General features: G+C 36.4%; 8 protein-coding genes across 11 annotated transcripts in view; 7 read left to right on the top strand and 1 right to left on the bottom strand.

Moving 5' to 3' along the window:
• Window positions 1-4,702: 4,702 nt before the first annotated feature.
• On the top strand, window positions 4,703-23,123 carry rorcb (RAR-related orphan receptor C b). Of its 2 annotated transcripts, XM_081374374.1 has the most exons (10): window positions 4,703-4,982; window positions 11,369-11,454; window positions 11,707-11,848; window positions 13,245-13,712; window positions 14,650-14,771; window positions 14,860-14,992; window positions 16,229-16,336; window positions 17,448-17,558; window positions 17,719-17,831; window positions 20,093-23,123. In XM_081374374.1, exons 1-10 carry the CDS (start codon window positions 4,976-4,978, stop codon window positions 20,252-20,254), a joined length of 1,452 nt encoding a protein of 483 aa, XP_081230500.1. In that variant the 5' UTR covers window positions 4,703-4,975; the 3' UTR covers window positions 20,255-23,123. The 2 variants fall into 2 exon arrangements, with proteins under 2 accessions (XP_081230500.1, XP_081230501.1); XM_081374375.1 differs by lacking the exon at window positions 16,229-16,336 and having other exon boundaries at window positions 20,093-20,938.
• Window positions 23,124-23,913: 790 nt separating this feature from the next.
• Window positions 23,914-45,590, top strand: sh3gl1a (SH3-domain GRB2-like 1a). 2 transcript variants are annotated; one of them, XM_081374816.1, is made up of 10 exons: window positions 23,914-24,220; window positions 30,156-30,224; window positions 31,805-31,877; window positions 33,782-33,925; window positions 34,248-34,381; window positions 34,925-35,083; window positions 38,582-38,685; window positions 38,888-39,015; window positions 40,343-40,387; window positions 42,275-45,590. In XM_081374816.1, exons 1-10 carry the CDS (start codon window positions 24,176-24,178, stop codon window positions 42,466-42,468), a joined length of 1,095 nt encoding a protein of 364 aa, XP_081230942.1. In that variant the 5' UTR covers window positions 23,914-24,175; the 3' UTR covers window positions 42,469-45,590. The 2 variants fall into 2 exon arrangements, with proteins under 2 accessions (XP_081230942.1, XP_081230943.1); XM_081374817.1 differs by lacking the exon at window positions 40,343-40,387 and having other exon boundaries at window positions 23,960-24,220.
• A 1,360-nt stretch (window positions 45,591-46,950) lies between these two features.
• Window positions 46,951-59,844, top strand: stap2a (signal transducing adaptor family member 2a). Its single transcript, XM_081374819.1, has 11 exons — window positions 46,951-47,309; window positions 48,818-48,889; window positions 50,276-50,395; window positions 52,721-52,777; window positions 54,286-54,437; window positions 55,082-55,213; window positions 56,473-56,542; window positions 56,638-56,740; window positions 56,833-56,928; window positions 57,369-57,500; window positions 58,562-59,844. The coding sequence occupies exons 1-11, from the start codon at window positions 47,208-47,210 to the stop codon at window positions 58,615-58,617; spliced, it is 1,092 nt and encodes a 363-aa protein (XP_081230945.1). The 5' UTR covers window positions 46,951-47,207; the 3' UTR covers window positions 58,618-59,844.
• Window positions 59,845-61,433: 1,589 nt separating this feature from the next.
• Window positions 61,434-75,264, top strand: sema4e (semaphorin 4e). Its single transcript, XM_081374811.1, has 15 exons — window positions 61,434-61,610; window positions 64,783-65,105; window positions 67,336-67,481; window positions 67,623-67,685; window positions 68,349-68,447; window positions 68,557-68,656; window positions 68,812-68,922; window positions 70,009-70,160; window positions 70,276-70,448; window positions 70,559-70,715; window positions 70,808-71,030; window positions 71,353-71,468; window positions 72,047-72,204; window positions 72,427-72,479; window positions 72,558-75,264. Exons 2-15 carry the CDS (start codon window positions 64,991-64,993, stop codon window positions 73,181-73,183), a joined length of 2,292 nt encoding a protein of 763 aa, XP_081230937.1. The 5' UTR covers window positions 61,434-61,610; window positions 64,783-64,990; the 3' UTR covers window positions 73,184-75,264.
• A 315-nt stretch (window positions 75,265-75,579) lies between these two features.
• Window positions 75,580-85,052, bottom strand: cactin. Its single transcript, XM_081374810.1, has 10 exons — window positions 84,747-85,052; window positions 83,365-83,869; window positions 82,149-82,244; window positions 81,245-81,390; window positions 81,005-81,167; window positions 80,742-80,856; window positions 78,930-79,122; window positions 78,716-78,838; window positions 77,205-77,563; window positions 75,580-76,402 (listed from the first exon to the last, which is right to left on the bottom strand). The coding sequence occupies exons 1-10, from the start codon at window positions 85,025-85,027 to the stop codon at window positions 75,912-75,914; spliced, it is 2,472 nt and encodes an 823-aa protein (XP_081230936.1). The 5' UTR covers window positions 85,028-85,052; the 3' UTR covers window positions 75,580-75,911.
• A 1,797-nt stretch (window positions 85,053-86,849) lies between these two features.
• On the top strand, window positions 86,850-95,527 carry LOC308696288 (CD48 antigen-like). The gene is made up of 6 exons (XM_081374823.1): window positions 86,850-86,924; window positions 87,636-87,941; window positions 92,221-92,475; window positions 92,710-92,838; window positions 95,207-95,247; window positions 95,351-95,527. The coding sequence occupies exons 1-6, from the start codon at window positions 86,858-86,860 to the stop codon at window positions 95,435-95,437; spliced, it is 885 nt and encodes a 294-aa protein (XP_081230949.1). The 5' UTR covers window positions 86,850-86,857; the 3' UTR covers window positions 95,438-95,527.
• A 3,965-nt stretch (window positions 95,528-99,492) lies between these two features.
• Window positions 99,493-109,125, top strand: LOC308696281 (uncharacterized protein). The gene is made up of 6 exons (XM_081374815.1): window positions 99,493-101,920; window positions 105,161-105,248; window positions 105,552-105,860; window positions 106,117-106,464; window positions 106,743-106,997; window positions 108,529-109,125. The coding sequence occupies exons 2-6, from the start codon at window positions 105,182-105,184 to the stop codon at window positions 108,846-108,848; spliced, it is 1,299 nt and encodes a 432-aa protein (XP_081230941.1). The 5' UTR covers window positions 99,493-101,920; window positions 105,161-105,181; the 3' UTR covers window positions 108,849-109,125.
• A 4,005-nt stretch (window positions 109,126-113,130) lies between these two features.
• Window positions 113,131-121,896, top strand: part of LOC308696273 (upregulator of cell proliferation) — a 17,114-nt gene continuing 8,348 nt past the window's right edge. The window contains exons 1-6 of one of the 2 annotated variants that reach the window (XM_081374804.1): window positions 113,222-113,357; window positions 114,264-114,416; window positions 116,593-116,938; window positions 117,474-117,519; window positions 117,692-118,303; window positions 120,046-120,137. In XM_081374804.1, the coding sequence (XP_081230930.1) occupies window positions 116,603-116,938; window positions 117,474-117,519; window positions 117,692-118,303; window positions 120,046-120,137 (1,086 nt within the window). In that variant the 5' untranslated portion in view covers window positions 113,222-113,357; window positions 114,264-114,416; window positions 116,593-116,602. Of the gene's footprint in view, window positions 113,358-114,263; window positions 114,417-116,592; window positions 116,939-117,473; window positions 117,520-117,691; window positions 118,304-120,045; window positions 120,138-121,896 lie in introns of both variants that reach the window. The other variant, XM_081374805.1, reaches the window with a different exon arrangement.

Below are 121,896 nucleotides of genomic sequence, written 5' to 3'. Positions count from 1 at the left end.
CTCACAGGTCAATTAGGTTCGGCAGAGCTTCTGTTTATGTTCGCTGATCAATGTTTAAATGTGAATAAAAGCCTAAATTAAATCTGTTCATCATATAAAGCGATCGAGTATCTTCAGAAAATTTGGACTAAACCGCTCGATTCATATGGATCGGTTTTATAATTTCTTTATAAACTTTTTGAAGCATCAAAATGGAAGTTGCGTATCTGTCTATGGAGAGAACAGAAAACTTTCAGATTTCATTCTTCTCAATGACACATTTAAAAGATCTTCATTTGTGTTTCGAAAATGAACGAAAGTCTGGTTTGGAACGCCATGAGGGTGAGTAGCTAATTGATGACAGAATTTTCTGGGTGAACTATCCCTTCACTGGATTAAATAAAAAATTACAGTCCAGATGCCATTTGTCCTCCGGGACCTTCTTTACTTTAAATAAATGCAATTAATTAGTATGTAGTTCCGAATTCAATATGAATTGCAAGTCGATCACGGGCATGCCGGGAGTGTGGCAGGGTGATATGTTACATATGTAACCCATTCCCTTTCAAGGCAACTCGAGCTGCGTCGAAATGCTGCGGGAACGCTAATTCCCACGTCGCCATAAGAGCAAATGTCCGTCCATGTGAAGTCAAAGCGCACATTTGGATGAAAGCGCCTGCGCCCCTGGAGTGAAGCTGAAGTCAAGATCATAGAACCTAACGAATGTGTGCAGTGAGGACCACCCTGCCGCATCACAAACATCATGTAGGGAAACTCCTGACAATAAAGCTTTAGAAGCAGCCATACTCCTAGTCGAGTGAGCTCGTACAGCCAAAGGTGAAGGTTGACCAGCCGACTCGTAAGCAAGTGAAATAGTCTCAACCACTCACTTGCACATCCTCTGCTTAGATGCAGGACGCCCTTTTCTGGGTGACCCAAAACAAACAAACAGCTGTTCAGATTTTCTCCACAGGGCAGCTCTGTGGACATAAGAATCTAGGGCCCTCACAATAATGAAACAATAACTGTCTTCAGATCCGTCTTGCCCTTAGAAGACTTCGCCTGAGAGCGCCACATCCCATTCTTTTTGTGGGGGAGCGCAAGAAGTGACACTCTGCTTTTGTTGTGCCCGCTGTGAGGAGCTAGTCGACGGCCGGGGCTGCTCCCGCCCAGCAGACCCTGAGACATGAGTGCGGAGTGGCAGGAATTTTTGGAATGCCGCTGCCTGCTTTTTTTCTTCTTTGAACCTCTCGATGACAGTGTTTACGGAGTCACCAAAGAGGCCCGCAGGGGAAAGCGGGGCATCTAGAAGGGGTGTTTTTTTTCTCTCCTTCATTCCTGAGAGGTTCAGCCATATGTGTCTCTCCGTGGCCACCAGGGCTGCCATAGAACGGCCCACTGACTTGGCCGATGTATTTTTTAGTGGCTTGGAGGGTAATGCCGGTGCTTTAAAGGACAATGCAGACTCGGGGAGAGATGGCTCGCAAGCATCTCTTCAGCCCTGGGCATCGCCCCATAACCGTGTTGTTTGGACCCATGTATATTTGAATAAGTAGATAGCTGGGGACTATATACACGGTACAAAACCGGTCTTTTCCACGACTTCGGCACCTCATTGTGGAGGTTGGGAAAAAACGGCAAGCACCGGCATGGAGGCTGCATGCGTGAAGGCAGAAAATGTTAAACGAGCATACTTTTCTGCCTAGATTCTTGTTTGTCCATTCAATGCTTAATTTTTTCTACTGCACGAGTGAGCACCTCCACAAGCTCCTCACATGCAGGAAACTGAAGTGACCGGTCTTCAGTATCTCCTGTTCTGAAACGAACAACATCCAGTTCCTCAGAACTGGATAGTTGCAGTACCGGGGCCTCAGCCTGGGCGGAAGTAAGCGCAGAGCGTGCTTCCGAACCCTGAACTGAGGCACTGGATCTGACAGGTGAAGGCTGAGATAAGGCTGGGCCCGTCTCAAACCCCTCTGTCAGATCCATTTGTGAACCCCACGTCTGAAGTCGACACTCTGCCACGGCAGAAGCGGGACCCAAGCCGTGAAGGTGGTCGAACCGAACCACCTTCCTCGAAGAGCGATCGGCGGGAGTGCAGCGTATTTAACCCTCCTGTTACCCTCAAATCTACCAACATCTTTTACCCACTGGGGTCAATTTGACCCCAGCTATTTAAACCCCCACAATTAGATTTTTTCCCCAAAGTTTTAAGTCAGGTACTTTATGTTTCTTTGTTTACTACTTAAATAGCCCTTTAAATAAAACACCACCAACCCCCCACCCCCACCCCCACCCCCACCCCTTATACATCCAGAATACCTACTGCACGGCTATGGACAAATTAGCAAATCACTATAAAATGTCACTGATTGATCTAAAATTAATTAATGATATATATATTTCGTGTTTTAATAGCTTTTTATTTATTATATAATACAATATATTTTATCAAGGATAGGTTTGGGGTCAATATGACACTCCCATTGATAGTCTCAGGATGCCTCGCTGTTCGCACGACACAGGACTCATGGTAGCGTTCACCTTTTCTTCTCTGGACAATCAATTTTCTAGATATTCTAATCAGATACATTAACTTTGCACCAGTCTTCTGCTGTCCAATTCTTGTACTTCCTGCAGAATTTCAGCCAATCTTTGATGTTTTTATTGGAGAGAAGTGTCTTCTTTGCTGCCCTTCTTGACACCAGGTCGTTGTCCAAAAGTCTTGGCCTTGCTGTGTGTGCAGATGCTCTCACACCCACCTGCTGCCAATATTGAGCAGTTCTGCACTGGTGGTGACATGATTCCCTAGCTGATTCCTCAGGAGGAGAAGTTCCTGGTACTTGCTGGACACTCTGGGACATCCTAAAGCCTTCTTCACTGCAGCCGAACCTCTATTCTTGAAGCTCTTGATGATCTGGTAAATGGTTCTTTCAGGTGCAAAATTCTTTGCAGCTCTTTCCTTACATGTGAGGCCATTTTGATGCAAAGATGATCCTCCATCTTTCTTTGGAGGAAACCATTTCTAACAGAAGAACATAATGATTGGAAGCACTTATTCCTTTCTTTTATAGCGGTCATGTGCTGATGATATGATTAGTAAAATTATGTTAGCTGGTAATTTGGTGCCAAGGACATAAACAGTGAAATTTGGGGTTTTGTGATAAAGTTTTTTGAAATGATGTAAAATGCCTCTGATCACTCTGCACAACAATCTATGTGTGTCTAATGTATCTATGTAAAAATGTGAATCAACATCATAACAACTGAAATTTGGCCACAGCTGTACCCTGTCATTCAAGTGGGAAGTATTGATTGGCCAATAATTGCTCAGCTGTTCGCGGTCACCCTTCTTGTACAACAGCACTGTCTTGGCCATCTTCCTCGATTCCGTCCAGCCCTGGCACCCATTCTTTCTGGATGTTCTGAATCGCATGCCTGACCTCACTGGTCAACACTGACGGGATGGCTGGTATGGCGTTGTCCTGCATTTCGGGCAGGTCGACTGGTGTCTTGCTGGCGAACAGGTCCATATAGAAACCCCCCCCCCCCCCCAAAAAAAAAAAAAAACTTTGCTAAGAGGTAATTTTCAATTGAGAAAGAGCATAAAGAGAGAGCTCACAAAGCACAAAGAGAAATAGTTTATAAGGCTTCTGTGGAAGCTTTCATACATTTGCTCCTCCCCTATATTATGTTTTCCCCTCCCCCACGGCACACAATATCAAAGTTCTTGCAAGAATTATGTTTTCTCTTCCCTGGAAATATATAATTGGCACTGGAAATATCTAATTTCTTGTGAGAATTATGATTCCCCCCTCCACAATATCATGTGAACAATCAGTGGTTCTCGCAATACCTCAAGTAGGCCTATACGGTAATGTCAGGTTAGGGCCCTAAAGCAGAGGGAAGGTTTTGAAGATCATAAAATCTCAACTTATAATGACCTCAATATCATCCAAAATAAATGTGGGATTTGTGCCTAATCACCAATGTGTGAACAACAAAAAACATTATATTTCTTATATGTTTTATACAGCAAAATGAGCCTGGGGTCAAATTGACCCCAAAGAACACTGATGCTACAAAAGTACGTACAGAACATTGAAAACCTATCATCATGTTAATTTTATGTTTATCCAGTTGTCCCCATTAAATTAGGAAAAGTCTTTAAATATGAAGCAAAAAAATTGTTTTAAAGTATGTATTTAGAGACGTTAAACACAGAATGGGGTCAAATTGACCCCAAAGGTAATAGGAGGGTTAAAGGAACGCTGGTCGAGTGGTCGAGAGCTGACTGGGCGTGCTGCACTCCCAAACAAACAACACATAGTTGGTGTGTATCCCCACCCATGAGATATTGAGTGCAGGGATGTATACACTTCCTATAATGTTGTTCGCTCGCCATGTTATAGTTATATATATATATATATATATATATATATATATATATATATATATATATATATATATATATAATATATATAATATATATATGTGTGATAAAACTCCTGCCTAGTTTCAGCTAAGACAGACAAAAACACTTTTTCAGACAATGATTCTAACATAGCACTTGCTGAAGGCACAGAATCTAGCGCTGTTGTGATTCAGGGGTGCTTTATAGTTTCCTGGTCGATGACGTCACCCGCCCATGCCGTTCCGTCTTGCCATTGGACTGATTCCATACGTGCTTTTCATGTCGCAATCACGCAGCTCGAGCTCCCTTGAAAGGGAAAGTAGGTTAGCAGGGTAGAGTGAGAGGAGAGGGAGGACAACGTTTCATACCGCGCCATAACACACGTCGAATGCGACTTGAATTTGTTGCTGAAAGTGAAGACCTTTAGACACGCGCATTTACTTCTATTTTCTTTTCTTAATAATGCTCACAGTCGGAGTTGAAAAGTTTAATTCGGGTAGCTGTCTCAAGTTAGCTAAGTTGCTTAGTTCGAATATATTTCTTCGCCAGTGAACTTTGGAGAATCAAGAAACTGCGATCAAAATGAGAGGTAAGATGTTTGTAGCACTGTATGGCATATAACTATTACATTGACACTGCATATTACTTTGAAATGGTCTCTAAACATTTAGCCAATGCAGGAATGTTTTCATGCACAGATTTGTGTGCTGCTTCCCTGTGACATTTGCCACGCGGACACTTGTTACTTTGTAACGCGTTTAAATGTTCGTTGGCATTCCATTCTATGTCAAATGTTACAATGAATCATAGGCAGATGTCAAACATTTGTTTGGAATTCTGACGCAGATGGATAGTTCGTGATGCTGGCTTGTGTGACAGGTTTTATTACGTAATGAGTGTAAAATTCTAAAAAAAAATCCTGTATGAAGATAAGCTGTTATATATCCTCTAAAAAATATTGATACAACTTGCATTCGGCGAATAAAATGTCTCACACTATCGTGACGCATACAGTCTCTTAAAACAAAATATTTCTGCTGAACACGCTTTGTTTTTGTAATGTCAGTTAAATCCTCGCCTTATTTGGTTCTCGTGATACAGTTGAGTGTAAATGTTGAGTTGCGTGTTGTTGTTTTCGCAGGGCAGCATGGCCGGCTGCCGGCTGTGTGAGCAGCGCTCAAACCTGCTGTTCCACTGACCTAGTTATGTCACTGAACATTACACAGCATTCACAGGAGGGAAAGAGGGAATGAGGGAGAGATAGAGCGCGAGAGAGAGGGAGGGGCTTTGCTGGAGTCGTGTAGACCCATGTGGTCTGTTAAGTGATATATGGCCACAGCGCCTTCATGAACTTGAGTTTGAACTTGAACTCCGTTTCTTGATACAGACAATAACATTTTATTAGAGCAATCTCACCAATTTATGTAACATGCATACTATGAGGATGAAATGCTGGTATTACTTATCGATCAACATCAGTTTTATATACGGTGATAAAATTGTATATGGAAATATGGGCACACTTTATTTAAGGTGTCTGTGGTACAGTGTAATTATACATTTACGTACCTAGTAATAAGGTTTGGGTTAGGGTGAGGGTGAGGGTTTAGTATACTATAATTTTTTGTTTTACTATAATTCATAGTTATTACTAGAGTAACAAGGACACTGTAAAATAAAGTGTTACCGGAAATATTTACATTATTATATATATTGTTTTGGTAATACAAAAATTATGGTTAGTGAGAGTGCCAAACCTGGTCAAATATCTCTATTTTATTTATTTATTTAGTTATAATTAAGTGAAATATATTATAATATTAAATTATTATAAGCACTATTACATTAATTTACTAACACTGACAAAGTTTCCAGCTTAATATCATTAAATTAATTAACGTTACTACTCTCATCTAAATTAGATGAGTAAATAGTCAAAATTCTCTTCTCTATTTGTGCTTATAGATGAAAGTGCAAAAATTCTGATGAAATGTAAAAATAAATTTCTCAAATGACAACAATCATGAGCGGTAATCAAGATTACAGCAATTTGTTATTTCCTTCAAACAGTGTTTTTTTACAATATGTCTGTTTGAAAAGTCTGAACAAAAACACTATTTTGACTGTGTCATTGTTACATAATGTTACATGAACTTACAATACTAATAACAGTAAAGTATGCATAATTACATGCATCTAACCGTCAACCAAATCCTAATCCTACCCTAACCCTATAGTTAGTACATGTAGTTAATTTTTATTACTCAGTAAATAATTACACTGTAACACGGACACCTTAAAACAAAGTGTAACCAAAGAGTGTTCTTTAGCTTGGCTTCTTAAAAAGAACAGTTTACCTTTTACCTGGAGTTGAGTAAATATTAAATCATTTCATTTACCTAGCCCCAACCTCCATGTCTGTAAGTACAAAGTGAGGATTTTGTCTCAACCATTTTGTTTGCTCTCTGGACAAATGTTAAAGCCAGTTGCAGGCGTACATGTCCGGACATACTGTCGTGAGGTGGGGCTGTGTTTAAATATACACACCGTGGCTCATGTTCACAGGGTAGCGGAGGACAGGAGAGCTGTAGCGGATGATAGATACTGAAAAAGAGCAGATCTGCACTCTGTCAGGAATATTTTTTTTATGTAAATCCTGGAAGTTTTGTGTGGTCTGTCTTGTGTCATCGGTCTTAACGTACCTCTAATCCCCTCTGTTCTGATTCAAGTCTTTCACTAAAATTATGATAATCGATTCACATCAAAGAAAACGCACACAAACAAATGCATGCATAAATGAAGCTGTTTTCCCATTGAGAGCCATTTGAATGAATACCCATTGAGTGGGTTTAAATTTTAAGAGCGTGGCCATTTGCCAATTGCCTCTCGTACTGTTTGGTTTGGCATAAGTGCAGTCTTTAAAGGGACCTTTGCATGTATGACCTTTATTTTTATGATGACCAGACAGCAGGAACATTTGGCAGGAGTCTCAAGAAAAGTGACTCACTGACACACTGACCGTTTCACACACTCATCAGTCTTATCAGAAACTACTGTGTAATTCTGTTCTGTCTGCGTGAAGCCGTCTGGATTTCACATCGCTTGGGTGAAACTCAGAATTTATTATGTAAAATAGGTGGGGTGTTAAATCATTGTTCTTTACTCTGGCCTACATATGCCAACCATGGCGGGAGACACACCATTGCGGAAACATTGTGATTAAAAACATGGCTACATCTCAAGCGTTTGTCAAAATAAAAATGACATGTTTGACTAAATTTTATCTTTTACTTTTTCCAAGGGTTAGTGGCTTGCATTATCCTTAACGCTTACGGTAAAAATCAGTTACACACTCCTGCTTTATCTAATCTGCCGTCTTGTGTTATGTCACCACAATAAGACTTTACTGCTTAACACAATGTTCTGTACTCAAAGATAATTGCATTATAGCACCTGTCCGCAAACACAGATAACAGAGACTGCTGCTCAAAGTAGATTTGAACCATTTTCCTTAATTGCTCTGCATGTAAATAATTAAATCTTCGTCTGTCTTTATTTTTTTTATTTTTTGTCTATGCTATCACACACTTTTAGTGTATAAGGGACTGTGGAAAATTAATGCATTATGATCCCTCAGTGATGCTAATATGAAACAGATGAGTAGGCCTATATTAGGTATTTTGGGGGTCATATTATACTTCTGCAAATCTTCGGTACACAGGACTTGTTCTTGCTTTTGAAAACTGCTAAAAGAATGCAGAAGATCAGAATGGAACAAAATGCAGGTCTCTTGAGAAATGATGCTATTTTAAAGGTTCCTCATTTTGTTTAGGAGGTCTCCTACGACAAATTTACATGCACCTAAAGGTAAAAAAAAACAAAATATACATTGCACATCACCTAATTTTTCCAAAGAGTCTGAAAACAGTTTGTCAGACGATTCAGTTTCTCTAAAACCCTCTTTTCCGAGAGCCTGCTCTGCTCTGATTGGTCAGTGGCCTAGTTTTCGGAAATTAAACGACCATTACCATATCTGAATTTCAGCTTCGGAGGCTTCCTTGGCACTTGATACACAGTGATACGAAAAGTAACGATGGCGTCGGTTTTACCGTATCAGTTCTAGCGCGAGTCCTCGTCCTCTTGAAGAGCTGCAAAGTGGATTCACAGCGACAACATGAACCAAACTCTTCCAGGCCTCAGCTACAACTACAGTGTAGTCCCTCCCTCCATTGACAGGCTACGCAACTAACACTTTGTCACTTCAAAAAGTTAATAAAGAGCGTAAATCTTATCCATATGAATAGAGCGGTTTAGTCCAAATTTTCTGAAGAGACACACGATCGCTTTATATGATGAACAGATTTAGTTTAGGTATTTATTCACATATAAACATTGTCAGCAAACATACACCGAAGCTCATTTACCTTAAGGAAATGAAAACAGCTTCTGTTTGACTGATCTCAGTCTTCTTCCCTGAAGCACTTCTTCACCACTAGAGCATATTGGACAATCTGAGTAAACATGACAACAATACAAGTGACAACTTAAGACTAGTAAAATGATGGAAGGGAATTATTATTACATTGACAACAAGTTAATCATGAAGAAAAACACATGCATACATACAAACATACCTGTTTTGCCTTATCAGCATCCATGCTGAATCTGGCACTCACTCACCCTTTCTGATTAATTTTGCACTGCTCTCTCTGTCTCTTTACGGTCAGTTGAAGAGAGTTATAGAGTTTCAGTGTGTGTGTGCTTGGGGTTGAAATCTTGTGGGAGACACTAAGAGAGAAAAGCAAAACATTATTTTCACGTTGTCTTGTCTGTAAAGGCATTAACATATAAACATGTACACTACCATATTAAAAGTATGGAGGCCTTGAAAGAATGACTGAAGTGTTATGTTTTTCCCTTAGGCATGCCAGCAGAAATAATTTGTTCCGGACATCTTACAGTTAAGCTTAAATGTGTTCTGGAAAATGTTCTCTTCCACATTGGTGTCTGTGTCAAAGGCTTGAAGAGTGTTGTTCTTGCAAACCTGAATTTGCTTTTAACAGAAAAGTCTTTTAACAATAGCATGAATATAGACATTTCAGGTTTTTTCATATTCAAGTAGAACCTAAATGACAATTTGCAAACAGCAAAGCTTTGAAAACTGAAAACATCCCCTGTGGACTACTTAATGTCAGCTTATGGCTTAAAGGGTTCACCCAAAAAATGAAAATTCTGTCATTAATTACTCACCCTCAAGACCTTCGTTCATCTTCAGAACACAAATCAAAATATTTTTGATGAAATCCAAGAGCTTTCTGACCCCACATTGGCTGCAACGTAACCACCACTTTCAAGCCCCAGAAAGGCATTGTAAAGAATAGTTCATGTGACTACAGTGCTTCAACCTTAATGTTATGAAGCGACGAATACTTTTTGCAAGGAAAGTAAAGCAACAGAACAGCTGTACTAGTGGGTTAATTTGCATTTACTTTAACGTAAACAAACAATTGCAGATGAAGCGCATGTCAGACACGTCTCATGATGAGTGAACATGAACTGTTCTTTTCATACGTGGCTAGAAAATATCAAATCTATCCACCCATCCAATATATAGCATGTTATATAATATATATACTTTGTCTCTATGTAAAAAAAAAAAAAAAAAAATCATTAATATCAAGATTTTAATTTAAACATGTATTATTAAATATATAAATAAAATAATTTAAAAATAATAGTAATGATAATGTAAATATTGATATAAAATTGTATTTATCACACAGAGTATTATCTGCCAAAAAAAAAATCAATTTAGTTTGTGCCTAAGTGTCAATTCTTATGTGTTCCTGTTGAGACCACCTTACCAGAGAGAAGGGAAAGGCCTATTCAAATGACATGCACTGGGGATCCGCCCACAGCCGCCCTCCCCTTTTCACTGAGAAAGTATGTCAGTAGGACAGCGAGTCCACATGGGCTTACAGCCAAGGCGAATTGAGCGACATTTAGAGCCGGTCAATCGCAGACGCATGTGCCCGAGCATCAACCAATAGGCTGTCAGAAGTGCTAGGGAGGCGGAGCATCTGCATTATTAGACTGAGCAGGCCTGAATGGCGTGTTTGTGGAATGTTTGCAGACGAAGGTTATATAACACCACACAGAGAGCGGTGCGGGAGGGGCATCCAAGGGCTTACAGATTTTTCCATTGCATGCCACAGTGTATCTTGGTCATTGCTTTCAGCTGACAGAGCTAGAAAGACAAAATGGAGGATGTTTTTTTTCCTGCTTGTCTTTGCAATCTTAGTTTTATCCATGCCACCACTACATGCAACATATGCTAGAAAATATAATTTTTTATTGCATAATTATTGTGTAACTGTACCACAAAGCATATTTATTTATTTATTTATTCATTCATTTATTCAATATGCCCTTCATTCGTTAATTATTTATTTATTTAATGTAATTAAATGGATATATATGGGTAGTTGCCTATAATAAGATTTTAAGTTAAACCGCTATTATTAAAAATGTACATGAATATAATACATTTTATTGCATAATAATTGTGTAACTGTTATCACACATTTATTTATTTATTTATTTATTTATTTGGTTTATTCTTTCTATTAATGAATTCATTTTTTGTTTGTTTACATTTGTTTACATACTGTTCACTTTTAATTAGGAAGGATCTAGTTTCTAAAAGTCCCTACACTGTGTTCCACTGATCATATGAGTTGCATCAGAACCTCTTGTAAAAGCCGAGACATAATACACCCTTCAGTCGGAAAATCAATCCTCTGGCTATTTCTGTCCTTCATGCCATGCAGAGTGAGAGATATCTCTCTATCTAACTGTATTGGTTGATATTATTTGTGGTGTATTTCAAAAATGTATTTGAGCATATGTACTTCTCTATGTGTTCAGGGCACGTTTTTGCTTTTAATTCTTAAAACGATGTTGTTTTTATTCCAGCTCAAATTGAGGTTATACCGTGCAAGATCTGTGGCGACAAATCCTCCGGGATTCACTATGGCGTTATTACGTGTGAAGGGTGCAAGGTGAGAATTCAACTATAATTCCCTAATGATAGTAAGACAATACAATAAGTCATATTGTCTTCTTTTCTTACCATAGATGTGCAATTTCCTGTTATTAACCTCACTGTAACAAAATGATCCTTTTGTGCTCTATCCCTTTTGTGCTCTATCCCTCCTTTATGTTCGTCATTCGATGCCAGGTCACACCCATGCAAAGCCGCACCTGATATTATCTGTCCTGTACAGCGAGGTAACGCCGTTTCTTTTTTGCAGGGTTTTTTCCGACGCAGCCAGCAGAACAATGCCATGTACTCATGTTCACGGCAGAGGAACTGCCTGATCGACCGAACCAATCGGAACCGCTGCCAACACTGTCGTCTGCAGAAGTGCCTGGCGCTTGGCATGAGCCGTGATGGTGAGCGCGAGTCTTAATGTTAAACTACCCCACCAGCTGAATTTTAGGGATAGGGACTCAAATATAAGTACTGGACAAGGAGGGCAGTGTCAAGTCAAGTCAAGTCAAGTCAAGTATATTTGTATAGCGCTTTTCACAATACAGATTGTATCAAAGCAGCTTCACAGTATTAAATCAAAATAACACAAGGTTTGTTTCTAGTGGAAAAAACGTCCACGTTTGGTCAATAGTATTATTGATTGATTAAATTAAATTAAATATCCCCAACTGAGCAAGCCAAAGGCAACAAAGGTCAAAGGGCAGATGTTATTATTTTTGTGACTACGACTATTTTTTGTACCCTTTGTTCGGTTTTAATGGATCCTTGCTATGGAAGCTTGTTTCTGCCACAGAATACATTTTATTTAAAAAGCTAAATGCGACTTTTTATCTCAGTTTTTATCTCTATTTTTCTCGCAATTGCCAGTTTACATCTCGCAATTTTGTCTTTTTATCTCAGAATTGTGTGATAAAGTTATAAACTTTTTTTGCAACACACAATTGCATGTTATAAAGTCAGAATTGCCAGATATAAACTCGCAATTGAGAAAAATAAAGTCAGAATGGTGAGATATCAACTCAATTCTGACTTTATAACTCTAACTGCAAATTTATATCTCGCCATTCTGACTTTATTTTTCTCAATTGCGAGTTTATATCGGGCAATTCTGACTTTATAAGTCAAGTCAAGTCAAGTCAAGTCAAGTTTATTTATATAGCGCTTTTCACAACACAGGTTGTATCAAAGCAGCTTCACAGTAATAAATTAGAACAATACATCAATGTTTGTTTCTAGTGGAACGTCTACGTTTGGTAATGCTGATCAATAGTATCGTTGATTGATTAATTAAATTAAATATCCCCAAATATCCCCAACTGAGCAAGCCAAAGGCAACAGTGGCAAGGAACCGAAAAACTCCATCAGGTGACCTAATGGAGAAAAAAAAACCTTGGGAGAACCCGGGCTCAGTCGGGGGCCAGTTCTCCTCTGGCGTTTATGAACTAGAGGTCGGATTTAACTGTAGGATTAAAAGTATTATATGAATGCCTGGCTGAAGAGATGCGTCTTTAATCTAGTTTTAAACTTTATAACACGCAATTGCAAGTTTATATCACTCAATTCTGAGAAGAAAAGTCCGAATTGCAAGGTGTAAACTGTAAAAAGTCACAATTATATTTTAAAATGTTTTATTCTGTGGCGGAAACAACCTTCCATGCCTTGCTGAATGAGTAAAAAAAATAATAATTGGACCCCAAAATTTTGTATATAAATATAAATAAATCATATAAATGCTATTTAAATAATTAGTAATTATAAGTGAAGTAAAAGTAACTGTCTCGCTTTCATTTTCCGTAGCGGTGAAGTTTGGCCGAATGTCAAAGAAACAGCGGGACAGCCTGTATGCAGAGGTGCAGCGGCACCAGCAGCTGTCTCGAGACTGCCTGGCGGGTTTAGGTGGCGGTCTGGCATCACGTGACTGTGATGATACGGGCGAAGACAGCGCACACAGCCGACCGTACAGCAGTGGAGGATCCAGCTCCAACCTCAGCGACCTGGACGACATCGCCACGCTGCCCGACGGCTTGCTATTCGACCTGCCGCTCACCCCAGAGGAGGCGGGCGAGTACTGCGCTCTGGAGATGCTCGGCGGGTCTGGGAGCGCAGGAAGTGGAAGTTCATCCAATCAGAGCTCTCCGGGGCCCAGCTCTGTAGATTTTGCAGAATCTGTGAGAGTCAAGCATGAGTACATCCTGCCTGAAAACAGCCTATTTACACACTCTCTCCTGAGCTCTTTACCAGACAACTGCTCTCTACACGACATAGGTGAGCTGCCATTATAGATTCACATTTTATGATCATAATGTTAATCATTATACTAATGTAAGTTTAGATTGAGATTCTGACATTATTTTAATAACACTTTTCCCTTAAATTCTCATTACTGAAAATCCTCCTGTTCGGACACAATGTATTGCAATAAAATGAGAATAAAAATCACACTTTAGTTTAGGGTCCAGTTCTCACTATTAACTTATTATTAACTACAACTTTTGCCTTAAAAAAACTAGTGTTACCATTAGATTTAGTAAAAAAAAAGAAAAATGTATACTGACAATTTTACTTTACAGCTCATGATATCTATTATTTTTGCATGAATTTATGCCACATCATATATCAGTTTATATATCTATTTATTTATAACATTATGTATTTTATGATCTATATCTATCAATAAATAGGTAACACTTTACACTAAGGTCTTAGTTAATGCATTAACTAACAATGAGCAAAACAATTGTTACACTATTTATTCATCTTTGCTAATGTTCGTTAATACACACTTTTGATTTTAAGTATTAGTAAATGTTGAAATTAACATTAAGAATAAAAATGCTTTTGAAGTATTTTTTATCGTTAGTTCATGTTATGTTTAATAAATTAAACATTATTGTAAAGTGTTACTGATATATCTATATAATATATGGTTTGGTTCTACAAATATGCTTACATTTTATATACATTTTTATTTATGTAGGTTATTTTTATAGATTATATAATCTGTCTGTATTTATATATGTCTATAGATGTTTAATTATAATATCTATTTTTTTATCTATATTTGCATCTATAGATGGATATATCTATATAATATATTCCTTATTTAGATATGTATATTATTTCTGGTTCTGCTTATGTCTGTTTATATCTAGATAGACAGATACTAAAGGAAAATGTGCTAATGTGTTGAAATTATGTTCAGAGCGGATCACTCAAAACGTGGTGAAGTCTCACCTGGAGACGTGTCAGTACAGCCCAGAAGAGCTGAAGAAACTCACCTGGAACCTTTACACACCTGAAGAAACCTGCAGCTTTCAGCTCAAGGTACAGCATCATCATACTACATCTCTTGATTGTGCTTGCTGATTTGTCTCTTTGCTAACGGCTGTATTATCAATCTCTGTGCTTTCAGTCTGCAGAATGGATGTGGCAGCAGTGCGCCCTGCATATTACAAACGCCATCCAGTACGTTGTGGAGTTCGCCAAGCGCATCTCTGGATTCATGGACCTCTGCCAGAATGACCAGATCATCCTGCTCAAAGCAGGTCAGTGTTGCCTTAGTCCCACACAGATTACTAATCCCTGATTATACAACAGAATTCTCATCCGCATCACCTTATCCATTTACTGCCATGATGTGGCATTTCTGATGTGGCTCTAAGCGGCCGTTCAATCTCATTATTAGTTTCATCACTATTACTATTGTTATGATAACACCATTAGATCGTTCCAGAACACACTCAGTTTCTTGAGCATTGTCTTTCATACTACATTTAGAATACTCTGAGGCCAGGTATTGACATGTGATTCAGGTAATGCCAAACGCTCTGTAAATTAGTCTCATTTGCACAGCAGAGTTTTCAGTCTAGCAGAGGGCTTGGATGTGGATGATGCATTGTGATCCAAAAACCTGAAATTACTCTTTAAAATGCACAATTTGTGCTTGACTGCATTGTGTTTGGGTATATGCCTGGATAAAATGCCATTCTCCATTATTATACCGTCAATTGGTAATTTTCTGCTGCCAATAAAAAAATATACAGACACAGTACAAGAAGAACTATTTCAGTGCATTTAGTGGCCGGTTAAACTGGATTGTGGGTGGTTAGAGAATAAAACACAATTTTTTTTATATATAACGACGTGGGGCAACTGTTTTGTGAATTCGCCCCATGGGATTCTGTTCTGTCCACGTTCTGCTTAAACTTGAAACTTGCATTAACGTTTGTCTCCTCTTGTGTTTGTTTCTCCAACATTCTACCTACTTTTACACTTTGTGCTTACCGTATGAAAAAAAACCTTCAATAAACAAAACTCAAACTTTCTAAATGTCATTTTAAACAAACACAATGACATTTCATTTTGATGGTGTTTATTGTTCCCATATTTGGTAAAAAAAAAAATAAAAAATCTGTGTATTTTTGCACGGTGGAGCATATTCCCGCTTTTCCTTCCCTCTCTCTTGCATTTTTTTATCTGTTTTCTCTCTATCTTTCTATTTCTGTCTGTCTATCTTTTTGTCTCTGTCTCTGTCTCTCTCTGTCTCTCTCTGTCTCTCTCTGTCTCTCTCTCTCTCTCTCTCTCTCTCTCTCTCTCTCTCTCTCTCTCTCTCTCTCTCTCTCTCTCTCTCTCTCTCTCTCTCTCTCTCTCTCTCTCTCTCTCTCTCTCTCTCTCTCTCTCTCTCTTCTTTCTTTCTTTCTTTCTTTCTTTCTCTCTCTCTTTCTGCTTTTTCCCCCATCCCATTTTTTTTGCCGCTCTCTTTCTCTCTATTACTATTCCAGGATGTCTGGAAGTCTTGCTGATCCGAATGTGTCGTGCTTACAACTCTTCCAACAACACAATGTTTTTTGATGGCAAGTTTGCCAGCCCTCAGCTCTTCAAAGCTCTTGGTGAGTGTCTGGAAATGTTCAGAATAGCATGCTACCATCTTAAGCATACTATTTCAGCAGTATACTCTGAAGAGTATGCATATACTACCTACGGTTGACCTGCTATATATGAGAAAATGTGGAATAAACAACACATTCATACTGGGTTCTGCATCCTACAATTTAATGGACTCAATTTGAATGTCCATTTCCTATTTGATGAATAAACTAGATGCAATCACTGAATTCAGAATAGCATGTTAGGATACTATTTAATCTATATAGTAGTATGCTTTTCCATGTTCAGCCAATGTCAGCAACAGTTTACTCTTGTATCTTTTCATAATGTGAAACTATATAAACAATATTCAGTGTGTACTATGCAGTAAGCAGAACGCAAGTATTCAATTTCAGTTCAAATGCATCCTCTTTTACTTTAAAATACACAAAACCAGCAGCCTCTTAAGAGGAAGAATGGAGGCGTCATGAATCAATAAGGCACAAGAGCTAATGGGTTTTTAACCCAGTTAGTAAATACAAGTGATGCTTGGGTGAGTAATAGCTCATCAATGTTAAATTGGAGCATTGCAGAAAGCACTCAGTGCAAAACATATTACATAAAGACTTGTATTCTTGGAATAAGTTATTAGAATGATTTGTAGATAATACCATTTCTTTTTTTTATTAGCTTTTTTTTTCAAATTGGGTATGTTTAAAGTCAGCATGAATTGAAAATTCACCCTATTTTTTTTTAAATGCATGTTATAGATCTTATATTGATTAACTGGTGCATAGAGCCAAGTCAATAAGGAAGAACATTTCTGTTGCTACTCTACTTCCGTTTCATTGCGACTTTAAATGCACAATACAGACACTACAAACTATTATATTCACGATAAAGACTGTTTTAAGTTATTGCTTAAGTCTGCATTACTCTCACAAATTACCTGAAGCTTTGTGCCCAGAACACCTAATAATTTCCTCTATTACATTAATGGAACCCAACAGATCCATTAAATCATTTCATGTTAAACAAAAAGAGATTGGTTCTGGGCAAATTATGGACCACAATGGAAATGTAATTTATTTCTTCATCTTCAACATGGTAACTAGCATGTGTATGTGTTTGCAGGGTGTGATGACCTGGTGAACACTGTCTTTGAATTGGCTAGAAGTCTGAGTCGTCTTCAGCTGAGCGAGGAGGAAATGGCTTTATTCAGCGCCGCGGTTCTGCTGGCTCCAGGTGAGACACTCACACCCAGGTCTGCTACTAATTTAGCGACTTATTCCCCTGGGTTTATGTGCTCTCAAGAAAAAGTAGCATGTGCCATGGTCAGACTTGCATAAAATGAGACACATTCTCACAGTTTGAAACCCCTGCTCTGTGTTTGTGTGCTGCTCAGATCGGCCATGGTTGACGGAGTCTCAGCAGGTTCAGAAGCTCCAAGAGAAGGTTTATGTGGCCCTTCAACACAGCATGCACATGAACGGAGCCACTACTGAGAAACTGGACAAGGTGAGGAACAAGACACACACACACACGGCACTTTACAAAGAACTTTGAGAATATTTAAGAAAACAAATTATAAAAACACTAATATTATGAATCATCCAAGGAGAGTAATGCCAGGTACACATTGCACTGTCAAGTTTGACATCAGCTGTGGTTCAGTGAGTGACTTATCTGACCGATTTAAACCAATGAATTCACAACTTTGTGAATCTGTTTGACTGATTCTTTAAAAAGAAGTTCTGCACCCATTCTGACCCAGAAAACACACAAATTAAAGAATATATGAGCAATATCACAGGAGTATGAGTGCGATATGGCTCTATATCAGTAGCATGGCTGTGATTAGGCCATAGGCACAAGGCTGTGTAGGTAATCACAGCCGTGCTGCTGATATAGAGTCATATCGCACGACAAGTGGGATATTGCTTTTACACAACAGTTTGACGGCACAAGTGTTTAAATAAATGGAGTGGAGACGATGGAGTATCTTCCTCTTTTGTGCAAAACTACTTCCTTCCGCCACATATTCAAAAATAAATTATGAGAGAGATATCGACAAAGCGAGTGTAATTTCTGCATCTGATCTAGCATTTAAAGTTAGTAAGTTGGTATGAAAATTAACAAAATAACAGAAACAACAGTAAACATGCTAAATACATAATACTAACATGAACTGTTAATGAAACATATGAAAGCTGCTCCTGATGAATAGAATAAACATCATATGCTTGCATGCAAATCCTTCCCAACTAACAGACTGACCAGTTACGTAATTTATAGCTACTTTTTGGTAATTTCCTGACTCACTAATTGACAACGTATTGTCTAGGTTACTAATGTAACACCCGTTCACTGAAGGAGACGTTAGGTCCCCATGACGTCAGTTGAACGTGACTGACTGAATGAGGATTATGACGTTCCATGCACGTAATTTCTTTTGCTCTTTATATATAGTGAAGTGGTATACAGCACGTGCTGACAGGAAATGAAAGTTCTTTTTTCTGAGGTGAGAATTTTATTTCGTATCGAGTTACAAAAATAACGTTAGAATAATGACACTTACATATATAGCCTGACAACATCTCATCTGACAGCAGATACTGAATCAGGAAAACACGCACTCTTTACTTAAACTGCATCTAACAGAACTTTCACACACGTCTTTCAAAATAAAAGCCTTGCATTAGAGAAACATTTTGAATCATGTTTTTTTATTGTTGTTTCTTTGACTACACACTCCGCGACCCACTCAGAATGGTCTTGCAACCCACATTTGGGTCACGACCCACCAGTTGAGAAAGATCTAATTCTCGCCTAAAAACTCTTAAAACTACATTCCGTGACACGATAACAGAAGTATTTGTAAAATTGCTCCTCCACCATTGACGCTAGCTGTGAGAAATGCTGCCAGTATAGATACAGCAGAAACAAGCAGAGTGATACAAATTGTGTAACGGTTTTCATGTGATATTAGTTGTATATTGCATGGCTGGAAAAGTCTCTCAGCCAATTAGATTCAAAAACCAGAACTAATTTTATATATATATAATAAAATAAGTTCTTGCAGCCAAAACAATCATGTTTGGATCAAAGGGGTTTAGCAAAATTCTTTTAGAGCCATATGTTATTTGATAAAAACATGTCATGTCAGCTCTTACATGAAAGTTATATTTATATCCATAAATATAACTATATCCACTCCAGTATAAATATATAATATATTTATATTATGTCCATTCAGTATATATACTGTGTATAAATATATTAATATATGTATAGGATTAAATTGCTCAAAAGTGACAGTAAAGACTTTTACGTTGTTCAATTTTTTAGCAAACAAGATTATCATCATCATTATCAGATTATCATCATTACATTGATGATAATTATAAGAAATGTTTCTTGAGCAGCAAATCAGCATATTAGAATGATTTCTGAAGGAGAGTGTGACTGATAACTAGGAATAAATTATTTCATAATATAATATTTCACAATATTGCTGTTTTTACTGTATTCTTGATAGAATAAATGCAACCTTGGTGAGCATAAGAGACTTCTTTCAAAAAAATCTTACGGACACCAAACGTTTGAATGGTAGTGTAGTTTCTGTTCCATGGGTTGGTTGATTTATGTACTGCTAAATATCCATTTAAAAAAAAGATGTTTGTGCACTAATCCAAAGGTCAGACTTAAATCATCCAGTAGGTTTAGTTCTTGATTTTGGAATATCTGATCTAGACACTCTCGTTGTCTTGTGTTCGCAGATGGTGTCCAAACTACCGCAGATGAAGTCGATCAGTAACCTGCATATTGACAAGCTGGATTTCTTCCGCCTGGTTCACCCGGAAACAGCCTACAGCTTCCCGCCTCTGTACAGGGAAGTGTTCGGCAGCGAGATCAACTTCCCTGACTCCACCAACAGTTAGAGAGAGGGAGATAGTGAGGGAGAGAATGTGAGAGAGTGTGAAGGGGAAATGATAGGCTTGTGTTGAAGAGAGGCCATTACCTGTTAAATGTAATTTTGTTTTAAAAACCTCCAGGGAGAATCCTCAGTCTATTGCAGCACTGTTAGCATACACACACGATACACTACAAACCATGCAAAGTATTTCAGATTCGACAACACATATATGAATTATTCCTGGAATTGTGCTCTCACGTCTGTTATTATTTTACAGACACACTCCTAAATGATCTTTAATGTACAGATGTATGCTTGCAAGGGCCCTTTGTCCCAACATGTTGATATCTAAGCATGCTACTATTCCTTCTGCATCTGCACACAAAGGGAATTAAATGGAGGTTTTATAAATATGATTTTAAGAATTTGACAGGATCAAACTCTCTTCCACATGAACATTCAGGAGAGCACAACAACTTTTTTAACGAAGTGCATCCTACGTACTAGGCGACGGTCACACGTCCTTCCCCACCGTAACACTCTTTATGCACTAACATCGCTTTTTTCCTCCCTCTCCCCCCTCGTTTTTCATCCTCAGACGAATCATGAATGTATCCCACGAAGCGAAGGCACTTCTGATTTGAGACCGAATGTACACAATGCACTTTTGGTCTTGCGTTACGCTTTATGAGACTTTGACAATCCACTTAAAGAAAAAAAAAAGCCCTAATGTGCCCAGATTGTTCATTTAAAATGAAGGGACCAATATTACCAGTGCAACTTTAAATGACCATTCCACGTTAAATACAAATTTGTAATAATAATAATAATAATAAATAAAAGTTTAAAATAATACATTTAGAAAAATAATTTCAAAAGCTTTAGAAAATCATCTCTTAGTTTGTGAATACAAACACATGCATTGACAGAAATGCACTTGTAGTGGAAGTCTATGGGGCAACTGTAGTGCTTAACTTTATCTGTTAGCATCTAACTTGTATTTAACCTGGAATATTCCTTTAATGAACCAGAAAACATAAGTGTGCTAAACTCTTTTCTAATGTGCAATAAAACACCCTGATAATCACTACAAACATTCAGTCATGACCAAACGTTTGTGAATGCCTTGTTTTGTTACAATAAAGTAAAGAAAACCACGCAATCCTCACTTTAACAGTTATTTACATAATCTCATACCTCATATTCAGCTGAACTTGGACACATTCAGCACAGTATTAGACTCTAGCAAACAACTGCAACAGGACACATTATGAAATGCAGAACTGTTACTCAATAGAATAGTGAGAGATAAGGAGTTTGCAAACTTGGGCATGACTGTAAAGGATTGGCGAACACAACTTTCGAAGCAGTGCACACATGCTCTTATTTGCTCAGGCACATTTTGACAGTGTTTGGTGCTGCACCTTATTTTTTTGTTGTCATTTTAAAGCAATGAGAAACCTCAGTCCCATGTCCCCTTCCCTTGTAAATGCCACTTTAGAATGAGAAACAATTAAATGTTCATTTCATTTATATGGACTTTTCAAAAAGGTTCTTTTTGAATAGGAATGTAAATAAATTAGTCTTTTTAGTCAAGAGAGTGAATGAGAAAGGTGGAGCAGGTTAAGGAAGAGAGATGGGAATGTTAAAGAAAGGTATGAGCCAGGACTTTCATCAGCCGGCTTTTGAATTCTTCCAGCGTGTGCATGGAAGTACCGGACCAGAGAAATTGAACTGGGTTCGAACTGACTTTTGCCCATTTTGTTCTGGAGCTGCTCCGGACAGGAGAGCCGAGCTGGAATGGATGCCGACGTTGACATTGTTCTGTTGATGCGTACAGATCTGGGAAAATCCTGATGTTGGGAGACCCTTCCTCCTGTCTAGTGGGTTTCAGATGCTTTCACAAACCAAAAGAAAAGGAGATTCCATCAATGCTCAGTCCTGTAGGTTTCGGGTACAGATTCACCACATGCAGCGCGTTTGCTCGTGGCCAGTGAGCATGGCTGTGGTTTCTGTTGTATTATTTTGTAAATTGTTGATCACCTCTCCTTTTTGTCCATTTCTGTGGCCCGGATCGCGTCCTTCCATCCTATTTTTACTACTCCTGCACCACAGTACGACAAAAACAGTTTCAAAAGAGGTCTCAGCTACTCCTTTGATTCAGGGTTCACGGTATTGTTTATAGCCCTGCTATATAAACTACACAACTGGTGTTCAGTGATTCAGATGAATGAATGATATTGTATTCTGTATGAAAGAGAAATGATATGGTTTTGTATCTCAGTTTTTAATGAACAAAAGGAAATCTGTATTCTTTTTGTGCGCCCAACATTACAAACCTCTCACGTCAAGGACTTGTAGCCTGCCCTTGGATTAAGAAAGAGAAGTATGGGAATTCTGTCAGTGTAATGTATTTTTAAATGTGTTGTTTTGACAATCCCCACCTCTAGGCCTTCGATGCATGCCTTCCTGTCAAGACAAGATTGTGTTTGTCTCATTCAGTCACCCTGTAAAGCAAATTCAATGTTTATTTTGTTTTTGTAGAAGAAATGTTTCTGCTCTGTGTGTTTCACACACAAAAAAAGATTTATCTCAGGGAGATAGCTGGTGTCTGTCTCACCAGTATCCTCTGCCGACTACACACACACACACACACACACACACACACACACACACTTTGCACCGAATAGGAGACCCGTATTCTTGATCACTGTGTCCTGTAGCTATATTTAAATATATATATATATTTTTGTGAATGTCAATCACAAAGTGTCAAAGACCTTTCCTCTTTCTGCTGATGTACTATTACAGGTTCTTTCAGTCTGAATTACAAGACACAGAATATGTCTAAATGAAAAAAAGCAAATAAAAACTAAAGATGGATCTTATTCTTTAAAAAGAATTGTTGTCCCTTGTAATTTGTCTACTTCAATGAGTTACTAATTCATATATATATATATATACTGTATATATGCAATAGTTAAGATATTAAATACAGGGTGATATATAAATAGGGTGAATTCAGGTTGATTGGGACACTTTTCCCAAGTCATCAAAAAGTGTATAAATATAAACATTTTGTTTCAGGTTGTTACAGGTTTCTTTTTAATGTGTGTAAATGTATGGATTTTTGTGAATTCATGCTGACTGCTGTTTTTAGTAAACACATGTATGCCTATAACAAACTTATGGGCGGTTTCACAGACAAGACTTTATTAAGTTCCAGATTAAAATGGATGTTTGAGCTGTTTTAAATGAAAGCAACTTCTCAAAAGATGTACACCAGTATGTTTTTTTCCTCTTCTAAGAAACGTTCATAAAAGCTACTTAAATGTCCTAATTTAATGAAGGCCTACTCATGGCGTAATCTGAACCTTGTCTGTGAAACCGGTCCATATGTATTAAGTGTGGTAAAGATAAAGATAAACTTTTCACAGACGAAAGTTAAACCCGGAAGTTGGAGAGTTTCTATTCCTGGCTGAGATAGTTATGCTTCCATAATTTGTTTCTATTGCCAGAGATACAAAACAAAGTACATGTGCAGTAATATAAAACACGTGACAGTAATACATCACAAAATGAACTTAGAAGAAAGTCACATGTTTTAGTTTTTTTTTCGTTTTGATTTGTTTTTGTTTTTGTTTTTTTTTATGTTTCAGAAACGGTGCAATGCGAGCGATGGGAACCCTGACGTCGGCAACCAGTTGACAAATCAGAACTCTCTTATTATACGCGACGCGTGTATGGGATCGTTCTAGTTGCGTGCGTCGCGTCGCAGAGTGACGTGCACTCACTATAGGTTCAAACTCTGGCCGAGCAGGAAGAAGAAGTTGTGATTCCGTGAAAGTTTTTTTTCACAGCTCCATACGCCTACAGTTTCATTTTTAAATATTTGGGGAATTAAATAACATCTATATTTGTCAAAGCGAAAGGATCCGACGCAAAGATGTCTGTTGCCGGACTGAAGAAACAGTTTTATAAAGCGAGTCAGGTGAGTGTTTCCACGTCAACTGGTGCACGAGCATACACTTACAGATACAACAATAAACAAACAATATACCGTAAGTTATAAAGAAACATTTGCGGTGTCTGTTCAACTTGTTTGAATTATTTCATCCGGGGTCTTCTCTGCTGTGGTGAAGTAAAAGTTAAAGCCTGGCTATTGTGAGCCCCCTACATAGACAGCATATTGGCGAGCACAAGTGCGTTTTGAACGCGTCCGGGTAACGTTAGGCAGCTCAGTAGCCTACATTTTGAGAGACACTTCGTGGGAATTTAGTTGTATATATATATATATATATATATATATATATATACAAATATAAATATATATATATATATATATATATATATATATATATATATATATATATATATATATATATAAATACATACACACATACAACTAAATTCCCACGAAGTGTCTCTCAAAATGTAGGCTACTGAGCTGCCTACTCAGACGTGCTTAGAAAACACACACACACACATATATATATATATAATTTATTTTTTTATTTATTGAATTTTATATTGAGTTTTTATTAGATTTCTGTATAAATTTTTAATCTAAACTTTGTTTTGAAGTAGCCTAAATAGATTTGTCACCCAGTAGAAATGTTATAGCCATAGAAGCACTTTATGAATAAACCAAGCTCATATAATTCCAAATCAAGTCTATAAAGTTAGACCTTTAAATATTTTACTATATCTATATTTTTATAGTGAAGTATGCATATGACACAATCAAAGAGTTAACAGGTTGCTGACTGTTAATGCACAGGAAGGATCATAAAACATTGCAACACATGTATTTTTGCATGGCCATGATAACATGTGGTTTACAGTTCAGATGAAATGAATATGCTGTGTATTTTGAGCAGGAAGCACTTGTTCTTTACTGGCAATTTATTTAGCTGATGTGCACTAAGGAGCTGTCTGCAGGTGATGCACACAATGTTTATCAGTAATGTGTGGAGAAAACATATTTATCCTTTATACTGTATGAAAAAAATGTCCAGGTCACAGTCAAGAGGAAAAGTATAAGAAGTTCTGTTTTGCTTAAACAAAATTAAGGTTTCATAGGACTATTGCAATGTTTTCAATGTGATTTGCATGATGATTATGCGCATTTTACCCTCTAATTCTCTTTAATGTGTAATGCAAAAAAACCCTAAAAACTAATCATCATTACCATGATGCACCTTTCACTTTTTTTGTGTGTTTTACTGTATTACACTAAAAAAATACTGCAATATGATGATTTATACGGTAAGAATAAATAATAGGCAGTAACAAATACTGCTATAATGTTTAAATGATTTTCAATATATCATTATATAATATCATAGATCCTTGTTTCTTTGCATTCCTGTTTCATTCCATTATTTCTTTGCCCACCATTTTCCCAAACATATGCAATGTAAGTACCTCGTAGAAAGTTATGACTAAAGATGCAGTTGAATCAAATTACCTCAGTTATTTTTCAGATACTTGTGAATCTAGTGGTTTAAGTCCACGCCAGGCAGATAAAGAAAGTGATTTTGAATGAGATTCTCAGATGATATCTTTTTTTTGGCTGGATTAGTTTTTAATCCATGTACTTCAAAACAGACATGCATTTAATCAGAATGAAGCCTGTTTATAAAACACTTGCAATGTCAGACATTCGCTTGAAGTTTTTGGTCTCAGCCAGTCTAACATTCCTTTACCCCTTTTTGTTCAAGCAAAACAAGTCTAACGTGCACTGACATGTTGCAAATCAGATGAAAGCATCTTAATGCCAGACGGGATGTCTTACAGTCACTGAGCCTCATTATTACAATAAACACCCTAAAGCATGCAGGGCTGAAAATGCAGAATTTCTCGATGTTCATACTTACTAAAGACTAAGTCGACTTAAGTCAACTATTAGTTAACTTTTTCCTTACTGGCTTGTGTCTTACAGAAAGCACATCTTGATGTTATGTCACCGTTTGAAATTGATAAGAATGTAGCCAGTAGTCTCAAAAGTTGAACAGATTTAACTTGACATGTTGTCTTAAAAGTAAAACTGCAAGATATGATGCACTGTAAACCCGAATAAGTAAAGAAATTGAGGTAATCAGTTACATAAAAAAAAATAAAAGTTAAGAAATTCAAGGTTTAAGTAAGCAGAACTGGCAGATTTTTATTTTGTACTCAAACATTTTAATTGCTCTTAACTTGAAATATTTTAATATAAATAATAAATAATTAGCTTAAACTATATGCTAATTCATACATTTTAACTTAAAATTATCATGTAATCTCAGTTTAAATATTTTTAGTAGTGGAAACATATCTAGCCATAATTAGCTAATTCAGTAAATGCTGATATATCTTTCTAAGTGGTAAACACAGTGCTTTGATAGCGTTAACATATGGAAATATCGGAATGAGAATGGCAATATAGAACATTTAATACTTATCTGTTCTCAAACTAAGCTCATGCTCCACCACGATGGTACCCATAAAAACGAAAACTCTTCTAAATTAGCATAGCTAAACATTAAACACTACTAAATCTCCCACTTAACATAATCTAGCACAAAAAAAACAAACATTATATAACACAATTTTAGCATTTACTCTCCCTTTTGAGTGTCATAGCAAAGCATGCTGCGAATAGAAATCCCAGCTTATTTTCAGATAAATTTAAGTTTCTCTAAATTAAATGAAACAAGTTCATGAAACTCATAACGATGAAACAATTCTGATTACTTAAATTATGTCAGTTTTGAAAAATGAAAACAAGTCTAACGTGCACTGACATGTTGCAAATCAGATGAAAGCAAATGAAAAAGAAATTTCTTAATGTACATAAAATTTAATTTGATTGAACTAATTTGTTTAAGTTTACCTTACTCAAACCAATGAATTTTTAACCATTAGGGTTTACAGCTAGACGTCCATCAGTAGACAATTACAAATATTGCAGACTGAATGCTAGTATGCTGTCCTTTGTTTGCAGATACCAATATTGCCAGTTGTCCCACTGCTAACAATTTATAACTGTTTCTAGCGGCAAAGACGTTATCACATTCTCCGCAGACAGCGATTTTAAACTGGTGGATTGAAAAATCAATCTCAGATGTAAAAATTGAGCATTTTGGTGTGCAATAGAGATCACTTCACACAAACTATATTTGTGTGAAAGATTTATAAGAGGTGTGTGAACTGATGAATTCAGTGTTTAGTTTAGTTGTCAGACTGGATTCTTGTTTACAGTAAGTACAGAACCTGCATCCCACCAAGAGCAGGTGTTTTCTTTCAGTCTTTTCCCTCCCTCTCTCTTTACTTTCTTTATCACCTGCTCTTTTTTTGTTCTAGGTGGCATTTACAGGGTTACAAGAGAAGTGTTTATTGCACCGACATCTCTTGTATTGTTATACTGGAGAGTTTTTAACTAAATTGTGTTTCCATGTGGGCTAAGTTGTGTAGGCCATTGTCTACTGTGTAAAGCCGATGCCTGATGTTCCACGCTAGAAACCAAGTTGTCAGATTTGCTTTAGGGAAGAGATAATTATGCAAACCATATGACTTCCCTTTCATATCGAAGCATGCAGCTTTATGAAAATGTTTTTAAACCTAAACCTTACAGTGGATTGAATATTGGCGTGTAAATTTAGGGTGTTTATTTTAAATTGTCAGTATCAATCTGATAAAGATGATGTTAGGAGAAGTACATTTTCCTGTTTAGATTTCGATCTAAACCTCTTTCGAAACCTTAAATGTTTGAAGTTAGTTTTACTGACAAATATAAATTGTGCTTGTTTGTATGATTTTCTTCACTGAAGTATTTCATTTTTTTAAATGGATTAGTTGCACCAGATAACGTGAAGGATAATCAGTCAGCAATATTATCAGCAGTCATATATGTGTAACAGTATATGTTGATAACGTTGATTTATCATATCAGTTTATCAGGATTTGTCAAAAATGTCAGTATTGGTGCATAACTATGAAACCATATTGATAATGTGTATCACCTCAGATTTGATTTCTTGACATGAATACCAGCACTTTAAGATGATATTCATATGAAATGGATAGCTTTGTGCAACTGTATTTCACTTGTCATATTCTAGAAAAGTGATCTGTGTGATCAGTGTCTGTGTCCACACCTACATCTGAATCATATTAGGCCACTAGCGGATCAGAGCCAAACAATAGAGCCACTGTATGAAGGGCTGTCAATAAAACACGCATGCACACGTGTTCCTTCGCTCTGAAGACTGGGTGTGTGTTTTACAAACTGATATGCTCAATATTTGATCAGTATGAGAATGAGATTCAAAGAGCAGTGAATATTTGTACAGCAGAAGGGAGAGAAGTTTTGAATGTTTTACTGTAATGTTTCTAAACTAATTAACTCCCAGGGATGTGCGCAACAATTAATTTAATATACGTTTGAATGGAAATGAATGGATAATCAAGCACTAAACAGTGACAATAATTCACAAATTAATGGTGATGACTAAAAGCTGGAATACACTACAAAACTTCTGGTGCTGTTCGGTCATTTTTAACAGACTGATTTTATGGTTTTTTTTATTGTTTTTTTTTATGTTCCATATGAAATTTGGTAAAAGTTTTGGCACTTGGTATGTGAAAAAAAAATGGAAATGAATGGGAGATGATTTTCCTCTTGTGGAAATGTTTGGTACTGCGCCCAAACAAAATCTTACTGAAAGCTCATGTTTTGAGATCTCAACCTCAAATTTGGAGCACAACTTGTTTTGATTCCCGGCCGCTCCTCCCTGGACATGCACGTGCCCCACACTTTGGAAACCCCTAATCTAGACTGACAGTCGGGCAAAAAATATGCACAGAAGGAATGTAATGTATTCCAGCCCTAAGACATTTTTTTTTAGTGTAGGCCTAATTCTTAGCTTGGATTGCCACCCAAGCTGTGCTGTTTGGTTTTGTTTGATTTTTTTTTTTTCTTTGGGATGATGTCAGTTCACAAAACGCTTCCTGTTTACTGGAATACAATACACCACACTTACTTTCTGTGTTTGTGTTTGGAGAGTTCAGCTCATTGAGGAGGAGTTCTTTTGTGTGAAACGAGCGTTTGTGCCGGCCATACAGGAAGAATCATCGACGAACAACAGGAATGGCTCAGATGGGGAACTCCACAGGGGCCCTTAGAGTCCATTCCTGAAGTTCTTTCCTTACATTTTCTTTTCTCTCTTCCACACAAGTGTTATTAGTAGTGTTTGCTAAGGCTGAGGAGGGTGTGCTATTACTATGTCTTTAAATGATTGGACTTTCACCTTGTGGTCATTAAAGCTGAATCACTTTATTTGAGCTTTTACTCTCAGATGGATATTATTAGATGGATATACTATATATTAGATGATTATAATAATTCGATGGATATACAATATAGTGCAGAGGGATGAGAAATGAATTGGAAAAGAGTAACGTTGCACAGACTCAAACCTGTAATGCCTGCATGAGCACCAAAGAACATGAGCATGTGCTTTAAAGACATTTTATAGAGATTGTGACAAAGTTCACAAACAAGGTTCTTATGTGAACACGCAAAGGCAACCATTTAAGTTCCTTACATGCCAAACATCATTGCTCTTTCTTGCTCATTCTGTAACGTGAACTGAATGTGCAGTAGGTATTTAGATATAAGATCTAAGAGCTGATCTCTTTGTCTTTATATTTGCACACCAATGAATGCTTCTTGTATTTGAATACTTTATCATACAATCTCACAAATGTGTTTTGTTGCTCATGCATGTTTTCTGAAGGATCATATTCTTTATTAGCCCAATCCCAAAATAAAGTTTTTATCAAAAATGCTAAATGTTTTCTGTAATGGTTAGGGCAAGGGGATATAAAATATCATTAGTTTGGTAAAAAAAAAAGTAAGTCCTTGTACTGATGTGTTTTAGATGGTGAGTGAGAAGGTGGGAGGTGCAGAAGGAACCAAACTGGATGAGGACTTCAAAGACCTTGAGAAGGTAACACATTTTTAACATTCACATTGTGATAACAATGTTCAAGTTCTCTTAAATATGATCAAGACTTCATTCTTCCTACTTACTGAAAGTTATTGTAATAAATTCAACAATAAAATTGGCCAGAAACATCCTCTACACAAATAATCAGGTGCAATTCACTGGCACACAAAACTTCTGGGGCCGCATGTATAAAACTTTCTGTAGATTTCATCCTAAAAGTATGCATACACACAAAAAGTGTACATCTCCACTCCATATCCTTGAAATAAACATAAATGGAGCTTACAATGCCTAGATTTACTATGCATAACATAATCTGCATATCATTTCCATATGCATATTCCCATCCACGTGATACCATTTTTAACAGTACAAGACATTAGGAAAATATGAGATATGGACTCATGCCATTTGTGTATTAGAGACATAATATCAGAGTCAAGTCTGATCATTGTTCTCGCAAGAAATATATTATCAGAACATGAGTTCTGCGATTTAGTTTAAAGAGGAATTATGATGCGCCTAGACTTTAAACGTTTAGGGGCAGAATTACTAAACAGGGCAAATTAGCATGAGAGGTCAATTTAAATAAAAAAGCGACAAGGGGAGTGGAAAGTTAAAGCAGCGCAAATTAGCATCTGGTTTAAGATGGGCTTTTTTGTCTGGAAAATAAGGGCGCCAACACCTGTAAATTGACGAGTGCAGACCTTAGTAAATCACCTTGCAGGATTCATTTAAATATTCTCCTCACATAAATGTTACGTCTGAAAGGGAAACTCCTACAAATGCATGTGCAATAAAGTCAGCCGCAAAAATAACCCTGTCCACACAGTTTCTTTAGTAAATCCTGACAGTAATTCAATGCCCTTTTTGTGTGTACACAACATTTATACATCATTTATACATAACAAAGTTTGTTACATTTGTAACTATATCTACTTCCTATCTATGATAAACAAGCACAGAGGTTTTAAAATTTTATGTTTTATGATGGTGGCTTTCAAATATAATGTTAAATTCACATTGTTATTGCCCATTTTATCCTCAGAAATCGTGAGTTTTTTTGTTAAATGTTGACAGTACTGGCTTTAATAGTATTTGGCATTAGACTGAAACGAAAGAAGTGGTTAATGCCATTTCCGCCCACAGGAATGTGTAACGTCTTCATCATTTCCGTCAGTAATGAATAACCAAAAGATCCTTCACCTAGAGACGTGGCCCCATCTCAAAATGCCAAATTTACAGCTCATAACTCAAATTTTTACTGAGGAATACCTGTAAGAGCTTTAACAAAAACACAAGCTTCACATTTCTGCTTTGAAACGCATAATTTGCATGATTTTCTGTGGTAAACCACAGCAGACCACAAATGCAGTCTGTCAAGCTCACACTGTAAAGTACACAGAACATTCCTTTGCCTCGGTATCAGTCAGCTTTCTGAATGTTTCAGTAGGTGTGACCGCTGCTGATTGTTTCAAGTCCGTCTCACTTCTTTGTCTGTGAGTGCTGTCGATGTGTGGTCTCTGTTGACAGTGTGACGTAAAGACACACACCTGTACTCTGACTTTTGTGCTTCACAGAGGGCTGACATCACCAGTAAAGCCATATCAGAAGTGCTCTGCAAAACTACTGAATACCTGCAGCCCAACCCAGGTGAGAAATGGACAAAATATTCCCCATGTGCTGAATTCAAAGTCAAATACAATATACAGTTTTCACATGTTAAGTGTTTTTGTCATGTTTTTGACATGTTTTTGCACATTCTGTATCTAAACATTCTTAAAGGGATAGTTCACCCAAAAATTAAAATTCTGTCATCATTTACTCTCCCTCAAGTTGTTCCAAACCTGTATGATTTCCTTTCTTCTGCTGAACACAAAAGAAGATATTTTAAAGAAGGTTGGTAATTAAACAGTTGCTGGTCCCCATTGACATCCATAATAATTTTTTTTCCTACTATGGAAGTCAATGGGGTCCATCAGTCGTTTGGTTACCGACTTTCTTCAAAATATCTTCTTTTGTGTTCAGCAGAAGAAAGGAAATCATACAGGTTTGGAACAACTTGAGGGAGGGTAAATGATGACAGAATTTTCATTTTTGGGTGAACTATCTCTTTAAAGTGCCCCTATTATGCTATTTTAAAGGTTCTTCATTTTGTTTTGGAGGTCTCCTACAACAGGTTTACATGCATTCAAGGTCAAAATCCTATGCGGAAGTCTCTCTTGTCGAGAAACCTGACGCACATACAAATTCTTCTCCCCCTTCACATCGGTCACAATCATTTTAATTTATGCTTTTCCTTTGCAGTTTAAATGAATCATAAATCATGCATATTTCAATGGGGCATCTTGCTTTATTATTATTATTATTATTATTTATTAATTTCTTAAATAATCAATCTACAACAGCATAAGAGGCGCAGCTGATGAGGCTGCGAAGTGGCTCTCGAGTGATCAAGAATATTCCGATATACAAATAAGATTTCCTTCGATTTCTCTGTCCTCATTTTCTTTCCTTGGAGCTGAGACATGAGTGAAGGAAACGAGGATGCACAAATAAGAATTGAGAAGCACCCAATGACACGAAAAGTAACGATGGCATCGGTTTTAACGTATCAATTCCAGCGTGAGTCCTCATCCTGTTGAAGTGCAGTAAAGTGGATTTGCAGGGCTATAAACAGTGTCTTTTTGACATGTCGACAACATGAACCAAACTCTTCCAGTCTCAGCTACAGCTACAGTTTTGAGGCCGGGTCAAAGTAGACTTTGTTCGCTGGGATCCAATGAAGACCATAGGCTGGCATTATGCAAATTTGTTACATTGTTACAATGGAATTGCTGATGACTCGTTTTTTTGAGTCGATTCTTTCTTTTAGGAGACAATAACTTTATCGTACACTTTGCAGAACTTTTACATTCACAAATAGCTATATTACACACTGCATGAAAGGTAATGTTCAAAAAAAGCATAATAGTGGCACTCTCATTTTACATTTACTTGAGAAGCAAAATTACAAAATATATAAAGACTTAAGTGACTTAAAAATTAAGTATATTTTTCTTACCCCACTGACACATGTTTTTTATTGTTTTAAGTATAAATTAATTATATTTTTTTGAAAAAACAAGACATATAGTATCTTGTGTCATTTGGTCAAGTACACTTCATCAACCATCAAACTATAATTGTCAACGACCTGAAAGACATACAGGAGGAAAACTGCAATCAATTGCTTTTTAAAATCAAATCAAAGTTTATTGATTTAATTAAGGTACATTTACTTGAGAAACAAAATGTCTTGTATTCTGAAAAAGTTTATTCTTAAAACAAGAAAAAAAAATCTGCCATTAGTAGGGTAAGGAAAATATATTTTTTTCACAAGGAATTATTTTTTATTTATTTTTATCATTATATCTTGTCATTTTACTTCCATTGTAAATGTAAATGTAAGAATATTTAGATATTTGTAATGGAAAAAGACAAAGTTAGATTTTATTTTTGCAGTGTATGTTTCTTTGTATTCATCTGCCTGCTTGTCTCTCTGTCTTGTACCTCAGCATCGAGAGCGAGACTGACCATGGTGAACACCGTGTCTAAGATGCGTGGACAGGTGAAGAGCCCAGGTTATCCACAGGCAGAGGGCCTTCTGGGAGAGTGTATGCTCAAATACGGCCGAGACTTGGGAGAGGACACCAACTTTGGTAAGAGGAATGTTCTTTCTCAAAAGCATTTACAAAAAAAACTGTAATGGGAAACTGTACAGCATGTTTCATTCGTATTATTTGCTCCAGGTATGAATTAGTATTTTTACAGTAAAATGTATCATCAGACAAAAAAATAGTAATCACACAGCGAAACATGAAACAAAAATCTTTTCAGATTCTCAGCATCTCATTATTAGAGACCTGTTGAGTGTCTGTGTTTAAGCATATTGTATTGCTCTTTGTTTATACAGCTATTATAGGATCTTTCAATTTATTTTTTGCATAATATTTTTGTTCATGTTCTACACCCGATCTATAGGTGGTGCTTTAGTGGAGATGGGAGATGCCATGAAGAGACTGGCAGAAGTGAAAGACTCTCTAGACATTGACGTCAAACAGAACTTCATCGACCCTTTCCAAACTATAGTCGACAAGGACCTTAAAGACATACAGGTGGAAAACTGCAATCAATTGCTCTCTGAAATCAAATCAGCGTTTATTGATTAAATCTATAATTCATAAGTCATTGGCTAAAGGGCTTATGTCAGATTGTAATTAATCTTTTTATTAAAAATGCATATTATTATGAAAAATAACTGACAATTTTATAAAAAGTTCATAACAATAATAATAATTGAATGTATTATTTATTCACAGAAATCTTTTGTAGAATTTTAGGATAAGAAAGACAATAATATGATTCAAAGGGCACTTTTTATCATTTATAATTTGTTCCCATATGTTAAGTCTTAGTTAGTTAAGGATAAGGTTTCTGCAGTTCATAAAGCCTTACTTTAGTTTTCATGGTCATTTTCCACCCTTGTTGGCACATTGTTTTTACTGTACATTTAAGACATGTAAATTACCTCTGTTATGATTGGCTAACCTCTGCATACTTTTGTATCACTAGCATTTTTCAGAAATTATCAGTGTAAATTTAGCTCTTAAAACCTGTAGTTCTGTTAATAATAATAATATGCTCTGGTTTTACTTCAGCATCACCTGAAGAAACTGGAGGGCCGTCGACTGGATTATGACTATAAGAAGAAGCGTCAGGGGAAGATTCCGGATGAGGAGCTCAGGGCGGCGGTGGAGAAGTTCGAAGACTCCAAAGATATAGCTGGAACCAGCATGCAGAACCTTCTGGATACTGACGTAAGCTCACTTCAGCCTATTAGAGTCTCTGAACTCTTTGTTTTAAGGTGCAGAATGGTATATATGGACCTTGCACTGTGATGACAATCTTGACACTTAGTATGTGGTTTATTTTTAGCTGTCTTTAAAGGTGCTGTATGTAATTTTGCCTGTACTAAAGCATAAAAATACCATCATATGTTTGCTGAGATTTAGGAAACATGCTAAGTTCAAATACTCGTTTCTCTAAAAAACAATACTACACCAGCCCAGTTATTCTACTTTGACATGTGCGTTCTGTGTCGAAATGTCTGTTTTTGTTTTGATCTGTTTGATCCCGTCTACTGCCAATTTACCCAATAGTATTTCAACACCCTGGGTTGCCAGTTGGTGGAAAAAACACAGCATTGCCATGGAAAGCAATAAAAACATAGCAAACGTATACATTAGGCTTGGGCGGTATTCGAATTTTGATACCGTCAAACCCCCTCCCTATTTTACCGGGGTATACGGTATTACCGTGACTAATTAAAAATTATGACATAATGGGCTCAGACGGCGTCACCAAACTGTTGGTTTGTGCCTACACAGTTCAGAAACTGAATGCCAGATCGGGCAAAAAAAACAAATCAAGCCGTGCACGTTGTGTCTGAGTCCAGTCGACGGCATTAACTGTTATTATGAGCCCGAGCCCACCATTATTCAACATAATATCTGTGTGCGTGCAACAAGCAAGAAGTGCCTTTGTAATCCGGTGACGCGTGTCCATTTGATTTTTATTAATAAAACTTTTCTGCAAAGATGGAAGTTGACGATCACCATCTCTGTAGTGAGCGCGCCTATAGAGAGAAATGCACATCATTGATTGATCAGACTATATTTCTTTTCGTTTTGAATTGTTTCGTTTAAAGAAATTGACGATCACCATCTCCATAGTGAACAATAGAGAGAAATGCACATCATGGATTACAGAGAGTAGGCTAGTCTATTTCTTTTCGGTTTGTATGGTTTCGTTTGCTGAAATTGATGATCACATCTCCGTATGAACGCGCCTAGAGAGAAATGCACATCATGGATTAAATAATCAGAGTGGCCTTTGTCTTTTCGTTTTGAGAAATTGACGATCGCCATCTCTGTGAACGCCTTAGAGAGAAATGCACATCATGGATTAATCAGAGAGTAGGCTACCCTATATTTCTTTTCGTTTTGAATTGTTTTGTTTAAAGAAATTGACGATCGCCATCTCTGAGTTTCGGTTAATTTATGAGATTTCAATGCAAGTGACCGCGGCATGCCATCGCCCATCATGTCATGATTATATTAAATATATAGGCAATTGGTTGATGAAAAATGAATTAAAATTAAGATACAATTTATACAAAACGAAATTTGTTTTAAAGAGGCCTTTTACAAAACGAAATTTATTGAAGTGGTCAAATCGTCTGACTCCCGATGCATCCTATCTTATTTGTGCTGTTCACTTTTCATAATCAAGAAAGATGGAAAAAATAACATTATAATATTTTAACAAATACGAAACTTAATGCGCTTATTTAATGAACTCAAGAACAAAATGCATCCTGGCAGCAGTGAGTGGGTGGTAGTTTCGGAGATGTGACATTAGGTTAGAGGTGTTTACATCTCTCGCGGTCACCTTTTTATGGAACAATTTACAAATTGCCTCGTCAGTATTTACCGCCTCTCCCTTCTCATTCGGCTGGAACCAGAAATATTGCCAAACTGCAACCACACAAGCATTTTTTAGGCAATAAATAAATAATATATATTATAGGCTATATAAGTGCCGGTAATGACGGTATTGATACTGATACCGGTGCTATTTTAAGATCCCGCGGTATCCGATATTACCGTAATACCGCCCAACCCTAGTATACATTAGCTGATTAACTTATAGTGTGCGGCTTGTTGCTTTCCATTGTCAATTGTCCTCAATCTGGCAACCCACAACATCCTCAGATATTTTGAATTTGGACTGTAGCCATTTCAACTGCTAGCTGTCAATATTACATACTGTGTATTTTATGGTTATCAGTCACAAATCAGTTTAGTAAAATGTGCCTGCCAAAACAAAACAGCAATGTAAATATTGAGGTACTAATGTGTTGGAATTTGAAATGTTATCTTTCCGTTTTGGAAAACCTTAAAAATGTTTAAAAAAAGAAGAAAAAAAAAAAGAAAAGGAAAACAGTAGTTTCAGTTTTACCATCCAAAAACATAAGGGTAGCACTTTTATTTTACAGTCCTGTTCCTTATGTACATACTATGTACATATAGTAATTGCAATAACTGTGTAATAACTAGGTATTAACCCTGAACCTACCCTTAACCCATTTAGTTACCTTATATTACCCAGTACTTTCTTAGGTAAGTACATGTAAGTGCACGTACTGTAAAATAAAGTGCAACCAACATAAGTTTTAAAGTAACGGCACATCTCTCCTAATAAGCCGCACGGGTTTCATGCTGAAATAAAATTTCACTAATCCCGAGTGATTCTTGTCTTAGAAAATACTACTAAAATCAAATGATCCCCTGTTGGAAAGCTTTTATAGTCCAGTACCATCCAGTGTCATATAGCTGTAATGTTGCTACAGTGATCCACATCAATGAGTGCTGGATATTTTCCACACAGTCTGCTGAGCCAACACATTTATCAGTCTGTTTTTATCGACACTGGACTGCAGCCCAGAGAAAACTTCTGGATATTTCTGATTCTTTGCCACATCGATCTTAAGCACGGGCCAGTAATTAAACAATTATTGATGTCAGCTGACAAAAAGTTTCTCAGTGTGCCATGCGACTACCATCCAAATACAATGGTACATGAATATACAGCCATGCAGTCCAGTGATATTTGACATTTTAATATGATTTTTTTTTTTTTTTAAGACTGGTCATAAATTTAAGTCGGTTACAAAAAAAGTTGATCAGACAAGTTCTCAAGACTTAACTTAGCAGCTATGATTATTCAACTGGCCCAGATGTATGACATTAAACTGATGTATGAATCAATTAGGTCATCATAGGATTGTTCACCGTCACATCTTCATTTAAAAAAAAAAAAATGTATGATTTGATTTGGATATAAAGCTCTTTCCATGTGTTTCCATGTGCATATTATGATTTTATTTCTTGTATCACAATACTTGTAGTTTTAATTTAGTGACGCAAGGTTAGTTTTAACATTTAACATTTAAATTGAGTGAAGCACGCTTCGTCACGCAAAACTTTAGGTTCATGCTAAAAACAAGAAAAAAAATTGTTTACCAATGCTGTAAAGAAAAATAAACTTGGTAATTGAGATATATAACCCGAAAACCTCTTTATCACATGTAATTTTGCTTCTGAAGAAATTTTATTTAGTTTCAAGGATGTTTAGGTATTTATAGAAGACTGAATATTGAATGTTTTTTTTATTTTGCTTACAGATTGCAGCTCTTTTTTCTAAAGCAATAACATCTTTTCATGCTTTGTACGTGTGTGTCTGTGTGTTTGTAGGTGGAGCAGGTGAGTCAGCTCGCAGCTCTGGTCGAATCTCAGCTGCAGTTTCACAAACAGTCTATGGAGGTCCTGGAGGAGCTGGCAGGGAGGATGAGAGAAAGGTTAGAGATGAACATCCATCATTCCACCAGAGTATCTTTCTTCATCACATAAAATTAAAATTCCTTCCAAACCCATTTGTACCATGTACCCATTTGACCCAAGTGTTTCAGTCCCTGGCCCTGATACATGGTCTACCTGGTTGCAACCTGTGTGTGTTTGTGTTTGCATGAATTTCCGTTCATGTTTGCTTGTGTTCTGTAGAGTAAACAAGGCCCAGTCTCAGCCGCGCCAGAAACGGATGCCTGTGTCCAGACCCAGTTTTGATTATCCAGAAGACTCTAACGGAGGCTGGAATCCGTCCGCTGCGTCGTCCTCGTACCCATCCTCAGGTGAGCTTGTCCTGTTCATTTACATAAGGCTTCATATAAACATGATTCAACACACAGCCAATGTGCTTTCACACATGCAGACTTTACTGTAAATTTAACTGCATTTTTGAGGTGGACTAGATTTGATTTAAACTTGATTTCTTCAGGGAGTCACAATCTGAATGATAATAATGGTTGAAATGAAACACAAAGCCTTTATGTGTGCAAAAGACAGACCTACCTTCAGGAAAGGTTAATCATGCAATTTCCTATATCAAAGTGGCTTTTGCTCACACATACAGCTTTTGAAAAATCTTCCGAAAATCATTTTAACCAAGACCAATGGTTCATCGATTCATGTAACCAAAAGCTCAGCAGATCTCCACATACTGCACAAGAATGAACACTAGGCCGCGTAATACTTAGTATTTAAAAATGTTGGCTGTCCAAAACCTACACCAGCCTGGCTGCCCAGACAGTCAATAACTAGCTTTTGTGTATAACGGAACCTTCTAAGGAAACAGACTGTCTGAGGTTTCAAGCGGCCTCCCAAGGCACTATAAAGTCATGTCTCAAGAAAACATTTAAATGAGATTTAGTCATAGCCAAGCAAATATTTATTGACTAAAATGCTTATTTCTCATAGAAATTGAGTCATATGCTGAAAAAAAGAATGAAAACTACTTTAAATTGCTCAATCAGACACCATATTATAGTATTTATTAATATTTTGAATGATATTTTCTGCTTTAATTTTAATTTGAGTTTGTTTTAGTAATTTTGTTATGTGCTTTTGTAATTTGTTTTGTTTTGTTTTAATATTTCTATTTAGATTTCAATTATTTGTATTTCAGTTTTAGTAATTGTAGTACTTCAACTTATTTATTTCAGTTAGTTGCCAAATCGGCATTTCTATTGTTTGAGTATTTTAAGTTTAGGATTTTATTTTGTATTTATTTTTAATTCAGTTTTATGTTTGGTAATTGAAGTACTTCAACTTATTCATTTCTAAAATAATTATAATATAAGTTTAGATTTTCATCATATACTTTTTTATTTTATTTCGGCTTTATTTCAATAACTAAAAACGATTTTTGTTTTGGCTAACATCAGCTCTGGAATTGTTGGATACAGTATTTCTCTCAGTGCTCTGTTGTATACAGCATATTTTAGCAAATGTCACAATGTGCAGAAGGTCATCTAGGAATAAAATCACAGTTATCATGCTTTGTGTTCGTGTGGATGGATGTGAGCATTTGATGCCTGTGCCAGTTGGTTTTCTGTGTGTGTGTGTGTGTGTGTGTGTGTAGCCACGCAGAGACTGACTATTGTTTTTCTTTTACGTCAGCGGCCCCCTCCTTTAACAGGACATCTTCACGCCAAAAACGTAATTGTGAGTCACACGCAAGCACACACTTGACATGGTGAAGGGCTTTTATTCTATGCCAGACTTTTCCCAGCCTCAATTCCTATTGAAAAGAGCGGTGTGAGTCACCCTCCTGCTAAATACACTCCCACATGTAACAAACCCGTGATGAGCACAGACAGTTCACTCATGTAAATGAGATTTGTGACACATTTATTATCCCTTCATCAAAAGCGTGATCAATCTGCCACATGTTGAATTGTCCACCGGGGAGCTTTTTAGCTCAAGAATGAGTTATTTATTAAAACTTGCATAAACAGTTTTTGAACATCTCAAACATACACAAACAAGCTGTTTAAACATTGTGATCTGCCTCACTGTCTGCTGTCTACATAGGGTCTCTTCTAAGGCAGCATCCAAACCTAAATGGAACTTATAAGTGATTGATTTGTAACGCACTACATAGGCAGCACACGCGCCACAATCCGCTGTTATTCCAACAGAGTTTGGCATAATGTGTAATGAGTGTATTCTTGCGCGCGGTGGGTTTAGATTGCTTGAGAACTACTATTGATCCTTTTGTGACCTGCATGTTTGGAGGTGGCAGAACTGTCCTTGTTTTCTTTGATAAATCTATCTATTCATTTCACTTTCTTGAGGCACACCTTCACATGAAAGTTGTTGTGCATGTGCCTAAAATGCTAAATATGTTGGTGTATGTCAGTTTTCATTGAAGTTTTTATTTATTTTTCATTAGCACTTTCCACAAGTTGTGTACAAATTGCTGTCTCTCTATTTTCTTCTTTGATAAAGATCTAATCCCTGGTTTGTTGAATAGAGAACTATTATTTATTTTAGATAACATTTTAACTAACATAACAGTAACAGTTTGGAAAGAAGCTAGTTTGAAACAAGCCATTTTTACACAAATTTTAGTGTTGACTGCATTAGTCAAGCATTCAACTCTGCTGCCTAGATTAGTGTAAGAAAAATCAAGCAAAAACATTCTATAATTAATGGGAAATATAGGTTTATTAATAATTACAAACCAAGCATTCAACCTTGATACCATTTTAGTTTTTTTTTATTATATTTATTAGCATTTATAATTTATATATAATTATTATATATTTATAATTATTAATGTTGTGTATGTATATATACACTATACACTGTGTGTGCAGATAGATAGATAGATAGATAGATAGATAGACAGACAGACAGACAGACAGACAGACAGACAGACAGACAGACAGACAGATAGATTAATTAATAATTAATTTGATTACAATTTATTACAATCTATTATTATTATTTAACCTTTTTATTAATTGTATTATTTTTATTAATTATTAATTATATTTTATTACAATCTATTATTATTATTATTAACCTAGAATTTCATCATGGTAATTCTGTTGTTAAGATTACATGAAGTTTACTGCTAGAATTAAGAAAATGACACAAGTTTTTCAAAAATGTATTTATTGTTTATTATTTATTTATTTTTGTTTTTATTACTATCTATTATTATTTAACCTTTTATTTACCGTAGAATTAAGATTACTTAATGTTTATTGCTAGAATTAACAATGCACAAAGCTGTGTTTTAAAAATGTTATGTAACATGGGTGCAAAACTTAATAAAATAGAGTTTTGCTAATAATTTATTAAAAAAAATAGCATTCGTTTTATTTCTTCTTTTTTGTTTTTGCTTAAATCCCTAATTTGTACCATACACTCTCAAAAATAGCAGTTCTTTCTGCTACATCTGTTCTTACAAAAATCAGTCCACTGTTTGTTTTTTCTCTGTAATTTTTTTAATCTTTCCATTGACTTTTCCTCTCTTTTTTTTCTCTCTCTCTCTCTCTCTGTGTGTATCTCCACCTTTTATCCTCTTTGTGGTCTCCATAGCGACAGATCAGCCGTGCTGCAAGGCTCTGTACGACTTTGATCCTGAGAACGAAGGAGAGCTTGGCTTCAACGAGGGCGACGTCATCACGCTGACCAATCAGATCGACGAGAACTGGTACGAGGGAAGCCTCCGCGGACAGGCGGGACTGTTCCCCTGTAACTACGTGGAGGTGATGGTGCCCCTGCGGCACTGATCACACACACACACACACACACACACACACACACACACACATACATACAACAGCACGAGAAAGTGCAATGTCAGGTACAGACAGACAGGGGAAAAAAGGGGAAATTTTGTGACTTGTATTTCACTGTGAGCACTTTGACCTCCTGAAAGAGTTACTGTATGTGTCTGGGTATTTGTTACTTAGGGTTGAGGTCCAGCTTTGTAATTCATCTTAGTATAACACTACCATTCCCTAAAGTACAATAAACATCATTGAGAAGTATGTTAAAGATAAATCCGTTTTGGGAGTGTTTATTCTAAAGTCAAATGGATATTATTTTCATATCAGTTTCGTATAATGATGTTACTTGCTTACAAATGCACTCCATCTCATTTCTGTATAAGAAATGTTTCTTGTTGGTAATTACTGACCTCTAGTGGCCACGAATGAGCTGCCGGTCAATCAGGGATCGGCTCTTTCTGACTGGCGAAAAGCTCAGCTATAAGAATAGAACTTATTTTATACTTCATAATGCAATTGTTATGGTCACAGTAATTCTTTTGATTCACATGAAAGATGAACTAACCCTTTTCCATTGGCATTAATTGTACTGGGTTTATTTTATTTATCTTAAAGGGATAGTTCACCCAAAAAATGAAAATCTGTCACCCTCAAGTTGTTCCAAACCTGTGAATTTCTTTCATCTGCTGAACCTAAAACTAGATACTACGATACAAAATACTATGGAAGTCAGTGGGGCCCATCAACAGATTGGTTTCCGACATTCTTCAAAATATCTTCTCTTCTGTTCAGCAGGAGAAAGAAACTCATACAGGTTTGAAACAACATGAGGGTGAGTAAATGATGACAGAATGATGATTTTTGAGTGAACTATCCCTTTAAATGCTGTGTTCATTTGAGCTGTGCATTAATGAGTTTAATGTTATGTTATGTTCATGCTAAACAAAAAGAGGTCATTAGTGAATTCAGAAAAACCAAACTGTCTTTGCATGAGCATTAACAGAGATAGGTTCAGCTAAAAATAGAAATGAAGTTTCACCCTCACCCTCCAAACACATTCAGTTTCATTATATTGAAAAGTCATGAGGTTTTGGAAGGACATGAGGGTGAGTAAATAATTACAGAAAACTTTTCCTATAAATCCTCACTTCCTGCTTCCAAATTCTATTTTTAAGCGAGTATGTAAATGAGGTAAATCCAGCTGTTTGATGAACCAGAAGTACTGGTTTGTGCTTATGTAGACATTAGACAACAATTACTTTTTGCTTTTTATTGCTTTTCTTTTCTTCTTTTTACACATGATTCCACCTCCTTATCTTTTCTATGGAAAAAGGAACCTTTACAAATCATCTTCCGCACTGTACTGGTGTTACCGCACAACTAAACCTCGTATAGCGTTACTGCTGTGGTTTATGAAATCCCTCTGAGTACAGATATTACAGCTCCACGGGGATGACGGCTTCTTGAAAAGGGAAATTAATTGTGTGAAGCACTTTTTGTGATTCTGTTTTTAAGCTCAGATTGTTTGTCTTCTGGATTTATACAGCTTTAATTTCATTTCCCTTTCTCGAAGAGGGAATTCAGAAGTTCCCTCTAACTAACCCTGGTTCAGTTTCTGTCGCTCAGGGAAAGGTATGTTTGCTTTAGGCCTACCGTACAGCTGAACTCATAGGGACTTGTTCATATTATTCAACATGCGCAGAGCAAATTTCTCGGTAAAAACATTCTTGCACAAAGTGTTGACTCAAGAATGGATTTATAAACAGTTTTGCTCGCGAGTGTTAATGTCGGCGTGGATAAACTGTACCAAGCAAATGTTTACATTATATATCTTTGTATTTAAAGTCTTTGTGGATTTTGTGTTAGTCTTTTCATTACAATAATGATATTATTAAACCGTTTGTAGAATACTTTATGATTTTGAAGATATAGTCTATAATCATTGCAAACGTCAAGTCGTAGTTAGACGGCTACGGAGGCCTTAAAGGGACATGGTGGTGGAAAAAATCGATTTCCCTCGCAAAACTTGTGCATTCCCCCAAGACACAGCGAACACAGTTTCTCTGAGGAACGCAAAACCTTTGCGAGAGAACGCAAAAGCATTGACGTATGATATTTCCTCCCATCTCGTATCGTTTTCCATCACCATGTCCCTTCAGGGCCTCTGTAGAACAAATGCAATTAAATACCACCACTTTATTTAAAGGACATTCTTAGGATGACAATGATGCTCAGAGTTTTAGATTGTATCTTTCAACAACATGCCAAATGGAGAGACTGGACCGGTTTAGATTATCCAGCATTTTCAGGGCATATTCTTATTGATCATATTTTAGATTTCTTTTTAACCCCAAACGGTCGCTGGAATCACGACGAGAGGGAGTCTGTGTCCACTGAAAACTGATATCAGATCTGTCCAGAGTTACTGTAGTAAACGTAGTAAATCAGAACTGATTCAGGGCATATTGTTCATTGTTTTGCATCATAATGCAGTAATATGTCAATGCGTCAACGTACCACTGTGTGTTCAGAAAGAAATAGAAGGGAAAACAAATGATTCGAGCTGCTAAAGATCCCGTCAGCACCTCTTTCTCTTTTACATGTGTGATTACACTTGAATTAGTCAGCGAATCTGATTTCATGCAAGTCAGGTAACCCCGAAACAATTATTGTGACCATCTTTTGTAAAGTACTGAATAAACACATTACTTTGCTTGCGTCTTTGTGTCTGGGGTGAGAGATTCTAGTCCTAGACCACATTTGTATCAGGTTCAGTCTTGCTCTTAGTTAACCCTATATTAGCTTGCACGTTTCTCAACGCTGCTTCCTACTCAGCATATTACATGCTTTCTGATGTTGCTCACACTACATTTAAAAGTAATATTGTATTATGGGTAGCATGTATTATATGTAATGGAAAACCTTGCTTGTGCCTCTTATTGTCCCTGGTAAACATCGTTTGGCCTCAAGTTTTGCGAGAGTCATGTGTTTGAGAAAGTGTTTCCGAAAGAATGCTTCTTTGAATCAGTATTTCCTGCGTAATCCATTTGTGATTTGTTTTGTTATAAAAATGTGCAGGGATCATTGTATATTTTTCATTTTAAATAAAGGTGGAAACTATAGCTGTCTGTTTTTTCTTTAGGTCAGTAAAAAAACAGTAAAAACAGTAATATTGTCTAATGTTATTACATTTTAAAATAACCGTTTTCTATTTGAATATATTTTAAAATGTCATTTATTCCTGTGATTAAAGCTGAATTTTCAGCATCATTACTGCAGACTTCAGTGTCACATGATCCTTCAGAAATCATAATAATATGATGATTTGCTGCTCAAGAAACATGTCTTATCATTATCAATGTTGAAAAAAGCTGTGTGTTTTTTTCAGGATTCTTTGATGAATAGAAAGTTAAAAAAGAACAGCATTTATCTGAAATATAGAAAGCTTTTGTTACATTATACACTACCATTCAAAAGTTTGGGGTCAGCAAGACTTTTTACTATTAAAAATATTTACTTTTAATTAGCAAGGATGTATTAAATTGATCAAAAGTGACAGTTAAGACATTTATAATTTTACAAAAAAATATATTTCAAATAAATCCTGTTCTTTTGAACTTTCTATTTATCAAAGAATTCTGAAAATTAGAATGATTTCTGAAGGATCATGTGACACTGAAGACTGGAGTAATGATGCTGAAAATCAGCTTTGATTACAGGAATAAATTACATTTTAAAATATATCCAAATAGAAAAGTTATTTTTGAATTGTAATACTATTTCACAATATTCCCGTTTTTACTGTATTTTTGATCAAATAAATGCAGCCTTGGTGAGCAGAAGAGATTTCTGTTCTAAAAACATACAAATCTTACATATCCCAAACTTTTGAACGGTATGTATTCATATAAAAAAAATGCAGTTAAAATATAATGAATTAAATTTTAAAAAAATTATAAAATATAAAAGAATTTAGGCTATAAAATGAAAATGGTAATAATAATAATAATAATTATTATTATTATTATTATGGTTTATTAAATAATGTGGTATTCATTTGTTAACTGAGTAGAGCAAAGAACTTATTTGCTCGAAGCCACTACTTTATTTCATACTGTTTTAATAGTAAGGTATAGTCTATATTTTTGAATTTTGTGAATCAAAATATAACACCTGAAAAAATTATTGAACATTTTTGTCATTAATACAATGCTATTCATAATATAGGTTGTTTATTCAATGTTTATGTTATAAATATTTTTATAATTATATTTGAAAGCATTTGTAACATGTATATTGATCATATTTATTATTTTTATGTATATTCATAATAGGCTACTAGCCTACTACAGGCTACAGCACCAACTGAATCACAGTAGAAGTTAACTCTTCTTTTCGACATAAACATCAATAAATTAACAGTAGGCTATTATAACCTCACATACTTTCCATAAAATAGGATAGTCCAGCCTACGGGTGCCTGCGGGTCATAATGTAATCCCAGATGCCATATTGACTCTCTCGGGTCTGTGCGTGTGTGTGTGTGTGTGTTGAGCCCCTGAATGCGTGTCAGTGACGAGATTAATCACGCATATCCAGTGTGCCATCCATCTCTCACCCAAAGAAGGCGTGTCTTTTCCCAGGCAGTAACATCATCCAGCGGCTCTTTGTCCCTCTTCAGTGTGTGTGTGGCGTGCGTATATGTGTGTGTGTCAGTACCGGGCTGAGCTGCTCGAGTCATGGCGGCTGCGCCCGCGAACCCGCGCACCGGGAGCCCGAAAGCGCAGCTGCCGCCCTGCTATTACGAGGGATTCCTGGAGAAAAGAGGAGCGAAAGAGAAGGTGAGCGGTCATCATGACATGTCAAATACTTTATTTAAACATATCATCACGCGCAGCGGCATATGAGACGCATGGCACAGGCATTATTACGCGCGTATTGTGTGCATATGGGCGAGGTTTGCATGGATCAGCTGTCTAAATATTATCAGTTTGCCATGTCACCACTCAAATGTTGATTCTGCATTTTAATTTAACATAAATAGATGAATGAGCGGACGTTGCTGCTGTGTGCCATGCGTAATGCCGCTGTCTGACAGCTCTATAAATGTAATAACTCATATTTGAGCTCTTATTTTGCCTGTTGGGTGCTTTAAATTCTCGGCAGCTGCTCTGGTAGTGGTAGTGGACACACCTTAATGCGGACCACATGCAGTCTAAAGTGTGGGATTAATATGATACAGCGTCGTTTTCATATGAATCATCAAGCCTTCGCTCCCAGACACTAGCATCTCTTCGAATCACGTTATTATAATGGAGTTCAGTGTTTTCTGCTGCTGACAGCTTAACGATGTCAATTGTCATTTAATACCACAGATTATTGAGCATTCCAGTCTTTTGAGAGAGTTCATCAGTGGTGCATGACTCTTGCAGTGCACAGTTGTGGATTCTGTTTTCATGCAACTTTGACACACTAAAGTTACTAATCTGGTTAATACATATTGCAGATTAGAAATGATTTACAAGCCAACCTTATTGTCAGTGCATAATGCACGTTTTTAGTAAACCAAGTAGGCTAAATACTTTACAAAACAAGTGTTTGTTTGATTTACAAAATATGCTTTCTAGATTTAATTATTTTCCATTGGTCGATATTTTAGTTTCATTTATTATGTTTTGATGTCTCTAAAAAAAGTTTTTCATAATATAAAAATGAAGGGATAACACTTTATTATAAAGTATATATATATATATATATATATATATATATATATATATATATATATATATATATGTACGTATACACACGCATACACATGTGCGCGCATATGTGTATATGTGTACACACAAATAAAATATTTGTTAAACTAAAATATATTACATTAGCGCTAAACTAAAATATTAAAAGTAAAAAAAAAAGTAAAAAAAGGTGACAAAGAGGGCCACATACACCATGCGTATATTCAGGAGGGAATATTCAGTGGGGTTCAGGTGCACAGTGTATGACGGGGGTGTGGAGGGGGGTGGGTCTCAGATTTAGGACAGCTGTGCTCCGTGCCGGCGTGTGTGTGTGTGTGTGTGAAACCCGTGCCCTGGGGAGCCATGAGCTGCCACTGAGATCAGGATTGAGCCAGACAGAGCAGAGAATTACAGACAGAAGAGTGGTAATCTATGCAGACATGACTGCCATTTGCTTCACTGCTAGAGCATTACCACGTCAACATCGTGTGTCAGAGCTCTGAATAAACATTTAACCATCCTGAGTCCAGAGAGAGATGATTTACTGTCACTTTTGAGTCTTTATACATAGTGCAATAAAGTCAAATTGCTTTTGTTTTCTCTCGCTGCAGGTGGCTCGTCGTTTATGGACCTGTTTATGTGGAAACACGTTATACTTCTTCAACAACTCTAAGGACACACATGTGAGTGACACATTCAGGGGTTTGCTACCCATACAGATGTATACAATCCTCTATCAATCTGTGGAGCATTAGGAGAGATCTAGCAGGACATTTTCTGCAAATCCCCTTCGAGTCTAAAGTCCACCGTAACCTTATCATCTCCATAAGCGCTCCCAGCCGTGAGAGAGCAGATGGCAAGGAGGCAGACGAGTTTGATCAGACTCGACTTAATTGTGGTTTCAGTATTGATTTTCGCTCTGAACCCATCAGGATAGCAGTTTCAACCTCTATAACCTCAGCCAGGGATGGGAAGGTTAATCTAGAGGGAAAAAAGAGAAAGTGACATCCAAAGTATGCTGAAGAATCACCCTGTGTGGGAACTTGTGCTCATTGAACGTGATCACGAACTCGTGTGTTTATTCTTTGTGTGAAGAACAGACCCAAATTTAAGCCTTCATCTATTGATCACATACACTGTTGGCACTGGCAGACTCTTTTATCCAAAGTGTTGCATTGAAGGTTCACATTTGATCCGTTCTTGCTTTCCCTGGGATACTGTTGTGTTATTCTGAGTTGTGTTTTTAATTTTAAAGGGATAGTTCACCTCAAAACGAAAATGTTAATATCATTTCCTTGTTACCTTGATACCTTCATTCCATTCCAGAACGTGTATATCATTCTTCTTTGAAAAACAAGATGAGATGTTTGGCAGAATTTCTGAGCTGGTGTTTTCCAGTAAACAATGACTAAAATTTGGGTCTGTTCTTCTCAGATGGATTCATACACCACTCTCTTATGGCTTCAGAAGCAGGGATGTGACTTTTACGTATTTTTATCATTTTTTTTTCTAAATTTTATAGTTCCATATTTTTCAGCCTGAAAAGTGTGACCCATATGGGGAAAGAAATTGCAGCATTTTTTTTTTAAATATTTCTTTAAAATAATTTCCTCTAAAATTAAAGCGCTATAGTTTAACATTTAAAAGCAAATAAATAAAGACAGCAATAAATATTAGTATTACAATTTACTGTTGTTCTGTTATTTATATATATATATATATAGATATATATAGATATAGATAGATATTGATATAGATAGATATAGATATATTTCATTTTTAGTTTTATAATTTAAATAATAATAAAATAAAAAAATATATGTTTTCAATAAGAATAGGAATATTCAACATAAAAATATTTTATTATTGTTTAAAATGATAATTAAATCATTGACGTTAGGCATTCTACAAAAGTCAGTCTGGTTTGAAAAGGCATTTCTGGTTGAATTGTTCCTTTAAATGTCGCTCTGTACATGTGTGTGTGTGTGTGTGTGTGTGTGTGTGTGTGTGTGTGTGTGTGTGTGTGTGTGTGTGTGTGTGTGTGTGTGTGTGTGTGTGTTTCTAAATAGTATGTAGAGAAGTTGGATCTGAGTGGGTTTGTGTCTCTGATCGATGACCCAAGTCGTGATAGGAATCTCGAAGCAGCCAGATTGAACCTCCGCATGAAGGATGGGGAAATCAAGCTCACTGTGAGTATCAAATGTCTGTCAGTACACACACATCTCACACCCCTCATGCTCTTAATCTCGGCTCACACCCACAGATCGCTCACAGATTGCTCTCAGACCGCCTGATGTATACACAGTGTTGAGGGTGTAACGCATTACAAGAAATGCAAGTTATGTAATCAGATTACTTTTTTAAGTAACTAGAAAAGTAACACATTACTTGTTTTAAAATTTACAGCAAAATATCAGAGTTACTTTTTCAAATAAGTAACGCAAGTTACTTTGTTTTCATATTTATTGACTGACAGCTCTGTCCTCATGTTGAGAGAAATCTGGAGTAAGTGCAGAGGCATAGTGTGCGCTGTGTAAACATGATGGATATTGTAGTTCTAGACGTGAGCAGGTTTTTACTCATCTCACTTGTACAAATACAGATTCAGTATTCCTCAAAATGAATAAAAACAATGCAAACTTAGAATATAATGCAAGCCTGCAATAAGTTAATGTTAAATTACACATATACTTTGTATTTAAAACCACTTTATTAACCAATGTCTTTGAAGTTGACCTCCAATGATCATACTAAGCAAAAGCGACTTCAGATAAACATCACATTTGTGTAAAAAAAATTTGTTTTAATTGTGGAAGGAAGAGGGTTGAACTTTTTCTCTTGTTTTTCTCTTTTTTTCTCTTTTCTTCTGCAATTCAGAATGGCAGCAGGCGTGAATTTGCATTTCTTTCAGCCTGAGGCTTTTGGTGTTAAAGCCTTTACATTTGCCAAAAATAGAACCTTTGTTGTTGTCGTTTTTTATTAAAAAACCAATATGCAAGTCAAGGCCAAATGAGAAAATGTAACGCAAAAGTAACGTAAAACATGACTTTCCTTAAAAAGTAACTAGTTACTTTTTAGTTAACTACTTTTAACTAATTAGTTACCTTTTAGGGAGTAACGCAATATTGTAATGCATTACTTTTAAAAGTATCTTTCCCCAACACTGATTATACACTAAAGGTGTGTTCACACTTGTAGTTCGGTTCCCTTGGTTGTATTGGTCCGGACCAAAAAATAAAATTATATATTTATTCCTGATTCGCTTAGCGAAATCTACATGAATCTTAACGAACCTAAAGATACGAAACAAAAAACATCCAGCTTTTATAACATATTTTGCGTCAGTACTTACCGAACATCCAAAACAATGCTGTGTGATGCGTATGATGGTATTTTTACCAGTTGAGAACTCATGAAGAGCTTGTAAAATGTGTGGAGTCAAAACAGTGCCAGGAATTTTTTTTGTTACACACACACACACAAACACTGAGACGCGTTTCCGACACATTTACTGAACTGTAATAGGCACCATATCCTGATGATGAGATGAACCAGGTATGTTGTTTGAGCATTCTTTCCATTTGAAGGTCTTGTGACACCACGTCCTGTTTTTGGTTTGTTTAGATGCTTTTGGTCCGTGTTGCTATCGTATTTCAATCGGGTCTCTGTCCACTTGTTCGGTGTGCACCAGGGATCGGATGGTCACACTTATTCACATGAACCACACTAACAGAGCAATCGCTCCAGGGTTAATTTTAATCCAACCAAAACCTGTCAAGTGTGAACACACTCTAAAATGACAAGCGCTTTCTTGAAACAATAAGCTTGGACTCTCTATAAGACAGTCACGCACGTCTCAATCCCATCACACTCTCCTAAATGAGCAAATGTAAGTTTTTCACTCTTTACAAACTTCTCCATACAGAATTTACCTTTCGACACGCTATAGAGAGTTTTGGTTTCATGGACCATTTTTGTATTCTTGTTTATGCTCAGCACATCTGATGCCAGTAATAACACTTCCAGGCAGATCCGGGTCATATTATGGTCAGGTCAAGACTGAACAGCACTTACTGTACAGCGTAGGATCACTATCAGACGTTGAATGTACTGTAGTCTTTGCTCAGGAAACTGTTGGTTTACTTTGCGTTGGGAATAAGGGTTGATCAGAGGTCTGCTAGAGAGATTACCAACAGAAAGAGGCAGAAAAACACTTTCCCCGACATTGACTATCACTGTACTTTGATACTTCCTCTTACAAAGCCAATACGCCGCCCTTCCACACCTCAAAGAAATGCATAGATAAAAGTTCTGTGAAAATTTAATTCACAAATACTAATGTGTTGTAGTTTTCCTCATTTGTAAGTCATCTTGGATAATCAATGTAATGGAGATCTAATTGGCTGTGAGATACTATATGACTGTAATGTAATGCAGTAGTGTAAGGAAATATTTGCATTGATTTATAGTTAATAATATAATTAATGCCAACATGTCTCTCTCTTCCCTCTTAGGCACCAAATCTCGAGGCGCGTGAGCTGTGGAAAGGATTTCTCTACTCTGTCGTAGATGTGAGTTCAATAAAAAAATTTTTATAACAGATGTTAACGTGTATTCTTTAGTGGGAATGCTGGTTTAATGCTAGTGGATTTTGTAGTGCTATTGTGTGCATGTCAATAAACACTTACAGCTCCTCCTGCAGAACAATGAATTTTGATCAGACTTTTTTTTTGCATGCAGTCTTGAATAATATTGCTGTTCTGAGCTGGTTAAGATCTGAGACCTTTGAACTGCAGGAGGCTTTGAGATTTATGACCAGTTTCCAAGAATGCAGCTGATACTGTAGTTTCTTTCGGTTTGGGAAGAATTTGGTTGACCATTATGTATTTTTTAATGACTGAATATCTGATATCTAGATCGTTTATTACATGTTTGGGGTGGTGAGATTATTATTATTTTTTTTTTAGAAAGAAAGAAATTAATACTTTTATTCAGAATCAGCAGGGATGCATTCAGTTGGACAAAAGTGACAAAGACATTTTTAATGTTACAAAATTTAAGAAAATGTATCAAGATTTTCACCAAAATGTTAAGCAGCACAAATGCATGTCAACATTGATAATGATAATAAAAATAATAATAATAATAACAATAATAATACATGTTTCTTGATCATTAAATCAGCATTTTAGAATGATTTCTGAAAGATCATGTGACATCAGCTAATAGCGATAATCTCCAAATGACCAAATATGAATTGTCTTGATGTAGTGTTCTTTCATCATTGTGATGTGTGTTTAATAATTAAACCACTTTATTTGGACTTTAGACAATCAATAGAGTTGATGTAACAAAAGCATTTCAGGAAAGTAAAAAGTAGGATTATAATGGGCTATTCTAGATATTAGATTATTTTAGACTATCTAGACTTTGTTCAAATTAATATTGTTGAAAGATTGTCTCATTATCTTAAATGTTTTTCAGAATTTCATTTATAATCTGTTTTATAATTAAGGGTGTGTTCACACTTGGCCGGTTTGGTTCGACAGAAATAAACTCTGGTGTGATTACTCTGTTAGTGGTTCATTTGAATCAATTGAATTGAACTTAGCAGACTGAGACCTCTGAAAAGGCACACAGCATTGTTTTGGATGTTCGGTAAGAATTGTGGCAAAATATACATCATACAGTTTTTTCTGTATCTTTAGGTTCGGTGTTAAAAATGACAGTGTGAACGCTAAGTGAACCAGAATGTATCACTTTCTTTTTTGGACCAAAATAACCAAGAGAATCAAACTACTAGTGTGAACACACCCTCGAACAGTTTTAGTTGGATGTTAGTCAGGCAATAAAGTAAATGTGCCATGATCAGGTCTTATAAAAAGTATGTATCACCGTCAAATCCACTGGCTTTACATCAGTCCCGTCTAATACAACACCCTGAAACACCTCCCACTCGTTTCTTGAGTGATTCTGCTCGCATGTTTTCATAGATAAAGGGATGAGAGTCCCCGTGCACTTTGGCCGGTGTATTAAACCGTGCAAATTAGAGTGACACATGCTGTGCGTTTGATTCCAGCTGGCCGTGCCCACGACTCTCACCCTCCTGCCCGGGCAGCTGCACATGCTGAAGGAAGTCGTGGAGAAAGAAAAAATGCGCCGAAAGGCACGTGCGTCTTCCAGAGCCCCCTCATCCCCCCTCTCGCTCCCGCTGGTGGGGGAAATACCTGCGTGAGTCTGTTTATCTGAGCGAGTGTGTTTGTGGAGAGGGTCTGAGATGACATTCTTGAACGTCTCTGTGTTTATCCATTGCTAAAACATCAGTTACTATTGCCCTTATAGTGTTACTTTTCTTAACGATTTTTGCCTACGTGATAAAAACCGGCAAAAATATTTAATAGATTTAACACTGTGACCTAGCCAGCTATAAAAATAAACAATAAAAACGATCTCTTCCGTGTGATTCTTATTTTACATGGCATTTCTCAGAACTATAAAATGCAGCCAAACTAGACGTTTTAGTGTTTACAGTGTTGTATATCAGTATGTTTTATGAGGTATATGCGGTGTGGTTGATGTGTTATTCATAACTTCTCATCAATTGCCATTCTGTTGCTATTGCCGTTAACATGTTCTTGTTAGAAGTGACACTAAGGTTACTAAGGTTTCAGTTCTTATTACGCAATAAAAAAATCTTTTTTTATTTTTGTACTTTATTTTTAGCCTTTCCAGGCATTTTTAGACTTGATATTGTTGACAGGAATTGGATTAAAAGCACAAACCTTTAGCAAAATCTACTTATTTAACCGATGTGAATAATGTCATTCTTAGTGGATATTCGAGACAAATATGTTCTTGTGTGTGTTATATGGCAGGTGTTTCAGGCCTGTGTCTCGAACTGAAGCTGAGGTGCTGTTAGAAAGACATCCGGACTGCGGGAACATGCTTCTCAGACCGGGTCGGGACGGATCTTCGCTCGCTGTCACCACACGACAAGACCTGAACGGGTAAAAACACTGAAACTCTCTCTCTTTTTATTTATTACTGACCTTAACCTACAAAAATACACTTGTTCTAAGCGCTGTTCTAAACTTAGTAAGCCTCCTTGCTGTCTACTGTTTACATTGGCCTGTGACTTATAAAGCAGCATCCTAAACCAGATGGAACATCATAAGTGAATTATTAGAGATATTTATAAACAGCAGCTCTGCACACTACACAAATAGTGCTCGTGAAGTGTAGCGCACAGGAGACGGGACGCTTAATTCCAATGGAGCATAAAATATACAAAGCATTTCCACATATCAGTGGAAAAACATTCACTACTGAATTAATTATAGTTGACATTATTTGACCTAATATGGCATCTTGAATTTGTTTTCGAAAAGCCTGTAGTTGCAATGTGTTCTTGAGACCATTTCATTATAAGTGGCCATTGTGACATAATCACTGGATTTCATGACGTCCTAAATAGACATTTTCCCTGTTTGTTCATTATGACATCATCACTGGATTCATTTATGTCATCATAAAGGGCCATTATGGCGATCACTGAATTTCATTATGAACTCATACATGGACATTATGACTGAATTTTCCATTGGTTTGTTTATTTTGATGTCATCACTGGATTTTATGATGTCCTCATACTCATAGGACTGCACATACTTTATACGTCAATGTGTGCTTGTCATTTAGTGAATGCTTTTATCCAGATCAATATACAGTACAACCGGTCTATTTTCACTCCAGTTTCTCTAGACTAAGCAAGTGTGTGTGTGTATGTGTGTGTGACAATCAATGGAATTCCACTTAAATTCAATGGATTCATTCACTATGACACTGGATTGTAACAGTGTTACTTTAGGATCATTTATTTAATAATATTGTATTTAATAATATTTAGATTTAGCTTTTAATTTTTTATTTTCAGGTTTCCTTTTAAATTTAGTTTGTTTTAATAATTTTGTTATGGGCTTTTGTTGTTTTTCCTACGCTTTTAATATTTCTATTTAGAATTAATTATGTTTCAGTTTTAGTCATTTTAGTACTACAATTTATTTTAGATTTTGCCAAGACAACATTTCTAAGTTTTTCATTTAATTATCTATATTTTATTTTATTTCAATAATGAAAATGTTATTTATTTGTAGTGTCAGACTCAGTTAACAAACACACTGCACAGTGTCATTATAAACGGCCTAATAGGATTGAAGTCGGCTCACTAGCGTTTACAACAGAGCCGTTGTGTTGTTTTCTTTTTCAGATCAGTGTTCAGGCATTACAGAGTGACACAGAAGCAGCAGGGTGGTTACATCATCGACGTGGAAAACCCAGTACGTGCAAATGACTTTCTTAATTAAGGGAAAACATCCACCTTGTCCTTGGAGAAATCTCACTCCTCCTCTAATTTTTTGGCCTCTTCCTCCAGATCCCCTGTCCCACACTGCATGATGTCATCAATGCACTCGTGGAAAAAACGGCCGGGACTCTTCAGCCCTTCATATTAGAGGAGCCCTATGAGGAGAACATCAGTATGTCACAAACACGATGTTAAACTGGGCCATAAAATGACTCTTAGTTTGCTTGGCACTGATCTCATCATCTGAATTTCCTTTCCCTGTAGCGTTTGTGTCATCCAACGATGAGAATGGAGAGCGAACCCTGCACTGTGCTCCGGCTGGACCTCTCTCTCGAGCTCCGTCACTGCCCCGTAAACAAGGTACCACACATCTCGTGCTTCACACAACGACATCTGCTGCTGTTTAGGTCATAGGCCACTGGTTCAAACCCAACGTGTTATTAGCCAGATATTTTTATGATAAAAAATTTGTTATAACCGCTTCAATGCCCCTGCCAAACAACATGCAGGAACAGTTGCACTTGCACTGTGGTGAATCTTGCTGCGCAAGTATGAAACAAGTCTCAATCTGTGTGTTTGAGCAATTTGTGGCTTGTAGGAATTGCATTACACTGTGAAAAGTTTAAGAAAATAATGGCTATAGCCGTTTGAACACTAGATCTAGGACTGCACATACTTTATATGTCAATGTGTGCTATAGTCATTTTGTGAATGCTTTTATCCAGATCAATATACAGTATACCCGGTCTATTTTCACTCCAGATTCTCTTGACTAAGTGAGAGTATGTGTGTTCGTTCAGTAGGTACAGACAGATGGACGCTGCGGTCACAGACGAGATCTCCCAGTCCCTCACAACGATCCTTTTCCCCTTCTGGCTCTCCGTCCAACTCCATGAGAAGACTGGTTCTGTCTCCCTCACCTCTCTCTCAGAGTAAGAGCCCAAGGCACTTTTAACCCCTCCAATGAACTTGTTTTGGGTTCTGAATTTTATTGTATATTTTTTATATACTGACTTAGTAAGAAACAATATCAATAATATGAAATAATCTCAATAATATAATTATTATAACAATTAGTGTTATTTAGTTTTTTTTAATTATATTTGTATGTGTATATATATATATGTAGAGTTCAGATGCAAAAACCTCTAAATCCCATCTGAAATTTTCTTCTAGAATGATCATTTTTATCAAGCTTGTATATTTAAATTCAATAATTTCACTTAAATGGCAATGAAGATTACCTATTAATTGTCATTTAAGTGAAATTACTGAACTTAAATATACAAGCTTGATAAAAATGATCATTCTATAAGAAAATTTCAGATGGCATTTAGAGGCTTTTGCATCCGAACTCTTCATATATATATAGGCCTATAATTTATTTAATTACAAGCTACAGTTCAAAGGTTTGAGGATATGATTTATTTTATTTTATTCAACAAGGATACATTAAATTGATCAGAAATGACAGTAGAGAGATTTATTAACAACATTTCTATTTCAAATAAATGTCGTCTTTTGAACTTTCTGTTCATCAAAGAATTGTAATATATTTGATGGTTTCCAAAAGACGGTTTTCAACATAATAACAAGAAATGTTTCTTTAGAAAGAAATTTCTGAAGGATCATGTGACACTGAAGACTGGAGTAATGATGCTGAACATTCAGCTTTGATCACTAAATTATATTTGGAAACATATTGAAACAGAAAACAGTTCTTTTAAATTGTAATATTTTTTTTCACAATATTACTGATATAAAATATAAAAATGCAGCCTCTGTGAGCTTAAGAGACTTCTGTTCTTAAAGCATTTAAAAAAAAAAAAACAGACATCAAACTTTCAAACAGTAGTGTATATTTTTTCCCCTATGTGCATTAGATTCTCTGGGACCCCAAACATACAGAAAGTAAAATCAGTCTTAACAGAACATGAGGGTTAAAATATAACTGGATATTTAATATATGACTAGGAAATTCTCTTCCCTTCAGGCCTCACAGACGAGCTTAAACAGAAGCTGGAGAAGAGACGGACGAGTCAAGATTGATTTCCTCCTCGTTTCTGCCCACCCTTCGCCGTCTCAATCTTCCAGTGCCTTCCAATAAAGACTGATGTCCTGTTGAAGGAACAAGGACTCCCTGTAATCGACATTCTTCCCTCAGCGTGACTTAAACAATGCCACTTTATTTGACTTTATTAATAACACGAGAGCCGAAGTCCACCAGCTTGTCCTGCCTCATGATAAGGCCGCCACACAATGTTGGGTGTTCCTTTGAGATTACAGAAAATTAAAAAGGGAAAATCTGAGCCAATATTCTTTATATCTTTCTCTCTGTTTAATTAATAAGACCTTTACACTCAGGTTTGTAATGACAAAACCATGAGTCAAGAGGACATTGCCACACATTTAGGAAAGAAGCACATCAAACTGGTCTTACTAAAGGACTTAATATATCTGGTTTCAATCAAGCACTAACTGTGAACTGGATCTATATGCTCAGATGAATGTGAAAATGCAAATGGTGTTGTTCGGGGCAGGGTCCAAAATTAACACGTCCCATTACCAAATGCACATATAAAATGGACAAATATGCATTTATGCTTTTGGCTGAGGCTTTTATCCAAAGCGATTTGCATTAAAGATATTGGCCTATATTGAATCAGTTCATGCATTCCCTGGGAATCAAACTCATGACATTGGCATTGCTAGCACTGTTTGAGCTTCAGTAATGGAAATAAAAACAGAAATATGAACATAATACATTTTTTAAATCTAATTGTAAAACTGACCCACACTGACTTGACCTGCAGTGCTGAAAATAATAATAATAAAAAATAATATGGACAATAAGAAATATGGCCTTAAATTTTGAGAGGAGTGGCAAAAGTTAATGTTTGACCCTGCTTCCCGGTGTCTCTGAGTGATCTGTAGTGTCTCTGTATAGTGTCATGTTTTGAAATTTGAATGACGCTTTTTTTGGAAACATTTGCAGGAGAAGCACCCCGTATGAGGCAGATTTGTTTTTAAAAAAATGGTATTTGAATATAAAGGACAATTCAGCCTTCTAGAAGTGAGTATGGTTTGTAAGCGTTTAGGGATAGGTTGTGAAATGGTTGCATTTGTGTTCCTGATTAACTTACTGTCATTATCGGTTTTATGAACATGCATGGTGCTATTGTGACTTTGTAGATATCTGTTTTCATGTGATGTTAAAATCATTTCTTGTTATTTATAACTGTGATATTTATGGGAATTAAAGGGACGGTTTTATAGAATTCATCCGCTGTTATAGTTTTACATTCGACGTGTTCTTTGTCCGCGGCATCATTTAATTTCAACGCCGGTTAGAAGCAGCTCATTGCCGCCATCTTGCCACTGAAAACGGTACTAACAGTTTTGACAAAAAATAGGACTTCAGGCGTGCAATGCGGATAAATCTTTCGATGAATTACAAGAATTTCAAGAGCGTCTAATTAAGAAAGCACGAGTAAAAACATTTGCAAAATAACTTGATCAAAAGAAAGCGTTCCTGGAATAAGTTAAATGTTTCAAATGGACTACTTTTAGAGGACACTTAACTACTAGGCCTATACATACAAGTAAATGATGAAACACCTTAAACCCAGATTAATATCTCATGTCCGTGTATTTTTTTGATATAGCCGGTTATTTACGAAATCGCCAAGGGTTTATGACTGACCACCAGGAGGCGTCATTATAACTTTTACCTCATCAATTTCGTTCCCTTCGAAGTTTCTAACTCACAGTCACAAATGTTATTGTATTCAACTGTTAGTTGTAGTTGGAAAAATAAAGTCATTCTGATTCAAGATTACAATGAAACATGATTAAAAAAAATAATAATAATAATAATAATGATGTGCACAGCCACAGATAAATCATTTAGAATAAACACCTAGCTTACGGTTATATTTCCTAATTGGGATTTCAAATAATGCCAGTTGTTAAAAGGTTAACAAAATACTTATAAAAACGACATTGCAATATCAGCGTTGATTCGATTTGCAAAATGGACACAACATGATTCAGCTTTGTTTGATGATGTTGATTCACCCGCGAGTAAACGTTGAAATCACTGCTGGATAAGATTTCGTGTAGCCACAGGTTTTACTTGTGAGGGCCAGATTTTTAAATTTCCTCATAAGTAAAAATGCTTTTAGTTTTAGTTGTTTGAAATGCTTAATAAGTTTGCATTAAGTTTCATGAAATTATGCATAACACCCCTAAAACTGACATCACCAGGTTGCAGTATGTTTTAGCAGGTATAATGACCTCCATATTAAAATAATTTTGTCTGTGAGATGTTAGTGAGATAATGAATATATGCAAGCTAAAAAACCTGATCCAACATACAGTGCCAACAAGTTCATCCGGATTATGTCAAGTTATTGTGAACATTCAAATTGAAACAAGTTGTCATTACATACGAACATTAAAAACAGTTTGGATAGTTCCGATGTTTCTTAAAAAGATGCTGAGGTGAGACCATATGTCTTGTTTTTTCTTCAGTATGAATGAACAAAATGTGTTTTGAAACTGTTGTAGGCTATATCTGAGAAAATAAAAACATTGGTTTCCCTTTTGTTTTCTACAGCAGCAAACTTGGTTTTCTTGAAAATCATATCTTTGATGAAAGCACAATACAGGCTCTCCTACAATCCTCTTTTCTTTAACACACTCACACACACACTCACGCTGACACTTGTAGTGACTTGTTGTGATTGAAGAGCTTCTAAAAGCATGTTTTTCTCGCTCTTTTCTCTCCAGCAGAAGAATGCCTTTGACTCCACACTGCAGGATCTGAGCAGTTTAATGGTCTTTCACACAGAGCAGAAGACACCATGAGCTCCATTCACTGCAGAACTACGACTCGCAACACACTTTCTGCTGTCTCTGACACTTAGACCACATTGATTTGTTTTCTATGGGAGGACTGGAACAGTGTTTGTGTGTGTGAAGAGGAGCCACTCATGTGAGCACAGGAGAAGTGAGAGACTAACAGAGAATTTAGTTGCATGGTGAGTTGATGCTTATACACATTTCTCAGTAATTGCCACAAAACTTATTTTGAGAGGAACTAAGACAAAAACTGTTATGTATGGGAAATTGCTGATTTGTTTACACTTGTGTAAGAGGGAACTATATAGGCTATAGCTTTATTTAAAGTTTTATTTAAGTTTTAGTTCTAGTTAACAACAATAATATGAATAGCTCTGTACAGTACTTAAAAGAATACCATGATATTACCATCATGGTATTGTCCAAAAATGGTATTTGAATGGAAATACTATGATGCAATTTGCTAGGTTTGTCTAGATTCTGTTCATAAATAAGCTTTATATGATTGTAAAGTATACACATTTTTTAATATGCAGATTCAAATCTTCAAATCGACTGCATTTATAAGCCAATTCCCAAAAGGTGTAAACTCTCTGGGTCTGCCATGCTGTCAAAGCATTGCAGCGTTGTCTCAACCATTGGTGTGAGTTTTGGGGCGGGGCGACCTTTGTTTGTTTGAACAATGGCAGAGACGGGGAAATACTTGGGGAAACCTGTTTGAAACGGGTTAGGGTTAAAAGTCCATAGATATAGCAGTCATGTTGTTAACACTAGTGGATACGATGAGGCCTTTTTCTCTGTTTGTTCCGTGTGACATTCGACAAAGCCTATAGGATTTTTCCATTGGCATATTTGGAACAGAATGAAAATCTTTTTGATGAAATCTGAGAGATTTCTGTCCCTCCCTAAACAGCCACGCAACTACCACTTTGACGCTTCAAAAAGTTTAAAAAGAGAACATAGAACGTATCCATAAGAATTGAGCGGTTTAGTCCAAATTTTCTCAAGGGACAATCGCTTTATATGATGATCAGATTTAATTTAGGCTTTTATTCACATGAGCAATCATCAACACACACATCAGTTGTGGTAAACGGAAGCTCAAGAATGTTCGCTTGATGTGCAGGAACCAATGAGGTTCATTCTCGTGTTACGCAGCACGTTTGAGCTTCTGCAGGAACCAATGAGGTTTGTTCTCGCGCATCAAGCAGGTTCGGTTGAGCTTCTGTTTACGTGTACTGATCAATGTTTAAATGTGAATAAAAGTCTAAATTAAATCTGATCATCATATAAAGTGATCGAGTCTCTTCAGAAAATTTGGACTAAACCGTGGTAGTCTCGTAGCTGTCAATGGAGGAAGAGAAAGCCCTCGAATTTCATTAAAAAGATCTTCATTTGTGTTCCGAAGATGAACGAAAATCAGTAACACTTTACAATGAGGTTCATTAGTTAACATTAGTTAATGTATAAACTAACATGAACTAACAAGGAGCAATCCATTTGCTACAGTATTTATTAGTGTTAGATTATAAAAATACAGCTGTTCATTCTTAGTTCATGTTAACTAATGAACCTTATTGTAAAGTGTTATCCGAAAATCGTACGGGTTTGGAACGACATGATGAGGGTGAGTAATTAATGACAGAATTACAATTTTTGGGTGAACTATCCCTCTAATGTCACCAACAACCTCTTTTTAGACTTTTATGTCCTGAAGTCAATTTTGGTTCAGACTGATTTTGCTGCTCAACAAACATTTCTTATTACTAATGTTTTAAACAGTTGTGCTGATCAATTTAATGCATCCTTGATGAATAAAAGTTGTTTCTTAAAAAAAAAAAAAACTACACATACCCATAATGCCTCTCCTGTTCCACTTCATGATGTTTTGATGTAAGAAGCAACACTGTTGGGGGTCAGGTTGAGCTAACCTGCACACTTTCTGAGAATGTTAAGTAGTACTTCCTTATGTGGGTGTTCTTAGACAAAAAAAAAGAGATTAATTTAAGGGATTAAATAATCTTTGGCTCATACTTTATCTAAAATTCCCCAAAAGGTGTAATTTCGGGCTTGTAGTCTGTTAGGCGGTGGTAACTATGATTAGCCTTTTTTAGAAGCTAGTAGGGTAGAAAGTCCCCAATGGTTTAGAAGTGAGCATGTGTTTACATGTACATGTCGTAGTGAAATAGGAGTTCTATCTGATCAGATCTGCATCAGATAGTACATGCTACAGCTCATCACCTATGAAACACTATAATCATGCTCGCAGTGAGTGCACCAATGAGCTCTTGTGTTTCCAGATGTTGGAGGCTTCCAAAGGCTGTGTTTTGAGGGTGCATTCATACATGTGCAGTCATTTCCCTATGGTTTCACAGACAAGGCTTAAAGCCTTGTCTCAGACTAAAATAGATGTTTGAGCTGTCTTAACTGAAAGCAACTTGCACTGAGGTATCTTAAAATATACCGGGACCATTAGTTTGTCTCAAGATGTACAACAGTAAAGTTTTTTTCAAAGGCACGTTTATAAAAGCTACTTAAATGCCCTAATTGATCTAAGGACTAATCCTGTCTTAATCTAAGCCTTGTCTGTGAAACTGGGCCTTTGTGGTTGGTTTCACTGGGACAGGATATGGTTTTGTTGACAGGCCTGGTTGAAACCCAAAACTTGTCACGCATTTACATTTTCTCTAGCACATAACTTTCTCTAGCACAACCTAGAAAATGAGATTTCTAGTAAATTTTACAAATATTTATAAAGAAACGTCAAGTAACATGTAATGTGAAATTCTAAAGTAGAAAGACGCAGTTGTAAAATGTACCCCAATATACTTTGAAATATTTTTACAGTGTAGTTAGTAGTTAACAACTAACTAACATGGGTTACAAAATGGTTTCTGTTTTTTTATTCTTCCTGTTTCTTCATATGTCTGTTAGGTAATGTCTTGTTATGTTTTGAGGCTTTTTGTCAGCGTATTGCCTTGAACAAAACTTTTTAACTTTTCAGATCGTGCATTCATGAGCGTGTCACTTATGAAGCGAGATCTTGGGGGGGTTTTTTTGGGGGGGGGGGTGTAAGACATATATCAGGATGTGGGTGTCTTTTGGTGAGCTGTTCTGGCTTTGTGTCATTTGGTTGCATGAAAAGCAGAACCGTGTGTCTCTGTCAAGGTCTTAAAGAAAAAGCTTTCATCCTCCTCATTAGCATCACTATAGCAGTGACAGAAATACTGCTGCCAGCACCCCTGCCTGTTCACACTTTCCTCTCTCTCTCTCTCTCTCTCTCTCTCTCTCTCTCTCTCTCTCTCTCTCTCTCTCTCTCTCTCTCTCTCTCTCTCTCTCTCTCTCTTTCAGATGGCCTCACAGCGTTCTTTGCTGCTTCTCTGAAGATCCTTCTTTGCAGCTAAAGTCATATATCTCAGTATAGAAGAGCTCTAGACTGAAGCAGGGGAGAAGCAAGGATGAGAAAACTCTGACAGACAGACGACAGAGGAATCTTGCATTCGCACAGTCTTTTAGACCAAAATCACGGACTATTTTTTCATTTTTACTGGATCGCTGAATGATGTTTCTGCTGGCTGTTCTGTGCGTGTTGTACGTCTGGAGTCCAGCAACGCTGATCGTTGGACAGGGACCGACACTGAATGTCATACCTCGGAAAAGAGTGCCAATTAAGAGTAAGTGTAATTTATGACAATTATGTTTGGACATCAAAATACCAGTACTTTGGTACTTTGATGTAAGGTAGTCTCACATCAAAGGGGTGGTGGTGGCGCAATGGATAAGACACATGCCTTTGGTGTGAGAGACCCAGGTTCGAATCCACTGTGAGACACCAATGTGTCCCTGAGCAAGACACTTATCCCCTAGTTGCTCCAGAGGCGTGCGACCTCTGACATATATAGCAATTGTAAGTCGCTTTGGATAAAAGCGTCAGCTAAATGAATAAATGTAAATGTAGTCTCAGAAAATATTTGTGCATGTAAAATGTTTGAATTATGTGCATTAGATATAAAATATCAAATCAAAATCTGCAAGCAAATTATGTTAAAGCCATTGTATGCCATGCATGGTGCTTGATGTCCACATTCATATATCAAGACTCTTAAAGGTAGTTTTTCCAATATATATTTTTATGGTAAAAGATGGATATATAAATTGAAAGTTAGCGTTTCTCTAAACATTATTTTGATTTATTTATTTATTAAAAACTGTTGTAATTATAAGTCGTCACATTTATTTATATAGCGCTTTATACAAAACATACTTTTCAAAGCTGCTTCACATTAATAAACAAAAAAATAACAGTGTTAAATTAATCAATTATGAAATCAACTCAATTGCAGCTGTAAAGAAGCTCTACAGAAGATAATAGTGTAATTATTCAGCTCAAATCAATTCAATTCGATAACAGTGTCGATGTTGCAGAGTTAGTGGCATTATCCAGCTTAATTCAGTTAAAAAAAATTCTCATTGGATAGTGTCAGTATTGTAAAATGTACATTTTACCAATTTTAAACCACATCAATCTTAATAATTAGTGATTTTGTATAATCATTTACAAGTGATATATAATTGTTAACGAGGGCAGGAAGTTCAGATGTGCATAATCATTAAGCAGGTTTTCTTTTACATGTAAAATGGGCCAAAAGAGATTTAACTCACAATGAAGAGTCAATATTAAATGCCAAGGAGATGGATGCAATACTATGGAAACTGTAAAATTAAGGTGTGACCTTTGGTCAAGCATTGCTCATTAGTGCAGCCGGGTCACCAAAAACAGGTTTAGAAGAAAAGACGCATGTTAACTGCAAAAGAGTTTCCATTGGTTTCACGCTTAATTCTTCACCTTAATTCTCAGTCTCCAGAGCCACCATTTTCCAGAACTGCAAACTACCTGGAGTCTCCAGAAGTACAAGGTGTCAGGTTCTCATGACTTTGCCAAGGCAAGGAATCCTGAAACATGACCCACACTTGATAAAAATTACAAGTGTTGTGAAATAGTTTTATGGACAGATTGGTTAACTCATAAGGTACCAGCACAAGTCTTTCAGGGAAGGAGATCAACTCCCAAATCATACTGCCAGATTCTGGAAGATAAATTCTTCAAACTGTGGTGCAAGAGGAAGAGGTTCTGCTCTAACCTATCTGTCTATAAAGCCATTCAGTCTTCATGTATTTCACAACTCTTCAGCTAGTGATTCTTATTAAGTGTGGGTCATGTTTCAGGATTCTTTACCTTAGCAAAATCTCTGAGAACCTGGTACCTTGTGCTTCTGGAGACTTTAAGTAGGTCGCAGTTCTGGAAAATGGTGGCACTTGAAACTAAAGGGTTTCTGATGGTTTCGCACCTAATTATTAGTCTTTTGCAGTTAATATATTTTCTTCACAACCTGTTTTTTGTGACCCTGCTGTCCAAAGGAGCGTTTCTTGTCCAATGGTCACATCTTAATTTTGCATTTCTATAGCATCACATCAGTTCTCATTGGCTTTGAATAAATTCTCTTCAGTGTGAGTTAAATCACTCACTTTTTGGTCCATTCTATATGTGAAAGAAAACCTGCTTTATAATTAAACACATCTGAATATAGGGTGTTGTTCATTTCCAGCCCTCATTAACAATTATATATCACTTATAAAATATTATATAAAAAATTAAGATTGATGTGGTGTGGCGATGTGCTTGAAATAAAAACATGATCAGAATATCGACTTGCATAATAATTATGCACGCACCGTATTTCTGTATATTTAAATTCCAACTGAGCAAGCCAAAGGTGACAGATGAGATACAGGACTACGTTTCTTTGTTTTCAAACAACATTTAGTTGTTCTGTGTGTGACATTTCCATTTTTGGCAAACGTTTGCAACTCCTTCCCTTGACTGTGGCTTTCATTTGTTGCTAGGTAATGGAAGACGTTTGTTTCGTGAGGAGGGTTTTTGGAACTACACCACTATGCTTCTGCGGGAAGACCTCAACATGCTCATCCTGGGTGCCAGGGATGCCATTTTTGCCCTCGATCTAGATGACATTACAGTCAAGAAGGCCATGGTGAGGTCTTAAATGCATAGTTATAAAAGCTTCTTATGCTGTGATAAAGTTGTTCACCAAGTCATTAAATATCATTCTGCAGTGATTTTTTTTGTGTAGTATACAGGGATGATGATGATAAGTTGTGTTGTTTTTCCTCAGGTGAATTGGCCAGTCACAACACAGCAGCAAAAAGACTGTGTCAATAAAGGAAAAGATGCTACGGTGAGTTTTCACATTTGAAATTCAATAAAACAGGTGCATTTTTTGGCTCACATATATTTATATATACATGTGCAAAAAAATGTTTGGACAAATAATTCCTTGCACCAGCTTTTATTGTGTCTTATTATCTGTCTTGCTATATATTTGCAGATATGTACACTTTGATCTCCTGAAGTGTATTAATTTATTGTGAATGCAGAATATTCAGTTTATTAAAGTTTTAAGACATTCTTTGTCTGATAAAATGTTTTTAAAATTTACTTAAATTATATTTTCAAAATTTCATTTATGGAATGATCTTTATTTTTTATAAATGCAAAATGTGTCATTGCATAGATACTGCATGAATTTTATATTTTATGCAAATATCAAGGTGACAAGATGTTTAAGGATGTTTTAAGACTGTCTAACCAAAGCAACATGCAAGAAAGTACAACCTGCATGTATTGATAATTCCAGCAGATATCGACAGATGTAAATCAAGTACTAAGTAAAAGCCAAAAACACCCACATGAACGTATTTTCTAAGAACACACAGGAAAGGGAAGCGTTTGGTTCTGCTTGGTTAGACATCGTGGTCAGAATTGAGAATAGGTATTTTTTTACACAAAGATCACATCATTTATTTGTTTCCCATGACCACTTTGTTGTTTTTTTCTTTAGAATGAGTGCAAAAACTATATCAGAATTCTTCATAAAAATAAAGATGGCAGTATGTATGTTTGTGGAACCAAAGCATTCAACCCATCCTGTGGCAATTTGGTGAGTCTCATCTGTTGTAATCAGTGTTAGAGATAGACTACAAACATAGAATGTGCAGTATACAGTGTTTAATTTTTTTTTTTTTTTTTTTTTTGCATGTTATTCTTAGTTCTATGCAAATGGTCAGCTGAATTTACAGAACAAGTCAGAAGAAGGGAAGGGGAAATGTCCGTTTGATCCTTTTCAACGATACACGTCTGAGATGGTTGGTACGTATTGACTCTGTTTACCATAATTTTGCCAGTTAAAAACAGATTAGGCACAATTGACAGTTCTACTGACAAGATCATATGGACTCATATGCAACTATCAACAAGAGTTAATTTAGTGCCAATAGTTTCCACATCATCTTTTTCTCTTGCAGATGGAGCGTTATACACCGCCACTGCAACAAACTTCCGGGGCTTAGAGCCAGTTATGATGCGCAGCACAGATGAAAACATACGGACTGAGTCTACAAGCGCCTGGCTTAATGGTGAGATAATGGGGATGTCTAAACAAACCTTCAACCACAGTGTGCTAATGACAGTTAGAACACATTAGGAGTCTCGTTGCAATACCTTGCAACACCCTGGCAAACACCACTCGCATTCATATTTTTTTTGCTATTTTTATTAGCCAAAGAGTCTTAATAAGCTTGGATATAGTTATTTGTTAGCATGCCCATTCATTTCAATTAAAGAAAGTACACATCCTGAATGCTAAAATCTTTGCTTCATGGGCATTCATTCCCTGAAATATTTTGGTGCCAATTCATAGTTTTCAATCACGAAGAACTGGAGTGCAAAACATCCATAGAACTGCAGCATAGGCCTGTCAGTTTTTCCGTCTGTTTCAAGCCATTAATATTCAGATCACCTCTTAAGAGAAGAAAAACAAAGATATGTGAACAAACTGCAAGTTTCGGGAACTTGCAATCAATTTACAGAACCTGTTGCAGTATTTCAGTGGAACCTTCAGTAACACTTCATGTGAAAATGAAAAACACTTAGCCCTAAGGCACTTAACTCTAAGGCATGCTTATAAAAGCTACTTAAATGTCCTAATTGAACTAAAGCCTAATCTTGGCTTAATCTAAACCCTGTCTGTGAAACCAGGCCTTAAAGTGGCTGTGATATTAATGAATCAAATGAACTATACACCTTATTGATTATGCATACTATATAAAAGCAAGCAAGTACATAAGCCGAGTATATGAGTGCAGTGTAAATGCTTGACATGAAACTTTATGCATTGCGTTCAAATTCTGGGTTTAGCTGCTTGTGAATAGTATGTTTTATTAATAAGGTGTACTGAACAGAAACCCAATGTATAAAAGTATGCAGACATGGTTAGTGGTTCAGTTGTCATTAAAAATAAGCATAAAGTGCCTTTCACCATGATTGTTGTAATTGTTGGTGCCAGAGATGTAGTCATAGAGGTAGAGAGGAGTGTGCTGATCGCAGTCATTTCCAGAGAATGATTTGAAAGCACAAAAAACTGCAGTTATGCGGGTAAAAACACATTAAAGGTGACTGGAAGTTCATTGTGACTGAAATATGTAATTAATTTGTCATTTAAGAACCAAATTTTGTCTACATGGCCCACATCCCGGAGGGAGAATCGAACCTAGCGGGGGATGACGACAAGATCTATCTGTTCTTCAGTGAGACCGCAGTGGAATATGATTCATACAGCAAGGTGGACGTCTCTCGGGTGGCTCGCGTCTGCAAGGTAAACTCCCTTGGAGTCATTTCTATATGCTTAACCGATGTCAAGGAACATTACAGCATTTCCTGTCAATACCACATATGACAGCTACTCAAAGTGATATAATTTTTCTATGCAGGGAGACTTGGGTGGGCAGAGGACGTTGCAAAAGAAATGGACATCATTTCTAAAAGCGAGGCTTGACTGTCCCGTTCCAAACATTAACCTGCCTCTTCTGGTCCAGGACATGTTCCACTTGTGCCAAGGTGACTGGACCACCTGCATCTTTTATGGTGTTTTTACTCTACAATTGTAAGTTTGAGCTCTTTGATTTTGTTTAAAGCATATCTCAATTACTTGCACTCTCAAACCAAACTTTTAAAGATTTGATGCTACAAACCATTGAAACTGATGTTCGACAGAGACTCCTCTCAATACTCTGCAGTATGTGCATACACAATTGAAGACATCAAGAGGGTGTTCTCAGAGAGCAAGTTTAAGGCTCCTTTTACCGTCGAGACGTCGTTTGTGAAGTGGGCGATGTATTCGACCGAACTACCTGACCCTCGACCTGGAGCAGTGAGTCTTCTAGTTCAATAATTGTGTTTGGCACTCGTTCAGTAATACTGGATGCCAAAGTTCATTAACGTTCTCTTTGCTTCTCACTAAAGTGCATTGATAATCATGCCAGAGAAAAGGGCTTCACCAAAACCCTGGATCTGCCGGACAAAACGCTGCAATTCATTAAAGAAAAACCTCTGCTGGACCAGGCCGTCTCGCCCATTGGAAAGAAAGCCCTGCTGGTGAAGAGCGGCATTGCTTTCACTCGAATTGTGGTGGCCACAGCGACTGCCTTGAACGGGAGCAGCCATCACGTCATGCTCATTGGCACAAGTAAAGATGCCCTTGTGTTAATCTATAGTTGTTGGTTTTTTAATTAGTAAACCCTCAAAATAAATTTAAATATGTTATACAAAATGTGTTTAATTGTCAGAAATGTTTTCTTTATGCAAAATTATTATTAATTAACATATTTTTTTTGTGATGTTCACCCAATGATCTTTCTATGTACATTATTACTAATACAGATATATATTTATATTCTAATACAGAATATAATTAATATGATATGATTAATATTCAAGCCATTTAAAGGCATCTTCAGCTGTGTAAGTGTGTTTAACTGAGATTGTTTTCTTGTCTTGTTATGTATCAGAGAGCGGTTCAGTGCTGAAAGCTGTGAATTATGAGGGAGAGATGGTTATTATGGAAGAGATTCAGGTCTTTGAGCCCTCAGAGCCCATCAAGATACTGCGACTTTCCAACACCACGGTAAAAAGCAGATCGATGTGTTTATTTCTCACTTAGCAACGTCATGAGCTGTGTCTGTTTCTGTCAGCAAAGCTCATTTTAATCCTGTAACTCATTTGGTAAAACAGCAATGCCAAAGTCATGGGTTGAATGGCATTCTAAGTCAAATCTTAAATACCAGTTAACAATTATTTTCTGTATTTTCTGTCACATGATCCTTCGGGAAATCATTCTAATATGCTGATTTGCTGCTCAAATGACATTTATTATTATTATCAATGTTGAAAACAGTGGTGCTTCATATTTTTTGTGAAAACTGTGATGCATTATTTGATGAACAGAACATTCAAAACAACAATTAACAAAATAAAACAAAATAACAATATCAATTTAATGCATCCTTGTTGAATAAAAGTTAATTTCTTTAAAATATATATATATTACTGACCTTAAACTGGTGCTGTGTCGGCCATGTGTTGTTCTAAACTAAAGGATTATTTTGGGTTATGTATGTTCATCTGGGACAAATCTAAATAATTGTAATCTCTATTATTGTCTATAGAGATGTTAAGTTATGTGTGATGTTATCCTAACAACAGCTGTACGTGGGTTCGGAGGTGGGCGTGGCGCAGCTGTCCATTAGTGAATGTGGGCGGTACCACGCGTGTCTGGACTGTGTTCTGGCCAGGGATCCGTACTGTGGCTGGGACCTCAACACCGACCGCTGCTCTACCATAGACAGCACCCACAGAACCAGGTCAAAAGACAAATATAATAAATATAATATATGCAATATGGTGATGGAAATTTCACAGGAAAATGTTTAAATGTCAGAAAAATTTATGTACAAATTCTTTATGCATATAGTTCTTTATGCATATATTTTTAAGTGATATTTTCGCACACCATTGTCTACTACACCATTACAAATATTGATATTGGAATATTACTGATTGCTGTAATATTTTTTCATCCACAGCACCATTATTCAGAGTTTGAGTGACGGTGACGCCAGTCAATGTCCACCAATAGGTAATTGTAATACAGTATATCCCAAAATCTTTATTCTGTTTGTTTTGGTAGAATCTACATCTAGACCTTGTATTACAGGTGGCAGTAAGCTAGTCAACATCTCGTTTTTCCACGGCAATACCGTGAAGCTGCTGTGCCAACCTTATTCCAACCTGGCAAAGGTTCACTGGCAGCTGAACGGACGACCGATCAGACCGTCAGACACCTTCCAGATCCTCTCGGACAGCCTAATGATCATCAACGCCTCTGCAGAAGCCAGCGGCCACTACACCTGCAGTTCTGTCGAGGGGAAACACAAGGTCCAGCACGAAGCATATGATCTAAAAATGTGGTCAGGACCCGGGACTACAGCATCCCTCAGTGACGTTAAGGGAAAAGAGAACACCCTAGTGGCTATAGTGGTGATACTGTCTTTAATCCTAGCTATGCTAGTAATCTGGAACTTCTGGAAAGGGCATTTACCTTTGCCGTGTTGCAACAGTAGGGTAAAGGACACGACGAACAGGTGCGGTGACGAGAGGTTCTCTGCAAACCAGGCTCAACAAAATAAAGTAGCATCATCAACAGTGAACATGAACAGCAACAACAACTATGCAAACATCCAGAGGTGTTCCACAGAAACAGACAGACTCTCAACCACGGTTGGTTCCTCAGGTCAGACTCAGATCTCATTGAGATATATAGATGATGAATCAGAGATCTGAGATTGTTTTTATGCACGGACTTGCTAATGCGGCTAATGTGACGCTTCATCATTTAAATGCAGAACAAGCCCACAGGTGCTGGTTCCTCTTTTGCACCTGCTAACTCTTGACTAAACTGCTGTTTTGACCCACTTTGTGTCCTTGATGAATTGCCTTTCATTCTAAATGCCAAATGTCCAATGGACAAAAAAGACACTGAACCAGACTTTTTAAGCATAAAGCCTGTCCACATTGCAGCTTATACTGGCAAAGAACTGCTAAAGTCCCTTCAAAGTCAAATCACTCGGTGGCCATATTTGTAACGCCACTAGGCAGCTATTTCAGTCATGCAAAACCAGCTTTAGTGTCTGTCAAACTGCTTGGCAATATTTCAAATTATATTTTTCAAGCTGCCTCATGAATGTTGTTGCTTGCGTTTAAAATAGCATTTAAAAAGCTAACTGTTTTTGGTTTAATAGCTTAAAAGTATTCGTCAAGAGAAATCGCGCCAATCATTGATGCTTACATGGTTATGGCTTGCATCATGTAAGAGGAATTACAAGCTGAGCCAAGTATCTTACAAGCATCTCCCGAGCTCCAGAACACATCAAAAACATTTGTGGAGTCGGTTTATAGGCTCTCCCCTATTCCCAAATCATACACAACTACATCACATAGGCTACTAGCAGCCATACAGCATGCACGTATACTCACACACACAAATACACTCTAGTGGTTTTTGTTGAACCAAATGGCCCTGCTGTTTCCTCACTATACACCAAATTATTTGCACAGCCGACTTTTTTTTATCTGAAACTATAGCAGTAAATACCCTGTACCCACACTTGTGATCGTAATCACTTGAGAGCGCACATACGTGATGGGAAATAAGTGTGCAAGACTGACCTCAAAGCACACTAAATCCATCTCTAATACTGCTTCAGAACGGTATTTAAAGCTGTGTATCCCATCATTTTCAAGAACTTGTGTGCCCTAAAGATTGTGAGGAAAACTATCCAGTGCAAGTTAAATGAATTAGATACAACATTTCATTCTTGCAGTCTTCATGTCGCTTGAACACTTACAGGAAATATGTCATCGTAGTTATCAGGTGCAAAGACCACAAGTGTGGGTATTTGGACAGGCCCATTATAATACTTTTGGAACCACTCACTTAGACAGGAAATGATCATCTTATCAAGCGACCCTACCACATGTGTTTTATAAAATAGATTATACCACAATATGAGAAATAACGCAGAAGGAGTATCCACAAACTGATTCTCAGAAATCAGTAAAGCCATGTAAAGAGTTAGGGGTCGTTCACACAGAACGCGTTATGCATTACACTGCACTTTTTTTTTTTTTGTCAACATGCACTAGAAAGATGTCTTTGAACGTAGCACTAACGTCTTTTGCTGCGTCTTGCGCATGACAAATGCAGTACTCGAGATAAAAGAAAACATTGTGTGTGAATGGCCTCTCAGTGATAAGAATTGCATCCTGTCCAAAATGAATAAATACTGATTATTTCACTGGCCTAAAGGGCCATTCACACAGAACGCATTTTTGCAAGGGCAGTGCATGGAATAAAAAAAAAAGTAAGCACAATGGTCAAACAAGTCAGTCTAGCATAAGTTTAAATAGAAAAACAATAGAAAAGGAGTGCAGTGGAATAAAAAGTATTTTGTGTTAACGGCCCCTAACAAGGCCAAAAATACTGTTCTGCTCATAAATATGTGCTTTACTTGCTAGTAAGTGCCGCAAACAAACTGAATCAAATCCAGTGATTAGTTCTCCCTCAGAAGTGATCATTTATTAACTCAGAATCTTGTAAACATGATTTTTTTCCCCAGGTCGGCTGATAAAAAACATGAGCCCTGCAGTCTGAGGCAAGAGACTATTTTGATTCTATTTCAGGACAATTGTATGGGTCGTTTTCCTGTTTTAGGGGAACCCTTCAGGGGTAAAATTAATGATGTCTTGTTAAAACCTGCGGTGGGTGTTGCAACAAACCCATGTATGTTGCCTTTAAAGGAAATTCCACATGGACAAGAATGAACTTCCTGTATCTTCAGGATGCCAAGACAAGTGTCAAATGACTGCATCTTAGTCAAAGTTTCATGTAGCTCATGTTACATGTTTTTAATGAATGTATAATGAATGTACAGCAGAAACTTGTTTTTATATATGATAAATAAAATTAATTTATATATTATAAAAAAATATTAATATGAGTTTCTGCTGTACATTCATTTATATATATATATATATATATATATATAAATAATGAATGTACAGCAGAAACTTGTTTTAGATGCTAACAATATTTTTAACTTTAATACAATTTTTGTACCTTAAATGCTGTAAGCCTTTTGTCAATGAAAAACGAATAAAAAATGAGCACAACATTTTTTAGCATACAACCTTTAATGTATCATCTCAAAGACAAATAGAAAAAGAATAACAATTTTAAAGTACAAACAATTAACATGTTTTAAAAAGGAATCAAATTCAAGCAAAGTGCCTGCAAAACAGAAAATGTCAAGGTCAGGTACACGTATTTAGGTCCTATCCCATTGAAAACCAGTTTTTCCACTAACGGGGGATGTATGTGGCATCAATAAACAGAGTTTGTACTTGTATTTTTAGATTTACACCAATTTTACAGCATTTGAAAATAAACGTTCAGTGTTCTCTATAATCAACACTTGGCTTATATAAATCAAACGCTAGCAGATCCTCCTCTTCACCGTCTGTAGCGGTACCGCTTAAAGTGGAACCACAGCTGAAAGATCCCATTGGCGAACTGGCAGCGGAAGCCATGCCGATGGGAATACTCCCATTCACGGTTCACGATCTTGAAGGCGATGTCCTCGTACGGCGGTCCGGCGTGGAAGCGCAGAATTCCAAAGTCTTTGTTGTCGCTTGAGGGCTCCAGGAAGTACTGTGGAGTTGAGCGTTTGTCGATGAGATCGGGGTAGAAGATGTTGAACTTGTAGCCCTGGACGATCTTGGGCGGCGGGTTGTCGAAGTCGTAATGCGTCTGGTTGTATTTGTTCCACTCGAAGCCGGTGTGAACGCGGTTGAAGAAGCGGGGCTTGCGCGGGCGGTATTTGTCGGCCCACAGGTACATTTTTCCAGTCAAAGGCATTTCCACACTGAACTGGGCCTCGTCGCCGCTCATTCCCTCTTTAGCGCGACGCACAAATGCATCCTCCGCACTTTCATTTGCATCACCTGTTCAAGAAAAAGACAAACGTTTTAGCATGAGTAAATCTTAACAGAAGGGAAATGTGAACTCTTAATTATGGTCCCTTATACTACAAGACTGTTAAATTCTTAATTTCAATTGGCTGACACATGGTGATTCATTTTCTGTAATTACAGGTCTACAAAATAACTCAAGGGTTCATTTTTCAGATTGAATTTACGCTTTTGTTCACATTTAAACACTGATCAGCGAGCATTAAACAGAAGCTCAACCGAACCTGCTTGACGAGTGAGAGCCATGCATGATACTTCAGGATGACAACCTGAAGATATCAAGTAAAACATGTTCTGTTCAGCTCATTAATGAAGCTCATTAAGTGCCTCCCTGAGTCTATTTCCTGCTTTTCTGCGGTTTGTAACACCCAAATAAAATGTAAACAATTTTTTAAAAAAATCTTTATACATATTTTTTCCACCCTCACAAATTCAAAGTGGCCTGTACAGAGGCGGGGGTGGGGTGGGACATAATGCGCCTCCCAGTGGCAGAAGTTGAAATTACGTGCAGGAAACCAAAAAAAATAAAAACATTTTTTGTTGGAAAAAGCAACAAAAAAAAAAAACAGTGGGGAGAAAGAAAAGGAAGCCAATTAAAGAAAAGAAATAATGTTCTGTACACTGCCCATAAATTCTTTCAAACAATGTAAGTGCATGCCTATTTTCAACTTTAAACGTTCACATTTGACTTTTTTTTCCTGATATAATTCTGGCAGTGAACCGTTAAAGCATGTGGTGTGTGTAATGTCAGTACGGCCCATGATGCGATACACACCTGTCACCTGCAGCTGTCTCCGGGCCAGCAGGAGTCTCTGCAGGTCCTCCTCCACCTTCATGATGTGTGTGTCCAGCGGTAACTCGGAGGGCTGAAGGAGCGTGGGACTGTAGCGGCCGGAGTCGTACTCAGCCTGACTCTGCTGGATCAGATCCTCCTCTGTTAACACAGACTCCGCTGCTTCATCTTTCTCTCCCTCCTCTCCATCTCCCTTCTTCTCCTCAGGACTGCTTCTTCCTGACCGCTCGCCCTCTTCTCCATCCTTCCTCTTAGTCTGTCTCCCCTCCTCTTTCTCCAAGTTGGCACCTTGCTGAGAGCTGCCCGCTTCTTCATCTGCAGACTCCGCCTCTCTGGGGCTACTGGGTAACAGAATGGACAAATCAAACGTTTTATTGAATTTTTCTGACTTTTTTTATATAGTTTCTTTTATTTGTGATTAGATCTCAAAGCACTTTATAGTACAATTTCAGGTTGGCATATTTTAGAGCTATTTTAGAACTAGAATTTTCAGTTATTTCGAGCTGAGTAACTAGATAATTGTATCCATGATATTTACAGGCCCAAATTTAATCATCATAATACAAATTCCCTGATATTTCCAGGTTTTCTATCATCATGGAAATCCAGGAATATTAGCATACTGCTATTAAGAAGTACATAATGTATAATGCATACTATTTAAAAAATAATAATAAATGAAACCGTATTCAGAATGCAACAATAATAATTTAAAATTGAAGTAAACTACTTAGTTGTGATCTCACAAATTTGCGTGTTTAATTCAGCAGATTGAGTCCAGTTTATTTCCATCTTAAAAAATACAGTTATATAGTATTTTTCTCCAGTTCAAATTAGTCTAAAAATAACATTCAGATTCGGAAGTCTAAGCATTCAGTTAATTTTATTGAATTTTCCACTCCAGTCGGGTGTGATTAGATTAAAACTATCATTATTATTTTAAGTCACTTGTCGCCACCTACTGGTATAACGGTTATTTGATTGCTAGATTTACTATCATAGACATCAGTGTTTATATGTGAAATATACACTTTAATCCCAGCACTTCTGTTATAATATGAATATTTGTAACACAGAAATAATGAAACTGTGTGGTTGAAAAGACTGTTTGTGAAGCTGTTTCATATCCGTACAAGACAACTGCTCTCTCTGGATCAGAACACAGATCTGAATGTTCGCTGTGATCGTACTTGTCAAAGGTTTATCATTGTCATTTAGGAATAAGAGATCGTGATCTTTTCACAATTAATCATGCAGCTTTAGTATATATTGTATAATGCATATTATTTTTTTGAATCATATGTGAAACAGTGTGCAGAATGACAACATAGCGTACTACACAGTCACATGGCCTTTCTGTTGCATATTTAATTCAGCAGGTTCCAGTTTATTTAATTTTTCCATCTTGGAAGCATAGCTAGTTTGAATTTTCAACCCAAATGTCTCTTAGCACTTGTAAGTCTGAACGTTCAGGTAGAAATGAAACCACTCACATGGGCCGCTCATTCTCCGGCTCCTCTTTGATGATGGGGAAAAGCGGTTCACTCTCCACACCCTGTTCCTGCTTGAGTTTATACAGCTTCTGCCGCAGGACGTCCTGATGGCGCTCTCTCAGCCTTCACAAACACACACAGGCCCTTATTATAAGACGTTGCTGAATGCTAAAAACCTCTAAAGTCACCAGGACAGTTCTGCTGGGATACGCACCTGGCCCGTGCCATGTAGACCCGCACCTGCTGCAGGAGACTCTCCCAGTAGCCGATGTCCAGGTTGGAGCCTCCGGCCTGGATCTTACTCTCGATGTTCATATAAAGAGCCTGAAGCTGACTGTAAGTCTTCCCTTTAAACACGCTCTGCACATCTGTGCTGACAGATGTGTTTATGCCCTCACGCCGGTCACCTGAATCAAAAACCAAAATCAGAGATGGATGACTTTCATTACTGAATGTACTAAATTATGAGAAGTGTTGTAGAAAACTATATAACCTCACAGGTTTCATTTAACATATTTCATTTGCACTGTTACGTCAATTTGTAGATATGAAATGAGTTCACTGCAGTTATTTAGAGAGAACTGTAGCTAGAGGCCAAAAGTGACGGCTGGACTAGGAAAACTGACATCTTCACACTTTATTCAAATATTATTCAAAAAGTGTTCAAGATTTTGTAAGCATATTGCTTAGATGTGCTTGGAGTCAATCATTTTATTTGATATGAAACGTGATGATTCTTGGCCAGGCTGACATAAAAAGAAATTATGAACACATGCAAAACCAAGCGAGAACCAATGATATTAATGATATTATATTAATAACTGATTGTTGTAGTCAACATATGCTTTTTCCAGTGAGCTTTTTGTTTTTGCATAGTAAAATAAAACCTGTAGTTGTAGTATACCCCTTTTTTGCCAAATAATTTTGTCAGTTTAGTGTTATTTAAATAATAAAATAATAAAAAAATATTTTCCATGTATTTTGATGGTTTAATCGAACTTGCAGGGTCATTAAAAATATCTGTCCACTACCGTATGAAAAACTAATGACAAATAAATAATGAATAAACTATAATACAATAAAAAATATATATACACTACAATTCAAAAGTTTGGGATTTGTATGTTTTTTTTTTAATAAGTCTCTTTTGCTCTCCAAGGCTGCATTTATTTGATCAAAAATACTGTAATGTTGTTAAATATTATTATAATTTAAAATACCTTTTCTATTTGAATAGAAAATGTAATTTATTCCTGTGATCAAAGCTGAATTTTCAGCATCGTTACTCACGTCTTCAGTGTCACATGATCCTTCAGAAATCATTCTAATATGCTGATTTGATGCTCAAGAAACATTTCTGATTATTATTAATGTTTAAAACAGTTGTGCTGCTTAATATTTTTGTGGAAAGTTAACCTTGATACTTTTTTCTTACAGCATTCTTTGATGAATAGAAAGGTCAAAAGAACAGCATTATGTGAAATAGAAATCTTTTGTAACATTATAAATGTTTTATTTATTGCTTTATTGCTATTGATCAATTTAATTTAAACTTTTGAATAATAGTGTAAATACAATCTTGAAAAATCTACAAATTTATTGATAGCATAAATTAAAGTTACTAATATTTAGTGAACATTTATTCGGACAATATTTGGTCGAGATACAACTATTTGAAAATCTGGAATCTGAGGATGCAAAAAAATCGAAACATTGAGAAAATCGCCTTTGAAGTTCGCGATTGTGCAGCATTCACTCACAAAAATAAATGTTTTATATATTTACAGTAGGAAATTTACAAAATATCTTCATGGAGCATGATCTTTACTTAATATCCTAATGATTTTTGGCATAAAAGAAAAAGCTATAATTTTGACCCATACAATGTATTGTTGGCTATTGCCACAAATATACCTGTGCGACCTGTGTGACTGGTTTTGTGATCCAGGGTCACTTATTTACTCTGAAATGAATCAACTGTAAAGTAAACAGAATGTAAATATGATAGCGAAGGTCATCACATCACCTGGCCCTTTCCCTGACGTCTCCATTTTGCGCAGTTTGCTGATTTCATCCTCAGTAATGGTGGTCATGTCCCTCCAGAAATCCACGTTCTTGCCCTGTTCCAGCTCCATGTACACCTGCATCCAGTAACACAGCGGTTAAAGCCACGACCATGACCAAAATCACCATGAAGTGATGTAAGAAGTACGGTTATTTTACATTTTAATGTCATGTCTGAACCAATCAAGTGTTAAATGATTGTTTCTCTCTCACACACACACACACCTTGATGTCCTCCAGCAGGTCCTCCATGTCTGTGGCGGTGAGTCCGTTGAGGAAGGTGTACGGCTCATGCATCTCCACCGACAGATCATCATCTTCAGCGCTGATGTATTTGGCCAACAGGTCGATGGGTTTCGCTCGGCCGTCACGGATGCGAATCTTAGACCTGCATCACATCACAGAAACACGTCACAAATGATCCAATCACATGTATCAGAAGATCAGCCATCTGAAGAGCGTGACCTCAGTTTGGCCTGGTGCAGATGAAAGTTGTCCTCCTGTTCCGCCCATGTTTTGAAATGTTCCGCCTCTTTCTCCCTCTGCAGCATCTCCAGCTCCTGCTCCCGCATGGACTTCTCCCGCTCTCGCTCCAGACGCAGCTGCTTCACCTGAACACACAAGTCTCAAACATTTACTTCACTTTTTATTTCATTTTAGCAATCTGGATGCACATTTAACAAAAAAGTAGTAAAAAATACAGTACAATTTATTATGAGAACATTTAATTAGGGAAATGAATCAAAAGTTATGAATGTCATGAAAGTTTGATTCAAATGTTGCAGGGTTATTATAGTTGACTAAAACAGTAAAATAAAAAAACTTACTAAAATAAACTAACTAAAATTAAATAAATATTTGTAAAAATTAAACTTATTTTATTTTAGCTAGTTGCCAAAACAACATTTCTAATTTCCATTCAGTTTAACTTAAAATAACTAAAACTGAAAAAAAAAAAATACAAAACTATTTAGACATTTTAAAAAATATATAAAACTAATAAAAATGACAAACTAAAACACACAACAAATTACTAAAATACTTTAAGAAGATATAAAAATAAAAACTAATTCAAAAATATTAATAAAAAAAATAACACTGATATGTTGTCACATTATATATGAAAATTAATGAACTACTGACCTTTTGAACATTATTTTATATTTGATTTTGACTAATTAAACTATTTTAAAATATGATCACATATTTGTTTATGGTGGTGCCTCCAGTCATGTTAACTAAAAATACTTTTTCAAGTGTATATACATTTTTCTAAATTCTGTAGTTTTTCTTAATTCAATTTAGAAATCAAAATCTCCTATAAAATTCACAATTCTACAGCATGTCAGTGTTCAGAAGCGTTTGGCACCTTCTGTAGTTCCCTGCGGTTTTCCTCCTGGATGTGTTTATTTCTCTCCTTCAGATTTTTTTCTGACAAGTGCCCGATGCCTTTCTTCTCCAGAGCCTGAAAACACACACACACACACACACACACACACAGCAGAAAAATGAACTTAATTTCTTTAGTCCTAACCAGACTTTCTCAAGCAACATCACTGCAATATCAAGATGCATTTAGGGGTGTAACGGTACATCGATATAAATATGTGCACCAATCAAATGACTAACAATATTATGTATCAATCAATATACATTTGAGTCTTAATTGTTTTCCTTACACAAGTCAATGATGAGCTGTCATCAACAGATGACTGATAAACTCATTAGTAATTAGATTTTTTCTACATATTTTTTTTTTAAAAGTGTATTTTTTGTTGTAGATGTCCCAATTGGGATTTGCAGGTTTTTCAGAGAGGAGTTCAATTAAATGTTTAATGTTACATTTTGGTTGCATTTGTGAGTAAAAAATGCTGGCTGTGTAAAATAGGCACATAATATGGCTGGGTAAAAAAAAATATTGATTCTCATTTTTATGAACTGGTTTTAATTCTTAAATCCCAAGAATCGATCTTTTAGTCGATCCTGTTTTTAGTTGATGAATGAACAGAACATTGTAGCTCGCCTCCCATCCAATAACTCGCAATAAGCTTTTTTAATTTGATATGAAACGAAGTCTCAGATTTCAAATTCTGTCAATTTTATGTAAAAATGTGGCGTAACAGATCGCTGTTGCCTCCTCAGATCAAGCAAAGAGTTTTTATGACAATCACTTAAAAGTTTATATTTAAAAAAACGAACTGGAGTCAAAACGTAATTGTGTAATTATAAAGTTAGTATTATAATTTGTTATACTAAAAATGTCCTTCTTTTAAGTGTTTGTACACAAATCAGTCAATTTTAACCTTCATTATTATATTAATGTAGCACCAACTAGTTCACAGCAGTTTTTTTTCTTTTAAGAAAATTTGCTATGTACCTGATCTATCCAAAATAATTGGTATCGAATCAAATTGTGAAATTTCTGTCAATAACCAGTCCTAGCACATAATATCATAACTGATATATCTATCACAGGCCCCTGAATCGTATCATGGCATGTTTTGAGGTAAATATTGTTTTGTTTCGCCGTAACGTGATCGAAAGGTCACATTTCCACCCTCAGCATTTGACCTCTGCTGTCTCACCTTCTGCCACTTGAATGTGCCGAGCAGGTTGTTGTCTCCAAACGGATTGTCGGCGTTGGTGTAGCCCATGTACTCTTCACTCCAGCCCATCTTCTCTCTCTTCTTCCTCTCTTTGGCCTCTTTCTTGGCCAGACGCCTGGCTCTCTTCTCCTCTGGGGTCTCCAGCGCTTTCATCATCTCCTTCTTCTTCTTGGTCTCTTCTTTGGCATTGGATGGACCCTGTGCCGTCTTTCCCCCCTGATCGGAGTCGACGGAGGAGCAAGAGGAACTCGAGGATCTGGATTCCGAGCGTCTACGTCTGTCTCGTTCCCTCTCTTTACTCTTTCTCCTCCCTCTCTCCCGGCTGGGACTCCTGCTCTGTCGTCTCCTCCTCTCTCGCTCGCGCTCCACGCTGGAGTCTGTGCTGGAGCGCGACGAGCTTCTCCTCCTCCTGCTGCCCTTTTCATCCTTGTGTTTCATCTTCATCTTATGTTTCTTATGGTCATTGTGATTATCACCTGAAGAGCTAAAACAATAAATAATAATAAAAAATAAAAAAAACAGTTAGAACACTTGCAATCACAATCAGGAGTTTTCAGTTTTTTGGATATGATATTATAAAGTCGCCATGAAATCATAATTCACTATTTATTATAAATAATTTCTCAGTACACATCATTATTTGTTTTATAATTCATGTGGGCTCATAATCTTTAATCAAAGTAACGTCCCCTCTCTCTTGCGTCGGCATCTCTTCTCTGATGATGTTTATTGGCGCGAGGGCGGGGCAACCTGTCACTCACATGAAATCCAATTATCCACCAATAGCAAACCACAACCATCAAATCAACCGATAGACTAAATCAAGTTCCGCCCTACATTTTTTCTTGTTCAATAAGCCATTTCACTCAGATATACATCACAATGAAAAAGAAAAGTATATTACAACTTCTGTTGCATGCCGACTTGAAATTTAAAAGGCTTATACCTGGTTTATTGTATCAAAACTACATTTACACTGTTAAAAAATAGTATTATAAACGCCTAAAATATTATTTGAAAAATATTCAGTTTCTATTATCCCTCATATCCCTACAATTTTAACTAATTTATTATTTTCTTCAACTTATTTCTTTATAGCTATTGTATTTTTTTAGTAACCTTTGTATTATTACTTTTTCCTTTTAAAAGCATTTGAATTACCACGGTGAATGAAACGTGCTAAACTCGCATTGGCTTGCCTATTACGTTACATTATTACGTCTTTCCACTCGTTATAGTACGTTACTATACTGTTTGATATCACTTAAACTTTTTACACTGTTTTTTTTACACCCCTCCTAACAGACAAACTGAAATTCCTACAGAATAGTTTGATTATTTGTGTCTATGTTTTTAAGTACCTGTCTCTGTCTTTTGATCTTCCGTGTGATCGAGCTCTTCTGTCTCTATGATCGCGGTCAGAGTCGCTGGAGTGGCCGGACTCTCTGCCTCTGTGTCGGCTCGGGCCTGCGGAACCTCCGCTGCTCCTGGAGCCGCCGCTTTCAGATCGCCCTCGTCTGCGAGAACCCTTCACAGGAGAGCGGTTCCGACTTTGTCTGTCCTCTGGCGAACGGACATGTCTGCGGGATTTTTCCTGAGAGCAAGACCGCGATCGGCTCCTACGATGCTTCTTCGATCCCATGTTTTCAGGTCCTGACCGCGCCGCGTCGCGTAAATAGGTAACGTTACTGTTAGATAGATAATGTTGGTAATACTTATATATACGATGTGATAATCGTTCAGATGAAATAATAAATATTATTTATATAAATATATTGGAAAATATGCATGTTTATTATTGTTCAAGCTTTATACAAATAACGTTATTCGTACAATTTCAAGCAGGCGATATATAGAGCTTCTCATCTGAGGTCCTGTTTGAGTTGGAATGTTGACGGCTCGCTGTTTCTTCGTCATTTTAATTTGAACTTTCGTTAAAAAATGTAAAATACACTATTCATTTAAATGAATACATTATTAATTTAAATGCCACACGGTACTACACTACACTATAACTTGACAAACACAACACTAAAATATCACAAAGAACGAAAAACCGCTAAACGTAATTTACCTTTAAAAGTGTTTTCTATGGTTTTCACTTAAATGATTATGGTTGTCCTGTATATTAGTGTTTGATTTCAGAAAATTATAACTTTTAATAAATAATAATCTAATTCGAATGCTTTAATTCTAGTCTTGCTTCACAGGGTCAGATTTTAAAATTAGTTTGGTAAGAGTGTATTTCCTTCCATATATTAATTCATCTGGATGTGATGCTGTTTCTTATGTCTGTCTAGTCTTGTAGTACAGTCTAGATCCCAGCTAACAGTGAAAAAGAAGCAGCGGCAGAAGAAATGGCAGAAATTGAAATTCCATATGACAGAGATAAAAAAATTGCTATTAAAACAGATTGGAGTAATGAAATAAAAGGGACATTTAAATTATTTAATTATTTAAATAATTAAAATTATTTTCAATACAAGGAAAAGTTGGGAGAGGTATAAGTAGTAGAATCTCAAGATTAAGATTAGAGCATATGGTCTAAATAAAACGCTTCATCTAATATCTAAACATCCAAGGTTGTGTGAATGGTGTGGACAGAGTGAAACTGAACATGTGATTATTATTTGTAGGAATTATGACAAAGAGAGAGAGAAATATTATGAGGACATAAAAATTATGAACAAACACTCTTCTAGTAGCCTAATATTAATAACTGTTTGCTTGAGAGTTATCTGGTCTTTAATAATTTTCTCAAAACGTTAGCACAAAAACACTATCTAGCTCTATAGCTTTTTCTGAATTATTTTAGTTGGAGGTTCGTATTTTTAAATGATTTTTAAATGCTACTTCTTTCAGAATGTTCTGAGAACATGCAAAACTAACATTCCCATAATGTTTGCAAAAAAATAAAATTGAATGTTCCCTTAACATTCACATAACCAAGAAAAAACTCTTTTTAAACATTTGAAAAACTGGACATTTTTAACGTTCAGAGAACATTAAAAAATAGTGTTTTCATAACTTAATGGGAATGTTAGCAAAGCATTCTTAGAACATATTTGTGCTAGCTGGGATAGTACAGTGACAAGCATACTTGGAAATATCGCATCTACTATGAGAAGGTGGTAATCCATAAATTTGTCCTCTGCATGTAACCCATCCAAGTTAGAGCACACACACTGGGAGTGTTGATGTAATGTAACATTACCTCTTAATGTTAATGTAAGGTGTGCATTAACAGTGATTGCTCATGTAGTAGTAGTATAACCAATGCTATTCACATCATGCTTGTATATGTCTATATGTCCATATCTAGTCTGTTTTCTAGACTCGATGGAAAATTCATCTGACTGTTGTTTTTCATCGAATGCTGAGCTGTTTGTGGTGAGAGAGTTATAATGAGGCTACATGAGTGTCATTTCAACATATTCAACTTCCTGTTTTAAATACAACTTCAGCCATCTTGATGTTTGTTACAATGGCAGTAGATCATCTGCTTACATCCTTCATTCTTCTCCTCATCTGCAACACAGGTAATACACTCTATTATTGCATGTGTATAACTAACTGAAATGACTTGTTTTTAAGTGTTTTATCTATAATGTGGCTTGTGTAAAGCATCATGTTCAGTCTGCTATAGTTCTGCTTCTCATGAACAGGATCTGCTCCTGATGAGAAACTAAAGCACTAGAGAACTAGAGTGACTCGTCTCTAACATTACTAACACTAGAGTGATAAAGAATAATTTCCATTAGGCTACATTAGGGATTAAAAAACAGACATCAGATTTGTATTTATTGATTTATTGATATTGTAAGATATTTTGGTTATATTTCTTGAAGCATGTTGTAACACAGTTCGTTGTTGTGGGAAGAAGGAGGCGGAAATTGGCGAACGATCAAAGACTCTTAATAATAAAATCAACAAACACAAAACGAGAGTAAAGGCAGCGGCCCCTCACGGACGACTGCTGTCACACAATAAAACAGAAACACAACGTAAAGTCCAGCCCTGTCCTTCACTGTCGTCACGACTCGCTCATAGTTTGTTTTGATATTTGTGTGTTTTCAATGTTCATCAAACACATCTAACCTGTAATTTAACATTGCACTGAGAGCGATGCATAATGTAAGGACTAAAATATCTGCAAGACTGCAACTCCAGAATGGAAACAGTAGTTTTGATCAACTCTTGAACACAGAGCGTGAGATGCTTAACAAAACAGTGTGTTTCTCTCTCCTCAGGGTCCAGTGCTGAGATCTCTGTGTTTGTGAAGACGGGAGATTCTGTTCAACTGGATATACAGACACAAGAACTACCAGAGTTTGATCTTTTATCCTGGACAAATGATAAATCAGAGAGTATAGTTAGATATATAAGTGCAACTAAAGAAGTAAGACTTCACTCTTCCTACAAGGACAGAGTGGATTTCAATGATGAAACCTTCTCTCTCACACTGAAGAACATGCAGAAGACAGACACTGGACTCTATACAGCAAGAACAAGTGGATTATTGAACAAAGATATTGCATACAGAGTATCTGTTATAGGTGAGTCTTAATTCATTGTGTTCCTGCATAAAAGACAATTCATAAGAGTCATTTATGTTTAATTTCTCACTTTTATATAGTGTGCACATTTAAGCTTGTGGCACTTTTTTTTTTACTTTATTGATTTTAAAAAAAGACGTTTTAAATAAAGAATACAGATAAATGTGGTTAAAGAAATATTGTTGGGTCGTGTTTATTCTTTATGTTGTCTTTAGATTTGTATTATACGGCATGAATTAATTAAACTTTTTTTTTAATCAATGGGCTGTTAAATTGTGAGTGTGATTCTGATCTTGGAGTAAATGTGTGTTTCAGACGCTGTGGAAGCTCCTGTTCTGACTGTAAACTCAATCTGGTCCAGTGATCCCTGTGTTATTTTAAATTTTACATGTAGAGGTCATGACCTCACACTCAGATCCATTTTTAAATATGGCAGATGCTCTCCACAGGAAGTGACATCACATCACACTCTCATCCTGAACTGCAGTGAGGAATCCATCATCTGTAACCATAGCAACACTGTCAGCTGGAAGGAAGACAGAATATATAAAACAACTCTGTAGAGGTAAATATCTGCTTTTAATTTTATCTCATAAATCAAGGCTACTTACTATATACTAATTATGTTGTTCATCTTTTACTTTCCAGATAATGAAAGACTACAAACCAAAAATGTTACACAATTACCTTTTAATTCGTTAAATCTTATGTCTCTGTTTGGTGTTGTGGGAGTGATCGTGATAGTATTTTCTGGTTTGGTCCTTTACTGTTGCTGCAAGAATAATAAAGGTATATCCATCTCACAAATATTAAAAAACTGATATTTATACCTAAATAAAATGATTCTTTAGTAGCTAAAGAATGTTGGAATATAGAAATTATTAAAGGGGAACATAAGCAATAAGGTTTATATAGAGAAACAACACATGATTGCACAGTCTAAACATTTATAAGATATTAAGCCAAGATAAATCATTGTCTAGTTTTGTCTGGCCATATTGTATGTTTATAGTTTTTTTCCTTCTGTTTCACAGCATAACATATTCCTTGCAAATCCTTTAAATGAACAAAATGTCCTGTTTCTAAATATTTCTTCTCAAATCTTGACTACAATTCTGACTTCACTAAATATTTGTTGCTGGCAATAAATATTCAACTATTTTTTTTCATACACTTTTTAACTGTTTATGAAATTCTAAGGAGATACTACAAAAATGTTATATTACTAAGAGCTGTTTAGTGAATCCAGAACTCTGTTCAATATTAAACTTGTAGGCTGTCCGTCTGAGACATTAGAGAAATCAAACATCTGACAGTAATCTAATGCAGAGAAACATGTTTCCACACAAACCTGTAATCTGTGCAGTAAACTTCCATTCTGACCTCTCAGGTGTCAAACAGAGCGATGATACAGACTATGATGATGTTGAGGTGAGATTCAAATGACTGTTCATATTCCTGCAGACGTCACAGATAATAAATGTCATGTGACCCAATACTGAATATTAACTGTTTCTCATTTTGTGATGGCTTGATTTATTTCATTTTAGACTCTGACGCAGAAGATGACAGGAGATACCTGGACCACCGTCACCTACTGTACAGTAGGACACCAATCATCTGCTCATGAATGTTAAAGCATAAAAATACTTTAGATTGACTGGACTCACAAATGAAGCGTAAAGTCTTGATTTACTCCCAGACTTCATGACTCTTGTGGAAGTGTACAGGATATCTTATACTATTGTAAGTCCAATGAACTTCAGTACGTTGCCTCAGATATTATAAACGAGTGCTTCTCTGCTTCCCTCATATCACTTGAATATATAGTTTCATGTACTGTAATCATACTGTTTATTGATTGTATGCTGTTTGAATTTGCTGGTTTCTGTTGAACATGAGATTTTAAAATGTCAGTGACACTAATCTGGTTAAGTATAGGTAAATTTGATAATACTTTAGAATAAATCAATTTTCAGCTGAAACAATTCGTGTTCTCTTATGAGCGTTATAATTCCCAGAGAAAGCTATCCTGACTGGACTCACAAACTTTCATTTTAAAGAATGCAGGATCCCTGAAGTACATCATTTGATATTTGCCATATTCTGCTATTTTTTACTCTGATATTTTGAATGGCTGTCATTGGTGGGAAAAAGCTTTTTGCTGTCAGATGGTGTAGTTATAACTTCTACCAGCAGAGGCTAACAGGGCCAGTCTAACCAGATAAACTGGGCCAATGTTCTAGTTGGGCTTTACAAACGTCAGTGTCTCTCTCACTTCTATGTAAACCTGTGTGTGGCTTGAATTATGAATGGGGTTTGACATTTATATACAGTTACTCATTTAGATTAGTTTATTGTTGGATGCTGGAATGTTTTCTGTGACCGGTCCAAACCAATGTTTGTTTTCAGTTTTCAAACTTTCTATAGTCTCATTCATATGCAGGTTATTACATGTTCTGTATGTTCTAATGTAAAGATTTACTAATATTGCCATATTGTTTGTACATGAATAATTGTTCAATAAAAAAGGAGAAAAAAATCATATGCAGGTTATTAAAATGCTGTAACTTTCTTAAATTGTCCTGTATCTTTCTTAAACATCTCCTGCTTTATGTTTTAGATAGAAGCATTAACATTAAATCTAACTGATATAACTAAACTACTAATTGTCCAGCCGAGGATCATGACAAAACTGAGCTGGTGAGAGAGTTATAATGAGGCTACATGAGTGTCATTTCAACATATTCAACTTCCTGTTTTAAATACAACTTCAGCCATCTTGATGTTTGTTACAATGGCAGTAGATCATCTGCTTACATCCTTCATCCTTCTCCTCATCTGTAACACAGGTAATACACTCAATTATTACATGTGTATAACTAACTGAAATGTCTTGTTTTCAAGTGCTTTATCTATAATGTGGCTTGTGTAAAGCATCATGTTCAGTCTGCTATAGTTCTGCTTCTCATGAACAGGATCTGCTCCTGATGAGAAACTAAAGCACTAGAGAACTAGAGCGACTCGTCTCTAACATTACTAACACTAGAGTGGACGGGGAATCATGTCTGGACTGAAAAACAAATGTAAATCTGTTTACAGACACCAGTTTTTCTGGGGTTGAAACACAAAGTGATGCTGATGATGCTTTAAAGCCCCTAAAGTTATACAGTTACTTATTAGAGATATTTTTGTTATATTTCATGATCCATTTATCATAGAAACAAGTATTTTATATTCTTGGATTGAGTCTCTCTCTGATATGCTTCATGAAATTCAGTCAGATATAAAAATAATAAAATATACAGTTGGTGCGGTTGACTTGATGTATGCCATGTTCTTGACGAAGGTCTTAATGCTGCATTACAGTTGTAATCAGACTTCTGTCTGGTGTCTTTATACCACATTTATATCACTGTGAGCACAGCCCCAACAAATTACTGAACCATTGAACCTTATGATTTATTGATTTATTATCCAAACAAATACAGGAGTGAGAGTTGATGATGGAGTAAGATGGAGGTGTAAAATGGGTCCAAATCCAAAAGCTGAACTGTGTTTCTCTCTCCTCAGGGTCCAGTGCTGAGATCTCTGTGTTTGTGAAGACGGGAGATTCTGTTCAACTGGATATACAGACACGAGAACTACCAGAGTTTGATGATTTATCCTGGACAAATGATAAATCAGAGATTATAGTTAAATATATACATGAATCTAAAAAAGTAAGACATCACCCTTCCTACAAGGACAGAGTGGATTTCAATGATAAAACCTTCTCTCTCACACTGAAGAACACGCAGAAGACAGACACTGGACTCTATACAGCAAGAACAAGTGGATTATTGAACAAAGATATTGCATACAGAGTATATTAGGTGAGTCTCATTTCATTGTGTGATTTAATGAGTTCCTGCATAAATAAAAATTCATAAGAGTAATTTGTTTAATTTTCACTTTTATATAATGTGCACATTGAAACCAGCTTGTGGCACATTTTTTTTTTAATTCATTATGTTTTTCTGCAACTTTAATTAAAGCAAAAAACGACAACATTGGAGTCCTTTACTTAGACGTTTAAATAGAGAATACAGATAAATAATGTGGTTAAAGAAATATGTTTGGGTAGAGATGAAAACTCATTTTATGTTGTCTTTAGATTTTAATGTGTACTTCGTCACTTCACTACTGTGGTCTTTATTCAACAAAACAAGCATTTAAACCATTTGACATCACTGGGCTGTGAGTGTGATTCTGATCTTGGAGTAAATGTGTGTTTCAGACGCTGTTGATGCTCCTGTTCTGACTGTAAACTCAATCTGGTCCAGCAGTGACTCCTGTACTGTGAACTTCACATGCAGAGCTCATGACCTCATGATAAACTCTAGCTATCAGAACAACAGATGCTCTCCAGAGGAAGTGACATCACAAATCAACACTCTCATCCTACACTGCAGTGAGGAATCCATCATCTGTAACCATAGCAACCCAGTTAGCTGGAAAATAGACAGAATAAACATTACACAGCTCTGTGGAGGTAAAGACACGTGTGTGTGTGTGTGTGTGTGTGTGTGTGGGGGGGGGGTGTACATTCAGTGAGCATTATTGTCTTTATTTTTACAGATCAAACTGATTTTAGTTTAAAAACTATAAGAGGCATGTTATTAAATCCTATTCAATGTTAAATATTAAATATTATTAGATAATTAAGTGACTGTGAATATGCTTTGAATAGGTTGATTAATGCTGTTCTTCATCTCTTGCTTTCCAGAGAATGAAAGAACACCAATCTATAGTTTGACATTTGATTACATTTTGACCACTACTGTGATTGTTGTGGGAGTGATAGTGATCGTGTTTTCTGGTTTGGTCCTTTACTGTTGCTGCAAGAATAATAAAGGTATGTCCATCACAGATATACTGAAAAACTGATCTCACATTTATACCTGAAAATCTAGATTGTTTATACTGAAAACAAAGGTTTAAGAGCAACAAGATATGCATGATTATTGCAAAGCCAAAAATTAGATTCACCAATAGGGTTGCGTGACATTTTAACTCACAGGGTATCCCTTTATTTAAAGATGTGCAGGATACTACATTTCTTTCAGTTGTTTGCCTCATGCATCAGATCAAGATACATTCAATTCTTTGCATTTATTTGTAAAAGTAGAACTGATATTATAAATATTTATATTTATACTCACCTCTACCCTAAACCTAACCACTTTTCAACAATATAAAACACTTAACAGGCAAATAAAGGTACAGTCACAGGTATTAATTGCAAAACCATGCCTATTGTGTGTGTTGACACGCTGAACGTCGAGAAATGTCACTAAAGGGGATCCTGTGAGTTAAAAAGTGACTCCAAGGGGTCCTGAATAAGTGTCCAAATGTGACGAGGGGGAATGAGAACGTGTTGTAACTTCTGAAGCAGGCACGTGCACAGGTAGGGCTCAACCGGTGCAGAGCACATGCCCTTTTTGCCCTTACACTCCGAAGTGCCCTTTTTTGGGTGGTGTTTTTATTTTATTTTTATTTTTTTTAAATCAATGCTATTGGTTACCATTTACGTCTGTCTGTCTGTTTTACAAATATTTAGCCAATGAAAGTTCTTAAAATGAACTTGTGTAAATCGTATTCGATCCTCAAGCTGTCAGCTGATAACTCCGCCCACTCTATATTCACTCTGAATCAACTGAAGTTCCACAGCAGCCACACAGTAGACAGCAGCTGAACGAAGTTTTGCGAAGGGTAAATAAATATCTTGTTGTTTGAATAAGTAGGCTACTACTAAACACTATGTCTATAAAGGCTAGTATTTTATTTATTTGATGTCTGACTCACTGAGACATGTGGGTTGTCGCCTGAGACTGAGAGGTACGGCTAGCATTTGCCATATAGTCATAGCCAATACATAGACACTTAAATAGCCTGTGCATACAGTAGTATTTCATCTTTTATAAAATGCGATTTTGGCCAAATTTATTTTACAGCAGGAAAAACTGAGCGCCCATATAGGTACAACAAACTAGTTTTGTAACCTGTTGATGAAAATGTAATGTGATACCGCTGGCGCCGTTTTAATGACGGACAAAAAATGCACATTTGCACACATTCGCTGGTCAAAAACTATATACTGATGATAAGTAATACAACAACATATAATTTGTTTTTACCATCGGAAAAATAACAGGTGCGCCCCCGCGCTGTTTCGTACTGGAACTTACACAAAGCTACGGGTGATCCTCGTCACCTAGGTAACATATATTTCTAAGACGTAAGACATTTCTTCTTTGATTTATGATTGCTGATACACTTAATTTATTAACATTTAGACTAATCATGTTATGGTTAATTCAAGGCTGTTAGTACGTATTATCTAGCTAATTTTTTAATCTATAGCCTATTCTATACTCTCCGCTCGTCCTCACATGGTTTTACTACAGTAATATTGTAGTAGTGACTTAAAAAAAAAACATTACAGAAGATCACTGTGAAATCTTTATTGTATCATGCACAATGTAATTCATGATTTAATTCATTCCAAGGCTTCATTTATTTGGTCCAAAATACAGCAAAAACAGTAATATTGTGAAATATTTTTACAATTTAAAATAACTGTTTTCTATTTGAATATATTTTAAAATGTAATTTATTTCTGTGATCAAAGCTGCATTTTCAGCATCATTACTCCAGTTCAGTACTCTTCAGTGTCACGTGATCCTTCAGAAATGCTTTTCACTGCAACTGTAGGCCTACTTTTCACACTATTTTTTTATTTTATTTTTTTATTGCTGGCTTATTTTAGAGAAAGTGTAGTGAATAAGAGACCAACATCCCTGGCTCACAGAAGGTTGCTGTTAGGTTTAAAGAAGCCCTTAAAACATGTTTATCTATATTATCTATATTATTATTATTATGGTTGTTATTAATCGTGAATAAATCTAAAGCTTTTGAGACTATTATTTTGTGTTATTGAAAATGGGAGGTGGGGTGCCCTTTTTTTTAGTTTCAGCACATGCCCCTCAAAAGGTCTGTGCACGGCCCTGTTCTGAAGAAACTATTAAAATAAATGTGCCCTTTTATCATTAGTAATAGTAAGAGCTGTTTAGTGAATCCAGAACTCTGTTCAATATTAAACTTGTAGGCTGTCAGTCTGAGACATTAGAGAAATCAAACATCTGACAGTAATCAAATGCAGAGAAACATGTTTCCACACAAACCTGTAATCTGTGCAGTAAACTTCCATTCTGACCTCTCAGGTGTCAAACAGAGCGATGATACAGACTATGATGATGTTGAGGTGAGATTCATATTCCTGCAGACGTCAGATAACAAATGTCACGTGACCCAACTGAATATTAACTGTTTCACATTTTGTGATGGTTTGATTTATTTCTTTTTAGACTCTGACGCAGAAGATGACAGGAGATACCTGGACCACCATCACCTACTGTACAGTAGGACACCAATCATCTGCTCATAAATGTTAAAGCATAAAAAGACTTTTATTATTGCTTGGACTCAGAAATGGAGCTTAAAGTCTTTGATGTTATGAATGAGTGTTATGAATATAGTTTCATGCAAACACACTATTAATCGGGTGTGTTTATGTAGTTTGAATTTGTTTGCGGCTTATCTTGACTGCTTCTTTTTTTAAGAAGAAGAAAAAAAAAGAGAGATTTTAAGTATAGGGTCTACTGACACACACACACACACACACACACACACACACATTATATACTATATATATATATAATGTGTGTGTGTGTGTGTGTGTGTGTGTGTGTGTATAAATCTTTTTTTTTTTTTTTTTTTTTTTAACCATGCTGTTAATTTCCTATAAGGTATTTGATTGCCTTAGAATTAAACTAAAATGTCACTCTTTCCAATTACACTGATTGCTGGCATGTCTATTTAAGTGGTGGTTTGAATGTTGGTTTTAATGTAACAAACATGGAATAAAAAACAACAAGGACGAGAAAGCTCAACTGGAAAGAGGAATAGTGTTTACTGTTAGCCCAGTTAGTGGATGAAGGCATGCTTAAGGCAAAATTCGAGCCGGGTGTCACAGCACGGGGCAAGAAGCAGACGTGTGAGCTTATAGCGGTTAATAATAAATGATTAACGGTTCATTCCCCCTGATTGTGCGCACCAGGAAAGCCTGCTTTATTCATAAATGCAGTTTTTTGAGCCGGCAAGGTGGGAATGTCCAGTGGAAACTACAATTAGAGGTTGTGAAAGTGCTGTAATAGTTTGTGTGATCACTCTGCTTACAGAAGGTTGTGACAGACCCAAATCATCACTGCTGCGCTGTTGCATTTTCCCAGTTGCCAAATATCTTAATGTAGTGATTACTTTCATTTCTGGCGCTATGGCATTTCTGCGCTGTGTCGGAGATGTTAGCGTGTCTCTAATAGGCTAAGATATGTCACAAACATGATCCCTACACGATCTAATCTATAGCGTCTTATTAACTCACTGTCATCCGTTGTCTGCAACACATTTCTTCTCCCTCTTCGTCTTTCTGACATTTTCTCCTCTGCTAAAGAAACTCTTAAGACTCTTAAAAGTCCTCGTCCATACTCCTAACAATTTTGACCTGGTTGAGTGTTTTTTTTTTTTTGTGAATTTAAATATAAACATTACATTAAGATATCAGATAGACAGTGTAATGATCTGCACTACGGATTAAAATATCTGTTCATAATTCACTGTTGGTCTTCATACATAGCAGTGTTTCCCCTACCATTATATAAGGGGGGCGCCCCGCCCTCCTAACGGCTCCCCCCGCCCCCCCTTGGAGGTCAAGTAAATTTGATTTGATTTTCTTTATAGCGCCAGATTACAATTTGTTATTTTATAAAAAAAAAACTACATGGCCCTTAAGTAATATGTTATTTATCTTATTTCCACGATGGCATGTCTTTTCTGTCTGTGTTTGCGCGTTTACAATTATCCCAATGAGTGCGCACGTGCGCACACTCACACAAAAACAAACACTTGCGTCACATACAGTTGAGCACTAGCGGACAGAGAGCGCGCGGCGGGAAATATGTCGCTGAACTGAAGATGGCAACACTCGCTCTACTGCGAGTAGCAGCCGGAGTAGCTCTCCTGCTCCAAGTCTAACGCCCGTTTCACATATATTTCGTTTGCGGTGAGTATTTTTTCCCGTACACTGCACTCGGATGCAGTCCGTCGATGATCGATCCGTTCCAGTTGCGGTGCGTATACAGCAGTGCAGAGATCGTTTCTGCATCGAGTCTATTTCTGCTGTGCTGAAAACGCTGAATTAAAGTGACAGCGCATGTTTCGTGATCAAAATGAACACCGATTGACCTGAAAATGTAGTAATTTCACCATAAGTGCGATTAATTAAATAAAATGTAGTAATCTCACCATACATGTATTTAATTAATTACTACTTTTTTCACTTTAAGACTGAGTTAAAGCAAGGAAAACTACAATTTACCTCAACAAGGCGACATAATGAACAACACTCGTCTCATTCGTGGAGGTGGAAAAACAAGTTCTTTGTGACATGCAAGATTTATTGTATTAAAATTTAAATACAAAAGATTTTAATATAAGTACATGGTTAAATATTTTACCACTTGCTTGAGCAATTTAATATATAATTATATAGAAGTAATGCATTGAATAATACATTGTTTAAATTGTGTTTACGTGAACGCGCGTTCACAGCAGTGGTGCGTCTGACAGGATTATTCTCTCCAATAAATGCATCATAGAAATAAAAACTTCTCATAAAAAAGCCCTTTTAAAATTTGTTTGTCATATATATGTATTAACTAACATTAACGAACAATGAATGACCAATATATTTGTTAGTATTTATAAATCTTTTTTTAGTTGGTAGTTAAAAAATAAAACTATTTAAGCTCTGGTCCATTAATATTAACAAATACTTCTATAAATTTAACAAAGGTTTTTGCAAAAGTCAATTTTAAAAAGATTTAAATATGTTTATTTATTTTTTTAAAGAGATATCTTATGTTAACATTTTTTAACTTTTACAAACCATTACCCTCCCAGACAATTTATGTGACAGATAGATAGATAGATAGATAGATAGATAGATAGTGTCTGTGTCAATTTTCCCCAAACAAACCAACCAACCCCCCCCCCCCAAACCTGTAAACCTAGGGGAAACACTGTATAGCCTACAGAGACAACTGAATTGCAATTGAATTTAGTGTTTTTGTGAAATGAAAAATTAATAGGGCCAGTGTTCTACATAGCATTTAAGAAGACAAACACAATTGACCATTTGCAAAGACCCGCCCCCTTTAGTTACTGTTGCTATGTCCGACAAGCCATGCCGCTCTCACACCACACACACCATGTTCTCACGCAGTGAAAAATACATCACGGAGCAAAGAGGACAAATGACTACGCGCTAGACAGACAGGACAGCCCACCAGGTTACTTTTGGGTTACTTTTGATATGAAACAAAGTATCAACTTTCAAATTTGGTCATTTTTTAAAGAAATGTAAACAATGAATATCGTTTTGTGGCTCTTTAATGTGTTGTGACAGATCGCTGTGGCGCCTCAGTTAAAGCTTCTCGTGAACCGATCATCTCTTCCTTCTATTTAATTTATAGCATCAAATTAACATGAATGAACATAAGAAGGATTGTTTTTTTAACTGCTGAAAGATGTCAGTGCACTCCGTTTTTAAAGTTCAAATCCTCCAAGGTTAATCTACTAACTCACCTGACTGATTTGTCGGACAAAAATGGTGGATTATGATTGGTCAGATCGCCTGTCAATCAAACTCCTGCAAAGGGTCAATTAAACCCTTTCTAAAATTCCAAGAGCCAATTAGCCATCTGAGAAGAAAAAGACAACTATGTTTAACTACTAGGCTACAGAGACATCAGAGCCAGCGGCAAACATCAGAAGGACTAGCCGAGGCAATTGTTCTCGGTGGGTACATGAGCACTGAGCGCCCTGGGCCCAGTTTAAAAAAAAAATGTAATCGGATCAAATTGATCCGGATTTGGAAATTCCATGTTTTGCTATCCAGGATCACCTAATCCATCTTACTTTTATGCCAGTTTTTTTAAAGGAACATTGGATTGGATCACTGTGATCCAAATACTAAATTTTTAGGATTACCAAATCCTGTTTACCAGAGCCTTAAATGGAGCCAACAGTGTAGCCTACTGGCTTAGCAAAGAACAACAGGTAGGCAAAATACCAGTGGCCACAAATAGCCATTGTTTGTTTTAATTTTAAGAAACAGAAACACTGTGATAAACAGAAACATTTTACATTCCTTATTTTGTTATAATGTTAAATAACAAAACAAAAACAATACTATCCAATAGTCAAAAATCATTTACAGGACAGATACCAGCTCTTTCCATCTCTGCATTTAGGAGATGTATCTCCATCTGCACTTTATTCTGCTGCAGTTGGGTAAGCAAGATTTGTTCTTTACCAGTTCAATTTGTACTTCTGCTCTTTCAGTTTCCCATTTCAGAAGCAATTCATAGCTGTCACCATCCTGGTTTGTAGCTGAGGAACGTTTGCGTTTTCTTGTAGGAACATCTTGGACTGTCTTCATTACATCCACTGGGGATCTATCTTCCTCCTCAATCACTGTAGTGAAGTCCAGGACAAACATTTCCTCTGCAGGAGAATTTTGCTTGCATTCTTCTGAAGTCCTAGTCTTGGTAATTGTGGCCTCTCCATCTGCTTCCTTCAATGCCATGCAGAGCCTCTGATTTTTCTCCTCCTCTGATGTCAAGGACCATATCAGTGAAATCACCCCTCTTATATGGCTTGTTACCTGTTTGGGGTTCTTGGCTTCAGTAAGGTCTTTTGTTGCCTTGGCCCTAAGGTTCTTCCATCGCAACATAACTTGTTTTATGGTCCTCTTTTGGCCAGACCCCATGGCATTGACATGATTGGTTATGTCCTCCCAATTGTTGTGTTTTCCTTTTTTGGTCATTTCTCCACCCTTTGCAGAGCTGAAACCAGAATTGGCCCGAACACCCTCTAGCAGTGCACAGGTTTCTGCCACAGTGAAATTAGGCCGTTTTGAGTCCATGGTTCAAACTCTTTAGTGTAGCCAACACTGACCTTAAAAGCCTTTAGCATGATTGCTTTGGCTTGTGCTCAGTTAGACTTACACCAATCAGCTCATTGCTGGTTAATGGATGACACTATTTAAACACATCGGGCCCTATCTTGCACCCAGCGCAATTGACTTTGTACACCGACGCATGTATCATTCCTATTTTGCACCTGCGCAAAGCGGACTTTTCCCTCCACAGATGCACGTCAGTTAACTAAGAAATACACTTGCGCTCCCGGGGCGGTTCAGCGCAAAGAAATAATCCTTGCCTGTATTGTTTTGCATAACATCGCCACCAGGCGTCATGTCCCTCTTGATGACAATTTTGATGGGCCTGAGCCTGATGTAGAACCAGAACAGCCGCCAATGTTCTTACCTAATGAAGGACACACTGGACATGCAATTAGAGATGCAATTGTGAGGAATTACTTTTAACTAGGCTACTGAATGACTGAGTATATGTGTTGTTGTCATTGCCATTAATATACTGTAGAATTATAGAGCTGTGAGCAACAGTGACATTTATTTGACAGCTGATAGCTGAGATTTTTGTTTTTTGTTTTGCGTTTACCATATCTCATTAGATGTGACATGCTTCATATATGCTTCAAATATGAAGAAATATATAGATCATCAGTAAACATTGATTTTGTGATCATTCACTTAAAAAAAAAAAAACTCTCTGATTTTATTTGGTTCGAAAAATCATAACTGAATTCACCCTTCTGATGGGATCAGGATCAAATAGATCCCAAACCGAGTTCAAAGTTTTGAAAAGCCCAAAGGGCAGGTTTGATCCGGATCAAATGTAAGATCGGATTACATGCTCTGATCTTAGTTCGGAATCCCTCTTTTGCTTTTGAAAAACCCATTTCCAAGATTTGACCCAATCCATGATCCGAAATCCCACTGAATTACTTTTTAAAACCTGGGCGCTGGTGATCGCCTGGAAAACTCCGAAAACGTCAGATTCATCTTTCAAATAGGCGATAATATTTTATAAAAGTAAACGACAGATTTGAGCTTTCAAAATGACTACATTCTAACCTGAAAAACTCTTAAAAGTACACAATATGGGTAGTATTTTTTAAATTACGTGGTTTTCTCCTCCGCAAGTCACCTCTGTACAGCCTCCCCCATACTGGACACATCAGAAACTACAGGGCCATAAAACTGCCTTCATGGCCCTTATAGCCTATCTGCCTGCTCCAGGTCTGCAGTCTCCCCCTTCTCGTTATTTTGGATATCTCTGTTTGCCTCAGCCCTGAACTTTGATCAGTTATTGATTGGACTGTTTGTTTGTGTATAGATATGCATATAGTGCCACATTCAACCACTCCAATGCACGTACTGTAGGCGCGTCCGCCATCTTGCAACGGTCAGCGTGTCGTCACTCATAGTAAGAATCAATGATGCCGCAACATTGCGAAGCTTCTGGTTGTGAAACCGTCAAGATTTAAATTTTACCTTTTACTGGTGAGGATGTGTTGGTTTGTGTTATTACATGTATTAACTCAATATTACATGTTTTTACTATGGTATTTTTAAAGTTTGTACTTTTACTATTGTATTGTGTTAGTTTAGCATAATCATCTGCTGAAGTCTGTAGATATTCATGCATGCATTCAACTACGGTTGTCGACACTCAGTCAACTTGATCTCAAAGTGTTCACAGGCAGCTCCAATATGGCAGACGGCTTACGTTTCGCTGCCTATTGAAACGTCCGCTAATGAGGCATCTATGTATGTCTGTGTTTGTGAATGACCTTTGCCTGGATTTGGATTACGATTGTGGACTACCCTGTTAATAAATACTGCGTTTGGATCCTCAACCCCTGTGTTTCGGAGCAGTACATGACACGGGGTAAGTTTTTGACAACTGAACTACAACTACAATTTTCAGCTGAAACTGACTAAACAATTGCTAATTTCTTATTAGCTCTACAATACCCAGAGAAAGCTCTCCATATATTTTAAAGGGTCATGGATGTAAAATACTAAATCATCTATTCTCTTTTATTTAAAATTGTTTTGACAATTTAGTTAATTAATAATTCAATAAACAATGACAGACAAAGCAGAATCACAAAAGATTCATCTGAAAGATATATTTATTCTATGACTTAACCCTCAGAGAGTCTTCGTTTAGCAGTCACACTCAGTGCCTTCCCGGTCAGAAGTGACCGGACACCTAAAAATGAAACTTCCTTCATCCCAGTAAAAACCAATGCAATTTATTTTTGGTCTATAATATTTATTCTTTTTAATTTAGTATTTTGAGACAATTTGATTGAACTTATTAATATTTATGCAATATTTATAGTCCATTTTTTGCCATTGAAAATAATGTTTTTTTTTTTAATTATTATTATTTTTTATTTTATTTTTCTATGCGGTATTTTCGGTTAAAATAGAGACTAGGCTTTCAGAAAAAAAAAAAAATCAATTTATTAAACATAAAATTAAATAAATCATGTTATTGCATGGGTTTACCACTAGATGCCTGTAATAGCTCTAAATGGAGATGCTTGTGAATTCTAGTTGTTTTTGGACCAAATTACTTACTTTTAAGATGTGGATTGATTGTATTTTTTTAGAAATTGTCAAATAATACTTTTTGCAAGGTTAATAACATTTTATTAATTATTATTTTAATAATTGTAATAATTATTATATTAATTATATATATTAATTATAATTATTAATTATGTTATGTTTTTCACTCTTGATGTTTTAGAGTTTCACCCCTTCATTGCTGAGCACCTTTTTTCTGCATCGTGGCCGATTTGTAGTGATTTTTTGTGTTTTTGTCAATTTCCCATTCATTTCCTATGGGGGTCATTTTTGACCGAAGACCATGAGTGTGACTATTTTTTTTACGACCACTTAGCATTCTCGGATCATGACCTCAATTTTTTTCTGTGTTCACATACCTAATGCCAGACAAGTCACCAAGTTTCGTAACATTCCAATGAAGCTGTGATTTTTAAAAATTCAAAACAGATTTTTTGTAATCTGAATTTATTAGTGTGGTGTGTATAAAAGTGTGTTTCTATGTGTGTGTGTGGGGGTGGGTGTGAATTTTTTGCACTCTTGATGTTGTAGAGTGTCACCCCTTTACTGCGGTGTACTTTTTTTTAGAATCGTGGCCGATTTGACAAAAATTCTGAGAATTTTTGTGTTTTTGTAAATTTCCCATTCATTTCCTATGGGTCGGTCATTTTTGACCGAAGGCACTGAGTGTGACTCTTTTTTTTACGACCACTTAGCATGCTCGGATCATGACCTCAATTTTTTTTTGCATACACATTCCTAATGCCATAAAAGTCACCAAGTATCATAACCTTCCGATGAAGCTGTGATTTTTTAAAATTCAAAACAGAATTTTTTTCGGTCAGAAGTGACCGAAGACTCTCTGAGGGTTAAATAAGGTAATATATACATATTCAGTTGCCAGTATTTAGTCTAGCTGAAGATATGGCAACACTGTGAATTCAAATGGAATGATTTCACTCAATTAGCCTATATATGTAGATTACATGTAAGCATGAAATGCCCTTGTGATATAGGCTACTATGCTGCTGATATGCCAGGAACATAGTATCTTTTTAGTTGTATCTAACCTTGGCTGAAAATTGAAATGAAGACATTCTAAACCTGATCTGCAAATATCAACCCTGAGATATTTTACACGACGTTTAACTTTAATACTATCAACAGAAACTTTATCTAAATCATGCACATAGAAAATGTCACTTTTCTTTGGATTTACTGTATATCCTGTGGTCGATTTTTTCCCCTACGCACCTGACTTAGGTTGAACCTGGTGTCCTTGACACCTGAAAATATTATTACAAAGAACAGAACGTTTTAGTACATTGTGTTTCAAAGTTAGCATGAGGCCGAAAAAGAGAAACAAGGTTAGATGTTAGAAACATGGTTAGTTTAATACAAAGTTCACTATTTTATCTATTAAAAATCCATCACAATCGCATATAAAAAAATGAGAAGCTTATTGCCACTTCAGCAGGTATTTTCTTGCCAGAGTTGGGTTGATTATTCCCTCTGTTCACTTTTTGTATGTGACCAACTGAGGAATGATATCACATTGTCTACATAGTTTTATTTGTTTGTTTCTTTTTCTCCAGTGTTAACACAAAGATAATTGTAATTGTAATCTGATTATGCATTTTAAAATGTAATTTAGTCTAATTACAAGTGATTGCATAGTTCACATTCCATATACTTCATTACATGTGTTAGTGTGAGGAGAATGAAAATAATGAGAATATCCTCATTTGGAAAAACTATTTAAATATATAGTTAGTAATGAGTAATTAATAAACTTCATATTAAAGGGTTAGATCACCCAAAAATGAAAATTCTGTCAGTAATTACTCACCCTCATGTTGTTCCAACCCCGTAAGACTTTCGTTCATCTTCGGAACACAAATTAAGATATTTTTGATGAAATCTGAGAGCTGGCTCACTCCTTCATATAGGCTGCTAGGTAATTGATATTTGCCATCCCAGAAAATTTAGTAAACATTGTCACATATAGTCCAAGTGACTACAGTGGCTCGACCTTAAGTTCATCAAGCGACGAGAATACTTTATGTGCGCAAAAAAACAAACAAAAATAAGGACTTTATTCAACTATTCATTTTCTTCTATGTGGGTCTCTGACGTGAGTTCACCAGACTTCTGTTGGGCCTGGCTAATGTGACATTACGTGACATCTTCATTTAACCCATCCGAGTTAGAGCACAGCACACACATTGGGAGTCTTAATGTAATGTAACATTACCTCTTAATTTTAATGTAAGGCGTGCATGCAGTGATTGCTCAGGTATAACCAATGCTATTCACAACATGCTTGTATATGTGTATTTTTCCATATCTAGTCTGTTTTCTGTGGCTGGTTTCATAATTTCATGTCTCATCAATATGGAGGAAAAAAAAGTTTCTCTGAGATCAGTGTGAAACTGTGATTTTCCTCGTCTGACTGTTATTAAACGCATGCTTAATTGAGCTGTTTGTGGTGAGAGAGTTATAATGAGGCTACATGAGCATCATTTCAACATATTCAACTTCCTGTTTTAAGAATACAACTTCAGCCATCTTGATGTTTGTTACAATGGCAGTAGATCATCTGCTTACATCCTTCATTCTTCTCCTCATCTGTAACACAGGTAATACACTCAATTATTACATGTGTATAACTAACTGAAATGTCTTGTTTTCAAGTGCTTTATCTATAATGTCGCTTGTGTAAAGCATCATGTTCAGTCATAGTGATTCAGAGATAGTATTTTATATCCATGGATTGATTCCCTGTCTCTTGCTCTACAGATCCCACAGGTATTTCTGCCTGATAATTTTTTGAAGTCATAGTTTGTTTTCGTCATCTGTGCCAAATTTTGCATGCAATTTGGTACTTGAACACAGAGCATGAGATGCTTAACAAAACAGTGTGTTTCTCTCTCTTTCCTCAGGGTTCAGTGCTGAGATCTCTGTGTTTGTGAAGACGGGAGATTCTGTTCAACTGGATATACAGACACAAGATCTACCAGAGTTTGATATTTTATCCTGGACAAATGATAAATCAGAGCGTATAGTTTTATATATGCATAAATATAAAAAAGTAAGACTTCACCCTTCATACAAGGACAGAGTGGATTTCAATGATGAAACCTTCTCTCTCACACTGAAGAACACGCAGAAGACAGACACTGGACTCTATACAGCAAGAACAACTGGGTTACTCAACAAAGATATTGTTAAATACAAAGTATCTGTTATAGGTGAGTCTCATTTCATTGTGTGATTTAATGAGTTCCTGCTTAAAAGACAATTCGTATATAATATGCACAGATAAATAATGTGGTTAAAGAGGTATTTAAGAGATACATTCATTTAAAATATCTTTGTGTTGTCTTTAGATTTTAATGTGTACTTTATCACTACTGTGCAGTAACGGTCTTTATTCAAGCATTTAAACCATTTTACATCACTGGGCTGTGAGTGTGTTTCTGATCTTGGAGTAAATGTGTGTTTCAGACGCTGTTGATGCTCCTTTTCTGACTGTAAACTCAAACTGGTCCAGTGCTGAGATCTTTGTGTTTGTGAAGACGGGAGATTCTGTTTATCTGGATATACAGACACAAGAACTACCAGAGTTTGATCTTTTATACTGGACAAATGATAAATCAGAGAAGATAGTTAGATATATAAGTGCAACTAAAGAAGTAAAAACTCATAATTCCTACAAGGACAGAGTGGATTTCAATGATAAAACCTTCTTTCTCACACTGAAGAACATGCAGAAGACAGACACTGGACTCTATACAGCAAGAACAAGTGGAGAATCAGAGAAAAATATTGTTACATACAGAGTATCTGTTATAGGTGTGATTTAATGAGTTCCTGCTTAAAAGACAATTCGTAACATAAGAGTTGTTTAATTTTCACTTTTATATAATATGCACAGATAAATAATGTGGTTAAAGAAGTATTTTTGGGAAGAGATAAATTAATTTAAAATATCTTTATGTTGTCTTTAGATTTTAATGTGTGCTTCATCACTTCACTACTGTGGTCTTTATTCAACAAAACAAGCATTTAAACCATTTGACATCACTGGGCTGTGAGTGTGATTCTGATCTTGGAGTAAATGTGTGTTTCAGACGCTGTTGATGCTCCTGTTCTGACTGTAAACTCAATCTGGTCCAGCAGTGACTCCTGTACTGTGAACTTCACATGCAGAGCTCATGACCTCATGATAAACTCTAGCTATCAGAACAACAGATGCTCTCCAGAGGAAGTGACATCACAAATCAACACTCTCTTCCTACACTGCAGTGAGGAATCCATCATCTGTAGCCATAGCAACCGATTTAGCAACAAAAAAGACCTAATAAACATTACACAGCTCTGTGGAGGTAAATATCTGCTTCTGTTAAAGACGTGTACAGTGAGCATTATCTACTTGTCTTTATTCTCACATATCAAACTGCTTTTGGTTTACAGATAGCATATATTAAATATATTAAACAAATATTAAATATTATAAGATAATTGAGTGACTTTAAAGTTTACCATGAATAATCGGCTGATTAATGCTGTTCTTCATCTTTTGCTCTCCAGAGAATGAAAGATGATCAATCCCACATATAGTTCACCATTTGCCAACATTTTGATCACTATTGTGATTATTTTAGGTGTGAAGAATAATTTGCTGTTAAATATAATTTATTTGAAAGAATAAAAAGAGCAGTTTCATACAGTGCTATGCATAAGTTTAGACACCCATGCTAAACTTGACTAAAAAGAGGAATAAAAAATCATCTTTTGGAAATTGAACTTAATGCCTTAATTTAAAAAATTAGGAAAAATCAAACCTTTAAGGACACCAATTTTCTTTGTGAATGAATAATGTATCGTAAATAAATAAATGTTCTTCCTTAAAATACAGGGTGCATAAGTTTGGACACCCCTATGTTAAATTCCCATAGAGGCAGGCAGATTTTTATTTTTAAGTTTTTTTTTTTTTTAGGATACTATGCATCCTGATAAAATTCCCTTGGCCTTTGGAATTAAAATAGCCCCACATCATCACATAGCCTTCTCCATACCTAGAGATTGGCATGGGGTACTTTCCATAAGATCATCTCTCAATGCAAATCAAACTAGCTATTAGGCTAACTGAAATAAAACCATGCCAATCTCTAGGTATGGTGAAGGCTATGTGATGATGTGGGGCTATTTTAATTCCAAAGGCCAAGGGAACTTTATCAGGATGCATAGTATCCTAAAAAAAAAATAAAAAAAAAAAAAAATCTGCCTGCCTCTATGGGAATTTAACATAGGGGTGTCCAAACTTATGCACCCTGTATTTTAAGGAAGAACATTTATTTATTTACGATACATTATTCATTCACAAAGAAAATTGGTGTCCTTAAAGGTTGGATTTTTCCTAATTTTTTTAATTAAGGCATTAAGTTCAGTTTCCAAAAGATGATTTTTTATTCCTCTTTTTAGTCAACTTTAGTATGGGTGTCTAAACTTATGCATAGCACTGTATCTATCCTTGTATTGTTCGACTGGTTGAGGTTGATATGGGATTTAGAAAGTACTTAGTAAAAATGAATGTGATACTTTTTTAGAGCAAGTAATTAGTACAGTAATCTAACTACACAGGTTGAAGATGTAATTTGTAGCTAGTAATTAATTACTGCTTTAGAGTATCCTACACAACACTGGTGTTCATACATATTGACAACTACAACAACAATTAACTATTCAGTTAATTAACATGTCTAATGATGACAGATGACAGGAAATAATACTTTTATTTCCTTATGAACCTTAATTATTTAATCAAATCTGATTGTGAGTTGATGATGGAGTAAGATGGAGGTGTAAAATGGGTCCAAATCCAAAAGCTGCTGAACTGTGTTTCTCTCTCCTCAGGGTCCAGTGCTGAGATCTCTGTGTTTGTGAAGACGGGAGATTCTGTTCAACTGGATATACAGACACGAGAACTACCAGAGTTTGATCTTTTATCCTGGACAAATGATAAATCAGAGATTATAGTTAGATATATACACGAATCTAGAACAGTAAAACTTCACTCTTCCTACAAGGACAGAGTTGATTTCAATGATAAAACCTTCTCTCTCACACTGAAGAACATGCAGAAGACAGACACTGGACTCTATACAGCAAGAGCATATGGAGAATCAGAGAACAATATTGTTACATACAGAGTATCTGTTATAGGTGAGACTTAATTCATTGTGTGATGGAATGATAACTTGTTCCTCGAACAACAATCCGGCTGGATACGTCATGGCTGATTCTAAACACAGCAGGATTTATATTTCTCTTCACATCACTGTGGGTGTCCTAAATAAACAGTTTGTTGGTTTACAATTCAAAAATAATAATTCCTTTGGAACATCACATGACTACAAATGTATTCCAGCATAAAATAAAGTAACTTGTAAAAACAAGAGTAATTTCTTTACTTTTTCAGTTTTATATACAACATTAAAACAGCTTGTGGCACATTTTCTTTAATACATGTTGTTAATATAATTACTGCACTGAGGAATCCATCGTCTAGCAACCCAGTTAGCAGCAAAAAAGACCTAATAAACATCAAACAGCTCTGTGGAGGTAAATATCTGCTTCTATTACAGACGAGTGTGTACATTCAGTGAGCATTATCTACTTGGAAAATGTTTATTTCAGTGCATGTGGAGAATGCCTGTGTGGTGAAGTCCCAGCGAAGTGATGATTCCCAGCTTAGGACCCAAGCAATCCGATTGGTTCAAAGTATAGACTTTTATGGGTAATCACTTTGCCTGGTTACAAATCAGATATCACTTTATTATATAAGTCGTCTGAACTACGTTATAACGACCATTAATGTATTTTAACTTCAAATACTAGTAGCCTATATAACCGAAGCTATAGATTGTGAAATTAAACATTTCTCGTTCTTAGTGTTTTTTTAGTTAGCTTAGATAGTAGCATAGCATACAGCTATCCGAAATTATTAGAGATAGAGTTTTTTCACCATCTTCGATATTTTTCGATAAAACTTTGAATTATGACATGACATGCTTGTAATAAAAAAAAAATATATATATATATACACAGGTGCTGGTCATAAAATTAGAATATCATCAAAAAGTTGATTTATTTCAAGAATTCAACTTAACAGGTGAAACTAATATATTTTATAGACTAATTACATGCAAAGTGAGATATTTCAAGCCTTTATTTGTTATAATTTTGATGATTATGGCTTACAGCTCATAAAACCCACGAAAACAGGATTTAAAAAAATTAGAATATTACATGAAATCACACAGTAATTACACAGTAATACCATGGTCATTGAAACCAGCTTTTGGTTATTTTGGCAGTGTGGGCAGGTGCAAATCCTGCTGGAAAATGAAGGAAGCATGAAGTGCTCTGAAAATGTCCTGGTAGACGTCTGCGTTGACTCTGGATTTAATAAAGCACAGTGGACCAAAGTCCTCTTTTCTGATGAGAGCAAATTTTGCATCTCATTTGGAAACCAAGATTCCAGAGTCTGGAGGAAGAATGGAGAGGCACACAATCCAAGATGCTTGAAGTCCTGTGGGAAGTTTCCACAGTCTGTGTTGGTCATCGGCTGGTGTTGGTCCACTGTGCTGTCCACTCAACGCAGCCGTCTACCAGGACATTTTCAGAGCACTTCATGCTTCCTTCAGCAGACAAGCTTTATGGAAATGCAGACTTCATTTTCCAGCAGGATTTGCACCTGAGCAGACATTGGATGACTGAGAGACTTCGTGGCTATGCCCCTCTCTGTCCCGTTTCAACTTGTTCATATCCCACTGTGCAGTGCCATTGGTCGCACTAATAGCTACTGCATATGCAAAATTAATGCATTCATAACAGCCTTCTGTGTTATTTCAGTAGTATTCAGGGGCTCCAGCTGTAGCTGTCTGCCCAGTTATTGTACTTGTACTTGGCTTTTTCCGTAGATTTATGCTGGACGCTAGCCTGGGTTTCCCCATGCTGCCTTGTGCACAGCGCGATTTTATTCACGCTGCTAGGCAGCCTGGATTCCATGGAACAGATTTTCCCCTCAAAAAGGGAACCAATCACAGAACGGGGAGGGAGCAAGAAGATGACGACGTCTATGCGACACACCGAAGCAGTTTGTTTATATCTATGGATCCAACATGGCAGCAGACGGGAAGTTACCTTTTGATGCAGCCTTAGATAGTGTTCTAAGTAGTTTAGAACGCAAGTTTATTTCGTCTTCTTCCTCGTCGAATTTCTGTCGCTCTACATATGTCATCTGGTATAATTGAAACGATTGGCTATGAGCTACGTACAGGCGCATTTGATAGACATTCGTAGCGCCCAATAAACGGCTCTGGGTATTCGTAAACCACGCCTCAAATACGAGAAAATGAACATGTGGTTCCCAGACCACATCTCAATGAGAAAGAGGTCTGACGTTAGCCAGGCTAGCTGGACGCTGTAAATATATTTATTTCATATGCTCATAACAGCTGGTTTAATGTTGTATGCACCAATACACTTGTTGCTTTATTTTTGTCACTCCCTGCATTTCATTAGTACAGCGTTGCGGGACTTTGTGTAGGACGGCCTTCAAGGCTGTGTCTTGACCTCTGCCAACTAGATGTCTGAGTGTTCCAACTAGGTCCGGTACCAGTAAATGAGCAAACGTGGCTCTCTTCCCTCTAAATAAGTGGAGGATTAAGTCATAATATATCTATTGAAGCATGCATTCAAGTGAGCGCATTGAGACAGACCCTTACACAGGTTTAGTCGCCTTGTCTTTTTGCAAGAGTATACTTGCACAGCAACTGTATGCCCTCCTTGCTTTAAGTATAGTGCTATAACGTCATGGTAACATATTTATATTCGCCCAGCAGAATCTCCTGGCAATAAGAATTTCGAGTGGCACAAGAAGCCCCAATACATGATGAACTCGTGCAGAGCACTCTGGGGTGCGTTTTCCAAAAGAATCATTGGCCAACTATGAGCGCAATTTCCATTGAACTCTATTGGTAACGACGGAACTTGTGACCATAGTTGGCTTTGGGAAACGCAGCCCAGGTCAGTTCTGTGATTTGAATGTTTCCTCACTCGCATTGCGAGTTTGCCTTTGCAAGAGGATTAGATCTACAACTTGAACTGAAATGGTGGATGGTGTTGTCATGTGGACTATTACGGCAGTTGTTAGCGCCTCTGTGAAGTGGTGTTCAACTAGGTTGTTTAGTCATTGACAGTCTGTTGTTACAGGCACAGACGCTGCTGCCTTTCTGCACGAATGGTCGCCCTTGTAGGTTATATATATTGCTGTTGTACACATTCACGGTGTAATAAGCAACGACTGAAATCCATCATCGTTTTTTTTGTTGGTTTTGCTCACACAGATAGTAACCTTTGTGGAAAAACATATGCCAGGTCTTATTATAGCCTGAATGTTCCTTGCATCGCATGTATTGTCCGTGCTGCAGGAATCAAGCTTGCTGAAATCAATGTTTAGCCTTCGTCTTAAACTGTTGCAGCCCCATCGAGATGCCGGTGTTCGGCTAAGTCGTGCAAATGACTGACTGGGTGATTGGCACCAATTCACTGCTACCTTCGTGTTTCATCTGCACGTGTTGTATGATGTTCATGACAGCACCGGCATCGCCGCTGCAGTGGACATCAGTACTATAATGTTGTTGGCATGACCACCACCATCAACCACACCATCTGTAGCAACATTAGGCAATAGTGTTGGTATTCATCAAAGTATCTGCAGTGCCGAATAGCTGCTGTTTAGTGCAGTCTGGAGACAAGTGCCGACATGAATGCTGGCAGTGACTGTATGGTTAATCCAGGGCGCAGGCAAGACCGCTTTCCTTTATTTTGCACTGTGTTTGCAGTAGTCTAATGCTTGTGCAACTTGCTCTTAGCCACTATGCCGCTGAGCTTATGAGGTCTTCCTTTACATGAAGTACTTTTAGTTGAGGTCAATGGCTTTGCTTGCAGCTGAGCTGGACCTTCGCTATTAACACGGCGGGATTTTATGAGATTCCCATTGCGACAACTTTGATGACGCAGTGTCAAGAGACTGACTTGAAAGAAAACGTCTCCAGTTACCTAACGTAAACCTCGGTTCCCTGAGAGGAGGGAACGAGACACATGCGTAAGCTGCCGTGTTACATATCTCAGAGTCTTTGTCAGCTACACTCTGCTTCAGTCCAAAGATTCTGAGGCAATGGCGCCCAGCGCCGCCTCCTAGTGCAGGGGAGCCCGCCTCTATTTCGAGTGCTTGAGCCATTGCCGTGCGAATTCCCGCCTGTGAGAATTCATAAGGCTCCAGTAGATTCAAGGAAGCAGGGGATAACCCCAACAAGAAGTGTCTTGTTCCCTCCTCTCAGGGAACTTTATGTTACATTATGTAACCGGAGACGTTTCCCAGAAATCACGTGATTTTTTGAAACACGAAACTTATTTCCTCTGTAGCTCTGGACCGGCTCAATGACCATCAGTCTATAAAGTTAGGTATTAACCTGATATGTTCTATTTAGAGAGATCAAGATAATCAGTATGAACTTTGTAGTTGAGAGGTTGGAGCTTTATAATTAAATAAGGCTGTCTGAGATTCTCTTAGTAAGGATTTGATCAGTGTGTAATTTTTGAACTGTTTCAGTGTTGTTGTTTTTTTAATCCTATTGACTTTCAAGTTTGGATGGATTACAGTCGCTGATCAACAGGTGATTTTCATTTATTGTTATTATTATTATTATTCATTTTTTTAATTAATAGTTGTATTATTAAGGAGAAGTTTTTCTGTGTTTCTCCTGGATGTTCACATGCAGACACATAAAAAAATATATTTTAAAATCAATTACAATAATTGATTATTCTTATTTACTACTTGCAACTATATTTATTCTTGTTCTTGTTATTGTCTTCATGCTGTTTGTTGAAAGCCCACAAGTTGATTTTGTGTGCTACACCTATATTTGACTTTTGGTGTTCTGATAAACCTTTATTTCGTTTAACCGATTTTTCATAATGTCCTTTTTATTTTATTTTTATTTTTATAGATTTACATCATGTTTATCCACGATATAACCTTGCTTGGTAAAGACACATTCATATGATTTCATCTTTGTAACGTTATATATTTACTTCACCACAAAACTAATCAACAAAATGAATTATGCAAAGTTTGTCTTTAATGGTCTATTCCATGGGGAATAGAGCTATGAAATATATATATTAGGGTTTCATATTAGTCAGTGGAGTAGGAGCCATTCAATTGCTGGTGTATTTGGCATGAGGGTCAAAGACGAGACGTCACCATTTTGGTGTCCGCATCAAATTAAAATTAATTTTTACAAATGTGATTTTATATACATAAAAAAACATTAAATGCAAATAAAGTGTCTATACTTTAATGTTTTAAATAACGTTTGTGAAAATAAAATGTCAAAATATGGGTGAAATAATGTTCCAAAGTGTAAAATTGTCATTCAGCGTAATGGTCTGAAATTTTACCATTAAATAAACATAAAATATCAAATTAAAAAAATAAAATAATTTCTTGGCATTTTCAAATAAAGGTTGGCTGTGATATAACAAACTGACTATGTCTTATTGTTTTTTTTTTAAAGTTATGAAATAACCAAGGGAATTTTGTCCTGAATATGCAATTTACACTGGTGCAACAAGAAGCTATTCTGAAATCATATTCCAAACTGATGGTCATTTGACAGTCTGTGACATCGTCAAAAGGCGCCTTGAAGACTGTGTGATGCTGCAGCAAAGTGAGTTTATTGCTCTTAAATATTTGACAATTTCACCTTTTCGTGGTATGTGATAACCTAAGTTACAAAAACACGTCATTTAGTGAAATGCCAAAAAACATAGCCAGTTGATAGCCTGCAATATAAGATGAAGTAGAGGTTTCGTCATTCAGAGTAATGTTTTTGTTATTCAGTGTAATGCAAATTCACTGTTACACCAGTGTCATCCATTATACTGAAGAGTGTTTCATCATACTGGGAGTGAGGTTTACACGCACAGCTTTAACTGGCCTACGTCCCTTTACACTCACCCCCCTAAACATCACTCCCATCCAGGTCACGGTAACACGGGTGGTTCGCGACGCCAAGAGTGATGTGCAGCTACTAGCTATAGCGACACCAGTTATAAACACTTGATTCAACGTTGTGTAACTGTGTGGAGTTTTTGGACAATCAGACTCAGGGCAGCTGGCAGCAGTTTCACTGGGTCTTTTAATCCTGAATAAAACACAAATAAGTAGCTTTTTAGAGTGGAATTTCCTCTCCCATGAGATAACAATGCAAAAGGCAGAAAAAGAGGAGCACAAAACAAACTGGCAAAGACAAATCACATTAAACAGGAAAATAATAAAACAGAGAAAACATACCTGATATAAAACACAAATAAGCAGCCTCTTAGTGGAATTGCCCTTGTTCTCTCTGTAAAATAAATATGATGTACTCCTGTCACCATGTGCTCTCATTTCCACATATTCAGCAGAAGACAAAAATATAACTCTGAAAAAGGTAAAATTTCAAAATATATACACAGTTCAGTAAAATAATGACCTGGAGTGAAAATAGATATAGAAGCAATAATTACAAAAAAGATTAAATAATATTACTAGAAAGTCAAAAGAAACCTATCTCCCATGCAGTTACAATACAAAAGGGAAGAGGAAGAGACATAACAGGAAGTTATGTTGATTTGTGACATCACAACATTTAAAGGGAAAGCACTGATTTTGATCAGGCAGCTACATCGGGTATATGTAAATTACCAATTGTTTGTGAATTATACTTGATGCATACTGTATATTTAACCGTGTAATTTCTATACCTGTTACACTATGCACTGTAAAAAGCCAAAAAGTGGAAAAAAAGTAAATGCAGACGCTTGGGCAGCACTCTTAACAAGGAAATGAAAAGGTATTGAGGATTGCAATTGTCAGAAATAATAACGTACCACAATTTATTAACAGAGAGTCCCCCTCATTATGTCACAAGTGCAAGAGAGGCAATTGAGGGGACTCTTCACCCAAAATACCCAAAAAAATTTATGTTGTCAAACACATTATTCATAAATAAAGCTGCAAGCAGTAATTTTTGTGGCCGAGCAAGTCGGAAACAAGTGACAAGCTGTGCAAGCATGGCAGACAGCATCAGAACTGAAGAATAAAATGCTTATTATATTTCAACATCTGCTGCCTTCATTCATTTAATGATACAGACTAATACTAAAAACGTTGCAATAATCTGAACATTCTCTCCCTTTTTGGCAAAACCTCATTCAGAGTAAGAAACCATGGTCATTCAGCGTAGCAGATATATTTATGTAAAAAGTGTTTAATATTCTTATTCTGACATTATTAAATATTGATATTAAAATATATAAAAAAATAAGTGATCATACTAAATTTGATTTCATTTTAAATGATTTTCACTTCCTAACTAAATCTTCTTGCTGACAAATGCGTAAAATCTTGATGTAAAAAAATCTATTGTTGTAAAGGATAGTGGCAAAGTATAAAGATTTTTTTAAAATTACAATGAATTAGTATTTGGGGGCTGCACTGTGATCCTTAAAATGAGTCTTTTAATTTGCAGTCTTGATTTAAATAGAAAAGATTATATGTTATATAAACTTTAAATTTAAAATAAAATTTAATAAAATTTAAAGCTGTATTATACTTTTTGATGCTTGAAAACCCCTTTTCAACTTCGACCCTTGTACTGCCATGTACTTACACGAACAGCATTTAAAACTTATATTTTTTATTTTAAACCAGGGAAGCATAATTTGTTTGTGGATATGTTTATATATTTTGTATCTAATACCATGAAAGTCAAAATGTTCAAATACTGTTTGGGGCCACTATAACTTGTCTGGGGTTTATATGATCCACCACACCTGGTTAATGTTTATTTTGTTTTACAGTCATATAATTATGGATCAAGAAACAGATGATGATGCCATGGACACCTCTCCAGATTCATCTAGAGATTCTGATTGTGTCAATCCTTCAGTCACACATCAATATACAGATGACATCATGGACAATCCTCTGGTAACAGATCAAGAACCAGATGATGTCTCTGGGAATCCTCCAATTAAACATGATGAAAAATACACCGAAACTCTAAACGAAGACAATTATGACCCAGTTGTGACAGACCCAACCACTAAAGTAGAATTTAATATGCAACCGACTTCAGTTTCTTTCACATCACTTGATCAAGATCCTGGAGTAAAGACCTCAAACAAAGCACATGAAGAATACAAGGTAAAAGTGATACACTCTTAAAATATGTTCCAAAGGGGGTTTTCTCAGTAATGCCATAGAAGAACCATTTTGGCTCCCCCCTCCAAAAAACTCTCAGTGAACAGTTCTTAAAACAATCTCTTTTTTTTTTCTTAGTGCGATTTTAATAATAAAACATTTTTCGCAATGAATGAATTTTGTGCAATGGAAAGATTTCATGGATGTTAAAGGTTCTACATGGAAACAGATGCCAATAAAGGCACTTTATTTTTAAGAATGAAGAGTGTAATTTGAAATGTCTTTATTCTCAATGTTCTTGCTGCACTTTACATATAGCCTAAGTCCCAATATATTTTCTATTGATTTTCCTTCTAATTCACAAGTTTGGCTACTTCACCTCTACAGAAGAAGAATAAACATGCAAGTGTGACGTTCAGATGTCCTCATACATTTGGCCACATGGCATTATGTATACAAATGTTTACTCATTTGACCATGCATTGACCTTTAAAAGTTCTGGTTATAAGAAACAGATCATTTGTTGTTCTCTCTCCAGGATAACGTGAAGCCAGTAGAAGAAGGGAGTAACCTGGAACCTGATGGTAATACAAACACAAGTATAGTACATGTGTGCTCAAGCTTTAATGATTCATCTCACAGCAATATGTGTAAGAAATATGCCTATTAGCAAAAAGCACCATTACATTATCTTATAGTATGGTGTTATTCTTATAATATCTGAATCTGAGAACAGTTCTGTGTTGTTTGCTTTAGATCACGGTGATCCCGATTTGACTTTTGCATTATTTGGAAGCTCTGAGGCCGTCCAGTTCGGATGTGACAACATTCTACTTGGAGAGAAACAACCCTGCCTTAAAAACACAGAATTCCCTGTGATCATTCCTATACAGAGGAAGATATCAGAACATCATGTCTCTGTGATCAACATGATTGGCTCACATGAGACTGATCTTGAACCTCTCAATCATGGTATTGGTCATCTACTGAACGAAATCCATGCCTTCATCTTTGTTGTGCGACTTGGACAGTTGACAGATGAGGATAAGATGGGCATTGAATGGCTACAGAGAAGATTTGGTGACAGAGTTCTTTCATCTGTGATAATTCTCTTCACCTATGAGCGAGAGGAAGAGGAAGAGTGTGACACTATTATAGATGACTTGAAGAACAACTCTGTTCTGGAGCAGCTGCTGGAGAAATGTGGAGGAAGATATCACAGCTGCAGCAAGAACATGAACAACCAATCAGAGATCAGAGAATTGATTGACAGGATTAAACAGCTGTGCACTGACAATAATGAGCAGTTCTACACCACAGAGATGTACAGACCTTCAGGAGACCTGCAAAACAGTGAATGTCAAAGTGGTAACATAGATCCTAGATTTTTGTCTTACATTTGCCACAACTCCATTTTAACATTTTCATTCAAGATTCCATATTGATACTGCAATATATTTAATTCATGTGGAAGTTGTTAGTAGAATTATTTCTCTAATAAAGGGTGTAATACTAATGTTGTCCATCAGAGGAAGTGTAGATTAAAATCTAGATTAAAATCTATGTAACTGGTTCAAAAGATTGACTTGTAGTAGTAATAAAATCGTATGGATCAGTGATCTCCAAAATACTTGTTATTAAATAATACCTTAATTTTAATGTATCCTAATGATATTGAAAATATAAAAATAAATGTATATAAAAAGCCTTTATTTAATTATGGCTTAGGCAATTAAAAACAGTTTTCAAATAACCACACACCGACACCTTGCGGCTGATGAGCCTTCATCAGGGTGTATATTGAAGATATTGAAAATATATTTGTCAAATTGCTAGACATGACTGGATGTATTGCTGTCCACATTTGTTAATGAATCGAATTAGCCTACTAGAAAGAATCCGCTCTTAAAAGGTTAGTTCACCCAAAAATGAAAATTATCCCATGATTTAATCACTCTCAAACCACCCTAGATGTATATGACTTTCTTCTTTCAGCCAAAAACAATCGGAGATATATTACAAAATATCCTGGCTCTTCCAAGCTTTATAATGGGAGTTAATGGAGCCTGAGATTTTAAAGCCCAAAAAAGTGCATCCATCCATCATAAAGTAATCCATACGTCTTCATGGGGTTAATAAAGGCCTTTTGAAGCAAAGTGATGCAATGCGTTTTTGTGAGAAAAATATCCATATTTATAACTTTATAAAATGCATAGTTCTGTCATGAAACTCTAGATGGTGGAGGCTAATGGGTCTTTAACACGAGTTGATGATATTTACAGTGTTACCTATTTGGCACAAGCTGATCAGTTCATGTCTCATCTGCAGCCAATGAGCTTGAAGCTCAACATTTATATAGCTGGTTACCATTCACAGTGTGTTTTCAAAGTTCGAAGTTCAAAGTGTATACGCACCACTCCAGGAACGCATTGCCGGACCGCATCCGCGTGCAGTGTGAAAGCTCTAACCTGTTAACATGGGTGTGGGAAAAAATACGCACTGCAAACGGAGTATGTGTGAAACGGGCGTGACAATTACAAAACCTTGATGAGAAATGACAGAGAGAACATGGTATAGGGTGAGACAAACAATGTAATGACAAACAGGTGAATGCAATAATTCATGATGAGTCCGTTCAAAGGATTATGGGGACTGTAGTTCATGGATGAGTGGCAAAGGTCAGAGAAGGAGTGCCCTCTAGTGGTCAACCTGGGCACGCCAGCTGGTGACTGACAATTGTGGGCTATTTTTATTAAGCACATAAATATGTAAATGTATTTGTAGTTTACTTAGCACAAAATAAATGCATTTCAAATAAATTTATGTACCTCAGCACTATTTCCGCACAATTTAAGTGCATTAAGAAAAAAATTAGTTTTAATTTTTTAGTTAGTTTTAAATTAATTTAGCAGACTTTAAGTATAGTTTACTGTACCAAAAGTACAATTGCGGGGTATTTTTATTAAGCACATAAATATGTAAATGTATTTGTACTATACATAGCACAAAATAAATGTATTTCAAATACATTTTAGTATATTTTTTCACTATAGGGAAGTCTAATAAAAGAGCTACCAGTGATTTCCCCTCTCTGTTTTTATAAAATCAAGGTTCTGAAACAGAAGCAAGCATTGGTGAGGCTAAAGTACAGCCTTTGGAGAGCTTGGCACAACTACAAACTGACATAGGTGACAAACGAAAGGTAAAAAGCTTTTTTTTTTTTAGAAAGTTATTAATATTTTTTACATAGGATATGTATTTTATTTCTGTATGTTGTTCTACCACACATAATCTACATTTACGTTTGCATACAAACATCTAAAATATGCATAGCATTCTAAAATATATAGCTTATATTACTGATTCTATTACTTTATTTAAAATCATTTTGATTATTTGTTTCCAATGCCATCATCAGATTTATTTGATGCATTTGCATAATGTGAAATTTTAACATTTTCTGAATATACTGTGGGAAATAAAAAATAACTATAAAACACATCACAACAATAACATACCATGGTCATGAATGTAATCATATTTAATTGTGTAATGCAATCCAAATCCAGAAAAGTCATATTCATTTTTGCAAGGAAAATGCCCAAATTTAAGTCAATGTGCATGGCTGCGTCCAAAAGCTTAGGCAGCTGACTTGTCTTTCAAACATTCGCTCGGGAACTCACTATAGACAACTCTCGCATTGCAGATATGCTGTCTGAAGCAGGCATGCCAACCAACTCAAGTGATGTATGTAACATAAACAAAAACCCTGTAACTATTCTTAGAATAGAACGGAATATATGTGAACAAAAAGCACTTTTACACACTTAGTGTGAGCCAGTTATGCCTCTATGGCATCCAGTCTATTAAATCAGACAAATGTGTGAGGCAATGCCCAGCTTGTTGCCGTACATATGTCCTGAACTGACATGCCATTATGTGCCCAATCTGCCCATGATGTAGCCATAACACTGGTGGAATGAGCTATAGGTTCAAAAGGGGGCTGAGATAGTGCATTAAGGACCATAGACAGATCCCATGGCAGAATTCAGTGGTTTTGAAACCCTGTAAAGTGGGTGTTGACAAGTGGGTGTTGACCTAAGGTATTCCTGTCAATCCCCACATGGCACGCAGAAATTACGGCAAGATAAACCTTAACAGTTGAAAAGGCTCTGCCCTTATCCAAAAATTCCTGCAGAAAACATAACACACCCACAACAGAACAGAGAAATTGGACCAGATCAGCACGGAGATCACTACAAAACTGCCGCAGAATTGAGATTAGAATAAGTGTGTCCCAAAGCATAGTATGTTGAAAAGAGTATGCCAGAAGTCCCCGGATGGTCCACTATTGGAGCCGTGCTCACCCGATAGGCTAATATTTCCCGAAAAGTGTAAAAAAAAAATAACTTAATGACTTAACCGGATAAAAAAATATTTATTTAATGTTATCCGTGTTATATTCCATCTGTAATAACAATGTGGACTTTTATAAAGATCCGTTTGGCCATTAACTTTTAAATGCATCATATGAAAAAACAAGATGATTGACAGGCCAGTTTACGGTGACAGGATACGACAGAGAGCAACCGTCAAAGACACAATTGTATGACATAATAGTATGTCCCAAAGCTTCCCATACACAAAAGAAATATATTTTCTGGATATATGCACATATTTGAAATTGGCCCAATAAATATATTTCATACTTATATTTCATATATTTTTGTTATATTTCAGAATATATTTCAATGTATTTTTTTCTGTACGGGTCCCCAAAAGTGTCAAAAATATATGTGGCATATATTCCAAATACATTGAAATATATTCTGAAATATAAAACAAATATATGAAATATAAGTATGAAATATATTTATTGGGCCAATTTCAAATATTTGCATATATTCCAAAACATATCCAGAAAATATATTTCAAATACAATTCTTTTGTGTATGGGTTGT

Source organism: Scardinius erythrophthalmus (assembly GCF_964197995.2).
Source record: "Scardinius erythrophthalmus genome assembly, chromosome: 9".
NCBI lineage: Eukaryota > Metazoa > Chordata > Actinopteri > Cypriniformes > Leuciscidae > Scardinius > Scardinius erythrophthalmus.
This window is presented reverse-complemented; position numbering and strand designations above follow the sequence as displayed.

Bases quoted from the DNA above. Each gene is read 5' to 3' on its own strand.
- rorcb (XM_081374374.1), top strand. The intron at 11,455-11,706 runs GTGAGAATTCAA...TCTTTTTTGCAG, and splicing joins TTACGTGTGAAGGGTGCAAG to GGTTTTTTCCGACGCAGCCA. The intron at 14,993-16,228 runs GTCAGTGTTGCC...TTACTATTCCAG, and splicing joins GATCATCCTGCTCAAAGCAG to GATGTCTGGAAGTCTTGCTG.
- sh3gl1a (XM_081374816.1), top strand. From the start codon at position 24,176: ATGTCTGTTGCCGGACTGAAGAAACAGTTTTATAAAGCGAGTCAG. The intron at 31,878-33,781 runs GTGAGAAATGGA...CTTGTACCTCAG, and splicing joins ATACCTGCAGCCCAACCCAG to CATCGAGAGCGAGACTGACC. The intron at 40,388-42,274 runs GTGAGTCACACG...TGGTCTCCATAG, and splicing joins TTCACGCCAAAAACGTAATT to CGACAGATCAGCCGTGCTGC.
- stap2a (XM_081374819.1), top strand. From the start codon at position 47,208: ATGGCGGCTGCGCCCGCGAACCCGCGCACCGGGAGCCCGAAAGCGCAG. The intron at 47,310-48,817 runs GTGAGCGGTCAT...CTCTCGCTGCAG, and splicing joins AAAGAGGAGCGAAAGAGAAG to GTGGCTCGTCGTTTATGGAC. The intron at 52,778-54,285 runs GTGAGTTCAATA...GTTTGATTCCAG, and splicing joins TTCTCTACTCTGTCGTAGAT to CTGGCCGTGCCCACGACTCT.
- sema4e (XM_081374811.1), top strand. From the start codon at position 64,991: ATGATGTTTCTGCTGGCTGTTCTGTGCGTGTTGTACGTCTGGAGTCCA. The intron at 68,923-70,008 runs GTGAGATAATGG...TTGTCATTTAAG, and splicing joins TACAAGCGCCTGGCTTAATG to AACCAAATTTTGTCTACATG. The intron at 70,161-70,275 runs GTAAACTCCCTT...TTTTCTATGCAG, and splicing joins GGGTGGCTCGCGTCTGCAAG to GGAGACTTGGGTGGGCAGAG.
- cactin (XM_081374810.1), bottom strand. From the start codon at position 85,027: ATGGGATCGAAGAAGCATCGTAGGAGCCGATCGCGGTCTTGCTCTCAG. The intron at 82,245-83,364 runs GTGAGACAGCAG...GTGTGTTTTCAG, and splicing joins GCACATTCAAGTGGCAGAAG to GCTCTGGAGAAGAAAGGCAT. The intron at 78,839-78,929 runs GTGCGTATCCCA...GTGTTTGTGAAG, and splicing joins GTCTACATGGCACGGGCCAG to GCTGAGAGAGCGCCATCAGG.
- LOC308696288 (XM_081374823.1), top strand. From the start codon at position 86,858: ATGTTTGTTACAATGGCAGTAGATCATCTGCTTACATCCTTCATTCTT. The intron at 92,476-92,709 runs GTAAAGACACGT...CTTGCTTTCCAG, and splicing joins CATTACACAGCTCTGTGGAG to AGAATGAAAGAACACCAATC. The intron at 95,248-95,350 runs GTGAGATTCATA...ATTTCTTTTTAG, and splicing joins CAGACTATGATGATGTTGAG to ACTCTGACGCAGAAGATGAC.
- LOC308696281 (XM_081374815.1), top strand. From the start codon at position 105,182: ATGTTTGTTACAATGGCAGTAGATCATCTGCTTACATCCTTCATTCTT. The intron at 105,249-105,551 runs GTAATACACTCA...CTCTTTCCTCAG, and splicing joins TCTCCTCATCTGTAACACAG to GGTTCAGTGCTGAGATCTCT. The intron at 106,998-108,528 runs GTAAATATCTGC...CTCTCTCCTCAG, and splicing joins CATTACACAGCTCTGTGGAG to GGTCCAGTGCTGAGATCTCT.